Source organism: Monodon monoceros, unplaced genomic scaffold (genome assembly GCF_005190385.1).
Source record: "Monodon monoceros isolate NGI ecotype Baffin Bay Population unplaced genomic scaffold, NGI_Narwhal_1 Super_Scaffold_15, whole genome shotgun sequence".
NCBI classification, from domain to species: Eukaryota; Metazoa; Chordata; class Mammalia; order Artiodactyla; family Monodontidae; genus Monodon; species Monodon monoceros.
This window is the reverse complement of record NW_021703771.1, coordinates 74,097,346-74,213,862: the sequence shown is the minus strand read 5'-3', so window position 1 is coordinate 74,213,862 and position 116,517 is coordinate 74,097,346. Positions and strand designations below refer to the sequence as shown.

Sequence of the window (116,517 nt, the reverse complement as noted above, 5' to 3'; positions counted from 1 at the left end):
AGTTTAATTTACAAATTAGACACAGTAAGAGAATATCTAAATTGCCAGCATCACTGCTTTTGCGTTTTGGGGCCATTTTTAGTAAAATAAGAGTTATTTGAACACAAGCACCGCAATACCCTGACAGTCGATTTGATAACGCAGACGTTAAGTGACTAACAGGCGGGATATGCTAGGCAAAGGGGTGATTGACGTCCCAGATGGAGTCAATGGAGATGGAGTTGGCGGCACAGTATTTCATCCTGCTACTCAGACGGCCACAATTTAAAACTTATAAATTGTTTATTTCTGGAATTTTCCATTTATTCAGATGGAAGTTGACGGCAGAAAGTGAAACCTCGGATAAGGGTACTACTGTATATTCACATCTCCCAACTTAGACGAGAGTCTTGTGCCTAGTTAACTCCTCTGAATATCTGAAAGGGATAATCAAGGTGTGCCTCCACAGCCCTTCAGGCAGACAGGGGGTCTTGAAGACCAGAAAGTCATGGGAATCACAAAGGATCTGGTGGATGAAGAGAGAGGGGTGAGTGCCTGCACCCTGATGAAGAAGGAAGGGTAGGTGTTGTGTTCACCTACTCATGCTGGGGTGCAGGGGCTCTTAGCAGCTTGCGGCCACCTCCTCCATGTGACAGACCTGGACAATGCCAGTTGCCTCCCCAAACCAAAAGCTGAGTACAGATAAGGAAGCCCACCCTACCCTGAGATACTCGGTACCTATTTAATCCCAAGAGGTTATAAACTAATAATTTATTCTGAGTTTTTGATGGTACCAGTTTAAATAAGCTTTGGACATTTCAGTTGATGGTATTGTTCCTGGTGATTTTGAGCTTCTTGACGTCTCCTCGCAGAAAGAATTCAATGAGAGACAGAGTTACAGATAAGAAGTGGATTTATTTAGAGAAACACACTCCACAGACAGAGTGTGGGCCAACTCAGAAGGCAAGAGGGCCCTGAAATACAACGTCGTCAATTTTTATGGGCTGGGTAATTTTATAGGCTAATGAGTGGGAGGATTATTCCAATTATTTGGGGGAAGGGGCGGAGATTCCATGAATGGGCCATCGCCCACTTTTTGGCCTTTTATGGTTGGCCTCAAAACTGTCATGGCGTTGGTGGGTGTGTCATTTAGCATATGCTAATGTATTACAATGAGCGTATAATGAGGTACAAAGTCCTCTGGAAGTCAAATCTTCTGCCATCTTGGACCCAGTTTCTTCTAACCAGTTTTTGTCATGTCCTATGGCTATGGCATTCTTTTAAACGTTGTGCCCTTCCCGCTTTCCTCCTGTTTCATTAAGAGCAATCTGAACACCTAAGCTTTAGAATTACTTTGAGCTGTCATCCTCCATGCTTTAGCCCTTATTAACCCCACTGGTTCTATTACTTTTCCTTTCTTAGGGAAAACAATAAACGACTCATTCAACAGATGTTGCTAAATGATAGATTCATAAAGAACTGTAGGATTTTATTTTACCATAGGAAATATGGCTTTAATAGGAAGAAAGCATTCCATTAAAATATATTTATCAATTATTCTTCAATAAAGCTGAAAAATAAATAAACAAGGTAGCTTGGATAATGATAGAAGAATGCAGAGTAGAGTGGACCCCAAACCTCCTTGTTAAAGTCATAAGAACTAGCCACCATTCTTTTTTGTAGTTTCACCTTGCAAGAGAGGGGAAGAGCTGAGACATCCAAAATAAACATTTCTAGTTCAAAACGTCAGACCTCAGTCATGCGTTTCAGGTAAAATACTAAATTGCTTCGTTTAAAAAGATACAGGGGGCTTCCGTGGTGGTGCAGTGGTTGGGAATCCGCCTGCCAATGCAGGGGACGCGGGTTCGTGCCCTGGTGCGGGAAGATCCCACGTGCTGCGTAGCGGCTGGGCCCGTGAGCCATGGCCGCTGAGCCTGCGCGTCCGGAGCCTGTGCTCCGCCACGGGAGAGGCCACAACAGTGAGAGGCCCGCGTACCGAAAAAAAAAAAAAAAAAAAAAACATATAGGCACTTAGAAGGATGATTGTGGAGGATGGTATGTGCGTGGTACCTCCTGAAATTTGGCTAGGAATTGAGATGGGCGAGGGGGAGCCCTCTCGTACTAATTCACTAGGAGTGAATTCTAAGACAAAAGTATGTGTACAGTGAGTAGTTTATTGTAATGAAATTTAACTTGCTCTTCGGGTTGACTTTGCATTTTTATGACAATTTTTGCTTTGGTTTAGTCCTCCATTTTGGTCTAGAACAAATTATTGCTATATATCACTTGCGGGTAAGCAAGATTTAGGCTTGGAAATCCTTAAGTAAATAAAAAACTAATTATCTTAAGATATGATCAATGAAACTCCTTTTTCTAGAACTAGCTCGTAAAACACAACTGGAAAACTATCACTAAACTGTGATAATCACTAAACTGTGTAATAGCTCTCTAAATAAAAGAAAGACTAGGGGCTTCCCTGGTGGTGCAGTGGTTAAGAATACGCCTGCCAATACAGGGGACACGGGTTCGAGCCCTGGTCCAGGAAGATCCCACATGCCACGGAGTAACTAAGCCCGCGCGCCACAACTTGAGCCTGCGCTCTAGAGCCCACAAGCCACAACTATTGAAGCCCACGCACCACAGCTACTGAAGCCCCCGCGCCTAGAGCCCGTGCTCCGCAACAAGAGAAGCCACCGCGATGAGAAGCCCAGGCACCGCAAGAAGAGTAGCCCCTGCTCGCCGCAACTAGAGAAAGGCCGCGCACAGCAACCAAAGACGCAATGCAGCCAAAAATAAAATATTTTTTTAAATTAAAAATAAATAAATAAATAAAAATGAGACTGAGAATCTCAGTGTGGGAAAAAAATGGATCAGGATGAAATGATATTGTGGCTTCATTCTCCTCAGGCAGATCAAAAAAGAAATTTTTTTTTTTGGCGCCTTGTGCGGCATGCCGGATCTTAGTTCCCCCACCAGGGATCGAACCCCGGCCCCCTGCCGTGGAAGTGCAGAGTCCTAACCACTGGACCACCAGGGAATTCCCAAAATATTTTTTAACATAAGGAATAGTTATTAAATTTTTGACTCAAGCTTGTGCTATTCTCTGGAAAATATTCAAAACCTACCCTACCTAAATTCCCTGGTTGTTGTGAAGATCGATCCTTATGAAGAAGGCATTACAAACTGAAGGGCTGAACCTGGGGAAGCAAGATCCTTCTTTTTATTTTTATTTTTTTAACATCTTTATTGGAGTATAATTGCTTTACAATGGTGTGTTAGTTTCTGCTTTATAACAAAGTGAATCCGTTATACATATACATATATCCCGGTATCTCTTCCCTCTTGGGTCTCCCTCCCTCCCACCCTTCCTATCCCACCCCTCTAGCTGGTCACAAAGCACTGAGCTGTTGCGGAAGCCAGATCCTTTATAGGGTGTCTGTGTGCTCCTCCCAACAATACTGTCAGACGTGTGCTCCTCCCAACAATACTGTCAGACATGTGTCCCATGTTTACAGTTGAGGGAATTGAGGCCCAAAGAAGTTAACGAACTTTTCTGAGGTCACCCAGACAGGATTCAAACTCCCATGTGGCTCAGATGCTATATTCCCCAATGTGCAAATATTTCTGTGGTCTAGAAGCAACTGGGGGGAAGGTATGTCAGGAGAGGGGTGGGAATCTGGAAGGGGAAACCTTTTCCACCTGTTAACCTATTCATTCTGCTATTGAAGCGATTAACTTAATTCTGTTTTATTGCCTTTACTACAGTAGTCCTAAAACTTCAGCACATCAGAATCTTCTGGAGGGCTCGATAAAACAGACTGCAGAGTATCTGATTCAGTCGGTCCAGGGTGGGGCTGAAGAATTTGCGCTTTAAACAGGTTCCCAAAAGATGATGATGGAGATGATGATGCCAGAAGCAACACTTTGAGAACAACAGCATCGCTATACAATTTGTGTTGTAGTATTACTGCCTTTTCTTGGTTCTACTTTCTTCTCAGAATTGAAATAACCAGGGGAGGGACTTCCCTGGTGGGCCAGTGGGTAAGACTCCACGCTCCCAATACAGGGGGTCCAGGTGCGATCCCTGGTCAAGGAACTAGATCCCGCATGCGTGCTGCAACTAAGAGTTCACATGCCGCAACTAAGAAGTCTGCGTGCCACAACTAAAGATCCTGCATGCTGCAACTAAGACCCGGCGCAGCCAAAATAAATAAATAAGTAACCAGGGGAGCTAATAAAGGGCCAGAAAGGGGTCTGTGCCATTTCTAGCATGCTTCTCTCTTTGAAGCAAAGTGCTCCTTAATGAGATGTGTGCAACGTACAGATTGGTGCATGAACCCTTAAAAATGCATGTTTGAGAGGCCCTAGAATTTATTTTAAACCTCCCTGTTCTCATTCTAAATGCCTTTGTAATCTCTGAGCACAGAAAAGATCATAGCCATAGTAACCAAATACCCTAACTAGCTTTTGAGGAGGTCACCTAGACCATCCTCCTTACTCTAAGAGATGCAAGGATCTGGATGAGGAAACAAAATGGTGGTAATTACAGAGTCCACGTCTCCCAATCCAGGACTCTTTCTGCTATCATTACTCTGCCTAGGAAACCCTTCCTTGCCGTTAGTCATTTAAATTCATTTCTATAATTTTTTTTGATTAGCAAAAGAAAAAAGACTAAAGAGTCCTTTTATCTTTCCATTTAGATTAAGATGCCCAGAAGCAGACAAAGGTCACAAGGTAGCCAGCCAGAGAGAACTGGGCGCCAGGAGGATGCATGGTCTAGGGAGTCCCGGGAGTGACCGGGAAGAGACTGCAGGTTTGGTCCCCTCCCAGCCAGAGTCCCCTACCCCACGTTGCATGCCCCCCACCCCATGTTGCATGCCCCCCACCCCAGTCTCCCTGGGAAGATGTGCCAGCAGGCCACAAAAGCTGAAAAGGCAACAAGGAGAGGAGGAAAGATAAGAAATGCAGATGACACACAAAGAGAGCATGTCTGAAAAAGATGTTTATGATATTTTTAGAATGATTCATTATTCTAAATGAATACTTCATTATTCTGAGTCTTCCAAAATACTCAAGGGCACAACAGTCATCAGGTTGCTTCTAATGGGTGGTTCTACTAAAACTTCTCTAATTACTAATATTAATGTACTATGGTGGATTTTGCTTTTTACTTTGTCAAGCACCTTCACAAGAGGAAAATCTTGTGAAGCACCTTGTCATGCATTCTGAAATGAGGAAACGGCTGTGACAGGGTAAGTGAATGCAACAGCCTCACCTTTCTTAGTCACCAATGTTGGTGCATGAGCTTTTAGGAAACGTCGTAGGGATCTGTGTAGGTTATCTCCCGCTCTGTGTCTCCAAGGACTTAGAGAGGACAGAAGAGCCATTGATGTCTCTGTGCTGAACCCATTTCTGTTTATAAGACCCATATAGCCAGCTACTGGTCCTGCATTTTCCCTTGGGGATCTCACAGGCCTCTCAAATTGAACAGTACCCAAACAAATATCATCACCTACCTCTACCCATGTCGTACATGGCTCCGTATCCAGGCTGTCAACATAGAAACTTCATTAAAAAAAAAAAAAAAGTTTGTCATTTTATTGCTCGGGGGGCGGCGGTGTGTGTGTTGGGGCGAGGGGTGGGGGTTGGTTGTTTATTTTGGGTTTTTGGCTGCACCTCGTGGCTTGCAGGATCTTAGTTCCCCAACCAGGGATTGAACCCAGGCTCCTGCAGTGAAAGCGCCGAGTCTTAACCACTGGACCACCAGGCAATTCCCCGGAAACTTCATTCTTCAGGCCAAGCTGTTCCTATGACAAATAATCAGGTATCCTGCCCTGAGGCCACCTCCTAACATCTGTCGACCCCCTAACACCCCTCCAGCCAAAGTGTCGCTACTTTAATATAGGCCATTTTCAGCTCTTGCTAGGTTATTATAGTAACATGTTAGCTAGTCTCCTCCCAACCTCTGGTCTTTAATTCTCTAGAAGCAATTCTCTAGAATACTTGGCATTTTAGGTAGAAACTCTCTTTTTAAGAAGGGCTGTTCTGGACCTTGCAGCATCACAAGCGTTTGGTCCCAACTCATTAAAATTCAGTAATACCCTAGCCATTGCGATAAGCAAAAACTCTACAGGGGAGTGGGGCAGAATCACAACCGCTAACACTGCCTTGGGAATGGCAGAAGGATAGCATCATTTCTCTGCTAATGATATCTTAGGATAAACCCCACTCCTTAAAATGGCCCGCTGGCCAACACTGTAGTACCCTTTCCAAAAGGCCTTTACAAAGAACCCTAATTGTATCCAGGTCTCAAGTCCTAGAGGCAACGCCACCTGCTTTTCCAGGAATCAGGTGAGCTCCTGAGGCTGACAGTGGTTAAGTAGCATCAAGCACAATGTGGGGTTTTTTGTTGTTTTTTTCGGGGGGTTGGGTACACGGGCCTCTCACTGCTGTGGCCTCTCTTTTGCGGAGCACAGGCTCCGGACGCGCAGGCTCAGCGGCCATGGCTCACGGGCCCAGCCGCTCCGCGGCATGTGGGATCCTCCCGGACCGGGGCACGAACCCGCGTCCCCTGCATCGGCAGGCGGACTCTCAACCACTGCGCCACCAGGGAAGCCCCACAATGTGGTTTTTAAATTGGCCTAATTTAAAGGATTGTCGTTGTGCTCACAATTATACCAAGTTATTTGGGATTATTAGAACAAACAAGAAAACGCACAGGGGTGAGTTAGAGCTAGGACTTAGCACTCAATATCCTGTTGTGGGAAAATAACACCTTGGGTCCTAGTTTCATCATTTATGAAATGTTACTCTACCTCTGGTCTCCAAATATGAGTACTATCTATAAGGAAGCTTCTCTTAAGTTACATGTTATACTTCTCTTGTGTTAAAATTTTTCATGTCAACAAGAAATGGGAGAATACGCAAAGTCATGAGATTACCTCAGTCCTAAGTGTAGGATACTGTACAGATGGCCTGTTATATTTAAATATCAAAAAAGGGGGTTGATTTCTAAGCTGTGACAGCACTAAAAAAAAAAAAAAGTCATGATTATCTTTATCTTCACCACCATGCCACCCCCACGTCCTGGTCACCTTAGCTAAAACCTGTGCTATCGCATAAGGGCTGGTGATCTATATCTCAACTTCCTTATTTATAAAAGGAGAGCCAGGTCATTTTCCTAATTGTAAGAGATGGTAAGGAATTTGGTGGTGAGGAGAAAACTTGCATTTGCACAAAAATTGTGCCAGGCTATCCATCAGATTCATCTCCAGCATCACATTACAAATGAAGTCACGTGACATTGGTCACGTTCAGGTGCCAACTTCTTCCTGGGAATCCTTGGACTGTGTCCATTTCCTTTCTTGCAGTTGGATGAGGGGTTTCTAACTCTGGTTCTGGTTACCGTTGGGATTTCAGAGTGTGGCTATCCAAAAACGACCTGAAACTGTGTTCATTTTAGGGAGTTGGAGGTGAGCCAGAGCTTTAATGAGAGTCTAATTAAAGGGGCCCTGACCCAAAAAGGTGAAGAAGAGACTTCTGTGCACTCACAGAATCCCAGATACATTCCAAACTCCCACGAAGCTTTGTGGCCAGTGTCTCAAAGGATGATTAAGTAGTTAAAAGTAGAAGTGAAATGTGTGATGGATCTCATAACAGTTAAGAGCAATCAAAACTGAATTATGGTGCAATTATAGAAAGAAAATCCATGGCATTTAATTAGGTTGCATTTTATTTAGATAAATGAAAATTTACCCCCCAAACAGAACTAGGAATCAAATACTGTCTCAGATTAAAAAGGAAACTGCTAAGCTTGAAGCTTACACTGAAAAGCTAAAATTTCCAGCCCTTCACTACCTGTAGTTCCAAACATCAAAGGAAAATACCGGAAAAAAGTATCTGTGTGACAGAGAGAGGCAACTCGGGTGTACCATTAGCAAAAGAACCTGAGGGGGAACATTTTATATTCTTCGATTACAAGAAATGGCGAGAGTTTACAAGTCTTGCGTTGCTTTCTATTGAACATGGCTCCACAGTAATGCCAAAAATAGCAAAGTTTAGGCACTTGCTCCAACTTCTGCAGTTTGCATTTGATTATTATGTACTTCACAAATTAACAGCCGCTTTAGAGTTATAATACAGAATTGTATTTCATGCTACTGTTAATAGCATTCCTCCTGTTAATAAAACAATGATGCTTAATGGACATAGGTCCAGAGCTTGTACGGAAGTAATCCAGGGCACATCAAGGGCACAATCATGAAGCAACCACTACTGGAAAACCAATCGTGATGGCCAGAATGACCTGGCCACGTGTCTTGAGACAAGACCAAATACAGATGGGATGAAGTGGCAGGATGGAATTTAAACCCTCCAAAAATGATTACCACAAACTACACAAATCTTTAATCTGTTCAAAATAGCACGAAGTTTCTTCCTGCCGTAGAAATAAGTTAGTTGATATTTAGAAGTGTAATGAACTCCTTAAAAACTGCTACCATCTCCAAATTTCAGTTGATCTTCAAAAATTGACACCAGCATTCGGATTTTTTTAAAGTATCAAGTTGGCGAAAGAAATATCTTTAGATCCGAGGGTGTTTTTTTTAATTTGGGGATTTTAAAGTTTAGTAATTAAGCACAAGTAAGTGGCTATTATATGTGTGAAAAACTCCCAAAAAGATACTGTTTTCCAACTACAAGATACTAAATGTTTTCCAACTACCATATGCTCTTACCATGAGGGGGTCTTTCTAATAATGGCCAATTTTTTATCGTAATCAGGTCTGTTGGTTTATGAGAAACTACTTTCCAGTTTTGACAGCCAACTGTCTTTCTGCTAAAAGACTGTTCTAGTTTTGCTAGAATGTTATACTTCAACGTAATCTAATTGGCAGTTGAAATTTAAGTTCTCAAACTGGAGTACTGACTGTGAGGACAATTTAAGAAGTGCGCACACCAGGCCAGTGCTACCCATGAAAAAGTGGGACTTTCAGGTAGATGGGGGACTGTCCTTTGTGTGGCGCCTGTCTGACAGAATCCTTTGGGTATCAGCGTGAATCAGAAATCATTCTGACACTTAAAAAATTTTTTCCAAGATCACCTGTTAGGTAAGGCATTTTTACCAATAAGCCTTCTTAAAATGTCATTCTAGAGACATTTGTCATTAACAGATATTAATAAAGAAAACTGACTTTTTCAGGAAGGCACCACCAGATGGTAGCATTGTTTCAGTACCGTCAATCTAAAAAGCTCCTGGTTTATTTCAGCGGATCCCCCTCTGCCTTTGACTTCCTCTGATCCCCAACTCAAACTGGTGTAAAGTGGTGACATCGTGTAGTGACTACATTAGAAACTTCTAGCTTCTCTGCTTTTAGAATGCAGTAAACATATGTCCCAGGCTTCCTATTATCTAATAAATCCAACAAATCTAAGTGAAGCAAATGTTTTATTGAAATCAGTTGTCAAATCACAATTTATCCAAATGATAATGCTACATCGTTCTTAAAAGAGTGGGCACAAATATGGCACAGACACAATCCAGCATCTATCAAAATACCATCTGTAAAGAACCTGACTTATTTCGTGCTATGTGTGGATGTGGTCCAGCATAGAAGGTAGACTCAAAACCAGTCGAATTTTTTCTTGATAACATGAAAAACATTTCACTACTTTGCCTCAAAACCAGTCGATTTTTTTCTTGATAACATGAAAAACATTTCACTACTTTGCCTCAAAATTAAGCACTCATCTGTCCGTAACAACCGTATAACAATTAGCGGAGAAGACTTTAAATTAATCTGCTACTGAAGAAAACTTCCTTCCAACCTCCACTGGGGGATAGAAAGAAAAATTTCCCAGTAACAATGGAACATTCTGTATGTTTCCCTCCAAAAAACACTTTCTATTTTTAGCGCACTGTGCATAATAGGAAAGTGGCCAATTTCAGAGTGATACTAAACACTCTGAAAGGACCTAATCCTTAGTGAATTTTAAAACAAGAAGTGTAGCTTCTGATCAGGAATGTTATTTCTAGGAAGCTCTGTTTTCAAAGGTTGTAACTGAGACAGACAGCTTCCTGAGACTTCACCGTGGTTGCATGCCCCGTCGTATATTGTGTGATACAGAAGGAATGCACTATACTGTAATTTCCTTAAACATTAAGAAAAAAAATATACAATAGATACAGGAGATTTACTTAAAACATACATATAAATACATAAAGAATGATACTCCAGTTTGAGAAGCAGAACTAGGTATTGCCAACTCCAGTTCCGGGCTAAGAATTAAGGACCTTGAATCAGAAACATTATATGGTACCAAGGGAAAATATCAGGGTGGTCTTGAAAGGAAGAAATGTTATCTGGCTACAGCTCCCGATGAAGCCTCAGGATTGTCAGGGGTTCTCTAGAAATGAGAGCAGTTGATGTGTCTGTTCTTCCGTTCCCAAAGTTCTGTAAGATTGGCCTCGTCAGCAGCATTCGTTTTCTTCTCCCACTCGTCTTCACATTCTGGTCTTGCAAATACACAGCAGTAACTGTAGAAGGAAGCCAGAATCAAAAGTAAATAACATATCCTTCACCTCCCTCATTTATTCAACAACAGAAGAGCTGTGAAAGTGAGTTGCAGCCAATGGGAGCCCTAGTGAGAACCACGGTTTAACTGTGTGAGAAAGAAAGATGGTGAAGGTCCATAATACAGCATCCTTTGCTACTTGAACACCAGTAGGCAGGATCTCACACGCACTGGAAATTTTTTTAAATGCTTCTTACTACTGCTGGAAGAAATCCAATTTTTTCCCAGAGAGCTATAAACTATAAATTTCAAGCACTACCTTATAAACCTACTTTGGACTTCTAGTTATTAAAAAAAACGCAACAAAGTAGCTGTGAGCACAACGTACTTCTTATGTCTTTGAGCCAAACACACACCCAGTCACACTGGGGGTAAAACGAAGTCATTACTTTCAGGACACCTGTAAGACTGAAGAGCATGTCAATGAGAAAAAGGAAACTAACCCTGGGGGCTTCCCTGGTGGTGCAGTGGTTAAGAATCTGCCTGCCAATGCAGCGGACATGGGTTGGAGCCCTGGTCCAGGAAGATCCCACATGCCACGGAGCAACTAAGCCCGTGCACCACGACTACTGAGCCTGCGCTCTGGAGCCCGCGAGCCGCAACTACTGAGCCTGCGTGAAGCCCGCACGCCTAGAGCCTGTGCTCTGCAACAAGAGAAGCCACTGCAGTGAGAAGCCCGCGCACCGCGACGAAGAGTAGCCCCGTTCGCCGCAACTAGGGAAATCCCACGCGCAGCAACGAAACCCAATGCAGCCAATAAATAAATTTTAGAAAAGGGAAACTAACCTGGATCTCCTAGTCTGGTTATTTCCCCAGATGTAGGTTCTGCATAAAATCCTAATTATTTGAATTCCTGCTTCCCTCATAACAAATCTGCCACCAGATGACAGAAAAGAGGGCAAAATTACTTTCAAAGGAAAGGAAGTTACTTACGTGACGTTTTAGGATTCTGTGGGCTCGGGTTTTGCCGGTGCTCTCTCTTGGTCCTGTGTCTCCTCCTGTGTTTGTGTTTTGATCTCTTTTTCTGACTCGCTCTGCACTTTTTCTTCCTGAAATTCTACTTCCTGGCCATCTCCCTTCTCTTTCAGTTTGGGTCCAATTGTATCTGGAGACTCTTTGGTCGAGCCTCCTGATGCCTCAGCATCTTCCGGGGCTGAGGTTTGGTTCCCGGGGTCAACAGCAGCATCACCTTTTTCATCTTCTCGGGATTCAAACGGTGACTTCTCTGTTCTTTCTCCAAACCCGGCACCACCGTCGTCTTCTGGCACAGACTTTGTTTCAGGGGCTTCTCTCTTTTCCTTGGATGGGGAAGCTACCTCTTCAAGCTGCTGGCCATCTACCGGGGAACTTGCTACCCTAGTGGCCGCCATCTTCTCTAAAGCTTCGTTCACATCTCCGGAAACATCTGGATGTGTGTGTTCCCCAGCACTTAGCGGGGACTCCTCTTTGGCTTCGATGGTTTGTGTTTCATCCAACGTGCAGGGCTGAAGTTTGCTTTCTTCTTTCTCGACTTTCTGCCCAGCTTCCTGGCTGTCGGCTTCCGTCAGTTGAGCCTGGGTCTGGAAAGCAGAGGCCGTTTCTTCTGTACTCCCCAACTGGTCAACAACTGTCTGAATTACGTTTTGTACAAGCTTGCAGCTCTCTGTCTCAAGTTTCAAAATCTCATCTTCAGCCTTTAAATCTTCCTCTCTTGTTTTGCTTACTCCGCCTTCCTGACAACCAACCTGCTCACCGTCTCCATCTGACTCGCATTTCTGTGATGTGGTTTTATCTCCTTCCAGGTCTGCGCTGATGCCTTTTTCAGGCATAACAGATACTATTACCGGGATTGATTTGGCCTGAGACTCAGTCCCTGTGGGCACCGCGTCTTCCCCTGGCTGAGCAGGAGAGCCTTCATCTTTTTCTGAGGACTTTTCTTCCGGTACGAAACGTGCCTCTGCAGATTCCAAAGTTTCCGCTGTTTCTAAAATCTTGATAGCTTCTCCTAAGACCTTCTCCCCCATTGCTGCAGCTGTTAGAGCTAATGGTGCCTCAGAGCTTTGAACTTGAATTTCTGTGCATGCCTCTTCCTCGTGAACGGGCAGAGAACTTCCTTCAAAACTGATGACTTCCTTTTCCCCGTCTATGACGGTTACATTCACTGCCTGAACCAGTTGCTTACTGAGCTCTTCACATGTGGTAACAGCTGGTTTGCACTCAAGTTTCTCTTCATTTACTTGAGTTGGCTCTAATTCCGTTTTGTCCCTTTCCACTTGAACTACCCTCTCTGTCTCCACTGGGGTTGGAAGAGACTTAGCAGGTCTCTGGGGTTCGAGATCATCATTCTTTTGAAACTCAGCTTTTTTCGTAACTTCGTCCTCAAGGGCAACTTCAGTTATCTTTTTCTCGGCTGTTTCTGTGTCAGCGGACACCACAAGTCCTTCGGCAGATGGCTCCTCTTTGGCTTCCTCATCAGTGCACCGGCCAGCCTCTTGAATCACCTCAGTCTTTGAAAGGATGGGTACAGTTACCTCTTTATCTGTATGTTCTAGAACCTCTTCCATTTTTGAACGCTTTTCTTCCTGGGATTGAAAATTGGAAGGTTCTGGAGGCATCTCTTTCAGTTCAGGAAGTGCCTCACCTTCTGTGACCTGGTATTGGGTACCGGATGGAACCTCACCGTCTTCATCGATTTCCATGATCTTGGTGTGCTGGCTTACATTTGTGGCTTCAAAATCTGCTACTGGGGTGCTTCCATTGGCCTCACTATCTGTGAGGGTTTCAGCTGAGTCAGGAGCAACAGCCTGTTCTGGGACAGTCTCTGGTTTTACCGCAGCCACGGTTTCAGCTGGACAGGTGCTTGTAAGCTCCCTGGCCTCTGCACTCTCTGTGCCTGGAGGAATTTCTTCCAAGCTTTCCGGGGTGGCCTGTACCATCGCCGTCCCCTGTGTCAAAGTCTCAGTTTTCGTTTCTTGTACACGTACTCTGGGTGCTCCATCCATTGCTTCCTTCTGATCGAGTGCTTCCTCCACCTGCTCCAGTATTTTCGCTCGTCCTTTCTGGGTTGTCTGGATGGTGTCGTCTAGCCCTCTGGCGTCAGGCAGCTGTGATTCCTCTTTAACTTTTTCTGCAACGGCCTGCAGCACCTCTCGGGTCCTCTTCGCCTGGTCTTCCATGTCGGGCATGCTGCCCTCCACCTCCTGAACCGGTGTTGCTTCCTCGGTGGTATCTGTAAAGTCGGTTAACTGGGAAACAGCCGAAACCATGTCGGTGGTCTCTTCTTCAGCACAGAGCGCCTCTGTGGTTTCTGCGGCCGTCAGAGCTTCAGGGGTCAATTCCACCTTGCTGGCGACTGTGTCATCAGCGACCTCCTGGCTCTCTGGCAGCGTTCTGGTTTCGACGGGGGTTTCCTCTGCAACGACTTCTTTTTCAAACACCTCCCCAGGTGGTGGCTTGTCTTCGTCTTCTGCTTGTTCAAGAGGTTCTGTCACCGAAGCAGAGATCCAGGAAGGTGCCCTTTCTTCAATGCTAGTAACGGCCCTTGTCCCATCCATGACAGCCACAGTCACGGTGTGAACCAGACCCTTACGGAGCTCCTCCGACACGTCGACAGCCACCTTCTGCTCGGGGCCCTCCTCGCTCTTCGGAGCCTGCTGTGCTTCTGTTTTCTCCCTTTCCACCGCATCGTACTCGGACAGAGGCACCACGGCTGGGACGTCCGAATCGTCCTCGTTGACCTCCGTTGGCCCCGTATCTTCCATCGCCGCTTGTTCTTGTTTCCCATCCAGCCTTTTCTTCCTTCGCCCAGGAATAAACTTCCTGATTGAAACCCAAGACTCTTCTTTCCCCAGCTCAGCATCTGAGGCTGAATATTCTAGGCCGGACCCAGCTACCAAGTCTTCGTTTTTCTCTTCCAGTTTTGACTTCGGTTTTTTCCTCGAGGTGACTAATCTTTTAAATGACTCCCAGGTGGAGACCCCCTCCCCTTCGGAGGGGCTGCCGGCCTGCTCGGGTGAGGAACTTCCTGGGGGTTGGTCGTGGTCTTGGGAGCCGGCAGGGGGCGCGTCTGGGCCCGACTCCCTGTCTCTCCCTGCTTCCTCTGGTTTTTGGCTGTCTCCTCCCAGGGGTTTTGGTCCCCCTTCGTCGTCAGAAGAGGATGCTTTCCTTGCTCTTTTCTTGGATGACCCCACACAAATCAGAGCTTCCCAGGACACGGAGGTGTCAACCTTGCGCTTTGGCTCTTCCGGTTTCTGCTCCTCTCCGTTTCCTTTCCCCTCCTCCTGCACTTCAGAGGTGGTGCTCTCCGTGGAGGACAGGGTGGCGCTCTTAACCTTGTCCACTTCGTCCTCCTTGTCACTTTCAGACAGCCTTCTCACGCGTTTCTTGGGCGTCACCATCTTTTTGAAAGATGCCCAGGGGGTAACACCTTCCCTCTTCTTCTCTCCGTCGGAAGTGGTCCCTTCCTCCGTCTCCCCGTCCTGGGGGGCCTCGGCCACGCCTTTCTCCAGGCACGTGATCTCCTCGGGCTCTTCGGGGGACGAGGCTGAGCTCTCACCCTTGGGTTCGTCTGGGCTGTCGGGAGAATCCGCTGAGGCTGGATGCTGCTCCCCGGACTCCTCATCTCCTCCTCTTTTCCCTTTCTGCTTCTTTCCAGAGAGTTTTTTTAAGCCGCTGCTTGTAAACAGTTTCTTTAAAGGGCTTCCCTGCACCTTAGTTCTCTCCTGCGAGGACGGCACTTCCACCTCCCCCGCGACGCCCTCAGGGGGCGTGGGAGGTGCTTTCGCGTCTGCGCAGAGCTCGGCTGGCTGGGCGTGGTCCCCGCTGGGGGCGCCCGCCTCTTCCTGCATCTTCAGCAGCGCCTCCGGGGGCTCGGCATCCGGAAGGTCGGCGTCCGTTTCAAGCGATCGCTCAGGTGGCGAGGGCTCTACTGCCTCTTCTACCTCGGCTTTCTGCGCCTCTGTGCCCTTCTCTGCGGTGCTGACGTGGACCTCCGCGACAATCTCTACTTTTTCATCGAACACTTCTGTTGCTAACGGCGCGGGTTTCTCTTCGGGAGGTGCTTGCCCTTGGTCTTCGGGGGGCAGCTCCACCTTTTCATACTCCGCCGACAGCCTGGCATCCTGGGTGCTCTCGCGGGCCTCCTGTTCGGACGGCTGCTCGGAGAGATCATCCGTCTTCTCGTTTTCTTCTGTGTCTGCCTTTTCTGCCTCTTGTTCCTTTTTCTTCTCTGAAGCCTCCAGCTCATCCTCCCGAGGCTTCCTGAAACTGGTCTTTTTTCGCCAGCCGGCCCAACCTTGAGTGAAGAATTTTTTGAAGGGTGATGCAGTTTCGCTGGCCACTGGACTAGTCGGAGAATCTGGAGATCTGGCGGGTTCTTTCTCTTGTTTTTCTTCTCCTTCATCTTTGCCTTCCTCGGCTGGTGGACCAGACTCCGCCTGAAGGGAGACTTCTGGGCGGCTCAGCTCGTGTCTGGGCGTCTCTTCGGGCTTCTCTGTGGACTGTTTGAGTTCTGTGTCTGTGGGTGTCGCGTCCCCCGTCTCCCGGCTGGGCTCCAGGCGGTCACCAGCCCCGTCGGACCCCCCTGGCCCTCCGCCTTCATCCTTTTTGACGGTGAGAAGCTGCACAGTGTCAGACTTCTCTGTCTTATCCTTTTTCACAGTGAATTTGAAGCCGACAAACTTAAACACCTTCTTAAATCCTACGTCATTAGCCTGGGGCTCAGCGGGTTGCATCAGCTCGTCTACACTGCTTTCTGAGGCAGGGATCTGTTCCATCATGTCAGGCATTTCCTCCTGCCCCTCCTTCGTGATGTCTTGAATGTCTTGAACCGCCGCTGAGTTAGCAGCCATGTCTTTGTCTGAGTCCCTTTCAGTCACATCTTCAGACTCTCTCTGTCCAACTATTAACAGAAAAAAAAAGAAGAGGGGGTGGGGGTGGGGAAGAAAAAGGTTGAAAATGATTACAATTCAAGAAAATTAAATATTTAAAAAACACGGCCAATGAATACTTTCTTTAACATCAGGCAGTTCCAAGATCGGGTAACGGTCTTACCAGTATCTGTAAATCTCAATAGATTAGGCAAAAAATTAGTTATAGGTAAGTAGCCACAACATCACTAAGGGTAGGTCAACCAGACGGCGTATGCAAAATGGAATCACACATCACACCTAGGATCTAGAATCCATCAAGCTTTAAAGATAACTTCCACTTTATAGGAAATATAGGGTTAGAGAAACTAAGCTAAATAAGTACCTAGACAAATCTAAAGGAGGGGCATTCTATGTGATAACTACCTGGCCTCTTCAACAAGTCCCCAAAGGCGACCAGAGCTCCTTGGGGAAATTCTGGGCTAGGTCAGGGAAAGTACAAGGAACATTTTATTGCGACAAAAGGGGGTGCTCAAAAGCTTGTGTGTGGGGGGGCATATCCAAAGGACACAGGAGCCAGCTTGAAAGGGCTTCTGCTGGCCAAACTTTGAAGCGTAAAAAAATAACAATGATAGGTTATAATACATTGACTAAAAATAGAATCTATGAACCAAGAGTGACACTACAAATACAACATTGTAAATCGACTATACTTCAATTATAAAAGAGTGATACCAAAAAATTAAGTGAGGAGTACGGGATACTTCCTTATGAAAAAACGCCAATCAATAAATTTAGATATAACTTGCACTTTGATCCGTAGAGCTATTTCTTTAGAATTTAGAATTCTACCACATCAAGATTCATATTTATTAAGGACGAGAGTTAAGAAAAACGGTTCTTTTATAGACAGTTGTCCAGGCTCTTCCTAGGCCACAGCAAACAGCCGTTCAGCCTTGAAAACGCAGAGCATCACTGTCTCTAAACACGTATTTGTATCATTCATCAAACAATTAACTTAAAGGAAATAATATAAGTGGATTTTCGCTTGCAGTTAATTTGGAGAGGAGAAAGCCATGTTTTAATTCGCTTCAACTGTAGGGTCAACTGAACTGAACTTTTTCAATTGCTTAGAAAAATAAAAATAATTTCTCATTATATAAAATAAATGCAACACTGTTTCATGGCCAATGAGGTTACTCTTTTGAATGTGGGCCTGACTGAAGGCATTTGGAACTAGTCATATCACTATTAAAATCAGCTATTCAGAAACAAATTTTAAAGACAGGAATTAGGGGGAAACTTTTTAGTAGATGAGACTTGGAAGCAAAGCAAGGATATTGGCTGTAGCTTAAGTGGTTGCCTTATTTGGTAAAGCCTAGTTGGCTGTTTATCAGTAGACTTAGAAAAACCACGTTTACTAATAACACCATTCTAATAACTCATTCAGTCAAGAATCAAGAGATGCTAAAACTTTGGGGTGAAAGGTTTCCAGCACACTTACAGTTTTAGAGTATCAACACACAGATTACTTCGTTTCAAAAGCAACAATTTCCTTTATAATGCAGAAACCTGCCAGGTACCACCTTAACCAAGCGATCAGAACTAACATCTCCAATAATGGGACAAAACTGTCATCATGCTTCGTGATGTGAGGCACTGAGAGGGCCAATAAATCAGCTACACAGTACTCCTGACAAAAATGTTTAACAGAATTGAATCGTGTGGAAACAGTCAGACAACAGCCCACATGGAAGCCTGGCCTGAAATATAAATGTCGCAAAGGACAAAAATCAAACATAAATACAAATGCATTTTTGCCTGCAAGTAACTTTCAAAAAGTTTAAGGGGAGAGAATGACGGGGTACGGCTAGAGGAGAAAGAAAATGTGGTAAAGTATCAGTGAATGGTGAATAAAGTCAAGTGTATTCACTGTATTTTTCTTTAGGTTTGAATTTTGTTTTGTTTTTTTTGCGGTATGCGGGCTTCTCACTGCCGTGGCCTCTCCCGTTGCGGAGCACAGGCTCCGGACGCGCAGGCTCAGCGGCCATGGCTCACGGGCCCAGCCGCTCCTCAGCATGTGGGATCTTCCCGGACCGGGGCACGAACCCGTGTCCCCTGCATCAGCAGGCGGACTCTCAACCACTGCGCCACCAGGGAAGCCCGGGTTTGAATTTTTTTTTTTTTTAACATGTTTATTGCAGTATAATTGCTTTACAATGGTGTGTTAGTTTCTGTTTTATAATTTAGGTTTGAATTTTAAAACTTGGGGGTTAAAGAAGCAAGTCAATGTTATTTAATAAAGGGTGGGATTCTGTGCTAAATTTAAAAATTTAAGAAACATAACAACCAGAGACACCAGGCATGGTCCTGGGTTGGATATTTGTTAGGGCAAGCCAGCTTAATGACATTTTTGGGTCTACTTGGGATACTCGATGTCAGATTAGAGGAGATGAATTCTTAGCAAAATGAAAGGGTAGAAATTTTGACTGAAGAAAAGCAGGTTACCAAACAGTGTATGTACTATGACCTCATTTTGGTTTAAAAACTCTCTCTCTCTCTCCCTCTCTCTCTAGGCCCCAGCAAACAGCCGTTCAGCCTTGAAAATGCAGAGCATCACTGTCTCTCTCTCTCTCTCTCTCTTTCTCTCTCTCTCTCTCACACACACACACACCCCTTACATACGACTTCCGGAGGATGGGAATGTGATATAGTTTAGTTTTGCTTATCTGAGTTTTTTCATTTTCTATTTAGTATTGCTTTCTGTAATAAACAAAAAGGTCAATTAAAACTGACGCACAAAAAGGTCCCAATAATGTTGGAACAACATACTTAATGCCCGCTGCACAAAATGAAGCTCAATAATTATAACCAGTTCCAATACCAGTGCTTAGAACGTGGCAATAAGTATTTGAAATACAGAAATACAGAACAATGTGGAAATACAGAAACCATATGCATATCCAAATCCATAAATTCCTCCAAGAAAATAATTTTATACTTTATGTGAAATATTACAAACCTATGTCCACAAATTTCCATTTTACTATTTATTGGGTTTCATTTTGAAAGTGAAGCCTAGAAAGTTCACTGAAAAGCTGTCCAAAGTACCACCCAAGTGAAGACCAGAGCCCGCGTGCAGAGCCCCGTTTGAACATGCCTTGTACTGTGCTAGAAATCAACCTAAAGTCCTTTTCCCCTTCCTTTTTCTTTTCTAACGTTACCAGATTTATGGATAATCACAGATAAAACCTGTGACCATCTGGACCTCCTCTTCTGCAGAGAGGAAGGAAGGATACTGAGGAGGTGCTCTAACGCTACCTACATACTTACAGGGCTGGGCAGGGCCTCAGCTTTGGTGACAGTGCGTAGCTGTCTCTGTAAGAGTTTTGGGAGTTTCAGCCAATTTTCATTTTTTTCTAACTGATATCAGCATCTAAGGTAGCATTAAAAAATAATAATAATAAAACCGAACTGAACATTTATATATTTTTTTGGTCTCGCCACAAGGCTTGCAGGATCTCAGTTCCCCGACCAGGGATTGAACCCAGGCCACACCAGTGAAAGCTCGGACTCCTAACCACTAGGCAACCAGGGAACTCCCCAAACTGAACATTTTTTTAAAAAATTCATTTATCAATTTATTTATTTTTGGCTGCGTTGGGTCTTCGTTGCTGCCCGTGGCCTTTCTCTAGTTGCGGTGAGTGGGGGCTACTCTTCGTTGCAGTACACGGGCTTCTCATTGCAGTGGCTTCTCTTGTTGCGGAGCACAGGCTCTAGGCGTGGGATTCAGTAGTTGTGGCACACGGGCTTCAGTAGTTGTGGCTTGCCGACTCTAGAGCGCAGGCTGAGTAGTTGTGGTGCACAGGCTTTAGTTGCTCCGCGGCATGTGGGCTCTTCCCGGACTAAGGTTCGAACCTACGTCTCCCACACTGGCAGGCAGGTTCTTAACCACTGTGCCACCAGAGAAGCCCCCCAAACTGAACATTTTAGATAAAGAAGGTTTGAAGAAAAACCAACTTGATTACTTTCAAGTATGCTTCTTAAAGGGAAATTTTTCCTTTCCTTTTTTAAAAAAATCAATTTGAGAACCAAACACTGAACTCTAGTTAATAACATGCATGCTAAAGTGTTTAGCGGTGAAGCATACTGATGCCTGCAGCTTACTTTGAAATGCATAAAAAAGAAGTAAGATGGACTCATGAACAGATACAAGGATGGATAGTTGAAGAGATATGTGAGAAGGCAATTATGGTAAAACATTAATTATACAATCTAGATAAATATACATGTCTAATATTCACTTTTCTTTCAACTTTTTCATATCTTAAAATTTTTCATAAATAAATAAATTTGGGGGGAAAAGCTCCCCAGGTGATAAAAAAAAATCACTTTGAAATACACATTTGTGACCAACTTTAGACTTTATAAACAATAAAGAAGGACTTCCCTGGTGGTGCAGTGGTTAAGAATCCGCCTACCAATGCAGGGGATATGGGTTCGATCCCTGGTCCAGGAAGACCCCACATGCTGCGTAGCAACTAAGCCCGTGCACCACAACTACTGAGCCTGCATGCCACAACTACTGAAACCTGCGCGGCTAGAGCCCGTGCTCCGCCACATGAAAAGCCACTGCAATGAGAAGCCCGTGCACTGCAAAGAAGAGTAGCCCCCGCTCGCCACAACAAGAGAAAGCCCGTGCCCAGCAACGAAGACCCAATGCAGCCAAAATTAAATTAATTTAAAAAAAAGACCCAACGCAGCCAAAACTAAATAAATTTATTTTTAAAAAATAAAGGAAAAATTACAACCCACATTAAATACTGAGGCAAATATCCCAAGAGAAAGAAAAATTCAGACATATGTGATAGACTGTTCAGAGTATCCAACCCTGACATTCCTTTCCTTCTGGGAACACTCTCTCCCCATTATTTATTTAAAAGTATGTATAATCTTCTGAAATAAGAATATGCTGTTTATTTATCTCTTGTAAAAATAAAATACAGTGTGTGTGAAAAAAAAATATGCTGTAAGTTTCCATTTGTTCCTATTATAATCCAGTTTATACAGTTAAGTCTAAGGGTTTCTTGAAGTTAAGTGCATTTCGATGAACTACTTTACAAGTTTTCCCAATTATAAAAGCATACTCATCAGAGAACTTTCTGCAAACACTTCTAATGCAACACAAGAGATGTGACCTTCTTTTTTTTAAAGATGGATGATATCATTGGAAACACACTAGAGGAAAAAGTCAAAGCCCAAAAGTAAACTCTATTCTACTATAAATTTACTAGTAATGCACACATATAAAAATTAAATTTCCTGCCAGCAAGCTGGAGGTAAAAACACTCATTAACTAACCTCTCTAGAAACCATTAGAAAATGCAGAGACGCTTTGCTAACATAGTAGGAGAAAGTAGGTGTAACACACCAGTTCCCCCGTTTCCCCTCCATGTTCCTAAATCTGTGTTTCAATTTGAAACACCTTTTATAAAACTCTGGGATGACTGGAATGTTTATAGTCAAAACTCGGGAAACAAAGCTGAACAGCTGCTAACTGGAATTACAAAACAACTATTGGTGGTTCCTTATAGCTTAGCAATATTCAGATGTTCTCTTTAGAGTGTTATATGGCTGAACCCATTAAAAAAGAAAAGTATTTAAGATCACAGGAAAATTTAAAATCCTAACTGGTCTGCAGTCTCTTTTTACCTAAGTAATCCTAGGAGCTACTATTGTCAGAACAATCTTCCAGACTGGGCAAGGCCCTCGCTGGCCCAGATGGCGCCTTTGTGCTTTGTGCACAAGGCTGGACAAACCCAACTCAGCCCTGATTTCCACTTGCCTTCTGTACCAGCTAGACCTGTACAGACCTTACAGAGAGGCCCTGTTTCCTAAAATACCCCTTTGATCACACCATGAAGCTAGCTGCCAAACATCCCTAAGGGCTCCAGGATCTAGGGGAGTGTCTTCTACACTACTAACCTGGCAGCCAAGGCTGTCTAAATTACATTCTAACATATAAGCCAGCTTAAAAAAAAATTTTTTTATCGGATATATGCATATGTATAACTGATTCACTTTGCTGTATACCTGAAACTAACACAACACTGTAAATCAACTATACTCCAATAAAAATAAGCCAACTTTGATCGCACACTTGCACTTCAGAGGTCTGTAACCTGCCTCAAACCACGTGCGACCACGTGGCTACCCACTCAGCTGGGAACCCGCAGGTAGTGAAACTTAGATCCTTTTATTTCAGCCTCGTTTCCTATGACTGGGCCAGGCGCTCGGCGTGCTGCAGCCCAAGTAGCAAGGCCTGCTCCGTCCTGTTCTGCATCCCCCATTTTGCTCGCCTGCCTCTGGGCTCTTGGGGAGGGGTGGGGGGGCGACTTTCTGGTCTTGGCTAAATCCTTGTGATTTTTCGAGGCCTGTATCGTTTTCTACCTCGCCCGCCTGCCGGGCAAAGACCTTCCCAGGTGACCCCAGCCCGCACAATCTCTATCCCAATCCTCACGCCCCTCCTTCTAGGTCATTGTCTTCCCGATGTGCCTCTTTCTGGCAAGAAGCAACGTGCAGCCTAGGGCCTCCCTTGCGCTGCGGTTCTGTTTTTCAGTTTCCGGGCGAGGTGCTGGCTCGGAGAGTGCAGGGTTCGGGCACATGCTCCACGGGCCTCAGCGAACCCTATGGAGCCCAGAGGGTGGCTCTGCAGCCCTGGGCATGGTGTCCTGTGGTGTCCCTCCCTAACACCCCCCCCACCCACCCTGCGCACTCCTGCGCCGGCAGGTTGATGAAAGCAAGGGAAAGGAGGAAGGATGGAAACCCACAAACCCATCTAACTGACACTTCAGGGGTCGCTCCCGGCGATCCGGCCCGCCAGGCCCCGGGGCGAACCGCCGCTGGGGGGGGCGCGCGCTACTCACAGCAGAGGATACTCCACCAGGGCCTGGCGCGCGCCGCTGGCCGGCAGGGGCAATCCGACAGAGGCCCCGGAGGCCCCAGCCTTCCTCTGCCGGCTGCCCCATCGCTGCATGGAGACGCCCCTGGGAGAGTCGCGCACGTCTCAGAGGGCTCAGCCTCCTCGTCAGCCTGCAAGGGAAAGCCAGGAGGCCCTGAGCATCACCCCCAGGGGCCCCTCTTCCAGGCGAAGCACACTAGATGCCAGAAACCAGCCAAACCTCCCTGGCCAAAGGCCGCCAAACCTCACTGTCGCAGCGTTCCTGTACTGCCTCTCTTACCCGCACAACATTCCATCGAGTAGTTGATCCAAAACCCGCATTGCCTATCAGTGGCCCAGGGCATGGCAGGCACCTGTGCCTGGGTGGGTTTGTTTGTAAGTACTTTAACTTCCTAAGTATTAGAATAAGAGCTGGGTTCCCATTACGAAGCTATCATCTCCAATCATAGAGCCTTAGAGCTGGAAAGCAGAGGTCACCTGGTCCCCCTAGCTGGTTTACAGGGGAATAAACTGACTTCAAACATGGTTGTATGTGGGAAATGCAAAACGGTATAGCCACTTGGGAAGACATTGGGGCAGTTTCTTGCAAAACCAAACACACTCTTACCATCTGATCCAGCAATTACGCTCCTTGGTTTTTCCCTAAATATTCTTGGTATTTACTCATACCCACACTTGGTATGAGTTGAAAACATGTCCACACAAGAACCCACACATGGATGTTTATAGCAGCTTTACTCACAATTGCAAAAACTCGGAAGCAACCAAGATGTTCTTCATAGGTGAATGGATAAATAAACTATGGTGGTATATCCAGGCAATAAAATATTATTCAGCACTAAAGACAAGCTAGCAGATCATGAAGACATGGAGGAGCCTTAACAAGCGCATATGACTAAGTGAAGGAAGCCAAACTGAAAAGGCTACGTACTGTACGATTACAACTCCACGGCATTCTGGAAAACGCACAACTGTGGAGACAATAAGAAGACCAGTGTTACGGGGGTAGGGAGGTGGGAGGGATGCACAGGCAGAGCAGAGAGGACTTTTTAGGACGGTGAAATACTCTGCATGATACTCTAGATACATGTCATTATACATTTGTTCAAACCCACAGAATGTACACCACCAAGAGTGAACCAATGTAAACGAACCCATACCAATGTGAACTATCGACTTTGAGTGATAATGATGTCAGTGTAGGCTCATGGATGGTAACAAATGTACCGCTCTGGTGTGGGACACTGATAGTGGGGGAGGCTAGGCATATGTGGGGTTAGGGAGTGTATAGGAACTGTACTTTCCACTCTTGCTTGCTGTGACCCTAAAACTGCTCTAAGAAATAAAGTCTATTTTTTACCAAATGCTAAACACAAAGATTGTCTTTTTAAAAGAAAAATAAACTCCATGTACTCTCAAAGCATTAAAATTCTTATTCTCCAAACATTGTAACTTTACAATTTGTAAATGCCACTTATGACAAGAAAAATTATTTAGACATGTCAACACCTACACTTAAGAGAAAAATTGCTATGTCTGATGTGGACAGCAATTCAAATTCTATTTCAGTGTAAAAAGCGGTTTTTTCATGGTTACGGTCATGCTTTAAAAAAAGAAAGAGGGCTTCCCTGGTGGCGCAGTGGTTGAGAGTCCGCCTGCCGATGCAGGGGACACGGATTCGTGCCCCAGTCTGGGAGGATCCCGCATGCCGCGGAGCGGCTGGGCCCGTGAGCCATGGCCGCTGAGCCTGTGCGTCCGGAGCCTGTACTCCGCAACGGGAGAGGCCACAGCAGTGAGAGACCCGTGTACCGCAAAATAAATAAATAAATAAATAAAGAACACATATATACTACGCGCCCACTCAAAGATAATGATTCAAAAGATCACCTGAGTACATCTGTAACTTATATAATATTGTACATCAACTCTACTTGGATAAAAAAAATTTTTTTAATGTTGTAAGATCACCTGACCATCATTTTGTCACTTTGTCAAGGTAAAGATTGGATAAAAGCAAGAATCAATGGGTGCTGGATTTCCCTGGTGGTGCAGTGGTTAAGAAACCGCCTGCCAATGCAGGGGACACGGGTTCGATCCCTGGTCCGGGAAGATCCCACATGCCACGGAGCAACTAAGCCCGTGCGCCACAACTACTGAGCCCGTGTGCCGCAACTCCTGAAGCCCACGAGCCCTAGAGCCTGTGCTCTACAACAGGAGAAGCCACTGCACTGCAACGAAGAGTAGCCCCCGCTCGCCGCAACTAGAGAAAGTCCACATGCAGCAACGAAGACCCAACTCGGCCGTAAACAAATAAATTAAAAAAAAAGAATCAATGGGTGCTAATGGGGGAGGGGGGGAGTTGGGCTGGATACTTACATGCCTAATAGTCAAAAGGGTGGTGAAATCGGACAACAGCTCAACATCAACCTATGAGGGACAGATGGACATTGTGTACAATATCTTGAGAAGGAAACAATGTCATCTGTGGCTAAGAATGCACAACCTAAATTCAATTAGGAGAAAACAAACACAAAATAAGGAATGTGGTAGAAATGGGAAGAGAACTATATGCTTTGAACATGCCAATATCTAAAAGACAAAGGTTATACAGATGCTCCAGATTAAAAGAGGCTAAACAGATTATGAGGTAATACCTGACCTGAGAATGAATCTGGCAATGCAAGGGGAGAATGCTAAAAAGGACCTTATTAGATAACTGACAAGATTGAAAAAAGAATGGTAGATTATAAAGTAACTATTGTGATAATGTAAATATCTGACATTGATAATGGTACTATGATTACGAAAGGAAATATCTCTATTCTTAGGAAATACACACTGAAGCATTTAAGAGTGAAGGACCATGATGTACATAACCTTTCCTCAGATGATTCAGAAAGCTCCACATCTCATGCCTACATAAGACATAACAGGAACCTGTATGTTGGGTTTTTATTTTGTTTTGTTTTCCAACATAGAGCGAGAGAGTAAATAATGAAGCAAATGAGGCAAATGTTAAGAAGTGAATCTAGGTGAAGAGTACATGATGTGCCCTGTACCATTTTTATTCTTGCTACTTCCTCTAAGTTTGAAGTTATCGTTTGAAACAATCAATCAGAAGAATGAACGAGTGCAGATGACTAATGAAAATATAGAGAACAACAAAAATGGAGACGGTAATGACTCACCCTACCTGATTTTAGTGGCTCTTTGCCTCATATTATATACCATAAAACAAATTTTTATCAATGAATTAAATAACAGAAAAACTCTTCCCCTACCCCTCAAAGAAGAGACAGAATTCAGGTAGAAAGGAAGAAGATTAAAGACCAGAAGTTCTAGAGACAGACTGGTGTTTAAATTTCAGCTGCACCACCTACTAGCACTGGGCCCTTGGGCATATCTCTTGAAGTTTCTGTTCTCGGTGCCCTCACCTATAACATAGGTCCCCTCCGCTACTAGCAAGGGCTAGTTAGGAGGGTAAAACATCAACTGGCAGTCTAGAATAAAAATAAAACAAAAGCCATTAGAATGGCTTTTTTTTTTTTTTTGCTTCACTGTTTTCCTCAGAACAGAAATACTTCCTTTTAATTACTTTTTACCAGTTCCAACAGTGAACTATATGAATTGCAGAAGATTTAAAAATACAGAAAATTGGGAGTAACATCCATAAAGACTATGTCCAGTGATAACGGCTATTAATATCTGTATTTTCTTCTGGATAAATTATCTAATAGTCTTCAAAACTATGACATACTGGTTGCATAATTTCTTTTTATGTCCCCTTGTTTTTAGACAATTTATGTTGGTCCAGTTTTTCATTATCACACTCACATGTATAAAGTCATTGTCCAAACCCGGGAAGGAGTTTTTGAACAGAAGAGGGCAGTCTTGAGCAGCCTTCAGCTCTCCAGACCTGGCAGCCTTGAGACACTCCTAGACCTTCAGCACCACAAGACGCTGCAGAAACCCATCAACACATAAAGTTTAGGTGCTCTTTCAAGTTCTGTGAAGTCATATCACACCTGTTTTTACCTCTTCGACTCCCAGCATAAACACTTCAAGGGGGGAAATGGGCATTCTGAGTTAGCTCCCTATCTGCTCTCTTCTTCTTTATTTGCACCCAGATCTAGATCCTTTTCCCCGATTTTGGACCAAGTTAAGGTCACACGTAGATGAGCCCTACTTTCTGTCTGGAACTCCCTTCCTCCCCTTCCCTGCTTTCCCAGCCCAACTGCACACAGTACAGCAAAATCACCCCACATTTCCCAGGTTCCGGCTGAAGGCAGAGACTCCCAGACCATCATCCACCCCACCCACGTTCCAGTTTGTGGTTAGCAGAAAGCTCTTTAAAGGTGTTTCTATGAGCTGTCTGCATGCAGGTTCTAAGTGAGTTCAAAGATCTTAGCTTGGTGAGCAAACAAGGAGGCTGTTAAACGCATAAAAGAACAGCTAAATAAATAAATATCAGTGTAAAAATGTAACAATATAGCTTATAATCCATGAAATTATAATCAACTTATCAAAAAAAAGAAAAAAGAAGAACAGCCAAAAAATGTGGGGTGGGGCTTCCCTGGTGGCGCAGTGGTTGAGAGTCTGCCTGCCGATGCAGGGGACACGGGTTCGTGCCCCGGTCCGGGAAGATCCCACATGCCGCGGAGCTGCTGGGCCCGTGAGCCATGGCCCCTGAGCCTGCGCGTCTGGAGCGTGTGCTCCGCAACGGAGCAACAGTGAGAGGCCCACGTACTGCAAAAAAAAAAAAAAAAAGTGGGGTGGTAGGGAGGGGCGGACCACGTCAGCAGGTTCAGCTGTTGGGAGTAGAAGAAGCAGGTGAGTGACAGGAAGCAGATAATAATGGTGGAGACGGCTTTCGAGGAAGATAGTCCAGTGTTCACCTGTTCGGACTTAGCATAGCAGAATCTACTCACAACCACACTTACAAGCTTTTCATTAATACGTTTACTTTTAAATGACTTCAAAACCTCCTCTGCTCTAACTTGACACATCAGCTCCCTATGGAATTGCTGTCTGCCTTAGATTTGTCCAGTTGGATAGGAAGAGGAAAATCAAAAACCTTCATCATCTAAGCATCACTGATTTGGGGATGCACTTTCTTGGCATCCAAAAAGACCTTGCACAAAATAACTGGTTTAGGGTGGGCCTTTCTGATACAATGTATAATTATCCCGCATGTGGGGCTTTGAATTATCCAGCCATTTTGCAGAACGCTGCTATTAATCCTGCAAGTTTCTCAAATACCCATAAAGTCCAAACACAGTGCTCCCATACTCAGTGATGGTGCGGTTTACGTAGAAACTCCACGTTCTCGCCAGGCATCAAAGATGGCCAAAAGGCTGGGAAAGGGAGTCGGTCAATGTGTCAACTGGGAAAGCTCTAGGAGGCGGAACCAGCAAATGCTTCATCTCCACGCAGTCCTGCTCGTCACTGGTCCTCTCCCCACCCCGCAGACACTTCAAAGGGCAAGAAAATACTACAGTTCTTTCAAGGATCCCCGCACTCATTGGCAGCACCCTAAACACGGCCTTACCTGGACACGTGATTTGTGTCAACATGGTTTTCCACTAAAACCGTTAGTGGCATCAACGTCATAAGTCTTGCTTCGTAAATAAACATCAACATAGAAACCAAATATTTCTAGTCCCTTTTTCTGGGAAGAGATTCTAGTCATATGCCTTTGTGAGTGAGTGTTACTACGTTGGAAACATTACTTGGAAAAGAAAAAGATGATTTAAAAATGACATAGGAAGTGCTTTCACTCACTTAATTTTCTGCATATGCCCCAGAAGGAGGCTCTTTAGGGTGGACATACAGCTTTATAGATGCAGAAAAGATAAAGGCGAGTGACGGGTGAAGCGATGGTGCAGCTTCTGAAGTTTTATCAAAGACTTTGAATAAGCTTTTTGTTTGTCTTTATGTTTTTCTAAGACAAATGAAAGGTCTCCTTTTCTTTTCTTTTTTTTAGCCGCACTGCGCCACTTGTGGGATCTTAGTTCCTCAACCAGGGATCGAACCCTGGCCCCCGGCAGTGGAAGTGCGGAGTCTTAACCACTGGACCGCCAGGGAAGTCCGAAAAGGTGTCCTTAAAGAAAAAAGTATGGAAAGTGAAACGGAGAAGAAAAATGACAGCTGGCAGTACATACTTTCTGCCCCGATATTTTTACTTTTAAAAGTATAAACTATCCTCAGGTACTACATAATAGGAAAACTTTTGGCATATCTGTAATAGTAATAACCTATGAGTTGTTTAATGTTTTGAACAGCTTAACAAGCCCTTCCAAGGCTTAAAAAACCTACATTAATGAAGTCAAATAAGTGTGAAAATATACGAGTAGTTTTATCTTCAGTAGCGTCGAAAGAAACCAAAACTTGAAAGCATTTTGTGGACAGAAATTCCACTTTGGAAGAGAATTGTCAAAGCTTTTCCTTTTTCGGTGTTATCGTCTACTAAACCATGCTTATCTGCAGATAAATGTCCAGTCAATGCCAATTTATAAAATCAAGCACAGGAGATCTATGAGTATGGGCGAATACACATTTTCCCTGTGAACAATTTCATAATCCTCCACCTTCCAAGTCCCAAAGGGTCTTCCAAGTCCCAGAGGTTAAAGGTCCTGTACTGAACCCTGCTTCCCGCGCAGACACCCTGCTCCCAAGCTCCACAAAATGCAACAAGCATTTGTGGGTCCAAAAGCTGCAAGATCAGCATTCTTTTCTCACTCTTCCAAAGACTCAGAGATTAAGAGATAAAAGTATGACTTGTTTTCTTTTACTTTAGAGGTTTAAAAGAAAAAAAAACCTTTAAGGAATATGTCATATTATAGATTACAAAATGTTAATGTTTTTATCCAAACTTAGATATATTTGTCAGATAAAAAGTGCAATACTGTAAACAGCTATAACATTGATTTTTTTTTTGGTTTAGTATAACCCATGCTCTCCGTTCCCCACGCAAATTGGGGCTGCTTGCTGTGACATCTGGAACTGGTTAACTTTCCCCCATGATTTGCAGCATTGCCCTGAAATTTTTCCAGGAATTCTCCACATTCTAAATCCATCTCTATATCTTACACACCCAACCAACTATTCTCATTCTAATGCTGATCAACCACGAAACCTCCAAGGGGAGATGTGTAACTGGGGTTGAAACTCAGAGAAGCAAAACCCCACACAGGAGCATACAGGTGATGCTCATCATTGGCCCTGGCCTCGATAGTGACGTCCCGCGGTCCCTTATACACCTGGGCAGGCATGTAAAAATGTGGGCACCACGAAATCAAAGCAGCATCCGTTACACAACGAGAAAGAGGTCCTTTACAAGCTATTCTACAGCTGTGCTTTTTTTTTTTTTTTTTTGCGATACGCGGGCCTCTCACTGTTGTGGCCTCTTCCGTTGCGGAGCACAGGCTCCGGACGCGCAGGCTCAGCGGCCATGGCTCACGGGCATAGCCGCTCCACGGCATGTGGGATCTTCCCGGACCGGGGCACGAACCCGTGTCCCCTGCATCGGCAGGCGGACTCTCAACCACTGCGCCACCAGGGAAGCCCACAGCTGTGCTTCTTAGTAGCTGTGGAACACAGAGAAACTTAGTTTTCATGTTAAAAAGGGGGGTTACAAAAACCACTTTTTGCAGGATTTTTGTGGGAAATCATAATAATGGCCACCTCAGAGTGGGCACTCGGTACACGGCAGTTACTGGGCCAGAGTTGTGAGGGTATTAATTTCAGGTTTCACAAATCCCTTGATAACTAGTCTGCCTGCACAGCAGAGAGAAGCAGCCATGTGGGGGGGATTTTTTTAATCTTGTAAAGTGATTTGCATAAAGAAGTGCATTATCAATCATCTAGAACTTTTGTGAATATTGGAGGATTCTTTCTTCCCAGTTTACTTTAGAGACAGAGAATACTGTTGCCCTAATTCCTCATGATAACTCTATATTTTGTCTCAATACTGTGTGTGAGTTAGGGAAAACAGGAAAGATATTTTCCTAATTCAAAAAGGTGGTGTTTTTTTGTTTTTTTGCTGGCATGCCACTGATACATGGGTGGGGAGGGGATACCTCTTTCATCATCGTGTCCAATTACTTATTTTCTAGTTCTTAAACTAAGCTACTGCTAACATGATGTGAGGGAAAGACTTCAGGAAAGCCAACAGAATGTGATGTGAATAATCAATCATCTCCTACTTGAAGGGCTGCTGTATTCACTTCGGGGTGTTGTGCACACAGGGTCTGAGGAGGGGAGAATAATGGTCAGTATTAGGTGACAGCTTTCCGTGCTTCACAAAATGAAAACTCATTCCTAAGCAGTTCTACAAAAATGTCATCAATCCTGCTTCCTTCCTATTAATTGTGAAACTGAAACACATTCTCACATAAGGCAGTCCTACTAAAGCAGCCGAGAATAACTTTCTCCTATATTATTTATTTTAAAAAAATTTTTATTTATTTATTTAGGCTACGCTGGATCTTAGTTGCTGCATGCGGGATCTTTAGTTGTGGCATTCAGGCTCTTAGTTGCAGCATGGGGGGATCTAGTTCCCCTAACAGGGATGGAACCCAGGCCCCCTGCATTGGCAGCGAGGGGTTCTAACCACTGAACCATCAGGGAAGTCCCTCTCCTACATTATTTAAATGAGCAATCCCGAAGTTACAAAAACCTTTGCTATTCAATTAATCCTGAATGCCAATTTTAAAAGCCTTCATTGCTTTTCAAGATTCTGACCAGTTATTTAAAGACTATTGATTGTAAATCTTCCTCATCAGAATAACTTGCAGAGGAAAAAAAAAAAAGACGGTTGAAACTCCTTTTTAATTTTTACTTCTTCCATTATGAAATGTTTATTTGCTATAAACCTTTTGGAATTTAAGATTTTCTGCACACTTTCTTTTTACCAGGAAAAAACACAATATTTTGCCACATCCTTCATACCAACATTGTAATAAAACTCAGAAAGCAATTGACCCAATTATTTAAAGCTGCCTTAAAAATTAGACAGCCCTTGCAACTGTTTCCATTCATTTAGCATCCCATTAGGATTATCTGAACCAATTTTTTAAAGCCCCCAAGTATCCCAAGTTTGTTAACTCAACTTCTGCTTAAAAAGGACCACCTTCCTTTCCCATAAGAAACTGAGCATGTGCTAAACTCATCAAATAGTGAATATAATAAAGATTATACTGTACACAAAAAGCACCCGGAAAAAGTCATGATCATAGAAGCCCCACCCCCAGCTGTGACACCGCACAAACCACACTCCCAGGCAGGCTATCTCAGGGTTGAGCATTTATATATCTCATTCATAGAAAAATTAATGATCTGGGAAAAAAATGCATTTCGTGTTTTTAATTTTTAAGTTTTGCGTAGTCTAATAATACTTTCTAGGTATCATGTAAATTTTCACGCTACGTACAGGGTAGAAAGGCAAGTTGAGTTAACTTGGGGAAGGAATTTTAAGGAAATTTCAAAGTAAACAAGCTCATCTATAGGAAGTGAGAGATACGGAGAAAAAGTTTAAGTAAGTCCTAGAAATTCTATACTGCCCTTTTAAGAAAACATGTATTTGGAGAACAAAGATCTCAAATATTTAGAGAAGAGCTGGTCTTATAAACCTAAATTAGCAAATGGAGTTGAATTTTGATGGGGGCAAAAGGCAGAAAGGAGGAGAAAACAGGCAGGTTCCTAAGGATTCAGGCTACGGTACATCAGCATGAGAAGGTCAAATGACAAGCAAGAGGGGCTCTGAGTACGTTCCACAAGTTTGATGTCTGTAACTTATTTGCTGGAGGTAGGTATTAAATATTATCATTCACACTCAACAGCCAAATTTCTAGAAAGCAAGCTTAAGAAACATACATTTTTATTATTCACTGCCCAAATACTGTTGCCTGTTAGTCACCAATTTTACAGTAACTATGGCTTTATGAGAACCACCACACAGGCCTTTCTCACCTTCTGAGATGGGCCACACTCTGTCCTGTGGAGTGTGTTTCCCTCTAAATAAATCTGCTTCTTACCTATCACTTTGTCTCTCACTGAATTCTCTCTGCGATGAGACATCAAGAACCTGAGCTTCACTAAGTCCTGAGACCAGGCAAGACTCCAGCCTCCATGACCTTCCCTGAGTTCCAAAGGGTGGATTCGAACAGTTGCTAATCAGTGCAGCCAAGAAACCATCCGAGGCCAGATTGAAGGAACCAGAGAAGCTCCTCAAGATTAGGAAACCAGCCACCTGAGACCCCGCACACACCCTCATCTTGTCAGCAACCCCGCTCGTGATATATCCTTATGAAGCTCCTCATTAAATCCTGTCCCGGGTTGGGACACAGTTTTTCAAGGCAAGACCTGATGTGCCCCCTTTTGCCTACCAAAGCAATAAAGCTATCCCTTTCTACTTCCCCCCCCAAAAAAACACCCACCACACAAATCAGAGATAACATTTTCATCCCCTAAATGGCCAAGTGTACCTTCATTGCCAGTTCCTAATAAGCAGGTCAAAATGTCAAATACTGCAATTTCTCAACAACAGGAATTTACCTTTTTTTAATGACTATAGCAAGCAATTAGGCTTTCACAACCTGTTTTCAAATTCACCCCAATCTAACATGCATCTGTTGGGGTGGGGTTGTCGTTCCCCTCCACCAGGGGAAGAGGTGCAACCCCTCCCAAAATGAATTCCAGGTCTCCCCTGGGCCCGGGTCAGGAAGATTCCTGCAGAGGCAAAAAGAAAACGTTGGGTTTGCTTGGTGCCTGCTGAGCACAAAAGAGAATGATCTTCTGATCAAAAAGTCAGCACAGTGAGAGCGTTTAACGCCCATCAGGATGTCCAGCCGCTGCCCTGCGGCCCCCGACCCGCCCATGTCCAAATGCAGGTTCCTCCACCTGCCACGGAGGCAGGACACAGCTGACCCGGCTTCCGCCTTACCTGTGATAGTGATGATCCCCAGCATCTTGGACGGCGCACTCCGAGCGGGAAGAGCGGCCGCCCTCGGCCTCTTCGGGCGGTTGGCTGGGGCCGCACGGGGTCTTGCCGGCGCCCCTCCCCCTCCCCCGGCAGTCTACGCTGTGATCCGCAAGAACGAAGCGCCAGGCCACCTTCGGAAGATCAGGGAGAGCCAGAGGTGCCTGCGGAGCTGCAGCCGCAAGCGGACTGAGGCTGCATTTCCCTGGCTAATTATGCAAGGACTCACCCACCCATCCGGGCCGGCGGGCTGGGGGCCCGGGGCTGGCCCGCCCTCCCTGCGCTCCGGGACTGGGCTCGGCGCTCTCCAGTCGTGTGTTTCGCTTTAAAGGAGAGGAGCCCTCCCTGTAGCTGGCCTCTGTTCGTGGTCAGTAAGGCTCTGCAGAGAGACCCAGGGAGGGTTTCCGAGTTGCTGGGATGAATAAGACCAGAGTCAGCGGCATTTTATCTAAACCGTTACTTCATTCCTGGCACCGATATACTTGTCTCTTAGCTCTTAATATTACTTAAAGGAAATAACCACACAGATATTAAATCCCACTGCCATTTAAAAAAAAAAGACTGTGTTCCGTACCCTTATGTTTGTTTAGAGGCTGATGAGGTGCAAAAATGCTCTTTCCTTTTTAGTACCTATAGCTTTTTATATTTTCACCACCTGCTTCTCACACAGGCACACACACTGCGCTGATCCGGGGTTGGCAACCCTCAGCTGTCCTGTTTCCTGAACTCTCTGAGAAGGGCTGTTACAAGGCGAACATGTGTCTTCAACACTTGGTCCAGGCAACTTTTTCAAAGTCCAAATACATGAGCATTACGTCTGTTCCCCGCCCCCCCCCGCCCCACGCCAAGCCATGGTAGAAGTTAGTTAAACTTTCAAACTATGCCGTATTCCAATTTAGAGACACTATGGCATCTCTAACATACAGGCACACAGCATGAAAATCAGTCAGAGCCGACATTTAAAGTTCAGAAATTTTCAAGCAGCCCTAAATTTGTAAAATCTTTTTTTCACTGAAACTTCAGATTTGTTCTATATAAGGACACAGGATAAGTTGGGGGGTTCTTACGATTTTGACACACTATTTCCATTTAGGCCCTCCCGGGTTTGTTTCTTTTTTCATCCTTTTTCTCTTTATCTCTTCATGCCTTGCCTGTCTGACCCCATTAGCACAGGCTCTCCCCCTAAGTAAACAAAAGAAAGGTTTACTATTGCTTTTTTTCTTCAGGCAGTGAAGATTTTGTTCATCATTGCTCGGGGGCAGGGAGGAAGGTGGGGGGCTTGGAGTGGACCAGAGTGGGCACAGGAAAGAGGAGGGAGGAGGGGAACAGAATTATCAAGAAAGGCTAATAAGGGCTTCCCTGGTGGTGCAGTGGTTAGGAATCCGCCTGCCAATGCAGGGGACACGGGTTCAAGCCCTGGTCCGGGAAGACCCCACATGCCGTGGAGCAACTAAGCCTGTGCGCCACAACTACTGAGCCTGCACTCTAGAGCCCGCGAGCCACACTACTCCCACGTGCCACAACTACTGAAGCCTGTGTGCCTAGAGCCCATGCTCTGCAACGAGAAGCCACCGCAATGAGAAGCCTGTGCACCGCAACGAAGAGTAGTCCCCACTTTCTGCAACTAGAAAAGGCCCGCGTGCAGTAATGAAGACCCAACGCGGCCAAGAATTAAAAGAAAAAGAAAAGAAAAGAAAAGAAATTGCTAATGAGGACGGACTTGTTGGCTGGCATGGCACGTAGTTGCTCCCTCTGGCCACCAGGGGGCGCTACGCACCCTATCAAGCCTACACCGAGCAAGGAAGGTTAAGGCGGCACCGTCTCTGGCAACCAGACCTTGTTACAGAAATCAGTTCAGCCTCCATAGATTGGATTTCCCTCATGTTCTGGCGAACGCCCAGCCTGGCCATACGTCCAAGTGGGAACAGGGAGTGATGCGCCTTGTCCTGAGGCCTGGGAGCTGATTCCCAGAGTGAGCCACTTAGCAGTTTCCTAACCTTTATCTTCCCTAGCTGAAACGTTGCTGGTGTTAATGGTCCCTGTGCAGTCCATAGAGTTAAGGGGTCTGGGCAGCTCCACATTCCTCTCTCCGCCACCCCACCCCCAACCCTCGAGAGTCCTAGCTGTGCAAATCATGGATAAAGCCGACCCTGAAGGCTGCATTTAATGTAGACCACTGTACACTAAATGAGTGGTCTACAGCCTTCCCAAGCGTGTGTATCGGCCTGGGCTACCTCCAGGATCTGACCTCCCAGCTCTGCATCATTTCTCAGCACCAGCAGTTGGGGACCACAGATGGCTATCATCCGGCGCCGCCTGAAATACACATATTCAAGTTCTGGGTGCATCTGTTGATTCTCCCCTTGCTTGGCTGTGCCACCAGCTCCTTTCCTTTCTAAAAAGTCCAGATTCTAACAATAGGACAGGCATCAGCTGTTCGCCTGAGCTGAATGGAAGAAACATCACTAGTTACAAATGCAAGGTCCAGGGCTTCCCTGGTGGCACAGTGGTTAAGAATCTGCCTGCCAAGGCAGGGGACATGGGTTTGAGCCCTGGTCCCGGAAGATCACACGTGCCGCGGAGCAACTAAGCCCGTGCGCCACAACTACTGAGCCTGCGTGCCCAGAGCCTGTGAGCCACAACTACTGAAGCCCGCACACCTAGAGCCCATGCTCCGCAACAAGAGAAGCCACTGCAATGAGAAGCCCACGCACCGCAATGAAGAGTAGCCCCCGCTCGCCGCAACTAGAGAAAGCCTGGGTGCAGCAACGAAGACCCAACGCAGCCAAAAATAAATAAATAAAAAATAAAATTAAAAAACAACAACAACATTTAAAAAGGTAAATGTATCGCTATTCGGCTTTGGTGCATAAACTTTCTGTTTCTTTTCAAGACATTGGTGAAGACAGTGACACAGCCCGTTTGATATTCTTGGAGTGGTGGTTTAAACCAGAAAGCAGAGCAAGGGATCACGTGGCAAGTTGTTGCCTCTCTTAGCAGACAGTCCTCCTTTGACCTCCATCCACCTTGAAGAGTAATCAAGGACAGGGCATGTGGCAGGCTGCCCGATAAGCCGCTGTGTGTCTTGGATTTACAAAGAAAGGTCATCAATCAGGATAAAAGCTGGAGTAAAGATCAGACTTGAGGTCAGTGTACAATGCAGGCAACTTTCTCTGGTTACTACTTTCATTCCCTATTTGCTTGTTTTTGTTACATCAGAATTTTTAGAGGAAGACGTCATCACCCAAAGCAAAAATGATGGGAAAATGTTTACCAATATCATAAATAGGTGGATGAAAAAAAAGTGTTTTCCCAAAACTTCATGGTTCATTCAACAAATATTTACCAAGTTCTTACTCTATGTTAATTATGCTAAGCCCCTAGGGATACAATTGGATACTGTCCTTGACCTCGGGGAGCTCAGTCTTGGGTGGTAGACACACCAAAGGAAAAAGCACGCATGCTCCACTTTAACCCACCTCAGGTATCATCTCTGCTAGCCTCTGAAAGGATGGGGGATGTGAGGGGATAGCCCTACCTGAGGCCCAGAGGAAGGCAGTCCCACAGAGGGAACAGCATGCGGAAAGGCACGACGGAACACAACGTTTAGGGAATATAAGTGAGTTCTTTATAGCTACAGGCTCAGAGTCTACTTGGAGAGACCAGGAGAAGGGAGGGACAGAGGTGATAACTGGAAATGAGACAAGAAAGATTACATTGGAGGCCAGATTATGAAGGGCTTTGAATAACATCTTAAGAACTTTGTAACAAATAACCCAATTAAAAAATGGATCAGGAATTCCTCAGCGGTCCAGTGGTTAGGACTCAGCGCTTTCACTGCCGTGGCCCAGGTTCAATCCCTGGTCAGGGAACTAAGATCCCACAAGCTGTGCAGCGTGGCCAAAAAAAGAAAGGATGAAGGATCTGAGCTGACGTTCCTCTAAGGTAGATAACACAAATGACTGATGAGCACGTGAAAAGATGCTCAACATCGTGAGCCATTAGGGAAATGCAAATCAAACCCCACAATGAGATATCAATTCACACTCACTAGGATGGCTGTAATCAGAAAGACAGACAATATAACAAAGAAAGGAGAAACTGGACCCTCATACATTGGTAGTGGGAAGGTAAAAGGTGCAGCTGCTTTGGAAAACAGTCTGGCAATTCCTCAAAATGTTAAACATAGATTTACCGTGTGACCCAGCAATTCTACTCCTAGATATATACCCAAGAAAAGTGAAAACCTACATCCACACAAAAACTTGTACAAGAATATTGGTAGCAGCATTATTTATAGCAGGCATAAAAGTAGAAGCAACCCAAATGTCCATCAACTGATGCATGGAAGAATAAAATCTGGTTTATCTTTCCAATGGAACATTATTCAGTAACAAAAAGAAATGGACTATTTATACATGTTATAACATGGAGAACCACTGAAAAAGTATTGCTAAGTGAAAGAAGCTAGTCACAAAAGAGCACACAGTCTCATATTATTTAATTCCATTAGAAACAGGCAAATCTATAAAGACATAAAGTGGAGTAGCGGTTACTCAGAACCAAAGAGTTGGAAAGACTGCTAGCAGGTAAGGGGGTTCTTTACGAGGAAATGAAAATGTGCTAAAATTGATTGTGGTGATGGTGGTACAATTCTGTGAATATACTAAAAACCACTGACATGTATACTTTTTTTTTTTTTTTGGCCGCATTGGGTCTTCATTGCTGCATGCAGGCTTTTTCTAGTTGCGGCGAGCAGGGGTTACTCTTCGATGCGGTGCACAGGCTTCTCATTGTGGTGGCTTCTTTTGTCGTGAAACACGGGCTCTAGGTGCGCAGGCGTCAGTAGTTGTGACACGTGGGCTCAATAGTTGTGGCTTGCAGGCTCATTAGTTGTGGTGCACGGGCTTAGTTGCTCCGCGGCACGTGGGATCTTCCCGGACCAGGACTTGAACCCGTGTTCCCTGCACTGGCAGGCGGATTCTTAACCACCGCGCCAGCAGGGAAGCCCCAGACATTATACTTTAAATGGATCAATTGCATGGTATGTGAATATTTCATTAAAGCTGTTTTTTTAAGAAAAAAAAAGAATTTTGTATGAGTTCTGGAGGCTGCAGGGAATCATTGGAGGTTTTAGAGTAGAGTTGGTGGCACAAAATTTGAACTGTGATTTAGAAAAAGTAAGCAGGCAGTAATGACAAGGAGGAAGATGCTCTAGAAATAAAATTGAAGGAAACCGTGGTGACCAAGGAGAGGAAGGAGTCAAAAGTTACATCACCCACTGTTGGATGCAGGAAGGCAGCAGCAGCCACGTGCATCTCTGAGATCATCGGAATGGTATGAGGCAGGTGAAGTCAAAGGTCTGGAACCCTGAGGAAGAGGAATCTGAAGAAGGGCTCTGAGAATGAACAGAGATTAGTGGCCATCAAGGAGAAAATGGCATCAGAAGCCCAGAGTGGAGAGGATTAGGAGATGGAAATAGTGGAAACAGTCGGACACAACTCACAAAGTGGTGACTCAGGATGAGAGCTGAGGAAGCCTCGCAGTCAGGAGAGGCTGGACTAGTGGACAAAACGCTGCAATAAAGACAAGGACCAAGACACCAGGATTAGCACTGACGCTATGTTCATTAACTTCTTCCAAGGAGGCGTGAGTATTTAACCCAAAACTGAGCATCATCGGGAACTGTTGACTTGGACTCACACCAAATCCAGCCCCCGCCCATCACCCCATCCTTCCGTTTTCTTTTCACCCCAGTTTTACACTCGGAGGAAGATAAACCGAAACCCAGTGAGGTCACTTTTCCTCTGGCTGCAAAGGGCAGGTGAGCTCTAAAGGAGCATCTATGCACTGTTACCCCTTTAAAATGCTTCAGAGATAATCTCAGGTTGAGTTAGAAGCTGCTGCAAACCAATAACCATGAAGAAGATGAATATCTACACTGAATTAAATGCATTGGGCAGGTTCTCCTGGGCTCAGTGTATTTTCAAGTCTCTGCTGCTCTGCTATGAACACAGACAAATACCAGCTAATTGGATTTTACGGTCCAGTTGAGTTGGACATGTTTGTGTAGACATGGTTATTTTGATTCAAAATCCTCAAGACAAATAATCTGAAGACTAGCTCCTCAAAGGGACTATTGTAATACAATAGAAAAGCTAAGGGGGATTTAAAAGTCACTTAAGATAATTTATCCAAAAAAAAGAAAAAAGAAGAAAAAAAACGAGTCAAGGGGAAAATTATTAAAAAACTCAATCCAAGTAATAAAAGTGACGCAGAATAAGTTTATTTCTCCTCTTACTGAGTTCACGTTTTTATATTTTTTGCTTTGGCAATTCTGCTTTTATTAGCTATACCAAATGAAAGTATAGATTTATGTATGAAAATTTAACTGCTTGGGACATACAATGTTTAAAGAACCTAAGTGTCCCAATACTAGGAAAATAGTACATTTAACTCTTCAGTGGACTATCTGGCAAAACAACATGTTTGAAGCAGTTAATGACAAGGAGAAATGCTTACATGGATATAGAAAGCCACACACCTCTTTGTTCAGTATATAAACTATATATTCAATAGAATCTTTGCTTTCTAAAATGCATATATATCTGCACATAAGTGAGGGTGAGGAAGAAAAGAGCCCAGAGAGAAGACTAACAAAAGCCAACCACAGTGGAATTATGGGTAATTTCTGCCCTGATAGTCTCCAACACTTTACACATCTTCTACAACAACCTCTGTTACTTTCACGGTTAGAATGACATCCAGCTTGGGGTTGCACGGGGTGGTCCAGCACTGCTGGACTTTGAACCTTAGAGCAATACCTCCGATTTTCCATTAAAAATGCAAGGCAGTCTAAACCATGATCAACTCCCGATCATGGAATATATAAATTAGCAAGCAGATTAAAGTCAAAGTGTGATCTTTTAAAAATTAGGAAATAAGCAAAAAGATGTTTCACTACCAAATTTGGTCAAGTATCTGCATAGATTTCAAATTCTTTCCTGAGTGCTTTGTGTTCAACTCTTCTATTCCTCTTAGGACTCTGAACTCTCATCTTTGGTTTAGTCTAAAGAAGATTCCAAAGTGTTGAGAAACTAATTGTAGTTCTCGTTCTTCTGATAGCAATGTGGCCGGGGTAAAATATTCTTTTAAATCTCTGGGCTCTGGGCTTCAACGGACAGGGGAATAAATACACCACCCATGCTAATGTTATTCTGAGGTGCAAATAAAGGCTAGCCTCGGCACTACTGAGTGTATTCTAAAAGCATAATAAATGTTAGCTATTGTGCTTACTTTAAACTGTACATTCCCCCATGGGGTAAAAATTAGTTCATGGTTCATCTTACTCTTTATATATGAAGCACAGAATTTATATATATATGTAAATATATGTGTGTGTGTGTGTGCGTGTATATGTATATATATACATACATACATATTTAGATAGATATAGATATTACATAAACTGATATACAGTATATCTCTTCTATTAAAATATTAGGTGGGGGGCGGGGACCATTAGGGAAAAAAATGTCTGAAAAGACTCAGTGGGGCAGGGCAGCGGTAACGAAAAGAAGGTTGAGAAATACAGCTTTAAATATAGTTAAGTCTCATTTTAAAAAGTCCTTTGAAAAATACTTCTATAAAAAGCAAGAATACCCTTTACCATCAATTTCTCAGAAATGCATCCTAATAAGAGAAGCATCATCTTGCACTAAAAGTAATTAACCTGAGGCTCCCTCTCGATTTTTCAGAAGAGAATGAGACAATCTTTGATTTGCCTGAAGTCTTTCTCAAAAGGAGTGGGAGCGAGGGGCCAGCTGAAGGTTCACACTGGGAAGAAATAATGATAATTACCTACCCAAGACCCACTGACATTCCACAGTTGTCCATCTGAATTGTGATGTGAGCCTGTCAGCAAGCCACATGCAAGGCTTTAAATTTTCTTTCTTTTTTTGGGCGCCCAGCATGACTTGCAGGATCTTAGTTGCCGCCCGGGCAGCGAAAGCACCAAGTCCTAACCACTGGACTGCCAGAGAACTCCCAACTTTAAATTATCCGGTAGTCACATTAAAAAGAATAAAAATAAACACTTGAGGTTAATTTTAATATATTTTATCAAACCCAGTATGTCCGGTTACGTCAATAGGTACTCAATAAGAAAAATTATTAGGGAAATATTTTACATTCCTTTTTTGTACTATTTCACATGTAGAACACATCTCAAATAGGATCAGCCACATTCCAAGGGTTCAACAGCCACATATGGCCAGAGCACAACTTCTAAAACTACAAAAATAACTGAACATCCCTCCTTTATGCTAACTCATTTCCCAATGACAATTCATGTGGGATCTTAGTTCCCCGACCAGGGGTGCAACCTGCACCCCCTGCTCTGGAAGCACGGAGTCTTAACTACTGGACCGCCAGGGAAGTCCCCTGCAATGACAATTCTAGCCCTGCTTCCATCTCCTTGCCTCCTGGACAGAAACAACCAAGCTATCCAATCACAGAACTGCCCTTACTTCAGCATCCAATCTAGAGATGACTCCTTTGTTTTCTCAGAATCATCCAGCATAAGCCCAAACTCTATAATAAAAGTCCTCCCACCTCCCACATTACTCCATTACTGAGCCACCCATGCCTAGAATCCTCCCTCGGTGCAGCAGAGGCTAAATAAACCTAACTTGGTTTGACTACACATGAGTTCCTGCTGGTCTCTAAGCGGCAAGGAATTAAATTGCCATTGATAGATTTAATTGGTACATCTGTCTCTTTCATTATCTCTTAATTTGAGTGAATATATTCGAATCTATTATTTTCCCAGCAACTTTTACTGTAGTCATACACAATGATAAAGTGCTTAAAATGACTTTTTTTTTTTTTTTTTACTTAAAAGGTCAGCTAGTATATTTAGACTGGCTTCAAAAATAATTGCAAAGCAAAAATTTACACTTGCAGGAGTAATACATTTATTTAACCTGTAGTCACATGAATTAAAATTTACTTGTAAAGACAACTTTTCTGCAAATCTAGAGTGTGATCTTTAAAAGTATATCTTTTTTTAAAGTCAAGGTGGAATTCACTGCCTAGACAAAGAGTAAATTCTGGATGACAGAATTTACTTCTAATCCCTCCAGAAAACATAGTCCTGCTCACCAAAATTTATTGCATAAACTCCAAGGTCATGGGAATTCCCTGGCGGTCCAGTGGTTAGGACTCCCAGCTTTCACTGCTGAGGGCCCAGGTTCAATCTCCCTGGTCGGGGAACTAAGATCCCGCAAGCCACTCAGCACAGTCCAAAAAAAAAAAAGGAATGAATGTTTAGAACACAAAAATCAGTTCTTAGAAATTAAAAATATAGTGACAAGATGAAATCTATTCTCGAGGACGTTCTCCAAGAATAAAGAGATACAAACTAGAGGAAAAAAAAAGTTTTACTTAGAATCATTCTAGAAGTCCTAAAATCTGAACAATAGTAATCTTGAAAAGAGAGCAAAGAAAAAGAGGGAAATGGAAGACATAACTTCCTACAAATGAAGTGCATGAGTTTCTAGACGGAAAGAGGTCACACGAACCCAGCATGTTGAATAAGTGGATTCACATGAAGATCCATCATTGTTAGATCTTCCGAACACGGAGGACAAAAAGGACTCCGTGAGATAATGGGCTACCCAAGGGATTAAGATCAGAATAGCATCAGATGCCAACAGCAATACATTTATCAAGATGACACTGATAGAATCCTACTGTGTTAGAACACTGATCAGAAATTAACACAACTGGGGGAACGGTCAGGGCCAAGATTTGACAAGCGTGAGGAAGACATCACATTTCCGTACACTGAGCTTTACTAAATGAGGCCACAGAGCTTGAGATGAATCCCGGGGGCTCTCTGCAAGAGGCTGCTTAGGGGCGAACCGTGGCTCTGCTAAGGGGACCTTTTTGACCTTCCACTTTATTTACAACTAACAATGACTTGAAAAGTGGGATTTCTCTTATTCTTATCTCTAGCTACTGTTATCATGTAAAGGCTGTCTGCTTATGATCATGCTGGGTGAAGCACCGAAAGGGTGACTAAGGATTCCAGCGTTAGAAATACCAATGTGTATGGGTATTTTCTTCTACTGCCTTCATTCTATGTGGCAGTAGCTCCTTTAGCAACATCCTTGATAGGGGAACTTCTTTATATACTTCTGAATCAATTTACTTCTCGCCTCCAATCAATTCCTCCAGTACGTAATCCTTGGTTTAAAGCAAACTAAGCTGTTCTCGTGTTTTAAAGAGTCTGAGAAATAAACTCTTCTTTAAAAGTGGGAATATTGAAATTAATACCCCGTTATGCTTGGCAAGCTTCCATCAAGCACATCCGTATCTGAAATATATATATCAGCCCTGGCATTTTTCTTTGAATGTGAGACAGCTTGTCTTCTCTGGGGAGGTTCTGCCTAGAAGAGAAAAGATTAAAGGAAAGACACGATAAATGTTTTCAAATAGTCAGAGGGCCGCGATGTGGAAAAGGGAGGTGAGTTTGTTCTATGTAGCCCCAGAAGGCAGCACCAGAAGCAGGGAGCAGCTGGAGGAGGCATATTCTCACTCCAGTGGAATAACTGGTTTCCTTTTATGGAGAAACTCCCCAAACCTTCCCGTGTTTAAGCAGAAGAGCCTTCTGAGTGGGGGCAGGAGCCTGGCATAGACAGCCTCAGACTGCCTTCCCACGGAGGCTTCCTGGTCCCAAACCTGGCTTTCCAGCTGACAATCATAAAGGCAGGTGTCCCGGGCTGAACTGCATCCTCTCCAAATTTGTATGTTGAAGCTTTAAGCCCCAGCACATAAGAACGTAGCTGTATTTGGAGAGAAAGTTTCTAAAGAGGTGACTAAGTTAAAATGAGACTGTAAGGGTGGACCCAAATCCACTCTGCCTGGTGCCTTATAGAAGGGGATTAGGACACATAGAGACACCAGGGATGGGCACACAGAGGAAAGACCAAATTCTGGATGACAGAATTTACTTCTAATCCCTCCAGAAAACAGTCCTGCTCACCAAAATTTATTGCATAAACTCCAAGGTCATGGGAATTCCCTGGCGGTCCAGTGGTGAGGACACAGAGAGAAGCCGGCATCCACAAGCCAAGAAGAGGCCTCAGAGAAACTAAACCTGAGGGCACCTTGATCTTGGTGAGAAAATTAATTTCTGATATTCAAGCCACCCATTCTGTGATATATTATTATGGCAGCCCGACCAAACTAATACAGCAGGATAACTGCCTGGTACTTGGTGTCAGTCTAAATACTGCATGTCCGGTTTAAGACACATTAAAGCAACCAGTTCATTCAATTAATTCAATCCAGCATATATCAATTTTCACCAAAATAACTAATGCATGCATTGTTAACTGGGGGACAGGGGGGTCTACTTGATATCACATTGTACCGACACATTAATTACAAAAACTGTTTGTAAAAATTCAAAGTATGGTGCTCAAGAATAAGACTCAGTTGATTGGCTAAAAAGTTGTAGAACTTAAGCTCAGAGAATACACCTTCCAGAGATATATACAAATATAGATCAGAGGATTTATGTTATCAAAGCATCCTTCCATATAATATAGGGACATTGTGCTCTAGCATATACATTGCCAGGACCATTTGGGGGTTGCTGTATTAGGTGAAACTGGAGCTGTTTTAAGAACGTCCTTCAGACCTAAATGTCAAAAACCTAAATTTTTTTTTGGCTGCGCTGCGCAGCACGCGGAATCTTATTTCCCCCAACAGGGATTGAACCCATATGTCCTGCAGTGGAAGCATGGAGTCTTAACCATTGGACCGCCTGGGAAGTCCCCTAAAGGATTTTTATTAAATAAATAAAATGCTAAATTTAATGTTTCCTTTCTTGGCTTAGTTACCATTAGAAAACCATTAACTGCCTCAATCCCTTCAAGGGAAAGGGTCTGAATCTTGGTATGTTACTTGGACAAGCTATAGGCCATCTTACCTACGCTCCTCAAGTGGGCCAGAGCATCCATCCTATTCATGGGTGCCCTGGAGTAGCCTCAAAATTACAGCCATTTATAGGTAAGTCTTTGCAGTAATTTAAGATTGACTGACAGTCTTTATGGCACTTATCAACATCTTGCACTCATTCTGGGCCAGAACCAACCCCTATTACATGATTCTGATCTCCTCCCATGTAGGCAGAGAAAAACGTTACTTTGTGGCCACATTTATGAAGCTCCTTATCTTTCTTGCATACCTAAATAATTACATATGGAGACATTCTTGAATGTTTTCCCCTCCTGAACTTTTTTTTTTGTTTTAATTTACTTATTTTTGGCTGCGTTGGGCCTTCGTTGCTGTGCGCGAGCTTTCTCTAGTTGTGGCGAGCGGGGGCTACTCTTCGTTGCGGCGTGCAGGCTTCTCATCGCGGCAGCTTCTCTTATTGCGGAGCACAGGCTCTAGGTGCGTGAGCTTCAGTAGTTGTGGCATGTGGGCTTCAGTAGTTGTGATTCGCAGGCTCTAGAGCTCAGGCTCAGTAGTTGTGGCACACGGGCTTAGTTGCTCGGTGGCATGTCGGATCTTCCCGGACCAGGGCTCGAACCCATGTCCCCTGCATTGGCAGGCGGATTCTTAACCACTGTGCCACCAGGGAAGCCCCCCTTTTGAATTTTTTGTTCATTAAAGTAAAAACTTCAAATCTAGAAGATGGCTTTTAAGATCAAACTAAAACGAAAAAACGTAAAAGTGTTTTTATAAAAAGCCATAATGAAATTGACAAGTAGATTCCCACCTGCCTAAAGTCACTTGCATATCTTCAACAGTTAATCCATCATTGTTTTTTTTTAATGCCTATATTACCAGTACTGCTGATGTGACTCAGTCACAGAATTTCAGAGACGGACAAGGATGTTCATTTTACAGATGAAAACTGCTGCTCAATGAGATAAAGGGCTGTATTCAAGGTCAGACAGAAAACCACTGAGAAAAGCAGTCTCGCCAGTGTATTACTCTCCTGGAATGAACTGATTATAAAAGGGAGGGAGGATGGATAGAAGTCTTACTCCTTCTTCCTTCACCCACCCCACCCCAAATTTTCAAGTTAGAACAAAAATAAAGGTTCATTGCACTGTCAGACTTAAATAGACTTCAGAGGGAAAAAAGCTCTATATAGCTTGGATGTTAGTTACTGAAAAATAAATCTGTGTTTCTTTAAAGATGAAAGCAGTAGAGTATTTGTACCAGAAATTTGTCAATGACATAACTAATTTCAGAGAAGCACGCTAAAAATATAGCTGTGGAGCAGAGGACTGAATTAAAACCAGTTCCCAGAAAGTGCAGACTGTAGGACTTTTGCCTAAGTTCAAGGCCTATCTTGTGAGTGTTTCAAAACATTACAAAACAGGATACAGCTTGAGAAAATGTCATGTATTAATATTGTATTTGAAGTACCAAAGTGTTGGAAGGGAGACCCCTGTCTGTCTATCCAGCCCTCATATTTGATAGCATCACTGGGCGTTCTTATTTAATTGCAGGCAGGTCAGGGTCTGATTTCGTGTTTCCAGGCAACAACACCTGGATAACCAATGGTGGGCACCTGTGAGAGCCCAGCACCGGAAAGCACCAGCTTTGTCAGTGCTGATGCAGCAAAGGAAAGGGAGCCTCGGATACATCTAGAAAGCTCTGGTATTTACGTAGGGAATGAACTGATATAAAGGGAAAAGCAAACAGATCCTCCTCTCCCATATGAGTGAAAATGTAATATTGTTAACTAATTTAAAACTGTGTCTTCACTTATTCAAATTTTTTTTGAGCACTTACTATGTGTCAGACACTGTTCTAGGCTCAGGGGATTCAACACTGAAACATATAGATCCCACCCCGACCCCCCCATCCCAAGAAATCTCTGCTCTCATGGTTCTTATATTTTAGCAGAGGTGGGAGGTAAGAGACAGGCAGACTGAACGCCAGATGTTGACAACTGATGTAGAGAAAAATAAAGGAGGCACGGAGGGTAGTATTTGTGCAACACACATGTCTTCATGAGAATACTAACAAGGTACCAATTATGTCACAAACTGAAGGAGAAAAGGGATTGACTCATAAAAACATTTCTTCCCAGTTGGGAAAACTGTATCACAGAGAAACAAGTATTTTGGAGGATCATCTTTTAACAGCAACCTAGAGCAGCACTTGGGGTACTCATTCTTCACATAAAGTTATTAAATGATCAAAAAGCAAAGAAGAACAACTTTTAACTCCCAAATGGATTTTCTGTAAGGTAACAAGATCCACGGGGAGGGCTGTGATCATATCCCAAAGGCACTACACACCAGAAGCTGCCAGGTTCAAGCAGCAAATTCAATAAAGGCCAAGACAATGACATTCAGCACCGTTAGAAACATGAAATTCCCCACAGTGCTGCAGACTCAGCTTCTAGATAACTGAGCAACGGACACTCCATTTTTGTTACTGTATCTGCAGGGAAAATATCAGGATGTAGAAAAGTAGAACCTTGAGAAGGATAAGGAACACACTCTCTTAAAGACTTCTGCTTTAAGTGACAAGATTTTTTTGGCGCGGGGGGGTATTTTTTCTTGGGGGTTAGAGGATGTTTTCCAGGCTCGCCTCCCAGGTCAGAGAAATCACGTGCAGTGATTCACGTGCATAGTTCCTTAAGCAGCCTCCGCACCATTCTGCTCAGCATAGCAAAGCCTGTTCCCCCGGTTTGCCGGCTGATACTTGCGGCCGACCCCAGAGTAGCAAATGCCAAGGGCAGAGTTCTCAGCTGCGGCTTCATCGCTGCTGGTGTCAATGCCCTCACTCAGGGTATGCAAATAGTATAAGGCATATGTGTGCAAAAATTCAAAAACCAAGGAGAGGACCACCACTGTGTGTTTATTCTTTCATACAAGCAAATGTGACCTGTGACGGATGGAGAAAACATAACATTCACAGGCTTTACAATGTTTGCTGTAGCTACTCTGCAGAAAGACAAATCTCAAAGAACCCCAGAAATAACTGTCTTGTAAATGATACATTCAAATGTGCTAAGATCACCGTCACATGATTAACTCGTACATGGCGATGAGTTCAGTAGGCACTTTAACAAATATGTTATTATCAAAATAAAGAGGTCTTGGGACTTCCCTGGTGGCACAGTGGTTGAGAATCCACCTGTCAATGCAAGGGACAGGGGTTCAAGCCCTGGTCTGGGAAGATCCCACATGCCGCAAGCAACTAAGCCTGTGCACCACAACTACTGAGCCTGTGCTCTAGAGCCTGCAAGCCACAACTACTGAGCCCACGTGCCACAACTACTGAAGCCCGTGCTCCTAGAGCCCATGCTCCACAACAAGAGAAGTCACCTCAATGAGAAGCCCACGCAACACAATGAAGAGTAGCCCCAGCTCGCCCCAACTCGAGAAAGCCCATGTGCAGCAACAAAGACCCAACGCAGCCAAAAATAAATTAATTTTTTAAAAAAAGAGGTCTTAAGTTTTTTGATTTTGTAATCCTTAATTTCCCCATCTGTTTGGAAAGAAAATAATCTGCCCAACAGATACTAAGACTGAATCAAAAAAAGAAAAATCTAAAAGTTTTAATTTGCAAAAATTTGAAATCTAAAGTTGGACCCGGACTGAGATATAATGTTTTAAAAATCATTCTTGCTCAGGCACCCATAGAAACTCATAGAAAACCATATAAATGATAGACTATAGAACAAATGACAATCTGGGTTGGGAGGGGTCTTCTTTTTCTTTAATCTTTCCAGCAGAAGAGATTAAAATCAGCAGAAGCAGATTTTCCACAAAACGAACGGCACTTCGGCACGAAGGCCCCTGTGAGTGCTAGGCGTGGCATGGCTGGATAGAACCTTCTGGTTCGGAAAAGGCTGTATTGTGATAAATGCTAAATCGCCTAAAAAGAGCTCAGAAAAAAAGGACTAACTCCAAGGCTAAAGTAATTTGTTGTGAATTCTTTTTTTTCTTTCATTTTAATAAATATTTGTTTTCATGCCTGACTGTATACTCTCTAAAAGATGGCCCCTGAAATTATATAATCTTCAAGCTCCCTCCAAAACACACACACGTGTGTGTATATCTATATCATCTATATCTATATCTATATGTGTGTGTGTATATATATCTATACACATATATAGATATATATGTGTGTGTGTGTGTGTGTGTATATCTGAACCCTACTGCATAGTTTTGAAAATATTTAGTAAGCAGATCCCTTTTTCTATCATTTAAAGAAAGTTTACAAGGAAACAGGATTTCATTTTCATTATAGGAAGAGGACTGGTTCTGAATTACCAGGATTTCCGGTTTCAGAAAGAGAGTAAGTCAAGGTAGAAGCACATTTTGCATATTCTACATTTGTCTAAATATTGTCTGTCACTTTATTTATTTATTTTTTTCTTTTGCGGTACACGGGCCTCTCACCGTTGTGGCCTCTTCCGTTGCACGGCACAGGCTCCGGACGCGCAGGCTCAGCGGCCATGGCTCACGGGCCCAGCCGCTCCACGGCATGTGGCATCTTCCCTGACCGGGGCACGAACCCGTGTCCCCTGCATCGGCAGGCGGACTCCCAACCACTGTGCCATCAGGGAAGCCCTGTCTGTCACTTTAAATTAAAACCCCTTGAGCAGGAATGCCCCTCATTTGTAGTTTTCTCCCATCCAACGATCCACCTATGGCAGGACCAAATTCCACTGCTGGCCAATCCTCCTAGGGACCAGGGTGGCTCAGGTCTTTCCTTACTGAAGTGGGCAAGAGTAGAAACCAAGGCCCACCAAATCCTACAAATAAGCATCACATACCAAATTATGCCTTCATTTACATTACAGTAAGCCGCCATGTAGGACACGGATTCCTGGAAATACATAAAATCTAACCACAGGTTATCACCTATGTCAAAATAAAAGCATGAAAAAATACTGTTTAATAATTTAACATAGAGAATTTTCTGCATTTGCATTGCAGACAAAATAGGAAAAGAAAAACTAATAAAAACAAGTGTACCAGGCTGCCTCAGAAACACCCTAACAAGCCAAAGCAATAACAGTTCTGCTCAAAACAGTAAAAGCTCATCCCAAAGGCAGAGCCTCCGGAAATGCCTCTGGCGGGGGTGGGGTGGCCTCTGCAGCCCTGGGCCACACGGGGGTCCTTTCTAGGCCCGCAGGCCTTTTCAGGATCTTGTGAAGGACAAGGTATATTAATCACCACTCTTCCTGCAAGAGGCATCTGTATTTGCTCAGACCCCCAAGGCCATGGTAGGCTCAGGGAGACAATGGAATAATCACAGGGTGGGAAGAGAATCACTTTCCATAAAAATCAGTGTTTAAACACATGGCTGAAAAGTGAAAGAAATTACATCTGGACTAAAGGAAGATAGCCAGCGGATCTCCAGTAAATAGGCCACAGATTAGACAGGATTTTCACGCTACCTAGGATTGTATGGAAACAAGGGCATCACTGAAGCCCCTCCCTTCTCTTATCAACACTCCACACCAGATCAGATGAAAAGGCCTGGCCCGACACTCCCTTGGGGGTATATTTCAGTGATCCCACATTGCCAAAATACTTCCTGAAGCCACTCGCCTTTCAGAAGAGCCCTCCAACCCAGCGCACTTTCCCTTCTGGGTTTTCATTCTACCCCTTGCTCAGAAGATGCCATCCCAGTGGGCAAGGCTGTGGATGTGGCCCGCACAGCGGGTGAGAGCTCGTGCTTGGAAATCTGCTGATCTGGGTTTGAATCGAGATAGGACCTGTCTCACCGGGTTACTGCTAGAGGCCATACTGCACAAAAGGCACAGTTCCAGGACCCATAATAAAAGCTTGTGAAGTGTTGGCTGTTCTTATTCTCCTCCCTTCCGGCTGGCAGCCCCTGTCCCAACAAATCTAAACCTAACCTCCCCTCAGTCCCCAGACCTTATCCCACACCCTGACCTCAAACGAGGGCTCCTCCAGAACTCTGAGCAGCTCTCAGCTCTTGCAAAATTCATTAGGTAATCAACACGTTGCCTTGTCTTAACCTTTTTTTTTTTTTTTTTTTTTGACCATGCGGCATGTGGGATCAAACCGACCGGGGATCAAACCCGTGCCCCCTGCATTGGAAGCCTCGAGTCTTAACCACTGGACCACCAGGGAAGTCCCCCTTAGTTTCATCTTAGGGAGCCTTCCATAGACTAGCTTGTCTCCCCTGGTGGACCGTTTCTTAGCTTTCTTCACCCTCCCCAAAGCACAGGGCACGGTGGCTTGCCCATCCATGGAAGGCTCCAAATCGGCTGTGGCTTGATTTGATTCAAAAGTTATCATGGGAAGGACAGAGCGTGGGACTCTGGAATTTGAGTTGGGGCCGTTCCAATTACTTTGGTAGAAATTATTTGAAACTCTCGCACTAGGTCGTGCAGATCCTCTTTCTGTGAGGCTGTATGTATTTCTAGCTTTATATGGTGCCTGTGGTGCTATAGAAAGATCAGGATTCCCACCAACTTCAAAAGCAGCCCCCTGCTTGCAGCAGCTCCACAGGGGCATTGAACACGAGGAGAAACGGGTTCCACATGTTAGAAGAATCTCATCTCACCGAGGCAATGGCCAGTCTCCTTTCACAAGACTTTCCCTTCATTTGTCTTATTCACATTACATGTAAGCGTGAGTTCACTTATGGAAAATGATCATTTTGTGCCTCTTCAACAGCAGTGGCTAAATGATTCCTTTATGACTAAATGGAACAACGAGACAAGAAACAGGAACAGAGGAAGGTTCTTCTCCAACACGTGGCCTTCGCAAGAGACCTACTTGTCAAGGTGCTTGATTCTGACCCCCAGGTGTGGTCCCCAGCCCCTCCACGGGCTGAAATCAAACCAGTGATAGCATGGTCACAGATTTGGTTTCCAATAAACACCTCTTGAGGATCTCTGGGCTCAAGAGCTATAACACATGCGCATATCATAGTTTGGGCAAAGAGGTATGCACCTTGAAATGTACACTACCAGAAAAATCTTCGCAGGGCCAGTAGTCTACTCTAGAGTGAGAGATACTGACTCTGAAAGCAACCAAGACTTAAGCATTTCCAACAAGAATTCACGTTCGACATCAGACAAGTAGTTGGAATAAGGCAACAATAACAACAACAACAAAAAGATCATGAAGTTTCAGGCAAGGATGCCTAAGAAAAAGGAAAAACAACTTCACTTCCATACCCAAGCGTTACTATAAGCTCCCACGGGGCTATGCAAACGGCCAGATAAATACTTCTTTTTGCAATCAATTGATTGCTTTTGTTGTCAACATCACCCACCCCCAGGTAGGATGACAGTGCCCATTCTATCCAGGACTGTTTTTATTGTTCTGCAGGGATCCGTTGCAGGTGTTGTTTGTCCTCCAGCCCCTGGTTCTGCCCAGTCCCCCGCAAGGCGACTTACCATCTGTGACAGTTTCCTCCTCCTGGCCATTCAGGGCTCCCTCCTGGAGGCCTTGCTCGGCTAAGCCATTCACAGTGGACAGTTGACCATTCTTCTGTAGTAGCTACGGGGAAGACAGAACCATGTAAACTTAATTTCAATCTTCACAACCAAGTTAGAAACGATACTGTAAGTTCGAGAATATAAATCATTTAGAGGAGAAATACAGAGAACTGGAGGGCTAGTAACAGTGAAGAGTTAAGTCTTTTTTTTTTTTTTTTTTTGTCTGAATGATCCAGCTATCTTACAAAAGATACAAGGAGCTATGAACAAGCAGATAGGACTCTGTATCTGGATAAAGGTACACACCATTCATGCATTCGTTCACTCTTCTGAAAAACCAGACATAGGCCTGACACACAACACCCATCATTCCAGGTCTGTTTGAGATTTCACAACGACTAAGTCAGGTGTGGTCCCAGACACTTTGAGCTTACAAACTACTGTGGAAGGCAGACAGCCCTCTGAAAAATATTTTTTACTTTAAAAAATGTTTCCTTGTGATTAGACACAAGATATGCATATTTGGCTGGAATATATATCTAAGCGACAATGTGTCCTTCTCGGGGAAGAGGGCAGACATTTAAATAAATAATTACTGAATTGCAGCTATGGAAACTGTCACGAAGAAGGAATACATACAGCAAATGACAACAAACAGAGGGCCATGACCTAGGCCAGGGTGTCGTGAAGGCTTCTCGGAGGAAGTAAAGGTAAAGCTAAGATCTAAGATGCCAGCAAGGGGTATGTGAGCAAAAGGTAAAGGGGAGGCAAGTGAGAAGGCCCCGTGGTTCAAAGGCCAGTGGATCCAGAGCCCAGTGAACAAAGAAGAGACGCCTAACATGTGTGTTCATGACTCATTGTATTTTCCTTAAAAATATTATTAAAACGGTGGTTTACAATCGTCCCCATAGGGTAGCCCGTGCAATTGACGTCATCAGATGCAAAAACAGTAGACATATAGACATGCCCAGTTTTTTTTTTTTTCTGCCCCAGGGCTTGCAGGATCTTAGTTCCCCAACCAGGGATTGAACCCGGGCCCACAGCAGTGAAAGCGTGAGTCCTAACCACTGGACTGCCAGGGAATTCCTAAGACATGCCCTAATTTTTTAAATCCTGAAAATATAGGTTAAAAGTTTTAAACCAAATAAAAATCGTACAATAGGGCTTCCCTGGTGGCGCAGTGGTTGAGAGTCCGCCTGCCAATGCAGGGGACACAGGTTCGTGCCCCGGTCCGGGAGGATCCCACATGCCGCGGAGCGGCTGGGCCCGTGAGCCATGGCCGCCGAGCCTGCGCGTGCAGAGCCTGTGCTCCGCAACGGGAGAGGCCACGACAGTGAGAGGCCCAAGTACCGCAAAAAAAAAAATCGTACAATAACCACTAGGAACCTAAGGATTTCAACAATGCTTTATGGTCCACATACATTTCTCATTTTCCTTAAAACCAACTTAGTGCGGTGCTGCTGTTTCCATTTTACAGATGAAGACACCGAGACTCAAAGTGATTACAGAGGGGAAGGCTGGCTGGCCGTGGGTCCCAGAGCTCAGCCATGGCCTGAAGGCCAGGGCTTACCACCAGCTACTTCCAGAGATTTTTCTTTTTCTTCTTCTTTTTTTTAATACACAGATGGTTTCTTTTTTTTTTTTTTTTTTTTTTTAGTATTTATTTATTTGGCTGCACTGGGTCTTAGTTGCGGCATGTGGGATCTTTAGCTGAGGCATACGGGATCTAGTTCCCTGACCAGGGATGGAATCTGGGCACCCTCCATTGGGAATGCAGAGTCTTAACCACTGGACCACCACGGAAGCCCCCAGAGATTTTTCCGCAACACAACAAAGTGTTGGAGGACCTGTTACTAAGCACAATGACAAAATGCCTTAAATAGTATCCCACAGTACCCAGACCCGATCATGCCAAAGTAATCTCAAAGCTGGACACTCTGTTTGGCATCATTCCATGCCGTTTACAGGCCAATGGGGCATGCTGGCCAAACCATAGACTTCCATCAGAGCCTTGAAGGGAGTAGATCCAATTCAAGACGATCAGTCCAGAAGGATCGAATGGTGCTGAAATGGATTTCACCTGGCTGTTCCCTGCTCCCAGCAAAGATGCCCTGCAACTGCAAAAGCTGCCTTCTGAAATACCGTCACTGTACTCTAATACTCTCACTACAGATGGGAGAGCCGGCTTCAAAATGTGCATGCTGAGTCAGTGTGTTAGAAAGGATGCTCAGATTACACTTCCACTTAAAGTCTTCTCTTACCAAAATATGAAAGATGGGAGCTTTAAATGAAACCTAAAGACGAAAGCACAGGAGATGGGGCAGGGGGGTATCCCCACAATGCGCATGAGCAAAAATGTCAGCGTTTAGGAGTATTTTAACTAAATTCCACTCGTCTTACGCACGAGTTAGACTGAGATTTCATTAAGAATGTGATGAAGAGCTAGTGGGGGAAAGCAGGAAATGCATATTCTTGTGGGCTACATGGTCAACCAATGAACCTGAAACCTAAAAAATTTAACACAGACAGCATGGCATGGCAACCTAAGCAGGGGAATGAAAGACAGCCATTCTAATACCTCGATTTCAAGTCAAAAAACGTTGGTCAACTGTGCTCCTAGTTTAGGACCCAGAACTCTGAACTTTATTATAGAGTCTAGAGTTCTACAGAGTTTCTATAATTCTTGAGCTGTTTCTCACAATTCTTCGTGAATTGTCAAATCCAAGACATCTTTAGCAGGAGTCAAATTGAGTATCTTCAAACTTGAGGGATCTATAGGACACGGCACAAATTTTCATCTACTCTTTTAGAAGTGTTACACGTATACAATGATGTATTACATTAGATGATATAAAACAAAATGAGTCTTTGAGATCACCTGCCAGCCCCCTTTATAGTCAAGCGTGATAAGTAAATTGTGGATTAGTTATTCCCCGTGACCACAGGGCAACTGTCTTTACCTCAGAAAGGCACTTGCTGACTTAACTTTGGTGACAATTTATGACAGTGACATTACTGAAACTGAGTTTTGAGCTTATTTTATTATATGTGTAGCTTGGGTCCAGCAAGTGTGCCCAAGCTCTGACCCATGAGTGATGTCTTGAGCACTCAAAGCCCGTGACACACCAGCCCTCCACACAACAATGGGACGTCATTCCATTCAGCCATACTCAGACACTTCCACCATTCTGTGTTTCACTTAGAGATGCTTTTTACAAAATCTCACGTGTTCTTGTACATGGATAATTCACTTTTTGGCCAACCCAATCTATGGTGTTTTTGTTTTCCTTTTGTCCCATTCCCAACCATCTAAATAATTCATACTATTGTTAAGGGTTCAGGTGCTTCTGAGAGTTATCAGCACGTTAAAGTCACCTCAAATGGCAAGAAACCTAACCCACGGTTCCTTAACGCTTAAGTTCTTTCTGTCTTTTCTATGTGTTTACATGCACACAAGCTTTCTTTTTTTTAAAAACAAAAATGGGGGCTTCCCTGGTGGCACAGTGGTTAAGAATCTGCCTGCCAGTGCAGGGGACACGGGTTTGAGCCCTGCAGGAAGATCCCACATGCTGCAGAGCCACTGAGCCCGTGCGCCACAGCTACTAAGCCTGCGCTCTAGATCCCACGAGTCACAACTACTGAGCCCATGTGCCACAACTACTGAAACCTGCGTGCCTAGAGCCCGTGCTCCACAACAAGAGAAGCCACCACAATGAGAGGCCTGTGCACCGCAACGAAGAGTAGCCCCCGCTCGCCGCAACTAGAGAAAACCTGCGTGCAGCAAAGAAGAACCAATGCGGCCAAAAATAAATTAATTAATTTTTAAAAAAAAGGAGAATACATGCTTTTATAATCTGATTGCTTCGTACACTGTGGATGCATTTCTTTGTCACTAAACACACATCTGGCTCGTCCTCAGTCTTTCTCTCTTTTCTCTGTAACTCAGACGCCCACAGAAGACAAGGATTTCAGTTAAGCCCAGATAGACCCTGAAAGACGTACAGACACAACTCAGTGACACACGGGGTGGGAAGGGCCGGAGCCAGATGAGATGCGAGGGGAGGAAATCGGTATAGGATTGAAGTTTCCAAACGCGTTCATGCTGAAGCTTCCTCACATAACTTCTTTTTTTTGTGTGTGTGGTACTTGGGCCTCTCACTGTTGTGGCCTCTCCCGTTGCGGAGCACAGGCTCCGGACATGCAGGCTCAGCGGCCATGGCTCACGGGCCCAGCCGCTCTGCGGCATGTGGGATCTTCCCGGACCAGGGCACGAACCCGTGTCCCCTGCATCGGCAGGCGGACTCTCAACCACTGCGCCACCAGGGAAGCCCTGTCACATAGCTTTATCCATCCACCTTGTTCTTACTTTTATGAACAGTTAGGTCTTTTGAGATGAGAACTAGACTTCAAAGGCATGCTTTTTGCACTGAAACACAGCTAGCACCGGGAAACCTATTTTCCCACTGGATTTCTGCTTCAAAAACGGTAAACGCCCCCTTTGAGCAAATCAAAACCCTAAATGTTTTCAAGCTTATCTCCCTTGAGTGGGTCAGCCAGAGTTTATTCCCGTAAAGCATTACCACATTACAACTAAACAAGCTTTAAAAAAAAAATCTTGAATGCTTCCAGCAACAGTGTTGTCCTCTCATTCCTCTAAGGACAACAACAGAAAACATCAAAATGGTAGCTAAGGCACGGCAGAAAAGCCACCCGATGTCTCTGTCCCCTTTCCTTCTCCACAGGACGGCCCACAGCTTGCTCTGAACCCCTTTGCAGAGTAAGCTGTAGGGGTATCAAGCTCTTTAATGAACATGCTAAACCATGAACAAAACGGGTGAGCTCCTGACATGTGTCAGGATGCTGGGGGAAAAGGAGGTGAGCCCGCGAACCATTTCCTCACAGAGTGATGCTCCCGGCTCCACCATCTCACTGCAGGACCAGCATGGGTGGGAGCGGCCAGAGCCCTGCAGTCCACACAGCAGATGAGGCTCTGAGCAGAGCCACTGGTCCCAACAATAACAGCAAAACCCAAGAAGCAGAACTATTACATGGCTGTAACCAGGAAGGAACCAGAACCTTGTCAATATAAGGAGAACACATGCACAAATGATGAGAATAAAAAAGATAATCTGGAAATGATTTTAAATCCCATGACAGAACTTATAAAGAAGACTCTTCAGGGACTTCCCTGGTGGCACAGTGGTTAAGAATCCGCCTGCCAGTACAGGGGCCACGGGTTCAAGCCCTGGTCCGGGAAGATCCCACATGCTGCGGAGCAACTAAGCCCGTGTGCCACAACTACTGAGGCCGCAAGTCACAACTACTGAGGCTGCATGCCACAACTACTGAAGTCCGTGCACCTAGAGCCCGTGCTCCGCAACAAGAGAAGCCACTGCAATGAGAAGCCTGCGCACTGCAACGAAGAGTAGCCCCCACTCTCTGCAACTAGAGAAAGTCCGTGCGCAGCAACAAAGACCCAACGCAGGCAATAAATAAATTAATTAATTAATTTTAAAAAATGGTATCAACAAAGCACATGTAATAGTGTAGAGATGTATTTTATGTTGTAATATTAAATTTAAAAAGCAAACTAGGGGCTTCCCTGGTGGCGCAGTGGTTGAGAGTCCGCCTGCCGATGCAGGGGACACGGGTTCGTGCCCTGGTCCGGGAAGATCCCACATGCCGCAGAGCGGCTGGGCCTGTGAGCCATGGCCGCTGGGCCTGCGCGTCCGGAGCCTGTGCTCCGCAACGGGAGAGGCCACAACAGTGAGAAGCCCGCGTACCGCAAAAAAAAAAAAGCAAACTAAACAGTTATCGGTACAATATGATTACAAATATATATAAGAACATACCCCAAATAGCTAAATAAGTGGTGATAACAATATTACCAAATTGTTAATATCACAGTATACCAAATAATCATCGGGGAGGGAACTATGAATTTTTCATATCCTTTGTTTTTCTACTTTTCTGTGTTCTGTTCCTTGTCTGATACACCTGATTACTTTTATAACTGGATGGTGGGAGAGAAGCTTTTCCTTCACACGTTTTCCTGTCTTAGTTTGCTTATTGTTAGTATGGCTGGGAGACAGTTCAGAAAATTCTGCTTCACCGATTGCCAGTCACATGGATTTTCATGGGAAACGAGAACTGCTTTAAGACAGGAACTTGACACTGAGATCATATTTCAGGAGGCTTTTCATGCAAACTAAGCCATACTCACTCCTCCACCGTGGAGGACATGGCGGACTCAGAAGCAGAGCGGAGGGCTGGGTGCTCTGGCGCAAGATGAAATACTTCACACCTGGTGTTGTATCATTGTCGTAGGCTGAAACTTGGTAATTCCAGGTCAGCAAGCAGGAGGTGGCTGGGAGAGCAGGGTCTGATCTGCCATCTACTTGATCTTTGGCCTTGGGAACATTATTTAGCTTCTCACAGCCTCCTCTCTTTTTCTGTAAGCTGGCGTAAGAATTCATTTTCACCTACCGTAATGAATAACTGCAGCTTCACCGCACACATGTTAAGTGGCTAATAAGTCAACTACTAACGTAAGTTTTAGCAGTTTTTGTTCTACCATTTGGTCAACAACTGCGATCTAAAGGGAATGAATTGTCCTGTGCCCATTTCCCCTCTAAAATGAAACCTCCAAGACTTCCTTCCTGTTGCCTCCAAGCTCTGCACCCAATAGAACATCTGGTGTGAAGACTCCTAATTAGACTTCTTCTAATTTTCTAATGGTCTGGCTGGGAGAAGAGAAGCAATGCAGTTTATACAAAGGTCTAAATGGAGGGTAGCCACCTGAGTCTTTTCTTTGTTCTTTTCTTAACCCTAGAAGGTACAGGGGAAACAGCAGACAGAGCACAGTCAGGCTCCTGTCAGCCATGGAACCTTATCTCTGAGCTCATTTTCCCAATTATAAATTGAAATTAATACCATCTCTATTTTCAGGCTGGTTGAGATTCAAATGAAATATTTGGGAGAGTTCTCTCTCTAATGGAAAAGCTCTCAGAAGCCATTTTATGTCTGTCCACTCGATCAAATCAAGGCAAAGCTTGTACTCCAGTATTTTTCCAGCCCTTATATCACACTAAGGATGCCTTTTAAAAATTGTCCTCATGTTTGTGTTAAAGAAGGTTTCTTTCTTTCTTTTTTTTTTTTAATGTGATTGGATTATAGCTGATTTACAATGTTGTGTTAGTTTCTGGTGTACAGCAAAGTGATTCCATTTTCAGATTCTTTTCTCATACAGCTTTTTCAGATTCTTTTCTCATATAGGTTATCACAGAATATTGAGTCGAATTCCCTGTGCTATACAGTAGGTCCTTGTTGGTAGTGTGTATATGTTAATCCCAAACTCCTGATTTATTCCCCCTGACAACCCCCGCCGCAAGGAGGGTTTGGAAGGAGGCAGCATTAGATGTGAGACGATAAGAAATCCAACAAAATGAGACATCTGTGTACAGGGACCGCATCTCACTACACCCACTCACGAGCACTTGAACAGGGTTGTAGCGCAAGACTCAGGCAGCCCTACAGTAAAACGGCTGTAGCCTTGCTTGGTCACAAGAAGAGAAAACAATGGCTGGAGAGAGGTAGCCTTTTCTGCCTAGGATTCCTGCTTGGTTTGACCCTCAGGTAGCAAAAGCAACTTACGCTGCTGTGGGAATGGGGCTGTAAATGACATACCACGCACCCACACCTCCACACCCAGAGCTGCGTGGGAGCTCTGAGTGAGCCCATCCATCAGCACCGACTAAAAAGCTGACCATCCTTTTGGCTGAAGATTCACTATGTTCAATAGCCACAGCTCCAAACAGTATATTCACTCTAGAGCCATGCTGTCCAAACAGCAAACATGAGGACCATGGTGAAAGTATTTCATTCCCCCTTTTATTTAAACACAGGCACACAAAGCATTTTCCAATGTATTTTAAAATTTCTAGAAATAGGCTGAAAATAAGAGGCTAAAGGCAGAAACTGATGACTCCATCAGCAGTCCGTGTTTATAAGAATTTTAGAGGGGCAACAGCCCTAACTGTTGTGAGCAAACTGGATTGAATTCTTTAATCCCTCTATGCCTTCCCCTACACAGCCATGCTTTCCAACAAGTTAGCTTTAACATGCTGTGTCTTGATATGAAACCTCTCTACCACAAGGACACGTCTCTTCTGAGATGCAGAAATAAAACCGTATGAAAACATCAGTTGTTAAAATAATTTTTTAAATATTTTCTTTAAGATTCTAAAAAATTATTGTTAAGTCCGTGTACCACAACTACTGAGCCTGCGCTCTAGACCCGGCGAGCCACAACTACTGAAGCCCATGCACCTACAGCCCATGCTCTGCAACAAGAGAAGCCACCACAATGAGAAGCACGCCCACCGCAAGGAAGAGTAGCCCCCGCTCGCCACAACTAGAGAAAGCCTGCATGCAGCAACGACGACCCAACGCAGCCGAAAATAAATAAATAAGTAAATAAATTTATTTCTTAAAAAAAGTCCTCAACTGTTAGAGATATATAATAATGGAGATATATAATAAAATATGGATGACATATCTTGTATTTGTTTTAAAATAGGAAAATAAAATTTAAAAATTAGACAAAATAAGACTGGCAAAATGTTGATTACAGCTGAAGCTAGGGGACGGGTACTTGTTGCTATTCTCTACTCTTGTATACATTTTGAAATCTTCCAGAATTAAAAGAAAAAATAAAATTTTCTTTAGTGAACCTTCTCACAGAGTTAAATTTTGGGGTATAGCCAATAAAATCTGTAGACTCAAGAAAACCTCAGTGCAGTCGAGAAAATTTCAAAAGTTTTATATTTTAAACAGTAAAATGTTTCACCCCTTGGTAATCACCTAATTTCTAATTAGCTCAAAATATACAGTAAGCAGGGCTAAGGCAATTCTTAAATATTAAGATATATTTCTAGTCTATGAATTTAAAAAAAGATTTAAGGCAATCTATAAAAGAAAAATGAGAACTTTTAACTTGCAAAGCTTTTCAAAGAGAGAGAATATGAACTACTTATCAAGTTTCAGAGGTATTGTCAAAACATCGGGCCAAAAGCTCTCTCAAACCACATGAAATTGAGAAGAGCATGTACCCCAGGTCAGGGGTGCTTCTAGTCCTTGTCTCCAAGAAACTGGCCTTTAGAGATCTCTTTCTGATGCCAGTTTTCCTCCCGAAAAGGAGGACAGACCCTCCTGTCAGTGTGGCAGCTGCCCCACCTCTTAAAATCCTGGTGCCCTGAAGCCTCTGATCTTTAAAGAAAACCTCTGTTTATTTTTAATTTCATGCTACTTTTTTCCACTCGTATATTCAGCAAACAAAACCGACAAACAAAAATACGCCCTTACTGGCTGGTAACTTTGCTTTAAATATGAGTGAGTTCATTTGAAGGACCAGAAAAGGGGGCGGCATCTCATCACCATCACCCAGAGTCAGTGTGGCCCCCTTCCTTCCAGCCCTACCCAATGAAAACAGTGGTCCAGCTGTCTGACCCTGCACATACTACCAATTTATCCTGCTGGTCTTTACTTAGAAATCTGACTGTGAGTCTACAGTGCTGTTCAACTAGACAACATCCCCCAACCCACAGCCAGAAGTAAAAATATTGGCCAGAAAGCCACATTTAACCAAGTTTATACCTAATTGGCGGAGAGCAGTTTTGTTGTGCTGCTGTTTATTTTATTAATTTAATTTAATCAAAGTGGAAAAAATTCTGATGTTCAGAATACAAAGATTAATCTTATTTTGCTTTTGAAATTGCATTGCTCCCTATTTATGGAAAGTTTCTGGAACATTATCTGCACAGCACATGAGGGTCCTTAAATGCCACTTGGTGAAGGGTGCACATACCAGATAGACAGTCTCTGGTCATTGTCTACAAATCACTAATTTTCCTGTTTCTCGTAGTTTTCAGTAAAATTTGTGAAAATTACTTAGTATAGTTTTAGGAGGAATAACACAGGCTCACCCCTAGACATGAGAAAGAATGAAAACTAGGAGATATCCATTAAAGTCCCTAGTTTGCTTTTAGCCTGTGAAATTAAATTTCAATTCAATTGAATGTTTCTACTCAAATATTCAAATTGTTGAGTGTCTTAGAAAGTAATATCTCTCATATTATTTATTTAAATCCCAAGGGACTTAGCCACTACAGGTGAAGTCATTTTATGAGGAATGGTGTCTACAATTTAGGCCTCTAAATCTCAAAGATCAGCATTTTTCAAACTGGTATCCAAGAATATCAGTATACCAGGTATTATCAACACCTGTGTATTACCAGGCTTCTCTCAGAAGCGTTCTGGGCTCAAAATCAGCTTGCAAAACTCTGACCTAGACAGTTAAGCAGATTTAATTAGAATTTAGAGACTCTTGAATGTGCATTCTGAACCTCTAAGGAACAAATCATTACAGCATTTTCTCAAGTGACTTGCCTACAGAACCCTTTTTGAACCACATCCATTAACATCTACCATAAGTAAAGACACCAAGATAAATGCAATATGCTTTAACACACGACATTTCAGTCAAATATTCCCCTACATTAAAACGTTATAGTTGTTTTAAAAAGTATTAAAACTCCTGGGTTCTCTGGGAAAGTATGTAAAAGAAAACAAAGAGCTCTAAATCTGGTGAGGTAGGAGATCAGCCATGCTGATTTCAAGCAAAGGGAATTTATAAGATCTCTGCTTGAGATGAAGGAAATGAAAAGCACCACCGACCCAAGATAGCAATTCACTGAGTGAAGATAGGTCACCACAATTCCATTACGTGAAATGCCTACCTGTATTGTTTGGAGTCCTCACACAATTGAGGTCTGTATCATACTTAGGACAGAGAGATGCTTGATAAACACAACTTAAGAAACCTGTGTGGACAGCTAAGTCAGAGGACTGATACTACCTAACTTAGTATAAAACTACAGTAATCAAAAGACAGTATGGTACCGGTGAAAGAACAGACAAACACATCATGGGAACAGAATAAACTGCCCAGAAATAGACACACACAGATATAATTCTAATCTTTGACAATGGAGGCAACTTAATGGAGAAAGGAGAGTCTTCTCAACAAATGATCCTGGAAAATCCTATGTCCACTTGCAAATAAAGCTGTGTGAACATTCGTGTACAAGTCTTTGTTTAGATACATGCTTTCATTCCTCCTGGATAAATACCTAGGTGTATTTCCTAGGTATTTATATATTTATATACCTAGGTTATATTGTCGGTATATGTTCAACTTGTTAAAAAAACTTCCAAACTTGGAGCTTCCCTGGTGGCAGAGTGGTTAAGAATCCGCCTGCCAATGCAGGGGACATGGGTTCGAGCCCTGGACAGGGAAGACCCCACATGTCACAGAGCAACTAAGCCCGTGAGCCACAACTACTGATCCTGCGCTCTAGAGCCTGCGAGCCACAACTACTGAAGCCCACACGCCTAGAGCCCGTGCTCCCCAATAAGAGAAGCCACCGCGGGCTTCCCTGGTGGCGCAGTGGTTGGGAGTCCACCTGCCGATGCAGGGGACGCGGGTTCGTGCCCCAGTCCGGAAAGATCCCACATGCCGCGGAGCGGCTGAGCCCATGAGCCGTGGCCGCTGAGCCTGCGCGTCCGGAGCCTGTGCTCCGCAACGGGAGAGGCCACAGCAGTGAGAGGCCCGCGTACCACAAAAAAAAAAAAAAACAAAAAGAGAAGCCATCACAATGAGAAGCCTGCGCACCTCAACAAAGTAACCTCTGCTTGCCTGCAAATAGAGAAAGCCCGCGCGCAACATCGAAGACCCGACGCAGCCAAATATAAATAAATTTAATAAATTTAAAAAAAAACAAAAAACTTCCAAACTGAACAACATGGATTAATTTTATTTTATTTACTTTTTCTTAAGTTTTTTTTTTTTTTTTTTCATGTAGACCATTTTTAAAGTCTTTACTGAATTTGTTACAATGTCGTCTCTGTTTTATGTTTTGGTTTTTTGGCCCGGAGGCATGTGCGATCTTAGCTCCCCAACCAGGGATCAAACCTGCACCCCCTACACTGGAAGGCGAAGTCTTAACCACTGGACCATCAGGGAAGTCCCAACATAGATTAATTTTAAAATAATTATGCTGAGTGAAAAAAGCAAGAGAAAATTATACATGTGGTATATTCCATTTATATACATTTCTAGAAAATCCAAACTGATCACAGTAACAGAAAGAAGATCAGAAGTTACAGAAAGGAGGGGGAGATTACAAAGAGGCATGCAATTTGGGGATGTGTTTGATATGCTCACTATCTTGATGGTGACGATGGTTAGACAGATGTAGATGTATGTTGACATTTTTCAAACTGCACACTGTCAATTATTTCTCAGTGAAGTTGTTAAATGCAATGAGAAAAAAAAAAGAAAGAAAGAAACCTGGGAATCCTAGGCCAAATCTCTGAATCACCAGCGTCCTCCTCTATGTGGAAACTATGCAGAGGAATTAGGACATGAGGCTTCCCTGATGGTCCCCACAGCACACCCACGTGTGCCATCTCTCCTCAGGGGGTAGTGCTAACACTCGTTAAGAACCAGCCAGTCCTCACCCTCCTAGAATCAGGAATGAACTCTAAGCATTGAACTTGAAGAACTGTTTTTTTTTCCCTCCACCAACTTGTCCTGAACTAAGAAAACACAATCCTACTTCTATTATGTTGGATCAATGATACAATCCATCTTACTTGAGTGAACTATGGCTGAACTGAGGTGTCCAACTGGGGGAAAAGACTAAGCATAAGCAGCCCAACTCAAAAGATTCTTGTGTTACGACAGGGAACACGTCCCACTCGGGTTACTCCGTAAGCTCCCAAACCTGCTGAAGTTCCCGGTTTTACAGAAAAGTGAGCACCTACCATCTGTTGGTTGGTTATTTGACTGTGGCCCCAGTGGGATGAGGCTCTACAGATCTTGTCAAGTTAGACATCTCAGGATACAGACCCGGAAAGCTTATATTCTCGTGTTATGACAGAGCACGAATGTCAAGTTACTTTCTTCCCTTTTGATCAGTTGCACCTATAAGATGTACAGGGCAAAGCAACTGCCTCCACAAATCCCAAATGCAAAGTAAGAAAAATATTACTGTGAAGAGAACGATAAAAATGAGTAGCCTAAAAACACAAGATTGGTGTTTTGAAACTCTTCTGACAATTGTCACATGTCTAGTTCCTTTTGAGCCCTTGCACCAGAGTTTCATTCTTGTAGATTTAGAAGTCACGATCCCAATTCCCACCTAATCCTTACATACCATGTCATATTCCGGGAATTACTCTCTTGGTAAATGACTGCTTCTTTCAAAGGATGTGCGTTCAGTAGTAAAATAATTACGTCACATCCTTGCTTAGGAATTCGATAATACAAAATGTTCTGAAATCCACCACATGCCATAGGAAGGCTAAATAGTGTCTGAGCCTGACAGATAAACAATTTTGACAAAGGAGGAAACCAGCGTTATCTCAAGTAGAGTTTAGATTTTAAGGTTCAAAAAATTTTAGATGCTAATATTACTTCTTTTTGGCCACGCCCCACGGCTTGTGGGATCTTAGTTCCCCGACCAGGGATTGAACTCAAGCCCTCCACAGTGAAAGCGAGAAGTCCTAACCACTGAACTGCCAGGGAATGCCCTAATACTACTCCATCTGATGAAAGACTTATCCCTAAGACACAAGCGTCAGAAACTTCACCACGGAGGGAGTCCCAAAAATATACAGTGCCCACACTGCACAATAAACTCCAATCGCCAATACAAGATGCACATCTGGGACTGAGTACGGGTCCAGTGGTAGAGGCTCATCATTACCTGGTTATAGGAGACAAGGCAGAGATGAGAAAAGGGGAAACACAAGAAAGTCTCTTAAAAGAAGCTCTCCTTAGGGCTACCCTGGTGGCGCAGTGGTTGAGAGTCCGCCTGCCGATGCAGGGGACGCGGGTTCGTGTCCCGGTCCGCAAGGATCCCACATGCCGCGGAGCAGTTGGGCCCGTGAGGTATGGCTGCTGAGCCTGCGCGTCCGGAGCCTGTGCTCCGCAACGGGAGAGGCCACGGCAGTGTGAGGCCCGCGTACCACCAAAAAAAAAAAAAAGAAGCTCTTCTCCTATTCTGAGATGTTTATTTGCTCGTTTAAGTAGCCCAAGGGAGCATGCATCGCCTCCTTTGGCAGGTAGTTCTACACCATGTTATTGTGGTAGAGAGAGATGGAACAGATGTTAACTCCAAATTTCGCCCAACACAAACAAAATACTTTTTTTTTTTTGGCCACGCCGCGCGGCTTGCAGGATCTTAGTTCCCCGACCAGGGATTGAACCCAAGCCCTCAGCAGTGAAAGGACCAGGGAACTCCCAGCGACATACCATTTAATTAGGAATATAATTGAGACCACTGTCAAAGTTAAACAGCATACTTTATCAGTATGCAAATTTAGTGGCCATACTGCTTTTGAACCACATTGCTTAAAATGACTGCTGATTTAAAAAAAAAAAAAAATCCAGTTAGAGAGAACATATTGATCATCTTGTTGCTACTTCAGTTCTAAGCTTGTGATCCATTTGACTGAAAAAGAAAACAGGCAAAGTTCTTGTCTTATTTTCGGTAAAATGAACTTAATTTGCAAAGATGGCCCATCTAAGATAATATGATTTAGAATCAACAATTGCTATCCTATAATGTTCTACCCTAAATATTTCTAGCACAATCACTGGAAAAGCTAAGATACAGAATAGCAAACCTGCCAATTGCTACTCCACAAAGAGCCACGCTGCGTTTGCTAAAAAGCATCTATTGCTTCCTGGCCTGAATTCGAAACTGCTTTTTGATTGATTAAATGTCTGCCTCACATCTGCTTCTTTTTGAAGCCTGCTAAGCAGGGGGTTTCACTGCTAGAACCTCTCCTGCCTGAAGCTTTTAGGAGAGAAGGCAACCCAGCAAGGAAGGAAGGGGAGGGGGCCAGCCAGCGGCCAGTGAGAGCTATGTTAAGCCATCCCCAGGGACGTCCAGAAATGCCTCCTTCTATGTGAAAAACACTAAAGAAAGTTTCCTATACTCCGTGGCATGGATTATTTAACAAAGTTATTAAACGTTTAGCTCTGATAATGGGCTTGAACATGCCATTCTGGAGGAATCCATTTAGGGTCTGTGATGGTTAACAGCAGAATTAAAATGATAAATTGAAATGGGTTTCTCTGACGTGTGTGCTTAGCCCTGTACTCCCCGGAATTCCAATGGCCTGCTGCATACCAGAAGAAGTGACGTGATCCAGTCCTGCAGCAACTGCAGCATGGCTACTGTTTATCAGTAAGTCTGGTCGGACTAAAACAAGGCCTTTGTCTCGGCCCACGGATTCATAAAGGCAGTTAATGGCAGAACCCTTCCTTAACCGGTAGAAATGCTACAAAGTTTCTCTGGATCCACATAGCACAGTGCAGCAAATAAAAAGCGGGCATTACAAGCAGACAGATGGGGAGGGGTGCCCAGATCCGTTGCTTATTAGTTGTAAGAGCTTTGAGCACATTTGCCATCCTCTGAGCCTCTGTTTCTTCACCTATACAATGGCGATAATACTATGCAGAGTTGTCATTGTGGCCACACCCCAACTCAATTAGGCCGGCATCTCTGGGAATGGGACCCGGGGTATAATATTGACAAAGGAAACTGATCATTGGTGAGTGGGGATACCGGATTCGGTCACTGGCAGAGACTGGAACCCAGCTCTCAAAAGGAAAACAAGGGGTGAGGGATAAATTAGCAGATACACACTACTATATATAAAACAGATAAACACCAAGGTCCTACCGTATAGCACAGGGAACTATATATACTCAATATCCTGTAACAGACCATAATGGAAAAGAATATGAAAAAAATATGTATATATTACTGATTCACTTTGCTGTACACCAGAAACTAACACAACATTGTGAATCAACTATACTTCTATTAAAAAAGTAAAGACAGGGGTTTCCTTGGTGGCGCAGTGGTTGAGAGTCTGCCTGCCAATGCAGGGGACACGGGTTCGTGCCCCGGTCCGGGAAGATCCCACAATGCCGCGGAGCGGCTGGGCCCATGAGCCTGCGCGTCCGGAGCCTGTGATCCGCAGCGGGAGGGGCCGCAGCGGTGAGAGGCCCATGTACCGCATTAAAAAAAAAAAAAAAGAAAAGAAACAGTGACTATTCTAAGAACAGGTTGATGCTGGTCCATACACTTCTTCGGTCTCAATGGTAGGCTTCCAAACCATCTTGTTCAGATGCCTCTTCCCAAGCCATGCCTCCTGGACAAATAAAAGCATCTTCAAACCAGACAAAGCAAAAGCAAAACCAAACCCAAACTGACGCAAACCCTAAACATGCTAGTCATCGTGTTCCCTAAGGAATAAAAAGTCACAACCAATGTCTCTGCAAGTTAAGCATCTCTCAGCCTTTACTTTGTAAATTTATTTATTTCATTTATTTTTACTTTTGGCTGCGTTGGGTCTTCGGTGCTGCGCGCAGGCTTTCTCTAGTTGCAACGTGCGGGGACTATTCTTCGTTGCGGTGCGCAGGCTTCTCACTGTGGTGGCTTCTCTTGTTGCACGCGGGCCCAGTAGTTGCAGCACATGGGCTCAGTAGTTGTGGCTCGCGGAAGTTATAACTCAGGATGACAGAGATCCCACAGTTCCAACCCTGGTCCAGGAAGATCCCACATGCCGCGGAGCGGCTGGGCCCGTGAGCCATGGCCGCTGAGCCTGCGCGTCCGGAGCCTGTTGCTCCGCAACGGGAGAGGCCACAACAGTGAGAGGCCCGCGTACCGCAAAAAAAAAAAAAAAAAAAAAATTACTAGAAACTGGAAAATATATATGGCTTTCTTCACCATATAGACTGTCCAAACAATTTCCCTTTCCCTCTACAACTCACCCAAACAGTAAACAGTAATAATTTGAATATTTTTCTGCTTTCTTTACGTAATCGACTCCTCCCTTTTGGCATGAAACTTTTTTTTTTCCCCCTAAAAAAGAGTAAATTGCTACTGGAGAAGTTAGTATTAAAAAAAAACTTTTGATTGTCTTAATACTCATTTGTCTCAAACTTGTGCATTGTTCTTCTAAAAAAATCCCCTTTTCACCTTTTCCATAAACTCTCCATTGAGGATCAGAAGCTTTCTGGTAATCAGTAGTTTGAAAAAGACACACACAGAAAATGAAATGCAGTTTTCTCTGATGGGTACTATTACCTCCTGGCAAGGAAAAAATAGTTCAATAGCAAACAATAATGTGAATCATTGCCAGGACGGGAAATTATTTGGTATCCATTCATATAATAATGGGGAATTGTTTTGAGATTGAAAAGTTTTTATATCAATTAGGTTAGCAAATATCCTATAAAACTGTCTCTAGTTATTGCCTCTGGGAAATAGGGGATGACATTTTGCTTTAATGTGTAAGTTTTTATGATGGAATAGTATTACTTGAACTCAGTAGACTCCCCACTCTGTTGCTTCATAAATTATGTTCTTCACAGTAATTATTCTTTCTTTAATATAAATTTATTTATTTTATTTATTTATTTTTAGTTGTGTTGGGTCTTCGTTTTTGCACGCGGGCTTTCTCTAGTTGGGGCGAGTGGGGGCGACTCTTGGTTGTGGTGCGCGGGCTTCTCATGGCGGTGGCTTCTTTTGTTGTGCAGCAGGGGATCTAGGCATGTGGGCTTCAGTAGTTGTGGTTCGTGGGCTCAGTAGTTGTGGCTCGTGGGCTCTAGAGCACAGGCTCAGTAGTTGTGGCACACGGGCTTAGTTGCTCCACAGCATGTGGGATCTTCCTGGACCAGGGTTGGAACCCATGTCCCTTGCATTGGCAGGTGGATTCTCAACCATTGAGCCACCAGGGAAGTCCCACAGTAATTATTCTTAAGGTCACAGAATCTCATAACTTAGACCACTACACACTCACATCTTGCACTGCAGTCTCCTGACTGACCTTCTAAGTTCAGTCTCCAAAGTCAATTGTATGAGTCTTCTTGAGATGCTATAACAAAATACCACAGACTGGGTGGTTTAAACAACAGAAATTTATTTCTCATGGTTTTGGAGGCTGGGAAGTCTAAGATAAAGGTCCTAGCCAATTTGATTTCTGGTGAGGGCCTGCTTCTTAGCTTGTAGATGGCCACCTTCTCACCATGTGCTCACACGGCGAAGGGAGAGCACTCCCTGGTATCTCTCCTTATAACGACACAAGTCCTTTCAGGCCCTACTCTATGACCTCATTTAGCCTTAATTACCTCCAAATACAGTCGCACTGTGGGTCAGGCCTTCAACACGTGAATTTTAGGAGGATGCAGTCTGTCCACAGCAGGAAGTAATCACTAGAAGGGGCCACAGGGAGGTCTCTGGGACGCTGGGAATGGTCTACAAACTGACGTGGAAGCTCTTTACACACGTGTGTTCATTTTGTAAGAAGGCATCAAGCTGTACACTTAAGGTTTGTAGGCTTCACTGGATGTAAGTGGACCATGAGCAAACAAACCTAAAACCCCCTCAAACCGCAGGACAGGAATAAAGATGCAGACATAGAGCATGGACTTGAGGATATGGGGAGGGGGAAGGGTAAGCTGTGACAAAGCGAGAGAGTGGCATGGACATATATACACTACCAAATGTAAAAGAGATAGCTAGTGGGATGCAGCCGCATAGCACAGGGAGATCAGCTCGGTGCTTTGTGACCGCCTGGAGGGGTGGGATAGGGAGGGTGGGAGGGAGACCAAGAGGAAGGAGATATGGGGATATATGTATATGTATAGCTGATTCACTTTGTTATAAAGCAGAAACTAACACACATTGTAAAGCAATTATACTCCAATAAAGATGTTTAAAAAAAACCCTCAGACCATCAGTCTGGCTGCCCAGTGGACAATGGAAAGAAGGAGGCCAAGAATAGAGGCAGGGAGACTGCTACTGCATCCAGTGCAGAGCTAGAAGCAGGGAGGAGACCCTGGGGACAGGAAGGATCAACCTGAAATAATGGACATGAAGCCAGCAGGACTTGCCAATGGAAAAAGAAGGACTCCCAGACTTGAGGCTGGGTTATGTCAGTGACAGTTCCTAAGTTTAGAAAAAAAAAAACTTGTCCCTGTTCACTGCTTAAAACCCTGAGCTTTTGGTCTTTATACTGAACTTCTCTCTCTTTCTCTCTTACACACACACACATTCTCTGAGCCAGAATGTCTATTCCTGACAAGAGACCCTAGCTGCATGGTTCCTTAATCTCTACATAGTGCCTGTTTCCTCATTGGTAGAAAGAGGATTTACAAGTTTACTTGTACAAAGCACTTAAGACAACACCTGACACGTAGTACACACTCAATTAATGTTAGCTATTAGTATTACACAAATGACAAATCATGCTTTTGTCACCCCTTCCCTCTGTTTTGCTAGCCAACAGTTCATTCGTGTCTTTTCTCGACACTACTCTCTAGGAGAGGAATAACATCTCAGATGCAAGAGCCTAGACACTTGGGGATCACCTGGGGCTTTTCTGCTTCTCTTTCATCCCCAAGTGCCATTCCACCAGCTGCCATCATTTCTTTTGTCTTCAATGCTGTCTACACCCATTCCTTGATCTCTGCCCTAGCTCAGGCTTCAACGTTTCATTGAATCAATGTCTGATTTAACGCAATATCCTAAAAGCTGATCTCCCTGACTCTGGTTAGTTCTCTAACTCAATCTGTCACGCCAGTCTCCTTTAGTTCCTAACCGTAATTCCCCGCCATCAACTACAGAGGCCCAGCCTCCTTATCTAAGAGCCTCTGCCTTGCCATGATTTCCTACTACCCTCTTCCTTAAAGGCTCCGCCCTGAGCTAATCAGGAAGAAATTCTCAACGTTCTTCACCAGTCACCTCTGAATTTTTATACAATGCAGGCTATGCTGTGGGAAGCTTCAAGGGCTAAGCTAAGATTAAAAAATCTACTCCGTGAGGATGGCGGACACACCCAGCACCTTACACATAATACGCTTTAGGTAAATAGTTATTGAATTCAAGTGTGGCTAGCTTGAACAGAAACTGGAGGTAGACAGCAGGGAACAAATCTAGTCAACAGACAAGAGGCAAAAGGGAAAAAGCAATTACATCAAAGAATCCCTACGAGCGATAACACCATTAGACCCAGGCCAAAGAGCCTCTCACTTTGGACAGTCCATTCTGGCGGTCCTCTGGCCCTTCCCTCCCCTACAGGAAGCAAGAGGGCAAACCTACCTGAAGTTACCATCCCACCCGCCCGGGGACCCAGGACTGTGGAGTTCCCAGGGCACCCCAAGGCCAGGGGCCTGCCAAAGGCTGTTTGTTATGATGGAGTTTGGGGGGTAGGGACAAAGCTTGGACAGTGGGCTGGTTAATCACATCCATGTGCTGAAGGCCTCTCAGGGGCAGCCAGGAGTGGGAAGAAGGCAAGCTGGAGGCTGGCCCTCCCTCCAGCCTGCCTCCTTTCTGGTAGGGAAGGTCTAGGGGTCTAAGAGTTCTAAACTCAGATCTGGCCTTCTAAGTCATTATGAAGGTATGTTTTTCAAGATAAGACAATAGCATTTCATTTAACAATGTGTTAGCTTGATTAATAGTTTTAAAATATTTTGACATGTAGTACATGTGTCTTCATTTGTATTCTTGTCCTGGGCCCTGCAAACATGAGGGATGAGCCTATGAGAACCAAATCCGGGTTATGAGCAGCCCAAGGCCTAAAGGGAAAAACCCAGCACCATCCATTAGAGTCAGCCCAGAGGAGTGAAGAGCCAACCTCCAGGATTCTACTCAGGCTCTGCTTCCTGGAGCTGGGTGACCTTAGTTAAAGCTGCTTCACCAGTCAGCCTGTGCCTCAGTTTCCTCATCTGTAAAATGGATCTAATAGTACCTACATCTCAAAAGGTTGTTGAAAGGATTACATGAGTTAATATTTGTAAAGTTCCTGAAACAACCCCTGGGACATAATAAGCACTATGTAAGAGTTTGTTAAAGAAACAAAATGTATGTGGAGAAAAGGAGCCACAGGAAATCAGGTCCCAACCTCACAAAGAATGCATTAACCACAAAACCCAAGACTTAAAAATCCATGGTATCATTAGATAACAAAGGGTTAAGTTCAGGATTGGGGGCTTGGCCTGTAAACCCAATCCTTATGTGTAGGAAACTTCTAAGGGAAGACACTTCCAGCAACTCAACTCACCAAAAAAATTAGAAAAAATTGTTTGCCGAGGGACTGCCCACAGATGTGAAAATAGAAACCGTGAGTTTTGAAGCATATAATAAGACCCCAATAGATAAAATGGGCAAAGAATACCGTTCGTAACATGAAACTAAATCAGTAAATCAACACATGGAAATATATTCACCTGCTCTAATCAAGTAAAAGAAGGCAAAAACCAAAGCAAACTTAAAATGCCATCCTTCACCCGTCTAAGTAAACTCTACCAGTATCAGTGACATGGCAGTAAAATCTGAACACTTATTTGTTCCCAGCGGCATCGAAATTAGCATCACTTGTGAAAGCACGCCCTTAACCACCAATTTGTAGAGGAAGGCTCACAAGGTAAGCCACTTATCTTGGGTAAGTGGCAGACCGAGGATTCAAATCCATATCTTGATGACAAAACATTTGCTGTTTCTACCATTCGTGAAACCCGGGAAGTTTACCCTCAGGAAATAAGAGAAGAAGGTCACAGAAACAAAGACACTCCCTGCAGAATGGAAATCAGCTGTCAGTGTGTTCCCTGGCAAATAAAAAGAATGACTTCGTTAGCTGTAATGTATTTTTTAAAATGACATGGAAACACAGGAAATTCTATAAGTGAATGCAAAATGGGAGTGTTTTCAAGCTAACTGCAACCCAATAAAAATTCATATGCTTATGAATCACAAATTATGGATTAAATATATTGAATACATATAAATTTAAAATTCTTATGCCAGAAGGGAGGGAGTGTTCTGAGTATTTTTAAAGTATCTAATATTATAATATCTTTAAGAAGGAGGGAGACAGAATACGATTATGAAACATTAGAGCTTGACGTGTTCATCTTCGAGACCATCCAGAACAGTCTCTCCATTACACTGCTGAGAACCCAGCCCTGAAAGAACGCTATTTGTCCAAGGTCACAGACCTCATGAGGAATAGAAACCACACTAAAACACTCTCGGCTTCAAGGCCACTGTTCCCATCTCCTTCTCTATCTCTACCTTTCTTTTAAAAAGATAACATTGGGCTTCCCTGATGGCGCAGTGGTTAAGAATCCGCCTGCCAGTGCAGGGGACACGGGTTCAAGCCCTGGTCCGGGAAGGTCCCATATGCCACGGAGCAACTAAGCCTGTGCGCCACAACTACTGAGCCTGCGCTCTAGAGCCCGCGAGCCACAACTACTGAAGCCCACGGGCCTAGAGCCTATGCTCCGCAGCAAGAGAAGCCACGTGCACCGCAATGAAGAGGAGGCCCCGCTCACCACAACTAGAGAAAGCCCAGGCAGCAACGAAGACCCAACGCAGCCAAAAATCAATAAATAAAATAAATTAATTAATTAAAATAAATAAGTAAATAAATTAATTTAAAAAAGAAAAAGAAAATAATAAATGGCTCTTGGATTCTCCCTCATTGTGAGTCTATCCACATTCATACATTACAGACCCAAAGATTTCCTTCCACATAGAAGTTAATATGAAATTGGAATTCCCGGGAAGTCCAGTGGTTAGGACTCTGAACTTTTACTGCTGAGGGCCCGGGTTCAATCCCTGGTCAGGGAACTAAGATCCCACAAGCCATGTGGCATGGCCAACAACAACAAAAAGAAATTAACATACAATTAACTCATGAACTTTTCAAATACTATCTGAAGTGATACATTTCATTTTCATCATTGTAAGTGTTAAGTAAAATATGAAAATCTGAAAGACAAGATGAACAGTGTTTACTATCCCCCTTTCACAGTAGTAAGAAAAAAGAAATGCTTCTTCTCTACTAGGAACACACACACACAGACACACACTCACACACACACCTATTAGCTGTTCCCTAAAGATCTGAAAGGGAAGTCTTAACAAGTCTCATATATTCCAGTGATTAATGCTTTATTTAACATTACCAAAAATACCAGTACCAGGCAAACCAATGCAATTGAAGAATAAATTCTTACAAAGTCCACACATTACTCCTAAAATCTGTTCCTATGTATATTCTTATTAGCATTTAAAATGACTTTTATCTCTGTTCAAAAAGAACAGAAGGGAAATGTTAAAAAAGTAGGATTTATAGCCCTGTTAAAATACAATATACTAAAGAAAATGGTTAAATAGGAGGCAATAGTCTACTTGCAGGTTAAGCTTGCTCATTTTATTAAGGAAACAGGTTATTTTTAAGACCTAAGAATTAAACTCATTCAATAAATACCTACTGAGTGTCCATTACTTATCAAGCATCAAATTTTCAGTTAAAGAAATGTAACGGGAATATTTTCAAAGTATTTCAGTTCTACAAAGTTCTCTCGTTGTAAAACTCTAGATGCTTAGAAACTATATGTGTCCTCTTTCCACCCATTTTGCATTTTAAAAAGTCTCCTTCTTCAAGGAGTAGATCCAGAAAATGAGTTTTATCTGTCTGGGTGTGGTTATCTTAGGAGGATTCCACCCCCAAAGAAAAACTCAAGGCTCTCCCTTAACTTAGGAACATACACATTGCTGAGGAAAGCACTCCAGTCTATGTAACCTTTACAATTGACAAATGATTCTTGTAGCCCCGTGGATTAATAAGTGATCCCCATCTGCTCCAACGGAAATCGGGAGCCCCAGCGTACAGAACCCACCTTGAAACAGCTGCAGAAGCAATTACCCCTAGGAAAGGACGGATGCATTTTCTTCTGTATCTTCGAGATTTTATAAGTCGCTGTATTTGTTTTTAGGTTTGTTTTCGTGTTCACTAAATGACCACAAGCAAGATTTGTTTAAAATGGCTTAAACTGAGTATGTGCCTGTAGAAATGCACACACAAGGAATTCCACCTCAAAACCGCCAAGAAAAAGGCAATCCTTCCATATCAATCCACGAACGATAGTCTTTTAAACAGCAGGTCCCCTTGTATTCTTACTAACTGGATAAATCAACAAAAAGGGCTATCTAAATCTTTCACAAAAAGATAGGATTGTGATCAAACACAATCAGAGACTTCCTAGGAGGAAAAGGTAAAATAAACGATAAGTAAATAAAATAAGTTCTTCCAAATCTTCGGCTCACCCGGTGTACTGTGCCCCTGGAACCACTCCCAGCCCCGCTGGCTTCCCTTTGTGTGAGCCACTGGGAAGCTCTGTCCACAGGGAGAGGCGACGCAGTGAGTGTGAGGCAGGTTCAGCGCTGGGAGGGAACCGTATCCCTTCAGCTGCCCGGACCGCTGACAAAGTTAACTTGAAAGAATGCTCAACATCATTAATCATTAGAGAAATGCAAATCAAAACTACAATGAGATATCATCTCCCACCAGTCAGAATGGCCATCATCAAAAAATGTATAAGCAATAAATGCTGGAGAGGGTGTGGAGAAAAGGGAACCCTCTTGCACTGTTGGTGGGAATGTGAATTGGTACAGCCACTATGGAGAACAGCATGGAGGTTCCTTAAAAAACTACAAATAGAACCACCATATGACCCAGCAATCCCACTACTGGGCATATACCCTGAGAAAACCATAATTCAAAAAGAGTCATGTACCACAATGTTCATTGCAGCTCTATTTACAATAGCCAGGAGATGGAAACAACCTAAGTGTCCATCATCGGATAAATGGATAAAGAAGATGTGGCACATATATACAATGGAACATTACTCAGCCATAAAAAGAAACGAAATTGAGCTATTTGTAATGAGGTGGATGGACACAGAGTCTGTCATACAAAGTGAAGTAAGTCAGAAAGAGAAAGACAAATACCGTATGCTAACACATATATATGGAATTTAAGAAAAAAAAAATGTCTTGAAGAACCTAGGGGTAAGACAGGAATAAAGACACAGACCTACTAGAGAACGGACTTGAGGATATGGGGAGGGGGAAGGGTAAGCTGTGACAAAGCGAGAGAGTGGCATGGACATATATACACTACCAAATGTAAAAGAGATAGCTAGTGGGAAGCAGCCACATAGCACAGGGAGATCAGCTCAGTGCTTTGTGACCACCTAGAGGGGTGGGAGGGAGGGAGACGCAAGAGGGAAGAGATATGGGAACATATGTGTATGTATAACTGATTCACTTTGTTATAAAGCAGAAACTAACACACCATTGTAAAGCAATTATACTCCAATAAAGATGTAAAAAAAAAAAAAAAAGCTAACTTGGTTTCATTAGCCATCCTTTCTCAGTTCCACTAACGCCCTGAGCAAAAACAGAAACAGCAATCCAAGGCATTGGCACCTATGAAAATGTCTTCATCACTTTGCAATGTGTAGCGAACATTTGGAGGAAGAAATCTACATTTTCAATTCCTTCCTGGCTCTGCTAGCAAGACTTTGCAACAATGACTAACCAGCAGAACACCATGCTATTAAACTGAACTTTTACAGCTATAGCTTTGCTACAATTAAATTCTGTGCAAGATTTTAAAAGTGTTCGGGAGGTCCAAGAGGGAGGGGATATACGTGTACATATAGCTGATTCACTTCGTTGTACAGCAGAAACTAACACAACATTGTAAAGCAATTACACTCCAAAAAAAAAAAAGTGTCCCAGGAACATGGAAAGATAAAAAAAATAGGAGATTCATTGTTCTACACTGAAAATTGTATTTCAAGGTCTCTTTAAGCTCACCACTACCCTAATGACGTTTATAAACAAAATTTCAGCCTGATCAATTTGTTAACCAACAATTGTTAGACCAAGAAAAATTGTCAGGGGTGTTATCGATTAATATTATGGTCAATCTAATTTTTATCCTTTAGTAGCTATTTTCTTCCTGCAAAGATGAATGCTAATAAACACTTAAAACCAGTCTAGATGTCTAGATAAATAGAACAGTTTTCCAAGTCAATGAGGCATTCTGATGGTTTAACCTGCATAAAGTCATTCAACAAAAATAAGACTAGAAACAGTCCTGCAATCCCCACAGTGGAGTGAAAAATACAAATGCACAACTTGCAGGCAGACAATGAAATGCAGGTGGTTTTCTGAGACAGATGCCAGGAAAATAATTATTTAAAATCTTACTCCTTCCAGCGATAGTCATAGTATAAGATTTCTTGTTTTTAACATTCAAAGTACTAAATCAATATAAAACGTATAAATGTATAAATGTTCTGATTTTTAAAAAAAGACTGTTACTGATTCATTCAAATGTCTCCTACAACAAAAATATGAGCCTAGGAAATGTGGCATCTCCTATAATGGAGTTTCTAAGGGAAGATCTCAGTCAGGCAGTTTTTTGGATCACCTTGTTGGAGGGTAGATTCATTTTGCAAACATCTAGTCTTCAACAGGGTTTCCCCTTTTCTAGATGTAAAATGTACATGCATTCTTCAAGGATTACTCTGAGGGTTCAACATCCAAAATGCAAATAACATAGGAGACCTCAAACTTGACACAAGGGACACTACCCAGTTCCAGGTTCTCTCAGATGCAAAACCTCTGCCCTTTCCAACGCGTTCCAAACGCAGCACGCTAAGGAGCTAGGAAGATGACGGTTTAGGCACCCTTGCTGCGAAGCTCAAAATGGCCGCCAGGGTGATCCATCCGCAACACTGCTGGACCACATTTGGGTCAAACAGGTTTGTGAGAACCGGCTTTGAATTCTCACCTCTGCTTTCGTACATTGTCTCTATGAACCTGAGTTTGTGTGTGTGTGTATTTGTAAGGTTTTTGAAGTTAGAAACTATAAAATTGTGAAATGGCACCCAGTCACAAATATTCCTTTTTTCTAAGAATATGCAAAAGAGATAACGGTTGTGTTAACTTGGAATTTCCACTTTTTTCCCCCTCTGCTACTTTTTAATCTTTCTACAGTTTCTAATTTCCATATTTATAATACGGAAAGACCATTACCTGGTCAGGGGCAGAACTTTTTTTTTTTTTTTTGCGATACGCGGGCCTCTCACTGTTGTGGCCTCTCCCGTTGCGGAGCACAGGCTCCGGACGCGCAGGCTCAGCAGCCATGGCTCACGGGCCCAGCCGCTCTGCGGCGTGTGGGATCTTCCCGGACCGGGGCACGACCCCGTGTCCCCTGCATCGGCAGGTGGACTCTCAACCACTGCACCACCAGGGAGGCCCGGGACGGAAATTTTTTGTTTCGTTTTATAATTGACAACTTCTTCCAGGAAAAAAAAAAAAAAAGAACACTTCTGACAAAATATTTCTAATTCATTTTAATGAAATTAAGGCCTATTATTCTAGTCAACTGCCTTGCTTCCCTGCTACGCTACCCCTCCCTCGTCTTCCATAACCACCACTCACACCCAGGTGATCCTCAGGAACTGAGGGTAACGACCATCTTGATCCCATTTTTTTAACCAGTCTAAGCAATAACCATCTAACCATTCTCTTGTTCTGTTAAATAAATATGCTCATAACGTTTCTACTGGGAAAAATTTTTTTACCTTTAAGAGGAAAACGAAGGGAGAGAAGAGGATACAAAGGAAAAGCTCTTCTCTACAGAAGAACGCCAGATGGAGAAATGTAGAAAGAATGATGGATGAGAACGTTACCATTTTGTATCTCCCAATGTGATTCAGTCGAGGATCATCAATGGAGGCTAGAACACTGTTTGGCAACAGAATAATCAGCATCGAGCGCTCATATTATCCCACAGGGAAAAGCATACCTTCCTAATGAAGAGATCTGGTGGGAACCATTAATGAAATCATGAAACTCAGCATCACCTCTTGATATAATCGGGCAGCCAGGCGTTATATGACTCCCTGGGTGATGTAATAGTAGGTACTCAGTAACACCTAGGTGTATTCTTGCTAAGACTGTTCGGCCTCAATCTAATCATAGAAAAACAAATCCAATGAGCCCACTACCCAATAAACTGGCCTGGGCTCTGTATTAAAAAAAAATCCCACAAAAAACAAAAAGGCAGGAGAAGTATTCTAGTTTAAGAGACTGACAGAAACGTAACTGAATGCAATATGGGACTTTTGATTAGATCCCGGATCCAATTTTTTGAAATGCAGGTATAAAATATGTTTAAGGAATAGCAGAAGTTTGAATACGGACTCTGTGTTAGATGATATCATCAATTTTATGTTAAATTTCTCAAGTGTGATAATGCTACTGTGGTTAAGCAGAAGAATGCAAGAATTTATTCTTAGGAGGCAGGGCTAGACTCTTTAGAAGTATTTTGATGTGTAAAAGAGTTCAGTAACCACACATACACACAAAAGTGTACAAACAAGACAAGGACAAGCAAATCTGGCAAACGCTGATGACTGGTGAATTTACACAAGTAACTGCCACTACGTTATTTGGTGAGAAACGTATTTAACCAACAGAAATTCTCACCACCTCCTCACCATGGAAACATTTAATTATTCCATCAACTCCCCCATCTAGAAACAGTATTTCTTATCTGTTAAGTCAGGACTGTAAGAACCACTTTTCAGAAGCCAGAACGTGCTTTAACTGCCAAGGATGCACAATACATACTGTTCCCTTGGATCCGCTGTGCTGTTTGCTGTACAAACATTGATTTCAGAAGGCATCTTTAATTTTTAGCTTTACTTGGCTGTATAAGAATACCAGATATTGGGCTTCCCTGGTGGCGCAGTGGTTGAGAGTCCGCCTGCCGATGCAGGGGACGCGGGTTCGTGCCCCGGTCCGGGAAGATCCCACATACCGCGGAGCGGCTGGGCCCGTGAGCCATGGCCGCTGAGCCTGCGCGTCCGGAGCCTGTGCTCCGCAACGGGAGAGGCCACGACAGTGAGAGGCCCGCGTACCGCAAAAAAAAAAAAAAAAAGAATACCAGATATTTATTTCACTAAAAATAAATGGGATCAACATGATTGGCCATCAGGGAAATGCAAATCAAAGCCACAGTGAGATACCACTTCACAGATTACAAGTACTGGAGAGGATGTGGAGAAACTGGAACCCTCTTATATTTCCAGGGGGAAGGTAAAAGCTGCCTTGGAAACCAGTCTGCTAGTTAACATATAACCCAGCGATTCTACTCCTAGATAAATACCCAAGAGAAATGAACACATACGTCTAAGCAAAAACTTGTACACTAATGTTCTTAGCAAAAAGTGGAAACAACCCAATGTCCATCAACATGGATGGATGCATGGATAAATAAAATGTGGGGAAGAACCACACAATACAAAATTATTGGGCAATAAAAAGAAATGAAGTACTGATACATGCTGCAACATGGATGAATCTGGCAAACATTAAACTAAGTGAAAAAAGTCAGAAACAAAAGGCCACATACTATGTGATTCCATTTATAAGAAATGTCCAGAATAAGAAAATCTTTACAGATAGAAAGGAGGTTAGTGGTTACCAGGGACTGGAGGGAAGGGAAATGGGGAATGATTGCTAAGGGCTATGAGGTTCATTTTGGGGGTCAAAATGTTCTAAAATGGACTGTTGTGATGGTAAGTGTACACAACACAGTGAATGTACTAAAAACCACTGAATTGTACACTTTAAATGGTAAACTGGGGACTTCCTTGGCGGCGTAGTGGTTAAGAATCCACCTGCCAGCGCAGGGGACATGGGTTTGATCCGTGAGATCCAGGAAGATCCCACATGCTGCGGAGCAACTAAGTCCGTGTGCCACAACTATTGAGCCTGCGTTCTAGAGCCCGCAAGCCACAACTACTGAAGCCCACATGCCGCAACTACTGAGGCCCGTGTGCCTAGAGCCCGTGCTCCGCAACAAGAGAAGCCACGACAATGAGAAGCCCGCGCACCGCAATGAAGAGTAGCCCCCGCTCGCCACAGCTAGAGAAAGCCCGCGCGCAGCAATGAAGACCCAACGCAGCCAAAAATAATAATAAATAAATAAATAAATGGTAAATTGTAGGGTATGTGAATTATATCTTAATAAATTCTTCCAGCAATTGAGACTAGGAAATATCTCAGAGGGAAAGTTACCCATGGATGTCTTCCTGGGGTAAATATATCTGTTCGTTTCCTATTAATCACAAGCCAAGATCTACAATGCTTCTTGAGCAACAGTAAAATGTCATGACAAATCAGAGTTAAGTGGTGTTGATTCCTGAAGGAAATAAAATACATCCTTTTAATTATGTAAGCCTCCCCAGATGTTTTGGCCAGTTCTTATGGTAGAAATAAGCTCCTTTTCCACTAAATTTGGAGGGGAAGACTGAATAGGATGACAAATGAGTCTAAAGTGCTATTGAAAGATATTCTGCACTAAATTTTAAAAATTTAGGAAGGATATATAAAAAAAAAAAAAAAACCCTTAAAACTCTGGTGACATTTTGGGACGTCTCCAGAAATCTTTTCACTTAAGATCGAACATCCTTCATCCTGACCATGAGATTTAGTCATTAGACATTAAATATTTTCCACACCTAGTACTGGGGACAGCTTCCTTCCAGCATTCTTAACACAGAACTCATATTACACTAAACTTCGATATGCCCCAAGTTCTAATTTTCTTTCTGTAATATTAAAACAGGGGTTTGAAAGCTGGTCAAATACCCTGCAAATTATAAACATGGGTTTGTTCCAAAATTGAAAGTTTCCATATAATGTAGGTATTTGATTAGATGTCACACCCTCTCTTGTAAAGCGAAAAGAACAATATTGACAGATTCACATTAAATTTAGTTAGATATATGTATAGCTGCCGAAGTTTTAGTTTTGTTTTAAATACACATATTTGAGAACATGTCTCATTGTTTTAATAATGGCTACTTGCTTGGTCCCATATGAAGATTCCTGGATCTCACTTAGTAGAAAAGAAAAAGATAAAGTGGGGGGTTTTGCAGGGGGATAGGAGTGGGTGGCATCTGTCAGGCAGAAAGGTGATGCCCAGTGAGTGTGGGTAGGAATCAGAGTACCTGGGGAGGCCTAAAGGATGATCACTTAGCTCTCTCCATCAGCAATACCTGAAGAGAAGGGTTCAGAGAGCCCAAAGAATGGATGTCTCCCTATTGGCAATGGAAAAAACTGGCAGCCTGGAGACCTTGCCTTTGAACTATCTCAGCTGCCACTAAAAAGAAACCACATCCCACACCTTCCTGGAACTTGTCACACTCTGTTCCTGCCATTATCCCTGTTATGTTTGCCTGTGAAAAAGCCTTATTAAATTAACAGTGATATGTTACCTTGCCAACCTGTGAGAACAGTTATGGCGTCCTTCCATGGTTGCATTCTAGATATTTAATAGGCCCTGATAACAGGAATCAAAAATGGTGTACAATGACTACAGATGCAAAAGCAGGTCCCTTGTTCTACACATCTATAACTTACTTGCAAAACTTATCACAGGAAACAAAGCTGGCACTCTGAAGGACACTCTTTTCAAAATAACCCTACTCCAAACCCTACATTCTCTCTGTTCACCAGGGTTTTGTGGATTCTGCTGTGACAACTGTCTCTCAAGGCCCTGAAAATATTCATGAGTCTTTTAAGGACCAAAATCTACACTTCTGGCTTTAATGTAGCAATATCTGGCACTAAAATGTGACTCTGAGGACTAAGTACTATACTCCAAGTAGACATTGACCAGTGCAAACCACGGTACACTATTTCTATTAATATAGCATAAGAGGGACTTCCATGGTGGCGCAGTGGTTAAGAATCCGCCTGCCAGTGCAGGGGATGTGGGTTCAATCCCTGGTCCAGGAAGATTCCACATGCCGCGGAGTGGCTGGGCCCACGCACCACAACTACCGAACCTATTCTCTGTAGCCCATGCGCCACAACTACTGAAGCCGGCACACCTGGAGCCTGTGCTCGGCAACAAGAGAAGCTACCTCAATGAGAAGCCCGCGCACCGCAACGAAGAGTAGCCCCCTCTGGCCACAACTACAGAAAGCCCACACCCAGCAACGAAGACCCAATGCAGCCAAAAATAAATAAATAAGTTAATTAATTAATTAGTATATATATATATATATATATATCATAAGAGTATGTTTGGTATGTATTAGCCACCCGCTCTCATTTAATACCATAGTTAACAGAAAATCAATTAAACCCCCAGTGTTTTACTTCCCTTCTGTTTTGGGGTTTTTTAAAAAAATTTTTGGCTGCATTGGGTCTTCGTTGCTGCACGCAGGCTCTCTCTAGTTACAGTGAGCGGGGCCTACTCTTCATTGCAGTGCGTGGGCTTCTCATTGCAGTGGATTTTCTTTTTGCGGAGCACGGGCTCTAGGCACGTGGGCTTCAGTAGTTGCAGCACATGGGCTCAGTAGTTGTGGCTCGTGGGCTTTAGAGTGCTGGCTCAGTAGTTGTGGTGCACGGGCTTAGCTGCTCCGTGGCATGTGGGATCTTCCTGGACCAGGAATTGAACCCATGTCCCCTGCATTGGCAGGCGGATTCTTAACCACTGCGACGCCAGGGAAGTCCCTCCTTCTGTTTTTAAACTAGATCCTCTTTCATCCTAAATTCCCTCCCATGTTGATCTATCTGCTGGTTATTCAATAAGCTTAAAAAGGGAAAATATTAAAGAAAGTTTTTAAAAGTTGACCTAAAACACTGTCGTCCTAACACCTCTTCATTTTCATGTGCTCCCTTCAATTTTTAGCCACATACATACACTTGGATTATATACAGTTCCGCATATTTTCCCCAATTTGAAACCATAACCGTTTCCCAAGTTGCTACCAATTCTCTTCACGTATCCTTTAACGACAAAGGATCAGGTGTATGTACCACACATAATTCACTTAACAGGTCTTTCAAAACCGATAAACATTTGTAACACATTTTATGTAACATAGCTTACCTTCCTTTATATTATTTATTTGCTGAATTTCCAGAACCAGGTGCACTGGAAAAAAGGATGTGAACACTTACATGGTTCAATGCGTTGCCAAATTGCTCTATAATTTTTTCTTTTTAAGCACGGGAATGGATGCATTTCATGGATGTTTCAAAGATGTTTTCCTTCTGTCGTATTAGAGGCCCTCCTTGCTCCCCATTCTTCCACAGATCCAGTGCCCTCCTCTGTCTCTACTGGATGCCCTGGGTCTGCCTGCTCCAGTGCACTGAGCTAAACTGGCTCTCTTCTTGATCCCATAACACTGTCACCATACCTACGTTTGAAAAAAGACGTCATCCAGCGTTTGCTTTCTATCCTAACTTTAAAAAAAATCTTTTGTCAATTTGAGACATCTGCCTTCAGTTCTGCTGCAAGGTGATGAAATAGCAGGCAACTCTTACCAGGATGATCAATCGATTATGTTTATTCAACTGTATGTGTGACTAGACCACATTTATAACAACTCAGTTTTGTCAGACCTCTGTCGTGAAATCCAGAATCACCATCAGTCCATTCCCCTGAAATCGTATAGTTCAGGAACCTGAACAACAATAAAAGACCAAGAAATGAAGGAAAAAAAATTAAATTAATTTGATTATTAGGTTTATTCTTAATTAAGTGAACCCAAGCTGACCCCTAATGATCACCAACTTTTTCTCACACAACTGTTGAGCAATCCATTCTAGGCTGGGAAGGATGTTATAATTGCCATTATCTGTGGTTCCTTCTGATAAGGAAGACTGACTGATGGGGGGGATGGATGGGTAAGGAGAAAGAAGGGCTTTTATATAGTTATGTATGTACTATCAGATTTTTAAAAGCACTACTGTTCTTGAATTTTAAAAACATGAATTTAAGTGGGCCTTTCTCCAGAAAGGTAATATATTCAAATGTTTGTCTTCTGCTATAGTCTTCTACTAGATTTAAAATACAGCAGAAGAAAATGAACTTGAAAGCTACTGGGTTGAAGTTGTTTTAGCTAACTGATTTAATGGGTCATGAAATCCCTACAGTGACTAAAGTTCAGACAGTAAATAGGAGTTCCCTTCCTCTACTTCGATTTTTGAAATATTTTTTAGCAGGGGCCAACTGGATTCCTATGAAGGAAAGTATTAAACAGTCGTAAGAACCTAAGTCAGATGAGTTAACAAATATCACTTCCTTTTAGTCATTCAGCAATAACATTTTTTCAGTAAAGAATCTTTTGATTACTAAAAACCATTGAATCGTACACTTGTTTTTTTGGCCGAGCCTAACCACTGGACTGCCAGGAATTCTCCTGACTCGTAACACTTTAAATGGGTGAAATGTATGTTAGGTGAATTATATATTAATAAAACTGTTGCAGAAGGAAAAAAAATGCTTTCATTTACATGTATAAATTTAACTTTGTCCTTAAAAATGTAAGCTTTTACTACAAATTCTATTTACTACAGACAAATTTGGTCTGTATCATCCAAATAAATGAGATTTTTGAGTCTGAATTTACTTTTTCTTACCAGAAATATTACATACATATTTATATTATATAAAAATCTATCTTTAACAGGCATTTCTGATTCCTACTATCTTGATGTAGAATTTGTTGGCAAAAGAACCACCTAGAATTTTGCATTCAATATAGATCTTATTCTTTTATGATGCTAGCAAGCAAAAGTAGTAAATTGCTTTCAACACATATTTTAGAGCTAATAGGTTCTTGTCTATTGTCCTTAAGGCATTCAAGCCTCCTTGCAGGACCACGCTTTGCTTGAGCTTTCTTCTTGGTGCCCTTAGACTTTTGGGCCATCTGCCAAGCTGATGTTCTCTGTTCCCTTCCTCTATGTCACTCAATCCCATCTGTGTACCGCTGGCTTTTCTCCCAGAAGTCTCCTCTCCACCTGCCCCAAGCTGGAGACTGCATGGACCATCAGGGAAGAGAGCAGGGAAGGTACAGACTTGGGGTAGGTGGGCTCAGCTTGAAGGAGCGAAAGACAACAACCTAGAGGTGTCCGTGGCAGAGAGAGGGATAGTTTCTGGATTCAGATTCGACAGCATGTAGTATCAAAAGCCAAGATGGTGCACAAGATATCTCCCAAGAGCTTGTGGAGCAAAAACAACTGAAGAAATACCAACAGGAGTTTAGTATGTGTTGAATGGATGCCCCAGTGACAAGTTTTGCATGGATACAGCTAAAAAAGAACTGAGTTAGAGAAAGCCCATTAAGTAAGTGGTGATTCTAGTTCAGGAAGTAATGGTAGTTCTCCTGCCATTAAGTTATCCAGACTCTCAGCGAATCACCATGTGAGTCAAAGAGAAAATTTAAGAGAAGACTCTGAAAAAGTCACATGAACACATTTTTCACCTGTAAGGAAGAAACCTAAAGGCTAACAACTTCAATAAATAAACTATCTTTTATATCCAGGCAAAGAAAATGGGCTTAAGCTCTGAAGAATAAGGAAATTAAGACCCAAAAAACTTGTTAAAGCCTTAGACTTGAAGTTGTGAAATGTCTCTTTAGCTTTAAAAAAAAAGAACTGTTAACAGTGTCCTCCTGGGAAATAGTCCTGATAAAGAATGGCTTCAACTGTTTTATGACAGAAATTATAAAAAGCTTTAGGAATTTTCTCTTTTTTGGAGGTGGGAAAAGGAGAAGGAAAACAAAGAACTTCTAAACTTTATTTAATTCGTACCAGATACCTGCTCGTTGAAAATGAAAATGCCAATAAATCAAATGCTGGAACATTTTAAGTCAATTGGCCACGTTTCTGCTTCAGATAGAATTCCCAAAATAAAAACCAACCCAAGAATGGAATAAATTTACAAATATGATGAAGATACCATAGTTTTCATTTATCTTAAGATGCCCGCGGTGGTAGAAAATTGACTTCAGTTATGTAGACATTTCTCGGAGGCCGTGTTACTGCAGTACATGGAAGAGTATTTAAAATCAAACAAAGGCAATGAAAAGAGCTTCCATTTATTGCTACATTCACTGACTGAATGGGAAAAAAATATATAGAAGAGCAAAAGAAAGCATCTAACAAACCACCGGTTTTTATCTTCTCTCCCAACCCTCAAGGTGCAACCTGGGGAATGAAGGATAACAAATACATAAGTGCGTGACTGGAGGCAAAGAGGAAAAGTCTGGAGAACCCTCTCAGATCACAGGGTTCCAGGTACTTCTATTACCTATCTACATCTATAAAGCAGTCATACACAGAGAAAAATGGCTAGAAGCAGGAAGACTAGTTTGAAGACTAATGTTGCAGTATATTGCGTGAGATAATTAAAATTTGGAAATGAGAAAAACATCTGAGGAAGCAAGTGAAAGGAAAAGCCAATAAGACAGAACCATTCTACAAGATGCTAAAGGCACCAGAAGAGAGTTCTCTTATGGCAGCGGTCCCCAAACCCTGGGCCACGGACTGGTACCAGTCCTGGAGGTGAGCGGCGGGTGATCGAGCGAAACTTCATCTGTATTTACAGCCGCTCCCCATCGCTCACATTACCGCCTGAGCTCCACCTCCTGTCAGATCAGTGGCGGCATTAGACTCTCACAGGAGCTCGAACCCCACTGTGAACTGAGCATGCGAGGGTTCTAGGTTGCGTGCTCCTTATGAGAATCTAATGTCTGATGATCTGAGGTGGAGCTGAGGTGATGCTAGCGCTGGGGAGCAGCTGCAAATACAGATTATCATTAGCTGAGAGGTTTGACTGCACAGAGACCATAATAAATCAATTGCTTGCAGACTCATAATAAAACCCTATCAGTGGACTTCCCTGGTGGCACAGTGGTTAAGAATCCACCTGCCAATGCAAGGGATACCAGTTCGATCCCTGGTCCAGGAAGATCCCACATGCCACGGAGCAACTAAGCCCGTGCACCACAACTACTGAGCCTGCACTCTAGAGCCCGTGAGCCACAACTACTGAAGCCCGTGTGCCTAGAGCCTGTGCTCTGCAACAAGAGAAGCCACCGCAATGAGAAGCCCGCGCACCGCAACAAAGAGTAGCCCCCGCTCGCCACAACTAGAGAAAGCCCACGTGCAACAAGGAAGACCCAATGCAGCCAAAAATAAATTAATAAATTAATTTTTTTAAAAAAGAAAAAACAACCCTATCAGTGAGTGGCAAGTGAAAACAAGCTCAGGGCTCCTACTGATTCTGCATTATGGTGAGTTGTATAATTATTTCATTATACATTACAGTGTAATAATAATAGATATGAAGTGCACAATAAATGTAATATGCTTGAATCATCTCAAAACCATCCCCCTCCTCTGGGTCCGTTCAAAAACTGTCTTCCATGAAACTGGTCCCTGGGGCCAAAAAGGTCGGGGATCGCTGTTTTATGGGAAGAGGAGGCAGGCAAAGGGGACAGGAGAGAACACTGCTCTTGAGATAAACTTGCCCAGTACATAGATGCATATGTGGGGCTGAAACTTGGTGGATATAATTGAGTATTAAAACCCTGGGAGAGGGCTTCCCTGATGGAGCAGTGGTTGAGAGTCCGCCTGCCAATGCAGGGGACACGGGTTCGTGCCCCGGTCTGGGAAGATCCCACATGCCGCGGAGCGGCTGGGCCCGCGAGCCATGGCCGCTGAGCCTGCGCGGCCCGCGTACCGCAAAAAAAAACAACAACAAAAACACACACACAAAAAAAAACCCTGGGAGAGCACAGTATCCCCGAAGGACAAAGCCTCGATCTGGGCTGGCAAATCCTTAGAGAGGAAATGGAAAGGGGTTTACACGGGTACAGTAGGATGGATGGATGCCCTGGGAGGTCAGGTTGGCAGAGCAAAATGGGAAGGGAGAAAACGGCGGTTGTAGGTGCCTGGCATTCAGTTAAACCCAAATGAAAGAGGAATGAGTGGTATCGATTCTTTAGGTCATATGACTTGCCTCCAAGCCCAAGAAGCTCTTACAGCCTGGCATCAGCTATCTCCCCTCTCAGATGGGATGGGAAGAGTGCGGACAGGGTCTGAAATAACCGGTTGGCCCACAAAGATGAATCGGCCATTTTACTTGACAGCAGATCGAGTGATACATCCTAAAATACCCAGAGAGGCAGAGAGCCCTGGGATCTGAGGAGGGTCTAGCGTGTCAGAAGTTATTAGGAGCCGTCTTCTCAGCATCACAGCCAAGGCCCATTTCACACTGCAGTGGCCTCATACCCAGCAGTCCCAGCCCAGAGCTGACCAAACCGGGGGAGTGCGGGGAGGCGGGTGCCCTCAAGAGCTAGTGAATCCCCCCAAATGTGAAATAGACGGCTGGTGGGAAGCAGCCGCATAGCACGGGGAGATCAGCTCGGTGCTTTGTGACCACCTAGAGGGGAGGGATAGGGAGGGTGGGAGGGAGACGCAAGAGGGAGGGGATATGGGGCTATATGTGTACGTATAGCTGATTCACTTTGTTATACAGCAGAAACTAACACACCATTGTAAAGCAATTACACTCCAATAAAGATGAGAAAAAAAAGAACCTGCTGTATAAAAAAATAAATAAAATTCAAAACAAAACAACAAAAAAAGAGCTAATGAATCAAAAGCTCCGTAAGTATTCACTTTGTTGGCTCCTTTTTTAAATGGGGATGCCACTACTTAGCTCATAGAAGTTATAAGTGACTGGTAAGATAGGAAAAAGCATGTACAAGTGCCCCCAAAACTGTCTGGTACCTGATAGATACTCAACCCGACAAATGAGCTGACAGTCAGTGAGAGAAGGGACTATATTTTTTAATATTTCTACATGTACCTGACCCTTAAGGCTTTGGCATTAGTTCATCCCCTACAGCTTTCACCCTTGTAATCAACCCAGAAACACACAGTAAAATAACTGTGTGAGGAGCCTCGGACATGGGCAGAGCACACAAAACTGGCACAGCCAGGCTCCTCTTCCACTCACAGAAAGTTCATGCTTTGTTTGAGAATAAGCACAGAAAGTTACACTGAGGAAAAGGGTCAATGCGTGGGTATATTAAACATGTTTCTATATGAGCTAATTTTTAAAGTAAATGCAGTATTACTAAATGTTTACTAAGAAGCAGGAATCATTACTTTATGCCTAGATTGAGTCACTCCCACTTAAAAATGGCCTAAAGCAATCTTACAAGAACAGCCCTACATTGATTTTTAGGTTTTCCAAAGGAGCAACTTACTTAAAAATTTAGCTTCGTTAACAATCCCAGAAAACAGTTATTTGCTTTGATTTGCTTTGATGAGACTCAAGAAAAAAGAAATCAGTGTGCGTCTCAGCTTCTTATCCAAAGCCAAAATAAGCCAGCTGGTCAGCTCATAGCAAAGGAATCAGAAGCTTTGGGGATTTTTTCCTTCTTCATGACCATAAAAAGCAACAAATGGGTGACATTTCCCTTTACTCTTATTTGCCAGAGGAAGAATTTGCAACTCCATTCAAGGAGGCTCTGCTTTGACCTTCCCCTGATCTTCGTTCAAGTTCACATACAGTTACAATACCTCCAGTATTCACTGCAGGAGCTGGAAAGGGTTTGAGGAACACAATAATTTACAGCATTTAACTCCACAGTAGTCCGATTGTCTTTGGCCCCAGAAAATCTGGTTAAAGGAAAGTTTCAGGACATAATGTGGCTTGTCCCAGGATGTTCAGCTCTACGTGCAATTAATTAAGTGCCATAGAAACTGAGTCAATGAAGTTATTGGACTCACTGCACAGTGAAAAAAAAAACTAAACCTGATATGCAATTATCTGGATTATCTGAACAATGAAATAAATCCAAAGTATATTCAATTTCCAAATTTTTAATCATCCTTATTGTTGCTCCACACAACCCCCCAAAATACATCAGAAACTCTAAACATAACTTAATGAGGATGTAAAAATATTAAATATTTCATCTCAGGATAACCTGAGGCGTTTCCCAATAATGTACATTTAAAAGCTGGGCTATAAAAAAAAAAAAAAAAAAAAAAAGCTGGGCTATATTCCATATTTTTCCATTTTAATCTGAGAGTAAGAATCTCTCTACATATGGTTCATTTAAAAATTAGATATAAAAATGCGATCATTTTTATATGAAAGAACAGAAAATCCATCCTCCTTGCTTCCCTCCTCCAAAAGAGAACAAATTTCCTTAATATCTCAGAATTATTCTTTGTCTCAGATTCAAAACAGAAAGTTAAGTCCCTGCCTCCACCCTAACAGATGTAGATGTAGATCCCAATTAATTATTGGCTTCACATTGCCAATTACAATAAATGTAGAAGTCACACTCTGGTATTCAAATTCTCCATGGCAGAGCCACAAGATACCTCTCCTGGCTTCTCAATCACCACTCTCTAATTGTGCTCTCTTCACTAGCCTGGCATTTCCCAGTTGTATTTGGGTAACGATGCATACTATATGTCTCCTTTGGGAGAAGCATAATCAATAGTAACATATTAAAGGTTCTGGGACTTCCCTGGTGGTCCAGTGGTTAAGACTTTGCCTTCCAATGCAGGGGGTGTGGGTTCGATCCCTGGTCAGGGAGCTAAAATCCCACGTGCATCACGGCCAAAAAACTAAAACATAAAACAGAAGCAATATTGTAACAAATTCAATAAAGACTTTAAAAGTGGTCCACATCAAAAAAAAACTGTAAGAAAATAAAATTAAATATAATAAAGGTTCTGGGGGCTTCCCTGGTGGCGCAGTGGTTGAGGGTCCGCCTGCCGATGCAGGGGACACGGGTTTGTGCCCCGGTCCGGGAGGATCCCATGTGCCACAGAGCGGCTGGGCCCATGAGCCATGGCCGCTGAGCCTGTGCATCCAGAGCCTGTTGCTCCGCAACAGGAGAGGCCACAGCGGTGAGAGGCCCGCATACCGCAAAAAATAAATTAATTAATTAATTAAATAAAAAAATAAAGGTTCTGCAAAAGTCCTGCAGTTAAAAAACGAAATCTTTAATCCAATTTTTCCTAGACTATTTTTCACTCAGTATTTGTCCCAACATGATGAGGTTCTCTCTTGCCTCCTTATGTCATTATTTATTTTTATTATTTTAAAAAATTACTTATTTTCTTGCCTCCTTCTCTCAAGTATCTCCACTCTTCAGCAATTCACTATAAATTCCATTTCCTCTGTCTTAGTTCAGGCTGCTATGACAAATTACAATAGACTGGACAGCCAAGACAACTAACATTTATTTCTCACAGTCCTGGAGGCTGAAAGTCCAAGATGAAGGTGCAAGCTGATTTGGTTCTTAGTGAGAGTTCTCCTCCTGCTTTGAAGAGGGTATCTTTTGGGGGGTGGGGAGGGCAGCAAGCTCTCTGGTGTCTCCTCTTATAAGGGCACTAATTCCTTAATGAGGGTTCCACCCTCATGACTTAATTACCTCCCAAAGACTCCATCTCCTAATATCATCACACTGGGGATTAGAGTTTCAACATATGAATTTTGAGGGACACAAACACTCAGTCCATACCATCCTCCATGCCACCTTTCCTGCTACCCCAGTATGTGCTCTCTCTCTTGCCTTTGAACCCTGTCATGTTAGTGCCTCTTTGTCCAGCACTCAGATACAATTCAGGGCAAGATATGGTTTCCACAGGCTTAAGTCCACAATAAACGGTGGGCACTATGGTCACACTTAGGTAGAACGGACTCAGCTGGTTCCCGCAGCGCTTAATCTTGGCAGCAAAGAAATACCCCCAGTTCACTTAAAAGGTACTCTCTAAATTTCCTAAGTAAACTTACACATCATCTGCCTATTTACTATTTAAATTTTTTTTTTTTTTTTGCGGTACGCGGGCCTCTCACTGTTGTGGCCTCTCCCGTGGCGGAGCACAGGCTCCAGACGCGCAGGCTCAGCGGCCATGGCTCACGGGCCCAGCCGCCCCGCGGCATGTGGGATCTTCCCGGACCAGGGCACGAACCCGTGTCCCCTGTATCGGCAGGCGGACTCTCAACCGCTGCGCCACCAGGGAAGCCCTAAAAAAAATTTATTCCAAGATTGTGCAATTAAGAGAAAACACTTATCACATCTATGATTTTCTTTTTTTGTTTTTAATAAATTCACTTATTTTATTTATTTATTTTAGGCTGCATTGGGTCTTCATTGCTGCATGCGGGCTTCCTCTAGTTGCAGAGAGTGGGGGCTACTTTTCATTGCGGTGCGCGGGCTTCTCATTGTCGTGGCTTCTCTTGTTGCAGAGCACGGGCTCTAGGCACGCAGGCTTCAGTAGTTGTGGCTCGCGGGCTCAGTAGTTGTGGCTCGCGGGATCTAGAGTGCAGGCTCAGTAGTGGCGCACGGGCTTAGTTGCTCTGCAGCATGTGGGATCTTCCCTGACCAGGGCTCGAACCCGTGTCCCCTGCATTGGCAGGCAGATTCTTAACCACTGTGCCACCAGGGAAACCCACATCTATAGTTTTCCAGTCTATAGCCCTAACTCTTTTTGGTGTTGGGAGTACAGGCGCATGTGGTGAATCTGTTACTTTTAGTCCAGCCCTCCTAGAAACTAACAAGTTAATTTAGCTACCTAATTTGCCTAAGACTAAAGAACCCTGAGTACAGAGTTAGCGGGGATCCAGCAATCATAAGGACTGCTTGAGAAAAGTTCTCTGACAAATGTAAGGCTTTAAACCATGACCTACTTCCCTGAAGTAGAATGCATTCTTCGCATTCCTCCCTGTCCTGGAGGACTGTTTATCGGGCACAGTTCCAGAAGTGACTTGAAATCTCTGTCACTGTTGCAATTCTAGATAACACTGTAGGTCCTCTTAGCTCCATTTAGGACAAAAATCTTTTCAGCATTCAAAAGACCTTAGTGTGCCTTTAATTAATAACAAAAGAACAACCAATCTGCATTTTAATTGAAGTAAAACAAATTTCCTATATTGCAAACAAAACGGACAGATCTAACACTGCCATCACACTGAATTTAAAGGAAACTTAAACTCCTGAAGTTTTAAAAAAAAATCAGATATAAAATCAAATCAATTTGAGTTTTGCTCCCGGTACTGTCAAGAAGTTTTTGTTTAACTTTTATACACTTTTGTCAGGATTGGAGAAAGGATCTTAATAATCAGGACTGATTTAGTAAACTTTAGTGGTGACATTTTCCACTGCTTTTCAGTAACTTACTTCATATAAAACAGAGCAGAGCAAGAACAAAAATTTCCACTCCAATATTTAGATTAACATTATAGGAGTCAGGAACTCATGTCTAAATATTGGTTAAACGTGTCATTTCTGAAATAATTAAGAAAAATTCGTCATAGAGAGACTGTCTAATTTTTAGCAATTTCCTGTAGATTTCGATCCCTTCTCCATTTCTCCCATCCCACCCCAGTTGGTACTGCAGTGTATATCAATTGTAAATTCAACCACATCTAAGGTTGAACTTCGCATAGCATTCAACGTTACTGGTGTGGAATAGGCTGTTTTACATACATACCCAAGTGAAGGATAATTTCAAACAAAAGTTTCTTAAAAAGCATTATGCAAGCAGTTTGTTACCTTAGTGAAAAATTAACACCCAGAACTGAAAATGTAAAAAAAAGCTAACAACCATAACATACATCAACAATCTTGTTTTATGCATCACAACGATATGTATTTCAAAGAGTAAGGAAAACCATCAAGGACGTGATGAAGCATGGCTTCAACAAGGGTGGTCAATATCTGAGCAAGGACAGAAAATTGATCATGAAGCAGACAAAACCCAGAGCCTTATGTAATGGTTCAATTCAGTAAGAAATCATACGCTCAGACATGAAGAAAAATAGCAAACCATAAATAGTCCGCCGAACGACACACCAAAGGGCATACACTGGAGATGGAAAAAATTGCGAAGAAGTATCTGCTTTGAAAGTGAAGATAAACCTTCCCCAAGCCACCTAGATTCTTTGCCTACAAATGGAAGAAATGCTAGTCAACCATCAGTCTCTTTCATTTTTAGGTGGACCCAGATGTGCTGGGGTAAACCAGTCACTGTTGCATGATGAAGCAGTGACCCAATGGCTGGCGGAGCCAGTGCCATCTGTCTTCTCTAGTCTTCTCCTCTATTAATATTCACTGTTGGTTCCATCTTCTCCCCAGCCGCCACTCTCAGCCCCTTCGGTGTCATCATCTCTTATCCTGTGATATTTCATCTTTCCCTGTGCCCCCGACTCTGCAAGCCTGGATTGCTTGCAGTGCCAGTGGTCTGGGCTCTGAGCAGGTCACTACTTAGAGAAACCCTATTGACCTCATGGATGCCCTCTGTCATTCCCGAGACTCTGCTGCAAACCTCTTCTTTACATTAAAAAAAAAAACCCAAGCTGTTACTATCAAGTGATGTTCTCTCTTCTAAAGATACTATTGGTTTGAGCAGTTGTTTGGCACAGTTGGTTACACAGCAATAGAAAACTGGAACCGACATCCTGAGGGGAACGTCCTTGTCTACTGGAGAAACTGAGGCACTCCATATTCCAAGTCTTGAAACCTCAATTGTTTTTGGCTGCCCCCGTGCCGAGCCTACACCCTGCACCCATCGCACCGCATGGGCTAATATCTGCCCCCCAAGCTCCTAGGGGTGTCCTCTCTGCCGAGTGTGAGAGGGTCTGCCTCTTTGCTTTGTTTTTTATCGGAAGTCTTCACTTCACTGGCTCTCTGCTGCCTGTGCAGCTCTTACCATGATTGGCTGCAATTCTATCGGCATCTTCCCATTATCCTCTTACAACATTCAGCTCTTTCATATGCCCTGTACCTCCTGGCCTCCCGACTAACGGCCTTTATCTGCCTGCAACACTTGCCAAGATCTTCTTTTCTTTGTACATCAGTTATCTGGACAATTCACTGAATAGACATGTACCAACTAATGGCAATTCTTCTATTGTCTACCCAACTTATTTGAATCTTTCTTATTGAATCTTTTCCTCTAGAGGGATCCTATACCTCACCTAGATCCTGAGGTGCTCAAGGATAATGCTGTGTGTAATTTACCTCAGGGAGCATCTAGACCAGGGCCTTTCATAGGCTAAGTGGTTAGGAAATACTTGAGTGACTATTTTTAATGCATAATGTTATCACATGCCAAGAAAATAAATTCACTTCTGAAGACAACACAGGGCTCCCCACTTTTTTATATTTATGTGTGTATAAACTTACGATAGCCACAAGACAGAGGTGAGCCCAGAGATGTAGAATATAAAAGTATTTTAAACCATGGGTCTGCCATTAGAATCGATTACATTTTTAGCCACTCTCTTAATGCTTTTAACTACGTGTACAAATAAAGAGTAGGAAACATTTTTTAAGTAAAAAGAAATCAATAAACATATATGCATACGGAAACTCGAGTTTTAACCGGAGGGACTATTTAGTCAATGGTACTGGAACAGGTAACCAGTATGGAAAATGAATTAAATTTCTCCCTCTAGACAGAAAATAATACATTTTAGTGCACTGGGAACACTTTAACCTTCTTTTTAGCACCGAGCTCTTGGATTTCTCTCTTCTTCAATCCCCAGTTCCTGGAGTACAGGAGCCAGTAAAGAAATGTTAATGAAATCAAGTGGTGGGGAAAGCCACACAGCCCTCTTCCTCTTTTTTCTTTTTAATTAAAAAAAATTTTTTTTAGACAGCCCCCTCTTCTGATCTTCAGCAACTTGGTTAGCTGTCAAGATTTCTTCACGGATTTTCGGACCAGCCAAAGGCCATAAACTAAGCCATCAGCTACTGTCTACTTACCCAACACGAGTGACGTTTTAAATTGATAAATGAGGGTTGAGGATTAAGAGGCAATCAGGTGGGAACGAAAAGTGAACTTTGACAAGTAGCTCCTGGCCCAGAAACGATGAGAGCATTTGATTCCACACCTATTTACCCTGAAGAGCACATTCCATTAAGAAAAAGCCTCTACTAGCAGCACACTTGGTTTCAAGACAGTAGAATAGGGACTTCTCTGGTGGCGCAGTGGTTAAGAATCCGCCTGCCAATGCAGGGGACATGGGTTCGAGTCCTGGTCCGGGAAGATCCCACATGCCATGGAGCAACTGCACCCATGCGCCACAACTACTGAGCCCGTGAGCCACAGCTACTGAAGCCCTTGCACCTAGAGCCCGTGCTCCGCAACAAGAGAAGCCAACGCAATGAGAAGCCCGCGCACCAGAACGAAGAGTAGCCCCTGCTCGCCGCAACTAGAGAAAGCCCACGTGCAGCAACGAAGAGCCAGTGCAGCCAAAAAAAAAAAAAAAGGCAGTAGAATAAAGGAGGGAAATTATGTAGGAAATGTTTCCGTTTATTTTCTCCTCTGTTGTGAGGAGGGGAAACACCTAATTCTTCTAGCATCATCTGAAACCCTCCCTCCCACCCGCACAAGCACCAGTGTCAATCAGTCTGTGCTGTGTTACCTCTGAATGCCTCGCCCAAGTCTACACCCCAAACCGCTTCCTCCAGGCAATGGTGGCCTAACTAGGCAAATTAGGATCCCTGATGAGCATTAAGGCTACAGAATCTCAGACGCTGGGGTGGCCTGGGATTCTGACTGAATAATCTAGAAGGGGGCCCAGTGGTGTCTTTAAAAAGCTCCCCAGGTGACTCAACTGCACAACCAGGTTTGGGAGCCACAGAAAATTTAATCTCTCCAAACTCCACAATTTGCAATGTCTGCATATGACGGACAGAAGATCTGCCAATGATTTATAGTTATCTCCCCTTCTTAAAATTTGGCTTATCTCATTTACATAACATCATGAAGAAACTGTAGGGAAGATGAAAACCTTTGAACCTGAATGAATACTTGTATTAAGAGAAGCCTAACAGTGTCTGGGAAAGACCCTGTAGCGTCCAGTGCTTTGAACACCTACGTCTTCCTGGGAAAGCACATTTATTCCAGTTAACAGAGCCAGGCTGTCATCTGTTATGAGAAGTGAGCACAGCACCCAGGGGAGGGGACTACTGTTTTCCCAGGAGGTGGATTTCTGCCCACAATCCCTGATTCCAACATTTCATGGATCAGATGTATGAAGAAATTTCTGGCAACTGGATGATTTTAGATTGTTCCCAGAGGAGAAATTTTTAAACTGATAGCTAAAGAAGTAGGTCATTGCAAAGTCAATCCAAGCAAATAAAATTAAAGACAGTTTGCTAATTTGGGAAGGAAAGGGAACAATACCTCAGCCCCCTTTTTACTCTAAACTTGCTTTTTCCCAATTTTGATTAATTTCTGGAGGGAAAAAGTCTTTTAAAGTTAACTAACAATAAAATAAACTATACCCTTTAATGCTCTAAAAGCCAGTCCAGTTCCTGATGGAGTGGTGCACAGAAAAAAAGCATATGGTCAATATACCTGACAGGGCACCCAACTTCATAATTAAAAATGCATTGAGGAAACTGAGGTGCCAACTGAGGTACAGATTGGCAAATACTAGAAAAATCTTCTATCCACTGAGGCAAGGGCAAGGGAAAGTGAGCGCTGCTCTCCACAGAGTAGGGATGCAAAGTAGATGAATCTCTTTGGAAAGTAAATTTAGCAAGGACTATCAAAATTTTAAATGCATGTAAATCCTGTAATCCAGCAATTCCACTTCCAGAAATATATCCTAGAGATACATTCACACGCATACAAAGATGTCTGAACTAGGATATTCCCTGTGCCAATTTAATATAACAAAAGACTAGGAAAATCTAAATATAAACACAGGGGGATTGCTTAAATCATTATGGTACTTCAATCCATAAATGAGAAATTTATGTAGCCAATAAGAATGAGGGTAGATGTTTATGTCCAGATATGAAAAGATATCCAAACTCTAAAGTTGCAGAATATATGTGTTATGATCTTATTTGTTGAAAGCAAAAGATAGAGCTATTCTTATCTATATAATTGCACATGTATAAAGGTTTTAAAAGAATATGCTAGAAACAACCAACATTGATTTCAAACTATTGTTAACAGTGAGTACTTTAAGGGGCGGGGAGGAACACGAGGCTTTCCCTTTTTACCATACTCTACAAATTAAGGTTCTCAACCATTAACATTTTTAGAAAAATAAACATTAAATGAATCCTGTTTGCTATGACTTTAAATAAAAATCATTTTAATAAGAGTAAGCAAGTGCTTTTGATCATCTTTTTATAAAGCCTTTATTATTCAAGAATGATGATGTCAGGTCTACAGTCAGGTTTAAATAAGTAAACTTAATTATTCACGATAAGAAATAAAAATGTATATATAATCAAAATTATTACAGATTAATATCTTCACCTTAATCCTTTTATTAGATGTACTAACAAGTAAGAACATAGGTATAAAACCCATACCCATTCTCTAATAAGGTGCTAACTTACAGGAAAATAGCCCAAAATCTAAACAGACAAGACAAATAATTATAATTATAGATTTTTAAAGAATTTATTGAAAATAAGCTTGCTGGGCTTCCCTGGTGGCGCAGTGGTTAAGAACCCACCTGTCAATGCAAGGGACAGGGGTTCAAGCCCTGGTCCGGCAAGATCCCACATACTGTGGAGCAGCTAAGCCCGAGCACCACAACTACGGAGCCTGTGCTCTAGAGCCCGCGAGCCACAACTACTGAGCCCGCATGGCACAACTACTGAAGGCCGCGCGCCTAGAGCCCGTGCTCCGCAGCAAGAGAAGCCACTGCAATGAGAAGCCCGCACACCACAACGAAGAGTAGCCCCCGCCCACCCGCCCGCGTGCAGCGACGAAGACCCAATGCAGACAAAAATAAATGTAAATAGAATAAATTTTTTAAAAAAGAAAGTAAGCTTGCCTATTTACAAGATATAATGCATCTCCCTCCCAAACCCAGCTTTTTCCATATTTTTCTATTGTATTATTTTAAAATGAAACTTCTTCTAAATTATAATTTTTTAGGTTATAAGAGAACTAAGAATTGGCTTCAAGGATTTTTAGTTTTATATATATATATATATATATATTTTTTTTTTTTTTTTGCGGTATGCAGGCCTCTCACTGTTGTAGCCTCTCCCGTTGCGGAGCACAGGCTCAGCGGCCATGGCTCACGGGCCCAGCCACTCTGCGGCATGTGGTATCTTCCCGGACCGGGACACGAACCCATGTCACCTGCATCGGCAGGTGGACTCTCAACCACTGCGCCACCAGGGAAGCCCTTAGTTTTATATTTTTCATGTGATAAAAGTACTGATATATTTTTCTCACAATGCTAAGTGCTGTAAATTCTAATTTCTCACTTCATGAATGACTACAGCAGTAAAAATTATAGAGGCCAAGGACGAGCACCATTTAGCTGCATTTTCTTTTCATTGGTATTCCTGTAACACTGAACAGGTGTTAAAACTGGTAAAGAAAAAGAAACTATTTCTTAGTGCCTTTTATTTTTCTTTCATTTTTAAAAAAACATTTATTTATTTATTTGGCTGTGTAGGGTCTTAGTTGCAGTGTGTGGGCTTAGTTGCCCTGCGGCCTGTGGGATCTTAGTTCTCCAACCAGGGATTGAACTCGCGTCCCCTGCATTGGAGGGTGGATTCTTGACCACTGGACCACCAGGGAACTCCCCTTTGTACCTTTTAAAACAAAACATTTTATTTCCATTTTATTAATTATCCTGTAAGATACCAAGCTGGAATCATCCTTTTAATGTAGTTTAAAGCTATCCCAGCACAGAGATTAGTCAATGCACAGCAAATTCAAAGAGGACGCACGTTTGGGGACTTTTCCTCACCAAGGGAAGTATTTTAAGTGGAAATCTTCACTGATCTCACAAATCTAAGAGCTTAAAAGGCTATAATGGATTAAAGGGAAGGCACTGCAGTCCCCACAGGCTATTGGTACCCTAAACGACCATCTTCACACCCACAGCTCCAATTTCTAGACTGTGCTCTAATCAGAAAGTAGTACCTCTTATAATCTGAGGGAAATCCATATGAATACAGGTAGTCACACACAAAAAAACCCACTCTGTTAACATATAATTCTCTCGAAATCATCTTAAATTCTGGCCCTTCTAGTGTAAAACTGGTGACAATCACATTACAGCCATCTCCATTCCTATTTTGTAAACACGGGGTAAATGGGAAACAGCACATACCTTGTGTTGGGAGAGGAATTATGAAATGCAGCTGGCCAAATCAATTGTCTGTTTTAATGCACAAAAGGTAAGGGCGTCCTCAACTTTATTAATCGGGACAGTGGATTCTTCTATATGAATACATCTGTTTGAGTCACAGCTCTTATAACCAAATGGAACCACAGCTTGAAAGACTGTCAAGGGTCCCAGTCTCCCCACCTGCTGGGGACCTAGGCCTCACACTGTTGCAACTGAGAGCTGTTCCATTTCTAGCTCTGAGTCACTGAACAGAAAAGACAGAAAGGCTAATTTAGAGGATTGTGATTGTCCAGATTTAGCCTGAAGCTTGGCTCCAGAAATCAAGGTTTGCCAGAGATATGGAAGTTTGTCACTGGCCACCCCACCCTACACGGCTACCTGAGTGAAAACAGGCTTTTCAGCTTTTAAAAGCAGATGACTTCAAATGTTTAAAAGCAGATGACTGAGGAATACCACGAGGCTTTGCTTACCACCTGTGTTCAGGTGGTCTAATCCCCCTGCACCCTGCAGTGGCCAAAATGGCAAACTCTCAAAATTAAACCTGGAGAATAACTGATCAAGCCATTTCCCTCCAGAATTAACATACAAAGATTGTAAAAGATTGACTGGAAGATAAGACTCCTTCCATTTCCATTAAAATACATCACAGATAAAACCAGGACTTGTCTCAGTGCATCTAAACTGTGAGGCTTCAGTAATCAAGTTTTACCAATGGGGAAAAAAAATCTAGCAGTCTTTAATTAATGAACAGCATTCTACTGGGGGGAGGAGGGAAGCATTAGTCTAAACCTCCCCAAATGTCCACAGACCCAATCAAAAAAGCTCAAGATGTAATTCATCACTAATTCAGTGTATGAAGTGGCCTCCTCTGAGCAACCTGCATTTGTAATGCATTTGTCTATCTGAGATTAAAGGCAATTTGAAATTGCAACGGTAAAAAGCCCTTCTAAAGAAACAGAAATCAGAGTCCCCAAACCTTAGTTTTTTGCTAGATATTCACCTGGTCTGTGAATAACCAGACTCACTTTGACTTAGTCACTATCTGATAAGTGACACAGATCATGATGATGAGAAAGTCAAAGAACAAGTAGATGGGCCAAGGTGTTCCCCAACTTGACCATCTGCAATCAAAATCAGGGAGCCAGCTTCAGCCTACCCGCCAGCCACACACGTCACACATGGGGCAACACCTGTTATGAGCCAAACCAGATATGGTCCCTGCCCTTGTGGAGCATTCAGAACAGCCAGAAGAACACAAGTCACTAAACCCACAAATATGGAAACTGCTGGAAAGAAGGGTCCGTGGTGCTGTGGGAACCTAGAATGGCAGATGAGATTACTCAGAGGTCAAGAGCTGGGGCTGAACAGGGCAAGGAGGGGAGGCAAAAGCTATGTGCAGAATCGTTCTTAATTAGACCATCCTTGTGAAAAGACTTAGGTCTTCAAAACCTGAGAAATAAATATTGCTAGTTGAAATGAAAAACTACACATTTCCTAAGGATACATGTAAGTTTATTGATTTGTCTCCAAATTGATAACTGGGCCGTAGGCCAAAAAGTTCAATGATATTCCGGGTGTCATTTAGGTAATTTTTTAAAGGAGGTCATCTGGCTGTTTCAAGATGGTGGTGACTAAGAAAAAGGGAGGATAAGGTTATGGAAGAAAGAGAACAGAAAGGAGGGACTATTTTAAATGAACACACTGAAGTTATTGGGAAGGGAATAAGTACCATATCCCAGGGTGAACTGTTGATAAGGCCTGAAGGACTGGTAAAAGCCAAGGAAAAAAATGTTCCCCAACTGCAAGCTTTTAGCAACTACACCTTAAAATTACTTTCATTACTGGACTCTAAATACTGGTTATACAGCCATTTTGACAGTAGTTGGCATCAAAAAGTGATGTACAGTAAATATTAAAATCTAACTGAGATCTCAAAAGGATAGTACATTTCTTAGGCATCTCAGAAAATCTAGGCATTCCAGGCACAGTTGGTACCTGTGAGCACCTACAGCTCTAGTACAAGTAGTTATGTTAACGACTAGAAGTAATCTAGTTAAGAGCGGTCTCTCAGCCCAAACTAAACTAAGACAGCTAAAAGGTCAAGGCGATTAGGTCATATAATTCTGTGATTTTTACCTAGATTTCAGGGTTGTTGTTTTTTCCCCCCCACACTGTAAACATCTATACTTCCTGAGATAACTCCTAAAGGTCCACATGTACTCCGTATATCCTCAAATTTGACACAACGGGTTTTCTTTTTTCCTTTTAAGTATTAAATGTGGTTATCCACATCTTCTATAAAAATATCACAAAAAGGGTTGGGTGAAGCCTGGCTAAAGAACATAGATGCTGGAAAATAGATCTAAAAGACAACGATCTGAACAAGTCACAATCTTGGCGACTGTAGTCGCCAAGAAGAAATATTTCGGCCTTGAAGACTACGACTATAAAATGCAAAATGTCTAGGAGGTTCAGCACTGCCTCCAGAGACCAGAGTAGAGGGAGTGCTGGCTTACGCCTCTGACCGCATTTGAGAACTTCTAACTACTCCTCCAGTATTTGTTTATCCAACTGAGTGCAATGAACTGAGCAAAAAGGAGGACGCCGCCGTGTTTGCGAAACCTGTCATTCCTTTTGGAAATGCAGCGTCGGCTCAGATTTTCTTTGGCTCCGAGCGAGCTACACCCCAGGCTTTCTCTGCATCAGGAAGGCGGTGTCTGCTCGAGCCGCTGCCGCAGGAGGACTGGGTACCAAACCCGGGTCGCTCCAGACACAGCTGATATCACGGACGGTGCGCTGCGGGGAACCCATGGGTGGAGGGCTCGCCAGGCTGCAACACGCGTCAGGGCCCAACAGCGGACTTTCCGCTTGGGGAGATAGCGGGGCGGGGGCTCGACACGCTCGGCTCGGGGGTCAGTTCTCCGCGGACTCCCCCAAGCAGCTCGCCGGTATCGGGCTTGGTCGCTCCCACCGGAAGAGCGTGGAGAAAGGCTCAGTTAGCGGCGGGCAGCCGGCGGGTTTTATTACTGCGGATGGCGCAGTCACCACCCCTGGAGACCCACTACAAAGATGCAAGCCCCTCGCCGCGCTCGCCGCTGCTGTGGTCCCGCCCCGGCGCTAAAGACCCTGAAAAGCCTAGAAAGAGGGATTCATGCTCCCGAGTTTGCAGATGGGCTGGACCGACCGGGAAGTTATCGCAGGCGGAGATCAAGGGACCCCCACACACACACCCACACACACACCCCACCCTCCGCCACCCCGGGGCAGGTGGCTCCGCGCGCCGGTACCTTGGTGGCGGGGTCCGCAGCGGCGATGGTCGCGTCCGCCGACGATCCGGGCGCCGCCTCCGCCGCAGAGCCTCCGCCGCTGGGCTCGGGCTCGGGTTCGGCCGGCGTCGCGCTCCCCGCCTCCGGCTGCTCCGGGCTCCTCTGTTCGGTGGAGCTCCCGGCGCCCATGGCTTGTCTCCGGTTCTCCCGCGCCCAGCAGCCGGGTTACGCCTTCCCCAAATAGCCGGGACGGGGAGAAGAGCCAGGAGCCGTGCGCCCGCGAGGTCTCAGGAGCGCCTTCCTCTCCCGTCGTCCTCCTCCGAACCCGCCCAGACAGCGAATGAAGGAGACGCGCTCGCTGCAAACTCCTTAAAAGAAAAAAAAAAAAAAGCCACCTCTTTGCCTCCTCCTCCTCCCCCTTGTTTTTCCCTCGCTTCATCACATGAGCACAGCCCCAGACACGCCTTGCAGCAGCATCTCCTGCTAGGCTGCTAGGACCCGAGGAGCGGCCAGAGCCTCGAGCCAAGGGCCAGGCGAGCCGCCCACCCCGACCCCCAGGACGCCTCCCGTTCCTGGACGGGGACAGGAGCTGGGGGACCACCACCCAGGGCTGCCTCCACGAAGGGGAGGGGAGGGCGAGAAAGAGGGCAGGGCAGAAAGCCCCCCGAGGAGATCGGATTCGCTGGGGGTTTATTAAATGATTGATGACCCGAGGCAGGGCTTCTGCTTCAGCCCACTTTCAGCTGGCCCAGAGGCGAACCCAGATCCCCGTTTGCTTACCTTCAGAGTGTTTGCTTCCTCCCCATTAGCAGGAGAAAGGCAAGCGCTCCTGGGCTCCTGCGGAGTCTGACCATATTAGGACACCTCACGTGGCAGGAGCTGGGAACCGAGAGGTTAATGCAGTCAGACCACGAATGAGGTGGCCCAAGCAGCCCCACGCTCTCCTATCACCCGGAACAAGTGATATCAGGCGATGCCGTGGGCAGCACCGGCTGCCCTCATTCCCCGGGGAATCTGGGGAATTGAGCCTGTTACTGGAAATGTGCCTGTCCTTAAGGGCCTGATGCTGGAGGTCCAGGCCACCTCTCCCTCACGCCACTGCTGAAACAGGATGACATGGATCTGCTCGTCGTTTGCTGTCAGTATTTCTCCATAGATAAGGGCTTTCAATAATAACTGCCTAAGTGGCTTGCATTCTGTCCCTTCATACTCTTGAATATAATACTTGTCATATGAACATAGCAGGCAGTCACTATATATTTGAACTAAATTAAAATGTTAGCTGAATTATCTGGACGTAAGCATGAAGGTAGTGGGGCTGAAAGAAAAATTATCCCAGTTTTAACCGACAACTAAGCACCTTAGTTTTCACAAACAGAAGCTCATTAAAAATGAAGAAACTTTTGGAATATTGCCACTAGATGCCAGATAAATATCCCATACCCAGATTTAGGACAATCTTGTAGAGAATTGATGTAAACAATAGTTCAGCACCAGGATATTTGTGCCCAACTAATTGCATGTAGTACAATGGCTCCTTGGGAACCACAAGTTAGTTATCCAGCATAAAATTTTTCTGAATTTATCATTTTTATTTGAAAGGAGTACAGAATGACCACCTTCTCTGGAATCTATTCCGAAGTTTTAAGCATTTCCCCCATTTTGACTTAAATATTTAGGAAACATTTGAGTACTTACTCAGTACCAGACATTGTGAATGGACTTTGTGTGTATAATCCCATTTCATCCTTACAGCAATACTGCCATGCTGATCCTATTGTTCTCATTTTACCAATGGAGTGGGGGAAAGTAGGCCCGGAGAGGTTAAATCAGGCCTTCAAGGCTTCAGAGCCGATACGTGGAAGACAGATTCCTCCCTGGCCAACCACTGGCCAACATTTCACTCCCCTTCTGTGGGAAGCTTGGAATGTGTTCTCTCTTCTTCTCAGGGATGTCAGTGAAAAGTGGCGTTTAGACCTCACCTGGGATGTTAAGAGCAAAAAAACGCTGTTAAAACCAATTTGAGGGGCTTCCCTGGTGGCGCAGTGGTTGAGAGTACACCTGCCGATGCAGGGGACACGGGTTCGTGCCCCGGTCCGGGAAGATCCCACATGCCGCGGAGCGGCTGGGCGTGTGAGCCATGGCCGCTGAGCCTGCGCGTCCGGAGCCTGTGCTCCGCAATGGGAGAGGCCACAACAGTGAGAGGCCCGCGTACCGCTAAAAAAAACCAAACAAACAAAAAACCTATTTGAGAATGACTAACCTCAGCACATATGAAAATGTACCATTAAGTAGTACAAATACTTTCAAAATTCCCCATTCTGTGAGATTATATTTATTCAGTTCTTGGGAAATTCTTAAAGCTTTTCACATCACACTAGCCTTTGAATTTTCAGAAGAGATTGCAAAGTCAAAGTTTTCAAGCTGGCAGTGTACACCCGCATGCTGAAGAAGACAGTGCCAATGTCTGATTAGATTAGCAATTGCTTGCTTTGTGTTTATTTTTCAGTGTGAAATGCTCAGATTCTTATTTTTTAATTGCAAAATCTTACTTTAAGAAATGTGCATGTGGGCTTCCCTGGTGGCACAGTGGTTAAGAATCTGCCTGCCAATGCAGGGGACACGGGTTCGAGCCCTGGTCCGGGAAGATCCCACGTGCCGTGGAGCAACTAAGCCCGTGCACCACAACTACTGAGCCTGAGCTCTAGAGCCTGTGAGCCACAACTACTGAGCCTGCATGCCACAACTACTAGAGCCCTGCTCGGCAACAGGAGAAGCCACGGAAATGAGAAGCCTGCGCACTGCAACGAAGAGTAACCCCTGCTCGCTGCAACTAGAGAAAGCCTGCGCGCAGCAACGAAGACCCAATGCAGCAAAAAATAAAATAAATTAAAACTAAGTTAAAAAAAAAAAAAGAAATGTGCATGTTCTAGTACTCCCTATTCTTCCTGAAACAGCACCATGATAAGGAGGTATTAAGGATAACAGGCTGCTTTGTAGATTCACACAAACACACACATTAAGTATCTTTGAATTTTAGACTGACCAAAGAATCCTTTCCATCTTACTCAGAGACTGTGGAATTACTCTTTATTTTTTTTAAGATGCTTCATTCTTTCTTAAAAATATTTCTTCATCAGATCATGCATTCAGCTTTGTTTTTTTTAATTTTTATTGAAATATAGTTGATTTACAATGTTGTGATATGTTAGTTTCAGGTGTACAGCAAAATGATTCCGATATGTATATATATACTTTTTTAGATTCTTTTCCATTATAAGTTATTACAAGATTTTTTAAAAAATAAATTCATTTATTTATTTTTGGCTGCCTTGGGTCTTCATTGCTGTGTGCAGGCTCCTCATTGCGGTGGCTTCTCTTGTTATGGAACACAGGCTTCAGTAGTTGTGGCTCACGGGCCCAGTAGTTGTGGCACACGGGCTTAGTTGCTCCGCAGCATGTGGGATCTTCCCAGACCAGCGCTCGAACCCATGTCACCTGCATTGGCAGGTGGATTCTTAACCACTGCGCCACCAGGGAAGCCTGACCAAGGTTTTCTTTTCCAGAGTTTTGGAGACACCTTCAGAATTGCTTGCATCAGTGTCAGCGATGGAGAGGAAGGCAGCTGTTCTCTGTTTTCCACTTCTCAGTCCAAGGCTGTCAGTTACCCCGATTTCTCACCAGCAGCCCTTTCTCCTCCAAACAGCAGGACGCAGGTGTCCCTGCACATCTTCTCCCATGGGGCAATTGGTGGTAGAGTCGTTTCCCTGAGAGAGTTAATGCTCTCATAAAAACAGAGATTTCTCAGAAACAAATACACATTGCCCATATAGCAGGCTGAACTTGTATGTCTAATGCTTACTTCTCCAGAAAGGCAGGTCACATGAGATTTGCCAATAAAATTTAGAGTCATAGCTGGGCATCTTGTGCATACAAAGCATTTTCAAATATGTTTGAAAATAATTCACATATGTTAATACAACCCTTTGAAAGCACAATAATAACTACAGTGATTAAAACAGAATCTAAAACCAACACTCTCCCACGGATCCATTCTCTCGATTGCCTTCAGACAATTTCACTTAAAACTGGCAACTCTTCACCCTTGAAACTACCACTTATCACTTGTTTTCCCTAAATAAAAAGTCTACTTTTTTTCTGAAGCAATTACTTACATCAAGTTATCTAAGAGCCCAACTCTTACCCTCCTCTCCTGTATTTGCTGATTATTAACTAGAACACCAGAAAAATTAACAACTTTATTCAATTCATGAGTAGCTAATAATCCAATATTTGTGTAGAAACTACAGAAAAAGTTCGACATACAGATTAAGTTCAAAGGTCATCTTCCGGTAAATATACATTATGTATATAGGCAAATATTATTCTTCTAACTTTTTTTTTTTTTGTCGTACGCGGGCCTCTCACTGTTGTGGCCTTTTCCGTTGCGGAGCACAGGCTCCGGACTTGCAGGCTCAGCGGCCATGGCTCACGGGCCCAGCCGCTCCGCGGCATGTAGGATCCTCCCAGATCGGGGCACGAACCCACGTCCCCTGCACCGGCAAGCAGACTCTCAACCACTGCGCCACCAGGGAAGCCCATTATTCTTCTAACTTTTAAGGAATGTATTGCTTTGGGTTTAAGTATAAAGCCTGCTATTCATATATCTATTTCATTTACCAAGATTTAAAATTGGCTCCTGACTCAAATCTAAGATTACTCCAAGGTTAACAAAGCGAGGGAGCCGTGAGTTGAGGGTTGCGGAGGTGGGGTGTTGGAAGGGGACAGTTAGTTCTTTCATTCATGTCATTGATATATACATATACCTTTGTTCCCCCTCCAGCCACTGTGGAAGGCTTTCCAGAAGCAATTATTTACAGAGAACTGATTTAACATAGCTCCCACCACTTTGTTCAAAATGTGTCTAAATGTAAACAAATAAACAAATAAATGAATACTATTGAAATGTAGTCCCCAGTAAGCCCATATAGCTTTGGCTTCTCATTTTTCTAGAGTTGAGCTGCTCTCCACCTATTATGGAGTGACTAGAACGCAGATACAGTAAATGATTTGCCCAATACGGAGGGAGATTTTCTCAGGATACATTTATGGAGGGTGCCTGAAGGTATCTGAAAGGTTTCTGCACTCCAGGGCAGATCAAGTTACCATAATCCAACAACTTCAAATCCCTTCACAAATTCTTCAAAGGGTCCTGTAAATATCCAACATTTAAAAAAATATTTTGACTTATTAATTCGACAAACTTTTATTGAGTTAAGTGCCAGGAAAAATGCTTGGGGCTTTTCAAAGTTGGAAACTGGTTTCAGAAGTCAACATTGCTTACTGGAAAAATAGACATTATAGAGACATACATTTTAAATCATTGAGAGATTTTCATGTTCCCCTATTAACTTGAATACCTTTATGAATTTTTAATCTTAGATCTGTTATATGTTGTCTCTGACATTAAAAAATACTTCAGTTATTTTTTGCGTGTGATTAAGAACCCAATGAAAAGACCAATGCTTGATCTAAAGAATTACTAAAATTGTATAGAAGAGAGGTTGACTGTTTTATCCCATGTTATTGAGCTCCCATCCAAATCTCAGATGTTGTCCTGAGATTCCGTATTTGAATTGATCTCAGTTGTACTGGGATTGATCTCAAGTCTATCAGCTGCTTTTTGTTTGTTTGTTTTTTAATGACTTCTGTCACTCCTACAAATGCAGTATTTATAGGAGAGGTAGTAGAGCCAATGGTAACTTTGAAAAGTGAAGCAATCACTTGATATGTTGTTTTGAATGTTATGCTCTTTGACAATTCTATGGAAGAAATCATGAGTAAAATATTTGAATTTTCCTTTCTGTTGGAGAATTTGAAACACTGATTATTTCAGAGTGTGAAATTATGGGGTGTTTTCCTGAGTAAAAATGATGGGTTAGTGAAAATAATATCCAGCAAGTGACTGCAATATCCAGGATTTCAAGCAAAACTTTACAGAACAAATTCCATGACTGGAAGTTGCCAACAGTCCCTTATTGTTTTGACAGCTTTATGGAGGTATAATTGCCATAGAAGGAACGGCACACATTTAAAGTGTACAGTTTGATGGGTTTTAGGACAAATGTATACATCCTTGAAATCCTCACCACAATCAAGTTAATAGGCATAACCATTCACCCAAAAACATCTCTGTGCGTCCTTGTAATCCCTCTATTCAGCCCCTCCCATTCCCCATCTTGCCTTCCCAGGCAGCCGTTCACCTGCTTTCCGTCACTATAGAATAATTTGCATTTTCCACAATTTTATAGGAATTCATAGAAATGGAATAATCTACTATATGCTCTTCTTTGTCTGACTTCTGTTACTCAGCATAATTATACTGAGATGCATTCATAATTATATAGAGTTGTTGCATCTAACGGTAGTTACAGGCGATTTTTATTTTTAAAAAATTTTGAGTGGGTTACTTCCCTGGCAGTCCAGTGGTTAAGACCCCGCGCTTCCACTGCAGGGGGAAGTGTGGAACCCGCTTCCACGGGTTCCATCCCTGATCGGGGAACTAAGATCCCACATGCCATGCAGTGCGGCCAAAAAGAAAAAAAATTTTTTTGTTGTTTATGACTTTCCTAAATATTTAATAGTGAATATGTATCAGCTTTTTCCCTTGTAATACAAAGATTTAGGCATATGCTCATGATATATGCACACATATCTCCTCCCACTGAAATCTAGAGAATAAAAATTCAACTGGTATTTGAGTCTGAGTTAGAGGAACGCAATTCCATTCTGTATTTAATAAGTCATATTTAATAAACATATTCACTTTATATGCTTTTCCTGGTTCATATTCTTATTCTAGTCTGAGTAGTTGAAGGATTTGGAAAAAAAAAATTAACTTTATTATCTTTACACAATAGTCATCAGTTTGGCTGCTAAAGATGCATTTTTGGCCATAATTCCAAAACTACATATGATAGCAGTACTTTGTCAACTTAGGGGGAAATTATTATGGGAAGTATAGTCATATGCCTTAAATGTTGTTTTGTAGCAATGTAAAATGACTTATTAAAGGATATGTCTTACCTGCTTATATCCATGGCCCAGATCAAGGTGTGTGAAAGTGTAAAAATTATGACAGTTGCAAACCAATACTGATCTCACACTTTCGCTATTGATACTAATTTTTGCATTTATTTATGAGATTTCTAAAATAACATATAAAGCTATATTTGCAATATCATCTCAACGTTGAAAGAATAAAAGGTGAGTGTGTGCGTGTGTGTATATATATATATATATATATATAGTATGTGTATATGCCTAATAAAAAAAACTAGAATGCTACAATAATTCTTTCTGGATGATAGAATTTAAAATGATTTTTTTCCTTCATTATGCTTGCCTGTTTTTTCCCCAAATTTTCTTCACTGAATATGTGTTACTCTTCCCAACAGAATAAAAAGAATGTTAGAAATTTTTAAATTATCCAAGGAAGAGTGAAACCTGAAAGATATAAGTTCACATAGTATATTATGACAACCCAGTACACTGTATTCACAGTATTGAGTGATAAATTATAGTAATATAAAGTTTCATAAAGAAATAAACAAAAGAAGAGACCTAACAATTGAGCAGTATTCTCAAACTTGGCTGCATACGGGAATAACCTGGGAGTTTTAACAAATACTAATACCTGCATCCTAACCCCAGAGATTCTGATTTAATTGGTCCAGGGTGCAGCATGGGTATTGGGATTGTAAAAATCTCCCCAGGTGATGCTAATGTGTAGCCAGAAGTTGAGAACCACTGCTCTAGGGCCTTGAAATTGAACCGATTTTCTTGATGCCACCTGGCTTCCTGATGGGAATTAATAGTCAACTGTAATAAGGGTGTGGGAGAAAAGCAATTTCCTTTTAGCACAGTTTTTAAATGACATTACGGGAGGCGAAGCTCTATGCTCTGGAATCATCATAATTACATATATTCAATCTAATCCTTCCAAGAAAATCAATCCACCTGGAACGGGTCCAACATAGGGTTTCACGCATAATGAATTTTGTTTTACAGTGGGAATATCTTATAGTGAGACTGTATTTTTTAAAATCATGCCAAAGAAGATGGTTATTCCAGTATATAGTTACAGATAAATATAAAATTATCTATATTCAATTATATACTACTTACCATATTCCTAGGGAGAAAACCATTAGGTTATGAAATGTTGAATATTTTCTCTTAAATATAGAATTTAATCACTATAGAAAAATATTTGGTCAGCCAAAACCCACATGCCTTTAGTCATGAAAATAATCAGAGTGTGAACTGATAAACATCTTAACTAGGAATAAATTGAAGAAAGGCAGCTAAGTTCATCTAACATTTCTTTTGTATTCTTTTAAGTTGACTTGCTATAATATGTTTTTAAAATAAATGTAAACTAATTTTGTAACAATTTCAGTAAACCCATACAAATATGAACAACCGATTTTTTACAAAGGTCCAAAAGCAATTCAGCGAAGGGAAAATACCCTTTTCAACAAATGATGCTGGAACAATTGGACATTCACAGGTAAAAATATTAACCTTGACCTAAAGCTCATATCTTATTTTAAAAAATTAACTCAAAATGGATCAGGGGCTTAAATGTAAAACATAACACTGTAATACTTTTAGAAAAAAAAATAGGAGAAAATCTTAGGGACATAGGCCTCGGCAAAAAGCATGATCCATAAGAAGAAAAACTGATAAATTATGCTTCTTCAAAATTAAAAATTTTGCTCTGCATAAAACCCAGTTAGAGAATGAAAAGATAAGCTACAGACTGGGGGAAAATATTTGCAAACCACATATCCAATAAAGAACTAGTATATGGATGTACAGATGTCACCAACTTATGATGGTTCGACTTACAATTTTTGGACTCTATGATAGTGCGAAAGTGACATGCATGCAGTAGAAATTGTACTTCAAATTTTGAATTTTAATATTTTCCCAGGCTAGCAATACGTAGTACCTGCCTCTCTTGTGATGCTGGGCAGTGGCAGGAAGCTGCACTGACTAGACTAGAACTAAACTATGATATTCTGTAGGTAAAGTGTATTAAATGCACTTTTTTTTTTTTTTTTTTGCTGTACGCGGGCCTCTCACTGTTGTGGCCTCTCCCGTTGCGGAGCACAGGCTCCGGGCGCTCGGGCTCAGTGGCCATGGCTCACGGGCCTAGCCGCTCCACGGCATGTGGGATCTTCCCGGACCGGAGCACGAACCCGTGTCTCCTGCATCGGCAGGCGGACTCTCAACAATTGCGCCACCAGGGAAGCCCTAAATGCACTTTTGACTAATGATATTTTCAAGTTACCATGGGTTTATTGGGATGTAAGTTTATTGTGAGTTGAGGAAGACCTGTATAAGGAATTCTCAAAACCCAACACACAAAAAAACAAACAATCCAATTA

The 116,517-nt window shown here is 43.1% G+C and overlaps 1 protein-coding gene across 1 annotated transcript; it reads right to left on the bottom strand.

Annotated features, from left to right (window-relative positions):
- Positions 1–7,698: 7,698 nt before the first annotated feature.
- On the bottom strand, positions 7,699–107,888 carry AKAP12 (A-kinase anchoring protein 12). The gene is made up of 5 exons (XM_029223901.1): positions 107,843–107,888; positions 107,084–107,430; positions 53,769–53,871; positions 11,485–16,429; positions 7,699–10,513 (listed from the first exon to the last, which is right to left on the bottom strand). The coding sequence occupies exons 2-4, from the start codon at positions 107,249–107,251 to the stop codon at positions 11,493–11,495; spliced, it is 5,208 nt and encodes a 1,735-aa protein (XP_029079734.1). The 5' UTR covers positions 107,252–107,430; positions 107,843–107,888; the 3' UTR covers positions 7,699–10,513; positions 11,485–11,492.
- Between the last annotated feature and the right edge of the window lie 8,629 nt (positions 107,889–116,517).

Excerpts from the sequence above, each read along its gene's own strand:
- AKAP12 (XM_029223901.1), bottom strand. The coding sequence starts at position 107,251 with ATGGGCGCCGGGAGCTCCACCGAACAGAGGAGCCCGGAGCAGCCGGAG. Across the intron at positions 53,872-107,083 it reads CTGCGGACCCCGCCACCAAG|CTACTACAGAAGAATGGTCA; the intron begins GTACCGGCGCGC and ends TCTTCCCCGTAG. Across the intron at positions 16,430-53,768 it reads GGAGGAAACTGTCACAGATG|TTGGACAGAGAGAGTCTGAA; the intron begins GTAAGTCGCCTT and ends TTCTGTTAATAG.